The sequence below is a fragment of the Aethalodelphis obliquidens genome, unplaced genomic scaffold (genome assembly GCF_003676395.1).
Source record: "Aethalodelphis obliquidens isolate GAN/ISIS:26980383/991018 unplaced genomic scaffold, ASM367639v1 scaffold36, whole genome shotgun sequence".
Taxonomy (NCBI): Eukaryota; Metazoa; Chordata; class Mammalia; order Artiodactyla; family Delphinidae; genus Aethalodelphis; species Aethalodelphis obliquidens.
Window position 1 is genome coordinate 12731117 of NW_020837980.1, and position 144179 is coordinate 12875295.

Below are 144179 nucleotides of genomic sequence, written 5' to 3' on the forward strand. Positions count from 1 at the left end.
GTGAAGAGACTTAGATCTCTTTACATCGTAAAGAGTTTATGTCTGACGTTAGATCCTGAATCTTTAGTGACTGTCTTTGAGAAAGATGGTATCATTTCTTCCTCTAAGATATACTCAAATACAACTATCAGCGTCAATCTACACATACTTTAAATGTATTTAAATGCTTTTTTGGATTTATTTTTCACAACAAAATCTTTTAAAATTTGTTATTGATTTTTCATGTTTCATTATGTCCTTTTTTTGAATGTTCCTCTTTTATTTTCATTATTTTATCTTTAACGGCATGATTGCCTTATGGCCAATTAGCGATGTGGTGAAACTGCTTGTGGTGAGGCTGCTTGCACTAAAGATGTTTACAGTGAAAATACCTGCAGAGGACTAAAGAAGGCTTCACACCACTAAAACCCAGAGTTCTTTTTACTAGGTACAACCCACCCAGCTTTCAATGAATTACATGGGTACTAAAAGGTAAAAAAACACATTTTTAAAGAGACAGAGCAAGCATCAGAACCAGACTCAGATACAGCAGGCATTTTGGAATTATCAGACTGGGAATTTATTTTATTTATTTATTTTTAACTTTTTATTTTATATTGGAGCAGACCCAGTTAACAACACTGTGATAGTTTCAAGTGCACAGCAAAGCGACTCAGCCATACATGTACATGGGTCCATTCTCCCCCAAACTCCCCTCCCATCCAGGCTGCCACATAACACTGAGCAGAGTTCCCTGTGCTATACAGCAGGTCCCTGTTGGTTATCCATTTTAAATATAGCAGTGTGTACATCAGTGTGGGAATTTAAAATAATTAAAATTAATATGCTAAGAGAATAAGTATTAACATGCTATGAAAAAAGTAGACAATATTCAAGAACAGATGAGTAATGTAAGCAGAGATGAAAGCTAAAAGAATCAAAAAGAAATGCTAGAAATAGAAAGCACTGTAAAAGAAATGAAAAAAGACTGATGGGCTCAGGAAAGCACCTATGAGCTTGGGGATATATCAACAGAGACTTCCAAAGCTGAAAAGCAAAGAGAAAAAAAGACTTAAAAAAAAAAAAGAAAAAACAGAATATTCAAGAACTGTGGGACAACTACAAAGGTATAACATATGTGTAATGGGAATACCTCTAGAAGAAGAGAGAAAGGGCCAGAAGAAATACCTGAAGTGATAAAGAATGAAAATTTCCCAAAATGAATGTCAGACAGCAAACCACAGATACAGGAAACTCAGACAATAAGCAGGATAAATGCCAAAAAAAATCTACATGTAGGCATATCATATTCAAACTGCAGAAAATCCAAGATAAAAATCTTGGAAGAAGCCAGAGGGGGCGAAAAATACCTTATCTTTAAGGGCCAAGGATAAGAATAACATCAGACATCTCCTCAGAAACCATGCAATCAAGGAAAGAGGAATGAAATATTTAAGTGTTGAGAGAATAGAGCTACCATATGATCCAGCAATCCCATTCCTGGGCATACCTCTGAAGAAAACCATAATTTGAAAGGATACATGCACCTCAGTGTTCACTGCAGCACTATTTACAACAGCCAGGACATGGAAGCAACCTAAATGTCCATCAACGGAGGAATGGATAAAGAAGATGTGGTACATATATAAAAAGAATACTACTCAGCCATAAAAAAGAACGAAATAATGCCATTTGCAGCAACATGGATGGACTCAGAGATTGTCATACAGAGTGAAGTAAGTCAGAGAAAGATGAATATCTTATGATATCGCTTATATGTGGAATCTAAAAAATAATAATACAAATGAACCTATTTACCAAAGAGAAATCGAGTCACAGATGTAGAAAACAAAGTTATGGTTACCAAGAGAGTAAGGGCGGGTGGGAGGATAAACTGGGAGATTGGGATTGACATATACAAACTACCGTATTTAAAAGATAACTAATAAGAACCTACTGTAGAGCACAGGGAACTCTATTCGGTGCTCTGTAATGACCTATGTGAGAATGAAGTCTAGAAGAGAGTGGATATGTGTATATGTATGGCTGATTCCCTTTGCTGTACAGCAGAAACTAACACAACATTGTCAATCAACTATACTCCAATAAAAAAAAGTTAACTAAAAAAAAAGTGTTGAGAGGAAAACACCCAGCAACCAAGAATTCTGTACCATGTGAAATTATCCTTCAAAAGTGAAGGAGAAATACTTTCTCAGACAAACAGAAATTGGGGGTATTTCTTGCCAGTAGACCTGCCTTGCAAAAAATATTAAGAGAAGTTCTTCAGAGAGAAGGAGATGATATATGTCAGAAACTCAGATCTGAAAAAATAAAGAGCATTAAGGAAGGAATAAATGAAGATAAAATATTTCCAATGGTTTTGTACAACACTTACCTTGCTGTTTGTCATAAATTAAAACCAATTTCAATCCTTAGGCAGAGTTGCATTAATAAGTGAAAATCGCTTGGAAGGAGACAAGGAGAAAGATGAGCAACACTTGGTTAAGATTCCTCGACAGTAACTAAGATGCTTTCTTTCAGAGATGCTTATGCTTTTAACACAGGCCTGCAAAATACATTCAAATAATAAACCACTTATCCAAAAGGCATCGTGGTAAGAGACCTCTAGGTTTAGAATCAGGCAAAAGTGGTTCAAACTCCAGGCTAGGCAACTTGCTGACTGTATAGTCTTGGGTAAGTTGCCTGAGTAACTCATCTGTAAAACAAAAATAATGAAACCCACATTTTATATGTTAAGTGTAAGCTTCAAACGTGAAGGATATGCAAATTCACCTAGCCCTCTGTCCCGCTAATTCTAAGTGCTTAATGACTGAGTTGTAAACAGTATGAACCTGGCAACTTCCTCTTTACATTAGCTTCACAATAAACTTAGAGGTAGCAAGTCGATGATCAATCTCTAGCAAATGTATAAAATTTCAGAGCATGCATTTTGCGGACATCATCCCAGCTGTACTTTACATTGAAATTTTTCCTATGTATTAAATGTATTAGTTTTAAAAAATATTATCTTGCTTCATACTTCATAATAGTATGAAACCTTTTGAAACAAGAAGAGAAATAAAAAGGTAGAGACCAAACCAACAGTTTTATATTTTCTCCAAGGAATGGATGAAACGATCCTCAGAATTATCTTCTAGTAGTACCTCAACTGCCAATCTTCATAATACGGCATCCAAGGCAGACCCGCTGGTCCATGTTCCCAACCACAGGAAATGCCTATCACACACATATTTATGGGTCACTATGATTCATTTCTATACTTTGCTTTTTTTTTTTTCCTGGCAAGGATTAAATTTCAATTATTTGATGTTTACCAAATCTGCTTTGAATACCTGCCTCATGTTCTAATTTCCTTATAAACTACAAACATCAACAAATCTCTCTGTACTAAATATCATTCTCTATTTCAGGGAATATTCCCTATGTTGCTAAGTTCCTCAGTGATGTGCACAATGTCACAAATTAAATCAAAATGCTAGGAGCAAAAAACAAATAATTCTTGGCTCAGTTCCATGTTAATGAGGCTATGTTTTCCCCTATTTGGAAATACATCTAGGCAGGACTTGTCTGCCAGTTTGAATATGATATACCATAAAGGCAAGACCGTCTTTAAGTGCTTTAAGGACATTTTTGATGTTTTACCTCTCACAAAGATAAAATCTGTACTTCACACCCCACTTGAAAAGAAAACATGATGGTACAATTAGAGCAACACACAACGCAGAGCTAAAAACGTCACTTAGTCTAGCCCTCAGCTTCACCGAAGCAAGTCTGAATAGATAATACATTTGATTAAGAACTGTAAGAAAAGAAAATACATTAATTTCCCCAGTAACAAATTCTATTATTTTCAATTCTTGGGGACCTACTTTTCAGTAAAACTTACACACTTTTGAAAATTACGATTTTCTTATTTTCCCCTTTCTGGAGAGCGAGGCAGAACAGACTTTGAGTAGTCTCCCCGTCATCCCTCTACCAGGCCCAGGCTCTCATGTACTACTGGGCACAGTGGCCAAAACAAATCTGACCATTTGTTCCCTTCCTGAAACCTTAAATAGTTTCCCATGAATCTTCCACATGAAACCCAAACTGTGACGCATGGAAATAAGGCCATGAACAGAGGTCCCTCCTTACCTCTGCAGGATCACCTCCACCACTCCAGACCTCCAGCATCGCCTCACACAGGCCGTTCCAGCATCCGGCACACGGAGCGCCCGCTGTCCTAAACTACTCCATCCTGTCCTCCATTCTCCAGCACTGAGTCCCAGGTAATCTTTAAAAGGTAACTCTGAGTTCTCTTCCGAGGGAACCTGCCCCAGTGCTCCAGGCTGGCCAGATGCTCTCAGCGCTGCCACAATCGTCCAGGCAAACCTCCAACGTGGCCCTTCACACTGCACAGAAATTATGTTAACGCACTATAACCTTCCTCCTCCCAAGTCTGGAAAGTATGAACAGAACAGCTGATTCATTTTTATTCAAAGTACTAAATACGTGCTGGGCACTGAACATTTTCACAGTTGTACTAAATTTTGTGTCTTGTTTGCACATGCTATTTCCTCTGGCAAATTTCACCACGTCCTTCTATGTCAAGTTTGAAAGTCACTTCCTCCGGGATATTATTCACAAATTCTCCAAGAGGTTTCCCAAATACTTACTGTGTGATCTTGGAAACATCACTTAACCATCACCTAATCTCTGCACCTGTTTTCTCCACCATAAAAATGGAATGATCCCAGCTTCACAGAGATATCACGAGGATTAAATGGATTAGTATGCCTAAGACACTCAGAACAGAGTCTGGCCCTTGTTGTCTGAGAAATGTTCACTATTCCTATTATTCCAAGTGATAATGTTAATGCCCTCTTATCCCACATTATTGTAGAAAGGATTTAAGATGATTCGCTTAAATCAGTATTTGGTATACAGGATATAAGGGATAAGCAGTTGTCTTTCTGTTCCTAAGTTTTTTTTTTATCACAAGCAACTCTCAAACCACTGACCATTCTTTACCACCACTTGGCAGTTGATAAACCAATCAAAAACTATCTGTTTCTTCTAGGTCTTTGCTTGAATTCCTGCTGCTTAGCTTGTTCAAAAACGGCCCAGCGTCCTGCTTTTGCTCAAGCCCAGACTCCAAAGGAAGTCTATGAACTCTCCACTGGAGGTGAAATGATAAACTCGTCTTTATAAATATTTAACTTAGCCTAGATTTCAAAGAAAGTATGTAAATTGCATTCACGGTCTTCAACTTTAAATCATTTGCACTATATATTCCTTTCTGACTCATGACACCCCTGCATGGATGTCTAATAAGCATCCCAAACATAAACCGCTCGAAGCTTAATTCACCCCCCGCCAAACCTTCTCCACACCGCAGTCTTTCCCATCACTATCGGGAGGGCAGCTCCAGTCCACTCGTTCACACCCCAAAAGCTGAAGTCATTCTTGACTCTCATACCCCATCCAAACTCCCAGCAAATCTACCTGCAAATGAACACCCAAGTTCCAGCTTTTTACCACCATCCGTTCTGGTTCCTGCCTCTGCCCTTGCTCTTTACAGTCACTTCTTCAAAGAGTCATCGGACCTTCCCACCACCTCAAAGTCCTTTCGCATCAACGCCCGCTCAACAACACACCAAGCTTGATAAAACGTCGGCTCCAAGAAGCTGGAATTATTCTTGTAATGTTTTGTTCAATGCAGCATCACCAATACCTGGGATCATGCTGAGATAATGTTAAGAACCTGATAACCTATTTGAATAACTGCTCTTGCCTCAAGGCTTTTTATACTTGCTGTTCTCTGCCAGAAACGCTCTTCGCTCAGATACCTGCATGACTCCTCACTCAACTCCTTCAGGGCTCTGCTCAAGTGTTGCCTTACCAACTACCCTTACACTCCCATCTCCCATCCACACCCTTTTCAGTCCCACGAGACCAAGAATGTTTGCAGTGCCTTGCACTTTGCAGATGCTCTTAAGATTTTGCTTTCTATTACTATTTTATTAATGTTGTAGGCTAACAGCTAACTTCATGACATTCTAAGTATGACAGCTATATTTATTTGCTAGAAATATTTGTTCTCACATCTCCAGTATAAAGGAATACCTAAAAACTTCCATCTTAAGCCACACAACTACCTTAAAAAGATATAAATTATGAAATTATGATTGAACAGTTTGTTTTAAAAAAAACAACTGCCTTAAATAATGTATTTAATGCTGCCCAATCATATCCCAGAACCAGAAGTCTTAGTAAATCTTTAATAACTGAAGTCAGAAGAATTTAGATAATTTTTAGTGTTCCCAATGCCTACTTAGAATACAGACAAAAAATACAGAAAAGTGTTTAATATCACTATAGAAGCAGAAAATGTAACTATTTACAGTATATATTGATCCATTTCAAAATCATTATTCTGAAAGAAATGAGACACAAAGGAGTACATGTATGATTCCATTTATATAAAATCTTAGAAAATGCAAACCAATCTTATCAATACATTAAGAGAGAATACAGAACAGCGGTTGCCAGTGTCTGGGGCTGGAGGAAAGGATGAACTGCAACCCCGCAGGAGGAAACTTATGGGAGGTGGTGGGCGTGTTCTGTATCTTGATTGTGTTGGCGATTTCATGGTTGTGAGCAACTGTCAAAATTCATCTAATAGTACAATTAAAATTGAGATACTTAATGAAATTAATAAAATGTTAAAATGAGATTATTTTTATGACTACATGAGATTGGGGAGCTTTTTATTACCCAAGCATAATCAGAAAAATGAACGGAACCCGCATGAGATTTCTTCCAATGACAAGAAAAGACCACATCCACAGTGGGTCTGAAGGGATCATAAGAAGACAGAAAGATTAAGATTGTACTCTTCAAGGACTTCCCTGGTGGCCCAGTGGTTAGGACTCAGTGCCTTCACTGCCGTGGTCCCGGGTTCGATCCCTGGTCAGGGAACTAAGATCCCGCAAGCCAGGAAGAGGCAGGGGGTGGGGGGAAGATTGCACTCTTCAAACCACACACATGCAAAACAACGACTACACGTCATCTCATTTTCACCTCACAACAAATCCTATCAGGAAAGTGATTAACAGTATGCCATTTTATAAATGAAAAAGCAGGTACAGAGAGTTTAACTTCGCCCAAACCACCAAGTCAGTTTTCAGCTGAACTGAGAATTAAATCCAGGCAATTCATACTCTTAACCCACTTTTCCACTTTAGATTGATTAAAATTTTAAAGATTGATAGTACTTAAGTACTGGTGCGGCACAGGGGAAAAGAGCATCCACAACCGGTCGATGGGAGTTTATGTTAGCGCCACGCTTTTAGGAAGATATTTTGGCAAAACCAAAACTGGTAACAGACACAACTCACAAGCTCTTTAAGTCGGCTAGTAGTCCCTCACAGGAAACTGCAGTGTAGAAATCTCTCTGCAAGTATATTTTCAAGGATGCTACTGTATTAATTACATGACACAAAACCTGTAAACAATCTCAGTGTCAACAAGCAGGGATGGTTAAACGATTTACAGTACACATCACCTCTGGCCATAAAAAAGAATAAGAAATAGCTATATGAATGTCTTGAGTAAAAGCCAAACAGTAGAACTGGGCATATAATAGCAATTTAAATAGCACAAAATAAACATTTTGTAAGAATTCAACAAAATATTAATCTGGAGACTAGGAAAGTATGGTCAGTTGAAAGTAACCCTATTATCCCTATTTTCTGTATTGTTTCTTTTTTTTTTTTTTTTTGGCTGCACTGTGTGGCTTGCAGGATCTTCATTCCCCAACCACGGACTGAACCTGGGCCACAGCAGTGAAAGCGCCAAGTCCTAACCACTGGACCGCCAGGGAATTCCATCATTTCTTAATTTTAATAACAAAGAAACTAAGTATTTTTAAAATACTATTGATGTTTAAGATAAATTTTGAATGAACTGCTGACAATTCTGAGTTACCTTTAAAAAGGAAATTAGGTATTTTGGGTGATTTAGGGGAGAACATATAGAGAAAAGGAAGAAATAAAATGAAACTTAAATAAGCCCTCAACTTCTGCAAAGAATGACATTTATGACTCTCACTGCAATCTTTTAAAGGTATTATACCAGTACTAAAAATACACAAAGATAACCAATTAAGCCCTCTTAATTTATGAAATTCAAGAAGACAGAAGCTGGGAGTGACGTCAACATCATGGCGGCATGAGACACTCCCTTTCAATCTACATCCAGTAAAATATCCATAGCAACAGAGGTTCCTCTCCTCATTAAACCAGAACACCAGAGAATTCCATACACCTGTACATCTAAAGGTGAGTGGACTACGCCCCCCAGAGGAGGTGCCTATGATTTTAGCACCCCTGGCTGCAGCAGCTGAGCCCAGGAGAACACAAGTAGCAGTAGGGGAGGCAGTGCACGAGACTCCAGCGTCCTACCTACAGCAGTGCCTGCGGTCAGGGTGAAACTGGCAGCAGTGGCACAGGGGCCTGCGACCCCAAACCTCCGGCTACAGGTGCACCCGTGAGTCTGCCCCCTATCCCCCCATCGCCCACAGCAGTGTCACCCAATAACCCCAGATGAAGCAGAGGCACCCAGGATCCTGGCTTTCCCCCACCTCCCCCTGTGGTGGCACAGCCCACGACCCAGGCAACCCTGGGCGTGTCAGAGGTGCCTGCCCTCCCAGTGCCTCAGGGAGCGACACCACCAACAGCAGTGGCAGCGGCAGCAGCAAAGGCACCAGTGACTCAGGAGGCACAAGCAGCAACAAGGAGGGCACCAGGTGACACCCCCAGCAGAGGCAGTGGAGGCTGGAAAGCGTTGATTCTCAAACATAACCAGAGGCAGTTCGGGTAAGAGAAACCAAAAACTTGTGCTACAGCACCACCTATTGGAAAACAAAAGAAAAGGCCTCCAACTACTAACCTGTTGAATTGTTAGAATCAAGTAAAAAAAAGCTTTAAAAGAAAAGTATTCACTACTTCAAATGCACCAGCAGAGGACAAATTCATCAAGCACCATGAAACACCATGGTATCACACAAAGAAAATGACAATTTTCCAAATACCAAACTTAAAATCACAGAATATTGCAATCTAACTGACAGAGAATTCAGACTGGCTGTCATGAAGAAACACAATGAGCTACAAGAAAATTCAGAAAGGCATTTCAAAGAGTTCAGGAATAAAATTAATGAACAGAAAGAATACTTTATCAAACAAATTGAAACTGTAAAAAAAAGAAACTTCTGGAACTGTAGAAAGCATTGGAAATAAAGCAGGTGGTATGGAAGAGAGAAATCTCTTCAAGTGAGCTTGAAGACAGAAATCTAGAAATGACACAGGTAGAAAAGGAAAGAATAAGATCTAAAAAAAGAAGAAGAAATTCTACAAGAACTATCAGGCTCTACTAGGAAGAGCAACATAAGAATAATGGGTATCCCAGAAGAGAGGGAGAAGGGAAAAGAGAGTTTATTTAAAGAAATAATAGCCGAGAACTTCCCAAACCTGGTGAATGAACTGGATGTATAAGTCCATGAAGCTAAGAGAACACCTAATTACCTCAATACAAAAAGACCTTCTCTCAGATACATCATATTAAACTGTCAAAAGTCAGTGGCAAAGGAAGAATTTTAAAGACAGCCAAGGGAAAAAAAAAAAAGAGCAACCTACTAAGGAACCCCCATTAGACTACCAGATTTCTCAGTAGAAACACTACAGGACAGGAATGAGCGGAATGACATACTCAAAATATTGAAAGATAAAAACTGTGAGCCAAGAATACCCAGCAAATTTATCCTTAGATACGAAGGAGAAATAGAGGCTTTTCCAGACAAACAAAAGCTGAGGGAGTTCATGACCACTAGGCCTGCCTTACCAGAAATGGTGAAAGGACAACTTCCTTCTGAAATGAAAAGGCAGAAGTACACAAAACTTTTGAGTAAGGTGATAGACAGAATTAGAAAACTGTAACTCTGTATTAGAAGAAGTTAAACACTTAATTACAACATACAGGTTAAAGGGGAAAAAGCAGTAAAAATAACTAAAGCGACTTCAATTTGGTAACCAGCTTACAACATAAAAAGGGATAATCTGGGACCACAAAAACATTGCTGAAAAGGAAAAGGACAGAAGTCATATAGGCAAATGGAGAGGCGATCAGCAGGAAAAGAACCACTTTATGAGAAATGTATACAAACCTCATGGTAACCATACCATATAATTCTAGATCAGAGACACGAAAAATAACGAAAGAGGAAACAGAAAAACATCATAGAAAACCACCAAACTAAAATGGCAGACAGAAATAGACACAAAATAAACAATGGAGATACAGAGCAACTAGAAAATAAAAGATAAAATGGCAATACTACGTCCTTATTTATCAACTATCACCCTAAATATAAATGGATTGAATTCATCAATCAAAAAGACACAGGGTGTGGGAATTCCCTGGCAGTCCAGTGGTTAGGACTCGGCACTTTCACTGCCATGGCCCAGGTTCAATCCCTGGTTGGGGAACTAAGATCCCACAAGCTACACGGCTGGGCCAAACAAACAAACAAAAAACAAAGAAAGACACAGGGTGGTTGGACAGATTAGAAAAACAAGACCCAACTATATGCTGCCTCCAGGAGACTAAGCTCTAAAGACAAACATAGGCTCAAAGTGAAAGAATGAAAAATGACACTCCAAGCAAACAACAGACAAAAGAAAAAGTAGGTGTAGCCATACTCAATATCAGACAAAATAGACTTCATGCCAAAACAGAAAAAGGTAATGAGAGACAAAGACGGACACTCTATAATGATAAAGGGGAAAATTCATCAAGAAGGTATAAAAGTTAATAATATATATGCACATAACATAGGAGCACCAAATTACATAAGGCAATTATTAACATACCTAAAGGGAGAAACTGACAGCAACACAATAATAGTAGGGGACTTTAACACCCCACTTACATCAATGGACAGATCACCCAGACACAATGTCAACAAGGGAACAGCGGCCTTAAGTGAAACATTACATCAGATGGACTTAATAAAGAACACTCCATCCAAATGCAGCAGGATACAAATTCTTCTCAAGAGCATGTGGAACATTCTCAAGCATAGATCAAATTTTGGAACACAAAACAAGTCTCAATAACTTAAATAAAACTCAACTCAGATCAAGCATCTTTTCCAACCACAATGGTAGGAAACTAGAAATGAAAAACAAAAAAGCTGGAAAATTGACAAATATGTGGAGACTTGACAACATGCTACTGAACAATTACTGGGTCAACAAATAAAGATATCTTTTTATACCTGAAGACGAATGAAAATGCAAATACAACATACTAAACCTATGGGATGCAGCAAAAGTAATATTAAGAGGGAAGTTCACAGCAACACAGGCCTACCTCAAGAAACAAGAAAAATCTCAAATAAATATTCAAACCTTACACCTAAAAAAACTAGAAAAAGAGCAAAGTCAGCAGAAGGAAGGAAATAATAAAGATCAGAGCAAAAATAAATGAAAGAGACTAAAAAATAGGAAATATCAATAAAACTAAGAACTTTTTTTTTTAAAGGAACAAAATTGACAAACCTTTAGCTAGACTGGCTAAGAAGTCTCTGATAAATAAAATCCGAAACAAAAAGGAGAAATTACAATGGATACCACAGAAATACAACAGATTATAATACTACGAAAATTATATGCCAACAAATTGGGCAGTCTAGAAGAAATACATAAATACTTAGAATCATATAACCTTCTAAGACTGAATCATGAAGAAATAGAAAACCTGAATAGACCAATCACTACGAGAGAGACTGAAATAGTAATCAAATACCTCCCAAAAAACAAAAGTCTAGGACCAGATGGCTTCACAGGTGAATTCTACCGAACATTCAAAGAACAGCCAATACCTATCCTTCTCAAACTCTTCCAAAAAACTGAAGAGGAGGGAAAGCTTCTAAACTCATTTTACAAAGCCAATACAAGGACAATACAAAAAAAGAAAATGATAGGCAATATCCTGATGAACATAGATGCAAAAGTACTCAACAAATATTAGCAAAACAAATACAATAATTAAAATGATCAAACACCATGATCAAGTAGGATTTATTCCAGGGATGCAGGATGGTTCCACATCTGCAAATCAATATCCTACATCACAGCAACCAAATGAAAGATAGAAATCGTATGATCATCTCAACAGATGTAGAAAAATATTGATATCTGACAAGATTCAATACTGATGTATAATAAAAACTTTCAATAAAATGGGTATAGCAGGAACATACCTCATCATAACAAGGGCCATTTATGACAAACCCATGACTAACATTATACTCAACAGTGAAACACTGAAAGCCATCCCTCTAAGATCAGGAACAAGACAAGGATGCTTACTCTAGCCACTCTTACTCAACATAGTACTGGAAGTCCTAGCTAGAGCAATTAGGGAAGAAAAAGAAAAAAAAAGGCATCCAAATTGGAAAGGAAGAAGTAGAACTGCCACTTTGTAGATGACATGATGTATACATAGAAAACTCTAAAGACCCCACCAAAAAACTATTAAAAATAATAAATACAGGGACTTCCCTGGTGGCACAGTGGTTGGGAATCCGCCTGCCAGTGCAGGGGACATGGGTTCAAGCCCTCGTCCAGGAAGATCCCACATGCCACGGAGCAACTAGGCCTGTGCGCCACAACTACTGAGCATGCGCACCTGGAGCCCGTGCTCCGCAACAAGAGAAGCCACCACAATGAGAAGCCCACAAACCACAACGAAGGGTAGACCCCACTCACCACAACTAGAGAAAGTCCACGTGCAGCAACGAAGACCCAGCACAGCCAAAAATAAATTTAAAAAAAAATTTTTAAATACACTAAAGTTGCAGCATGCAAAATCAATATACAAAAAAACTGCTGTGTTTCCATATGCTAACAACAAACTAGCAGAGAGAGAAATTAAGAAAACAATTCCATTTACAATTACAACAAAAAGAATAAAATACCTAGGAATGTATTGAATCAAGGAGGTGAAAGATCTGTGTACTGAAAACTCTTAAGACATTGTTGAATGAAACTGAAGAACACACAAAGAAATGGAAAGACATTCTGTGCTCATGAACTGGAATTAACATTGATAAAATGTCCACATTACCTAAAGCAACCTACAGATTCAACACAATCCCTATCAAAATCACAAGAGTTTTCATAGAAATGAAACAAAAACTCCTAAAGCTTATACAGAACCACAAACCCCCAAATAACCAAAGCAACTCTGAAATAAAATACAAATCAGAAGCTGGAGGTATCACACTCCCTGATTTCAAGTTATACTACATCGCTATGGTAATCAAAAGAACATGGCATTGACAGAAAAATAGACACACAGACCCATGAAACAGAATTCAGAGCCCAGAAATAAATCCACACGTACGTGAACAATTAATGTATGAAAAAGGAGCAAAGTACATTCAACAGAGAAATGAGTCTCTTCAATAAATGGCGCTGGGAAAACTGGACAGCCACATACAAAAGAATGAAACTAGACCACTATCTTACACCATACACAAAATGAATTAGACTTAAATATAAGACCTGAAACCATAAAAAACCCATAGAAGAAAACACAGACAGTACACTCTTTGACGAAGGTCTTAGCAATAGAAGAAAACACAGACGGTACACTCTTTGACGAAGGTCTTAGCAATAGAAGAAAACACAGACAGTACGCTCTTTGACGAAGGTCTTAGCAATATTTTTTTTGGATCTGGCTCCTTAGGCAAGGGAACAAAAGCAAAAATAAACAAATGAGACTACATCAAACTAAAGGGCTTCTGCATAGCAAAGGAAACCATCAACAAAATGAAAAGACAACCTACCAATAGGAGAAAAAAAATTGCAAATCATATATCCAATAAGAGATTAATATCTAAAACATATAAGGAACACACACAACAAAAAGCAAACATGATTTAAAAACGGGCAGAACAGCTGAATATACATTTTCCTAAAAATACATACAGATGCCAGCAGGTACATGAAAAGATGCTCAGCATCATTAATTATTAAGGAAAGGCAAATCAAAACCACAATGAGGTATTCCATCACTCTGGTTAGAATGGCTGTTATCAGAAAGACAAGAAATAACAAGTGTTGGAGAGCATATGGAGAAAAGGGAACCCTTGGACACTGTTGGTGGGAATGCAAAATGGTGCAGCCACTATGGAAAACAGTATGCAGCTTCCTCAAAAAATTAAAAAATAAAATTACCAGGCTTCCCTGGTGGCACAGTGGTTAAGAGTCCGCCTGCCAACGCAGGGGACATGGGTTCGTGCCCCGTTCCGGGAAGATCCCACATGCCGCAGAGCAGCTGGGCCCGTGACCCACGGCTGCTGAGCCTGAGCGTCCGGAGCCTATGCTCCGCAACGGGAGAGGCCACAGCAGGGAGAGGCCCGCGTACCGCAAAAAAAAAATAAATAAATAAAATAAAATAAATTACCATATAATCCAGCTATTCCACTTGTGGGTATTTATCCAAAGAATATGAAAACACTCATTCAGAAAATCATATGCACCCCTATATTCATAGCAGCATCATTTACAATATCCTAGATATGGAACCAACCTAAGTGACCACTGACAGATGAATGGATAAAGAAGATGTGGTGTGTGTGCATGTGTGTATATATATGCACACATACACACACACAAACGAAATGGAATACTCCTCAGTCATTAAAAGAAAAAAGATGAAATCTTGCCATCTGCAACAATCTGTAAGGAACTTAAGGGTATTATGTGAAGACAAGTCAGATGGAGAAAAACAAATACTGTATGATTTCACTCATATGTTCATATGTGGAATATAAAAATAAATGAAGAAAACCAAACAAAAACAAACACACAGATACAGAGAGACAGCAGTGGTTACCAGAAGGGAAGGGGGAACGTGTGGGAGAATAAAATGGGCAAAGAGAGTCAACTGGTGGACTGATGGACAGACAGATGGAAACTAAACTTTTGATGGTGAGAACACTGTAGTGTATACAGAAGTCAACATATAATGTTATAAACACCAACGTTACCTCAAGTTTTAAAAAAGAAGACATAAGCTGGGAATCTTCTGACCTACTCTTACGCAACGCTCAATGGTGTTTATGCTAAACTATTTGAACTGGGCCCAGCTATCAAGAGTAAACGCTCACAATGCTCACCTTTTACAATCTATTATTCTTCCCTAGCTACACACTCACCCCAAAAAACTTTACTTTTCTAAAAGGAAAACTGCCTCAAACATGTAATAATCTTATATGAGACTTATTAGTCATCCAAATATAAACGAATTTCTGAAATGGTTTTCTTTAACAGGAACATATAAATCCTTGGCAATTTCATAATAAATTTGTAAGATTTATAAAATTTAACTTTTCCGTTAGCAGAATCTTATAAATACTGAAGAGGGAAAAAGGTCCTTTGGGTGACGATGCTGTGAGATGAAAACAATAAGATAAAGTAATCGAATGCGGGGTAACTCCTTTAAAATAGTGTTATTACTTCAAAACATGTTATTCATATCATAAATATAACTGAGGTCTTAATTATTTTAAAAATGGGCTCTACAAATATGTGTGTGTGTATATGAATCACTTTGCTGTACACCAGAAACTAACACAACATTGTAAATCAACTATACTTCAACTAAAAAGGGAGGAGGGGCCTCCACAAAAACATGATTGAGGACAATTTTAACAAAATTAAACAAACTAAAAATACTTACATTACAACTGAGTATGTAAAAATATAACATCAATAATTCTTTCCATTGAGAATGTTTAGACAAACTGAAATATAGTTCCCTTTATAGGTTCATATATAAAGTTAAATATTATCACAGAGGGTGGTTTAAGCCAGATTGCTTCAACCAGTACTCTCCAAAATACCTTTCTTTAACAAGTATTCACCTACAATACTCATTCAACAAATATTTCAGAGACTAATTTTGTACCATGCATCATGCTAGGGACTAGCTATGGCAGAAACCTAGAAAAATATATGGGTTGCAATTCCTGCTCTAACTGGTTACAAGTCCTTTTTAATTTTCAGAGTAATAGAACCATGTGTTATATACCAGGCAAATCTGATTCAGAGAATGAACTGGACTATGTAAACATTTTTTTTTTAATTTTAATTTAAAATAATACATCATTTTGTCACATTCTTAAGGCTACTGAAGCTCATGCCATTAGAAATGACAAAAGACTCTAACCCAAAAAAAAAAAAAAATCCTCAAACCTTATTTATATTAAAGCTATAGTGCTGGAATTGCAAAACATTCTCCACTAGGTCAGATTCTTTAATAATTAAAAAAGAAAAATATGTAAGACGTTTTCTTTAAAAATCTTACCTTTTAAGAAATACTTTATACATTTTTAGAATAGAAAAATATTTTTCATTGAACCCCAAAAAAGTGCCACTTCTCTCAAAAAAAAAAAAAAACACCAAAACCCCAAGACATTCAAATGACATATATGATTCAGCTCCCTTTTTAATAAAGACTATATATATAAGCATCTCCTTGTAGGTCTGCAACCCTAGGCCTTGTTATACAGGTATCAGTTTTTCAAATTGAGAACCTACCTAAACTAAGAATTTCTCTTTGTCTTTTAGAGAACTTATGCAGAGGTATTAAAGACTTAAAAAGAAAAAAATAGTTGTAACCATATAAAAAGCCCCCCCATCGACTATTTTAAAGACTTAAACCATATTTTCCCATTTTTATATTTTATTCAAATAGCTAACACTTTTATTAACCATACAGTATTAAGAAAAGAATTCAAACAGCAAACAATAAAAGAGGTCTTAAATAACTGTGGCAAATTCTACCCTTTTAAGAATACTTGCATATTTAAAACACTTTATTAAGGTGTGAAAGGGAAAAAAGTTTCACAAAGGTTTACTGACGTGATTATCAATGCTTTCAAATGAGAGTAAAACAAATCTTAAAATACACATTGAGAGTCAATTACTGTCCATCTTAATTTCCTTTCATCTGAAATTCAGAGGTAATGTGTGTCTACTTTAGGGAAGATTTATATATGAAAAAGTAAGTTTATTAGAAAAATAAACAACTTTAAATTTTACAGTATTTTCCACTTCTAAGATTCTTTGAGATAGAGCAGATGTGCCGTACGATTTAAACATGATCTGATTTACAAAATCTCATTTAGTCCTATTTAGTAAAACAAAATACAAACGGCAAAATGTTAGTAACTATTAAGAACTCCAATGTAAAAGTTAAAAAAAAAAAAAAACATCATTTGTCGCATGTACCTAATATGGCAATATCTACTCTGATGTATATTAAACAACTCACTGAAATTTAATGTGCTTTATTACCAAGATAATACTATCATATTAAAATATAAGTTGTGCGGTCTAGCTTTATTTTTCAAAACAACTTATCAACTATAACCAGGGATTGGCAAATTTTTCCTTAAAAGGTGAGACAGTAAGTATTTTAAGTTTGCAGGCAATAAAGTGTCACTACTCAGCTCTGCTACAACAGGGAGAAAGCAGTCACAAGTAAATGAATGGGTATGCCTGTGAGCTGCAGTTTTGCCTGCTGCTGAAAAGACAATGGATTTTGAATGAGAGACTAATTATTTTAGGTGCCATATTACAAATATGTCATATATTGGGGGGCAGGGGGGCCACAGTGGTAGGAAAAATAATATAGATGGATAGCTATCACTAAATGAACACTATAAAATAAAAATTTCCACACTTGTTTCCCAATCATAATTGCATGTGTGTATATATGTATACATACAAGTTATAAAACTATTTCATTTTAATTCAATATTCTTTTTGGTGTGTAAATAGTATCAGAACAAAGTCAGATAAGCAGCAGAGTATCTTGAGCGACTGAGTACTCAGATAACCATGAAATTTGGTTTTGACATCTTAGTATTTCTACACAATGGGAAAACTAATCTATTCGCTGTGCCCCTGAAGAATATAGATGTATATTTTAGATGTTTTAAAATTTAATTGAATTGTTACAATTTTGAAACTAAATGTGATTTGCTTTGTTTTATTAGAAAAAATACTCAGGCAAGGTCTACAATCATCGGTCAATTAAGAATGACTTACAAGAACATGAGGCAATAAAATAAAAATACAAGTACAAACTATATATCTGAAACACTTCTATTTGGCAATTTTATAACAAATCAAAATTTAAAAAGAACAAAGGAGATTGCAGATTACTTCGCAGATACAGAATAAAGCAACTGATGAAGTGCTTAAGCAAAAGAAAACAAAAAAATAGTAAGAAAACACACTGCTTTTCTTCTTTTTAAAAATAAAACCACATTTGCTACAAGTCATATGAATAATACCCTTATTAAACAACCATTCCAGAATGTCTTATAGAAGCAGTGCTTTTATTTGCACTTCATTTAATTTTATATGACTTACTTCACGTATATAGCTCTTTACCCCATTGTTAACGAATAAAGTCTCCCATAATTTTTATTATTTTTTTAAAATTTTTTAAAGTAAATGAGAAATGATTTATGTATCATGGAACCTTTCCCATTTTGGAACCAAAAGGCTTATTAATTCTATATTTTTGTCTATTCTTTCTTTAAAAAATTTTAGTGTAAAAACTGCTGGTTTTTATATCACTGTAGTAAAGCGAAAACTCCTTAATCAGGAGTATTTTCTGCAGTTTGACTGCATATAACCACATACTTTACAATATGTCCTTCCAACAGTAAGGAAATAATTGATTTCACGGTCACTGTCAGAAATGAGTGCCATAATTCTATTATGGGTATAGGTCCTCCCTCAAAGACTTTCTGGAAGGATGTTCAATGTGTTTTGTTCTTACAGATATTAACAGTAGTACATAGTCCCTTAAGTCTGCAAAAGACATTTATTGTTAAAGAAGGTGCTTTATTAACAATTCCTCTGGCAGCACTAGTGAATTACAATATCCTTCAATATTATCTCTACCCATAATATATACATTTAACTTTTCATGCCTCTAGAAAAACATCTACAGTACATTTCATAATATAAAAATATATTACAAATCTGCTGAATTATTTACAAGCAATGTTCTATTATCTCTATGCAACATTTGTTTGATACAATACTAACAAGTTACACATATTTCCATTTCTGTAAGTTAAAAAAAAAATCCATATGGCTTCTTGCTTACCAAGCAAGAAAGTGATTTTATTTTCCTTTTCAAAACCAACTTTGGTGCATAAAGGATTCAGTTTGAAGATACTTTTAAAAAAAATACAATTTTTCTTATGTTAAGAAAAAACAACTCATAACCAAATGCTTTCCTCAGAAAAAAAAAAAATTAGAGGCTTATATAGGTTAAAATGAAAATATGAGGATTATTCAAATAATTTGAAATAAAGGTTTTTCAAAAACCGTTAACAGATTAGTTATATAGGTAAATATTAACATACTGTACTCCATGAGAAAACCCTAGTCCTGAAAGGGGAGCCACCAGACATACTGCAACACTCTTTAACAGAAATTTTCAGCCCTAATTCGATAGACGAATTTTTAGTTGATTGCAAATGTCGTTCACTGTTTGCTTAAATACAAATTGAACACTTTTCTTATCAGAGTTCTGCAAAAGAACACAAATGGCAACCAATCACATCTATTTATCATAATTGAAAGGTAAATTATCTTTTGATAATTTTCATTGTCTAAATATTTCCTTATATGACTTCAAATCAATAGACACTGTCAAGACAAATATCCTTACAGTGCTTTTGGTATTTTTAAGGGCACATGTTGTAATTGGTTTTCTTTTCAATATAAACTACTGTAATCACTAAAGGGTTTAAAAAAAAAAAAAAAAAAAGGCAGCTTAAAGCAGCAAGCATGCAAAGCCTTTAAGAAGCTGTTCTACTAAGTTGCCAGAAGAGTGTTTGCTCAGTCTCCCACAGTACCATTCCATGAAAATGTGGATATACAGTAATATATTAATATATTCCACAGAAGAGCCTACTTCATTCACAGAATGTTTACACTAAGCATAAATATTATTCTAAATACTGGATTTAAGGAAAAAAAAGGAAGGGGGTTGAATCTAATGTGCAACTTTTACTAAACCCATTGTCAGTGACTAAGACTGCAGGTGTCCCCGCTTGTTTGCTTTTTATGTATTTATTTATTTTTTACCTCTTCAACCTCTTCTGCGGCATTGTTCTAGAAAAAGAGAAAAAGGAGTATTCTTTTATTCAATTGAATGAAAAACACATTAAGTGCTTCAAAAATACAAATATGTATAAGAAATAGGCAATGTGATGATCACTGATCACCATGAAAATTTATTTCCAAAGCATTCACATGATGGATATAAATTTAGTTACATAATATATATAGCTTGTTAAGAAATCCTTTTTATGTAGCCTGATAATGTGTTTCTAAAAAAGAATCTCATGTTTAACACATACATTTTAACCATACTTTAAAACTAATGTTTAAACCTCAAATAAATATGTCCTTTTTACTCTCATTTTGAAGTTAATATATTTTTGGAAGGTTTGTCATGCTTTCATTTTGAGATGCGCATAAGCTGTCAAGTTATTTCTCCTGAAACAAATTAGAATAATTGCTTTGTCCCCTCTTAATTTCACAAGTTTTCCCAGTCAAAATCCAGGCATTGCTAAGATGTTACACCACGGCAAATGTAGTGGGTTCTACGACTCTGTACCACTCTAGAGTAGACTTGATTCTAATTTCCAGAATAGTAGAAGCATGAAAGTTTAGACTCAAGATTAAATGTTAAGATGGGGTGGAGGCTGGTTTACAGCTAAAGAAAATTAACACCACAGAAGCACCAAATATATCTTAAGAACATCTTCATTACTCCAGTAATCAGTAATAATTGCAGAATTATACCCTGAAAACAGGTGATGCAAGTCCTATGTACTTCTGGACATCAGTTCTGAGCTTGAATGATATTTATTTGTCACTTTCACCAAAATATCTTAATTGTTTCCTATATAGCATAAGAACAGCAAAAATAAGCTGATTCTGTGAAAAAGGAAGACCCTTTGAGAGTGGGAAGTAGAATGCAGGGCAGAAACACAGAAGTTAGTCTCAATCTTATAATTAAGATTCATGCCCCTTTGTCAACTCACTGCTTAAGGCATGTTTACTACCAGTCTTGGCTCTCCCCAAATACCACTCTTTTAGAATGCAAATTTTAATCACTCCCTTCAAAGAATAAGCAGAAATAAACCCTAAATTAGGTGCCAATAAATAAAGAATATTCAATTATTTTTCTTTATAAAGAGAAAGGTAAATCATAACTCTCATATTTTTGGTAGTGAACGTCCCTCAATCTTTTCCTTTAAGGTCATTTCACTATTCTCTCTGCTAGTTAATCTCTTGCGAACCTAGCTCAACCCACAAAAAACAAGTTTTCATTACATTTAGGACCTTCACCAAAAGATGCTTTAAAAGTTTGGAAGAGTCTCAATGTTTCCACACACCGCAAGGCCCATTATGTGAGAATTTCATTCTCAGAAGATGCTTCACATTCCAAAAAGTTGAGTCATGGAATGAACAAAACCTTCAAAGTATTTAATTGTTTCAAAATTTGGCATAAGACATAGTACCTTTACAATAGCTAAAATTCACATTTGGGATTATCAATTATTATGTCATCTTACTCTTACCCAACCTATTGCTATACTAAACTAGAATTCCTTTTTAAAATATATAAAGTTCACTCATTAAGAGTGCCTTTTAAACATTTTCACCACTTTTTTAATCACCCTAGTATATGTCATGTGGATAGAGGCAGTATGGAGTTCAGTCACATCCTAGTTGTGTAACCTCTTGCCTCAGATTTAAGCTATTTAACCTCTTGCCTCAGATTTCCAATCTGTAAAACAGACATAGGAACACCTACTTCACAGGATTGCTGTGAGGATGAAGTATATGTAAAGCACCTAGCACAGTGACTCAGCACATAGCCAGTAATGTTGGTCTCTTCTCCTTCCCCCCCTATACCTTCATATGCACAGCACACTAAAACAAAGGTCAGATCAGAAAATTGTTAGAAACGTGAACACTCCAAGCTACCTCTTAAATAAAAACACAGTAATATTTAAAATGCTCTTTTGAAAAGTTTGGCGAGAGTACAAGTTTAAGAACTTCAACCATTAATGGTATTTAGGGCACATGCGATACATTCCCAGGTCAACACGTGTGATATTATAAAAAAGAATTACCTACTTAAACAAAAGGAACTTATTTTCAAAACACTATGTATATCACAATTTAAGCTATTTAAGGTAAATTTGGAATTAACCTGGCATATAAACTTTACCAAAACATTACCCTTCGAGTCTACAATTTATAAATCATTGTGATGTAATTTCCATATATGAAACTCCAGAAAGCAAGATATGCTTGATACTGAAATTCAGTACTTAAAAATTAAGTCCTAACTTTATATCCAAAATTTAAGGAGATTTAAGATTACAATTCAAAAAAATAAAACATCAAAGCAAGAATTAAATTACCTGTATATGTTTGGGTCCAAAAGCAAGGCAGTATCTTTGGGTAGCTTTGATAAATGAACTACTTTAGTTTTTAACTGATGTCGTTCACTTTCATTCACCCACACGTCAGGCAGACTATGAATTAAAAAACAAGTCATATATAAAATAACATTAATTTTAAATTTACCTTTCACATTACCCAGCTTTTTCTGCTAGTTTGACTGGGGCACCTAGGTTAACGAGCTTCTCAGATGCCAAGGAAACTCAGTGATCTAAGTAGTGGGATGTAGAGTCCCAGCTAAAAAAATGGCAAGGTGAAATTTTAGGCATAAATCTGGAAATGAATTATGATTTTTTTTTTTTTTTTTTTTTGCGGTACGCGGGCCTCTCACTGTTGTGGCCTCTCCCGTTGTGGAGCACAGGCTCCGGACGCGCAGGCTCAGCAGCCACGGCTCACGGGCCCAGCCGCTCCACGGCATGTGGGATCTTCCCGGACTGGGGCACGAACCCGTGTCCCCTGCATCGGCAGGCGGACTCTCAGCCACTGCGCCACCAGGGAAGCCCTGAATTATAAATTTTTGATGGCAAAGCCACATCAGACTTAGAAACAAATATTAGAACACACTGTCTGCCTTTTAGTTTGCTAAGTGGAACTATATCTGAGCTTAACTTGATGAAAATCTGACACCTAGTCTCTTTCTGAAGAAATAAGAAATAAAAACCCCACCAGATTAATTTCCACTTTAAAAAAAAGGCACATACAACCAAAATCCTGAATTTAAAAAAATTTAATCCTATAGAAAAATTCAAATAAAATGATTTTGATATTTGGATTGATCGATTTCCAAAATACTAAGAATACAGATATTTGAATGATATTTTTTAAAGGAACTGTTTATAAACTTAATATAAAAAGGGCTCTTACAAATCAATATGAAACAAGTGAACACTCATTAGGTAAAAAGGAACAAGGGAGACAAAGGTCACAAACCATTAATTCACCAAAGATACAGTTTTTAAATTATCTTGCTCATAATCAAAGAAATGAAGAATGTAAGAATGCCAATAGCCAGTGTTGATAATAAGCCAGGGAAATAAGCTCTCTAATGCAGTAGATGAGATCAGAAATTGGTACAAACTTTCGGGAAGGCGATGAGTATCAAAACCCATAACATTTCGCATACTTTGTAAATAAAGACATTTTAATGTCTCTTTTTTTAACAGTAGAGAAAAATGGGTAACTTTAATGTTCGGTAAAAAGGAGTTCATTAAATAAATATTACGCGCTATTTCAAAGTATTTTAGAGTAGCATTTCCCTAAAACATGGAAGGGGCAGGGGTAAAAGGAAGTGGAAAATACGTTCTACACTAATAGAAGTTTGACAATCACAGGATTTTTAAAAAGCTACAGAGATTTCTTTACTTCAATATGCTAACATGCATTGTAATTTTCCAAATCTACTTTTAAAGCTCTTAATTCATATCAGATTCATTAACATCTCTTTAGACTGGAGTTTGGGAAACAATATTACAGAAAAATATTTAATAACAAGTGTTAACCACATATTATTAATTTTTAATGAGATTCCATTCATTTGAACTTATTCTATTCTTGATGCTGATAAGATTTCTATGATACATCTTCATTACCTTTTGCAACAACAAAAAAATTATTTTTGAGAATAAAAGGAAAATTGAGCATGAAATTAAATTAAGGAGCATTTGGACCAGAATTGCTCTAATAAAAGGGTACTAAAACTCAAAAGAAAAATTGTGTGCTGGAAAATGTTTAGAAATTTTTAAAATAAATGATTCAAACAAAGGCACAAATAAGGTTGTTTGCACCCTATCCTACTTGAGGGTCATTAAAAATTCTAAAAATAATCACATCCTAAAAATGATTAAAAATTGCTTTAACAGCTTCCATTAAAAACAATTTTAAAAGCTAGTTTTAAAGCTTATACCTTGAGCCAGGTACTCTTAAGAGCTTTTACAGATTATCTTTTTAAGGCTGACGACCTCAAAATGTTTCGTGGTTTCATTTCTTTAAGTCTTTTACTTTGAACCCAATAGCTTAAGTAATTTTTGAGCATAAGATTTTAATAAAAAGAAGACTGATCAGTTTATTAGTTATATATATAGTATTCCAAATACTTACATGTCTTCAGGCATCCAATGAAGCAAAAGTTTTATCTTTCCAGAATCCTCTTTTCTCTTAGCTATTACCTAGCAATGATATAAAAGAAATCATAAAACTATTTATAAAAGATCATTTTAATATGTTTAAAAAACGCTTTTGGTCCTAATCAAGAACTTAAGTTTTCATGTCCTGGACCAGATATTACCACCATAACATCTTGTTCTGCCCCGGTTTGTAGCAATTTCCCACCTTTGATCATATATTTTCACAAAAGAAAAAGAAAAAAGGAACTGAAGTAGCTTTGTACAGCCAAATACTAAAGCCATATTATCTTTGAAAATGCTATTTATTTTACTCTCTACAAAGTCTTTAGCTGAGCCAGACTGCCAACCAAGAATCCATATTGGCTGAAATACTTTTAAACGACAAATGAAGAGTAAAGAAAAAATAATGCTAGAAAGGGAGAGGTCTCCTTTTTAGGATTAAGGTATTTGTCGTTTGCTTGGGAGTTTTCTGTTTGTTGGTTGATTTCTGTTCTTTTAAGTGAAACATTAACCAATCAGTGTTCAGTTCAGTTAGGAATCTACCTAAGTTAAAGTGTGGATCAACCAGAACATAAAGACCTATATAAGTGTAGTAAAAACAATATGCTTGTCACTCATTACCAGATTCAGAAAACTAAGGTAACGATTTTTAAAAATCGATCAAAATGGTATTTTATTAACTCTTAGAACTGCCATATTAACCAAATTAGCTCTTTAGTGCTTTAATAATCTAAATCTCAATATTTTTACCAAGTTTAACTTCCAAACAGCCTCACAAAGTAATGTTATGTGTCATTCTCAAAACATGTTAGAAGTAAAAACAGTACTTCATACAAATATAAAAGTTTCTGGCCCCATTATTTAAAAACCTATAGTTAAGTACCCTAATTCTAGACTCGGTAATGGAATCAATTAAAAAGCTCAAAGACAGATCTGCAGATGCTAAAACAAAGTACCTCTACAAAGAAGTAAGATATAAAAATAATGCAATGCAACCAAGTACAGCAAGCCAACTGACTGGTAACTAGGATTCTGCTGACCTCTTCTGGAGACGGCTCAAAAGAAAATGTTTCAATTAAAGAAGACAAATTAAGCAAACTGCACGGCGTAGTACCTCACATAAATACTTTTATGCAAATCTTCTCACTACAAATATGGTTATTTCCTATAAAAGTTAATTTGGTAACGAGGAAACTTACATTTGCAGTTAGCACTGAACATCTGACTACTGTTTAACACAAACTGCCCCCACCAACCTTTCCAGTCACTCTCAGGGAACCTTAGAGAACCTCCTCACCTGGCCCCAAGGAAGACCTTTTCCCATTAGGGATGTTTCTTCCTTCCACTTCCCCCAGGAAAAAGCATTCTTCAGATTATACTACACCTTTGTGACTTTTCCTCAGTCAAGGTACCTCTGCCACCCCAATGTCGCTTGGGGGTGTGAATCACTCTTATTCCTAGGTTTTTAAAGTTTATGATAAACATAGGTAATCAATCATGTTCTTAAATCCTCTCAGATGTTTTCTACAGCTCGAAAACCTATTTTCATCTTCAGACTATTTTCACTGAGTAAATTTTAAGTTTTCGTCCAGACTCCTAATATCACATTTCTAATTCCTTCATTTTTTTGATCATCTTTACTCCTCCCACGGTGAGCCTAAGGATTTCATCCAAAAAGCTGCTCTAATGAAAGCATGAAGTTGATGCTTCATTTTTTAAAACACAACCTTATTTATCATCATCACTTCTATTCCCTAACATGTAGAGATACTTGTTCATTACTAGACCATTATTTCATCAGATTTATTACCCTTTAAATCATTAAATGTTGATAGGCCCCAAACCTCAATCCACTGATTTCTTCTCTTTTCTCTTTAATACTTCCTAGGTGATCTTATCCAGTCTGATACCTTTAAATAACACTAATACGCTAGAAAGTTCTATTCTTACCTGTAGCCACACCTTTCCTCTAAGCTCAAACTCTTAAATCCTTCTGCCTACATGACAGAAGCACGAGATGTTCTATAGAATGTGCCGAAATTATGGCTCTTGATACTCCCCTCTCCCCGAATCTGCTCACCTCACAGCCTCTATTATATGGCAACTCCATCCTTTTGGCTAGCTGCCCAGGCCAAAAACATTGGAGTCATCCTTTCCTCTCGTTATCATACCTGACATCTGATCCATCCATAATTCTTGTCAATACCACTTTCAAAAGATATCCAAAATCTAACCCTTCTTAGTATCTCCACTTCAACCATTCTGACCTCTTCTCACCTGAGATACTGAAAAGACTGATCCCTTCTCACCCCAACCCTGACCTATAATCTGTTCTCAGTACAGAAACCAGAGTGAGCACATTAAAACCTGCATGAGAGGAAAGAGATCAGTGAGTTCTCTTAAGGCAGGGGGCAGAGGCCGAGATGAACTACAGGAAGATGAGCTACACCAGGAATGTTCTGCGTGACAGGACTGTCCTACAGCTCAACTGTGGTGGTGTGGTGGTTTCATAGGTAAGTACAACCGTCAAAACTCACAGAATTGTATATGTATTTTTTTGGCTGTGCTGCGTGGCTTGCAGGAGCTTAGTTCCCTGACCAGGGACAGAACCTAGGCCCGGCAGTGAGAGCCACTGGACCGCCAGAGAATTCCCTTGTATACTTTAAATGGGTGGGTCTGTATTTATTATATCTCAATAAAAATTTTATTTAAAAGAAATCACAATAGAGCATGGCTACTCAAACTCCTCCAATGGCTTCCCAATACACATAGAACAAAAGTCAACATCTCAGTCCAACAAGACTCTCCCCATTGCCTCTCCGACTGCTCCTACTTTCTCTGCCGCACTTGTTTCCTCCAGCCACACTGGCCTCCTCACGGCTTTGCAGACATACTTGCATGTCCCCACTTGAGGATCTTATGCTTGATTTTGCCTCTGGCTATGATGCTCATCCCCCTAATGACGGAATGGCTCATACCCTCACTTCCTTTTAAGTTGTGTTTTTTTTTTTTCCTTTTAAGTTTTTAATTTTACTAACTTATCTTGTTTATCATGTCTCTTCCACTGGAGTGTAGGCATGGTTTCTTGTTTTGTTTTAGCCCGTTTTGTTCACTGCTGTATCATTAGTACCTGGCACATGTAGGTGCTCAATATTTAAGTAAATTAACAAATTATCCCTAATGCCAACTCTGGGTTTGGTGACCACATCTTACTGACTAAAAAAGAAAAATAATAATAGAAATCAAACTTATGGTTATCAAAGGGGAGAGGGAGGGAAGGGGGAACAAATTAGAAGTATGGGATTAACAGATACAAAATACTATATGTAAAACAGATAAGAAACTAGGATTTACTGTATAGCACAGGGAATTATATTCAATATCTTGTCATATCGTATAATGGAATATAATCTGAAAAAATTACATGTGTGTATATATGTGTATATATACGGCTGAATTACTTTGCTGTACACATGAACCTAACACAATATTGTAAATCAACTATACTTCAATTAAAAAAAACTCATGGATAAAAAAATTAACTTATTTTTTATCTGACATGCTTTTATTCAGTAAGATAATTAAAAGTCTATTTTATCAAATCATGAAATATTTTATGATTACAGTCAATCCTCCACTTATTTCAACTTATAAAATGATTAATATTTTCTATTTCCTATTAAAATTACATAAATGTAAACTTGGATAATAAATGTTAGCTTTCAACTTAAAAAAAAAAAGAACTATTATAGACCTACCAAATCATAAACGTATGTTATCAAATTCCAAAGGAGGACTTTAACCATCACTGTTGAGCAAGCTCCTGATCTTGCTGAATCCCAACAAAATTCCCAGCACAGACATTTTTACTTTGTCTTCATTCTTATTTAGATAACTATGTTTACAACATTCTTTAAAAGAGCGTAAGTATGGTACAACTTTCCTTAAACCCAAACTCACACCATTATGTGCTCCAATCTCAGAAAAGATTCCCTTTCCTTTGTGTCTAATCTTCTACCTTCTTGCCTGTAATTTGGGGAATCAAAATCAAAATTGGGCATTTTGAATTTTAAGTATACATAAAAGAAAAAATGAAAATACAAGAAAACCTCATTATTAGAGGAGATGGGAAGAATAAGAGGTTCAAACCAGTAGAGATATCAATACTGATCTTTTATATTTAAATTCTCATGCATTTTGATTAGAATATAAAAATAAAACCTAAATTTAGTATATTTTCTATTTCAACAGGCAAAATTAAATAATCTCTCTTTCCAGGGATTCAAATCACCAAAAGTCTGGTCTAAAGTTTATTTCTACTAACTGACCTACACCAAACTATAGCAATATAAAGATGACTGGATAATAAAAATGGCAGGGGGCATGAGAAGAAAGAACAGCTCTCTATTAACTCCTAGTTAACTAAAAATAAATTCATTATTGCCTTTTCAAATTCAATATTTTTCTTTTTCCAAGTAGAACAACATAGGTATTCAACAAATACATTGAGTTCCTACTATGTGTTAGGCACAATTCTAGACACTTGGAATACATTCACAGAACAAAACAGATTAAAATTCCCTCCTTCATAAACCTTTCATTTAACACAAACTTTAGATGTGCATTTTATGGGTGATGGAGGAGCATGCACCACATAGGGATGTGAGTTAAAAGAAGTCTAACGCTCTAACTTTACCTGCAAGGAAACCAGGTCAGAAAAGATACCTAGTTTACTTAAGGTCAGAGATTGATCTTCAAATGCCTAGTAGCCCAAATGCCACCCCAATATACTTAAATAGTTCAAATTAAAGGCTAAAAAGTTCAACATAATCATTAAAATGTCAAATTGTGGGAAATATTTGAAAAATAAAATCAAATACTTACAGTACTATGAAAAACAACACTGTGTCCCTTCCCTAAACTTTCTATATGAGCTGAGAGGTTAAAGCATATGGCTCGATGTCTTATCGCATCCAGTGTTTGTGCATCGAAGAAATCATGTGGTCGTGCTAAAAGTCAATATAAAAGAGGTAAAGAATATTTAGAAAAATATAACAGTCTCCAAGCAGCCATACTAGTAGTCCATTTTCCACAAAAATATGTAATAAGTAAAAAAGACTGAAACAATGAATAAGTACCTATCCAGTGTTTAAATGCAAGATTTTCTTTCAAAACACAGAACCTAGCTAACGAGGTAAGGATATACAAAAGCAGAACTCCAACCAGTGAGTAAGTGTGGGTTAATTCTGCCCCTTGGTGTGTGAGGTTCTAGCCTCCAACCTCATGATTGCATATTTCAGCTACTATCTTTTTCATATAATTTTATATTTTACTCCAGCATCTCTCCTGAGCAGCAGTCGTACATTTTCAACAATCTGATAAATGTCTCCATCTGTGTACTACACACAGATCTCATTCACCTCAGCCAAACATATGAAATACATTTCATGAACATTTTACATTAATATGTAATCAAAAATTTTTCCAGATTTGACACAGTGGTCATATTATTTTGGAATTTTTGACAAGCATTTTCTTAGGATAACTCTTCTAGGGCTTCCCTGATGGTGCAGTGGTTGGGAGTCTGCCTGCCGATGCAGGGGACGCGGGTTCGTGCCCCGGTTCGGGAGAATCCCACATGCCGCAGAGCGGCTGGGCCCGTGAGCCATGGCCGCTAAGCCTGCGCATCCAGAGCCTGTGCTCCACAATGGGAGAGGCCACAGCAGTGAGAGGCCTGCGTACCGCAAAAAAAAATAAATAAATAAAAATAAGAATAACTCTTCTAACAATAATCTAAGAAAATTATAAATACTGTTTTGGTTTTGTTTTTAATTTTTTGGCCCTGCTCCCTGGCATGCGGGATCTTAGTACCCCGACCAGGGAGTGAACCTGTGCCCCCTACAGGGGAAGCACAGAGTCTTAACCACTGGACCGCCAAGGAAGTCCCATAAATACATTTTTAATGCCAATGAGTTCACCAAAATTCTAACTCTCAATGCCACCAGTTATTAGCAATGTGACTTTGCACAAACTGCTTGATCTACCTTAGACTGTTTCCTTATTTCAGAAATGGAAATATAACAGCTATAGATTATGAATAAATAAAATAAATGTATATGAAAAAATGCCTTCAGTCATAACGCAGTTTAGATTAATATGCTCACACCATTTTTTAAAAAATAAATTCACAAACTTAGAGTAAGCAATCTTTTAGTATGATCATAACAAAGTTAAACATTGACTATTTGATAAAAACATTTTTAAAATTTCTATTTTTATCCCACTAATATTATTATAAACATGTTGTTTTTATTCCTAAGAAAAACACTGTTCAAAGTAAGGAAAAAGAATTTATTATTTTACAGTTGTGGAGCTTTCTAATATATGTAAAATATCTCAAGATCATCTGTAATTAAAAAGTAAATTTTAGGGCTTCCCTGGTGGCGCAGTGGTTGAGAGTCTGCCTGCCGATGCTGGGGACACGGGATCGTGCCCCGGTCTGGGAGGATCCCACATGCCGCGGAGCGGCTAGGCCTGTGAGCCATGGCCGCTGAGCCTGCATGTCCGGAGCCTGTGCTCCGCAACGGGAGAGGCCACCACAGTGAGAGGCCCGTGTACCGCAAAAAAAAAAAAAAAAAAAAGTAAATTTTACCGACAATAAAAGAAATGGCTTGATTTCCTGGTACAGCATACTCTGAATTACATGTATGCTGATTTACCACACTATTCTGACTTACCACTATGTGGAGTGAAATTATCTCTACTATTCATGGAGTTCACTGTACATCTACACAAATCTAACAGCTGGCATACTCAATAAAACAACATGAATAGCTCTTTTCTCATTGGATTTTTTTGCTCAAAAGGAAATAAACAAAACGCCAGCTAGTGATAAACTAACAGAACCCACAAGACTAAGAATGCAATGACAATGGGAAATCAGTTAAAAAAATTTTAAAAATTTTAAAAAGAGAGATTTATGGGAGAGAAAAAAGTCATGATTTTACCTAAAGCTGAGAAACAAATCCCCTTCCTATTTTGATCTGTTGCTACTAGGGGGAAAAATGTATACTTTCTCCATGCTCTCCAAATATGCTTTTTCCTGAGAAGGATAAGCACTTAGAGAAAATAACAATAACTCCCCCTCTAAATCATTCAAATATATCACTCCTCACTCAAGATTCAAACACAGAAGTCATCACTTGAATTAAATTCAGAATAATAAAAGCTCCCAAATTTCAGATTCTATGCATTCAGACCTTAACCATGTTATGTCCACTATTAAAGTGTCAGGAATGCTCAACTAAAATAACAGTCTCCAAACCAGGTGTGTGTCATGATCCAATAGAGTGGGGAAGAAAATAATATCACTTCTGGATTTTTTTCATCTCTGTTTTCCAGTATTCCTTCTTGGTAATTATAATGCACACTAGCAGTGTTACCTATATATACTGTATAAATACACAAGTTAAGATTGGGTGCCTAACCATTTTTTTAATGAGCTGTATAATGAAATACCTTTGAAGACAACAAAAATAGAGACTCTTTGCCTGCGGTTCAAAAGTATACAATCATCTAATTATGTTCTATCCTAAATATCAAGGATACATCACATAATTTGATGAGTAAGCCCAAAACCATGTGTGTCACAGCAAGACTGTTAAGTAGAAACACAGACTACACAGAGCTTCGCTATTCACACACACCACTTCGGAGCAGACAGGTTACTTAACTTTTACTTGATTTTTATCTTTAACATATTCAAATTTTCTAAAATATTGTCAGAAATACCAACACTGCCATAATTGGTCTTAATTTAGAAGAGAATCAAAGTAGCCCTCAAAATCTAATTACAGAGCTTGGATTCTAAGGCCACATAAGCTTACATTCCCTTAGCTACTAGAGGTAAAACATACATCACTGAATTCTCACAGTGAAGGACCAAGATCCTATCTGTTCATTACTGTTAACAAAAATAGATAAGCAGAGTTGAAGAATGGTAAAAACTGAATTTGCATGAAAGCCCAAGACAAAAACAAAACCATCTAATACACACTGATTTTCAGTGAGACACTTACGTAATGAGCGTCGTCTTTTGTTCTTTAATTTCCTCCTTTTGTTCATTCCAGCTTTAGAAGGAGATTCTTCTTTGGCCTTTGGCTGGCTAGAAACTTTTGAGGAGTTCTGCTGACTGAAGTGTGTGGGTACATGGCGAGCTAGCCCTCCCTGAGAAGCAAAGCTGGCATTGCAGCCACCAACAACACACTAAATAAAAAAATTTAAAAAAATGTCAGGGATGCTGTATAGGATAGAAGCAAAATATGAACGAGTGAATATTTCATATTTTCAGAAGTAAATCAGTAACACTACAGAACTAATTCCAGAAAGGATCTATGAGGGACTAGTACAACCCTTTCACTTTATAGGTTGCACAAAATACAGATTAACTAGTGACAGAGCCTGGAAACTTTCATGACTCCTTAGTTTACTGCTCTTCCCACCATGTGCAAGACAAAAATAGTGGAATCTTCTTCCCAGAAAAATCTGGAGGTTAGTCACTTTTCTAAGAGGAGCAGTAAGTTGTTTTCACATCAAAGAATAAGATAATCGAACAATTACTGGGATTCCTGGATTTTCAAAGTTATTTTTATTTTAAGATATATGCTACTTCAGGGAGTTCCCCAGTGGCCTAGTGGTTATGATTCCAGGCTTTCACCGAGTTCAATCCCTGGTCAGGGAACTGAGATCCCGCAAGCCGCGGAGCCGCAAGAAAAAAAAAAAAAAGATATATGCTACTTCAAAACCTTCATCAGGCTCCCAACTGCTCTACACTGTTTTAACAGACAAGAAAGAAATACAATAATACTGACTTTTAAACTACTGGATCTAGTCGCTCAGAGAAGACAACTTGTATGCTCAGGGTTGGTCTTATGCAACCCTCTATAAGTTCCATTAAATACTGCCTCCTCAGCCTTCTGTACTTGCAAGACTGAGAAAACAAGAGGTCAACTTAACTACCCAAGTCACCTGGCAGATCTGCTATTCCAACAATGAATGCAGAATGTTTGGATATCACTAAAATTACAATGCTCAAATTAGCTACAGAGCAAGTGTGTGATTTCTAGTTAGATCTTAGAAAATAGTATTTGCAGGTCTTCTAACAAATGAATGTTACTAATTAAAACAAACATTTTCCAAAACGATCCCCAAATAGCAAAATCCACAGCTGGATTTTGCTGGTGGCCTTCTATTAGTAAGTTATTAAAGTTGCTTAGTTTCTGACTTGAAAACAAAACTACAAGTACGCAAATTTGCCACGTATGCTACTAAATGTATCCATCACATTATTCCCAGGTGGTTCAACTTAATTACATTTTTCTAGATAATACCACAAAAAAATCCACATGCTTCCAGGCTCTTTCTTTCAATCTAGGTACCGTACCTCCACCATTTTAAACTTCTAAAAACACACTACAACCCTCTCTTAGTTGAGATTATAACTTTATTCACAAAATCTCTCTAAATCTGCCTGTGTGAAAGGGAGCTCATCCTCTTTTGAGGACATCCTCACACTTTCAGAGCATAATTAGATAATTTATCCTAACTCATCTTTTCCATGCATTTTGAAGGCAGGAACATACTTTCATGAATATATATATATTACCAGAAGCATCTTGCAAATCACAGGTATTTCTAAATACACTGGCTTATAGATTCTGACAAAAACCAATGCTAGCTAAGACATTTCACAGCAAAATCCTTATATAGTGCCATTAATAATTATTCTATTTATTTCAATATACAAGAGACATGTTATGGGCTCTAACTGTACTCAGAATTGCTAACAAAAGGTTAAGAGGCAGAGGAATGACTCAAGATTTTAGTTCAAATACTTATCTATTCTATATTCAGTACTATGTAAGATGCTAGAAGTATAAGGATGATTAAGACACAGTTCTTGCCCTGAAAGTGCTTACATGTGATCAGCAAGACATACATACAAAGCAACAACTTCAAAGGACTATAGTCAGGGGTAAGGCACAGAGTGTTATGGGAACCCTGAAAAGAAGCAATTAGCCATATTCAGTGCTTACCAATTCATTTAATTCTTACAATCCTATCAATAGTGTGGTCCTCAGATAGCCTACATCAAGAATGTTCAGCTACAGATTCTGACCATGAGAAGTTTAGCATCTAACGGATGCTGAATTCTTAGAATTTAAAAACTTACTACACGTATTTTGAGTACCAGAAAAGAATAATGGTTTTTAAAGCTTCTGTCTTCTGTAGATTACCACATTGCCATAGAACACCACAGTCTACTACAGAAGCCACTAGCCAGATGCTGCTACTTAACATTTTAAATAAGGCTACTATAAGAAACTGAACTTTTATTTTTATTTAATTTTATTAATTTTGTTGAGGTGAACTTCACATAACATAGCATTTTAAAGTATACAATTCAGTGGTATTCAGTGTATTCACAATGTATAAACAAATACAAGGTTATACAAGGATAGCTTGGATGTATAACATCCTTGCCCAGACTTGTTATTTTCCATTTATTTTATTAAAACCATCCTAGTGAGTATGAAGTGTTATCTCATCGTGGTTTTTATTTGTATTTCCTTAATAACTTTTAATTTTTAATTTAAAACCTGATATTCAGTTTAACTACTGAAAAAGTTTTAAATATGTTTGGAAAACTTGAGTGTGTGAATCTACTTCTCCAACTGCAAATTTTATGAAATCTAAATACAGATGAAGATGGGGGTGGTGTTAAGAGTTTGGGATTAACATATACGCACTACTATATATAAAACAGATAAACAACAAAGCCTACTGTGTAGCAAGAGAACTATATTTAATATCTTGTAATAACCAATAATGGAAAATAATCTGAAAAAGAATATATATATATTTTATATATATGTATGTATAACTGAATCACTTAGCTGTACACTTGTAGCTAACACAACACTGTAAATTAACAATACTTCGATTTTTAAAAAATGGTTAGAAAAATAAATTAAATAAAGATGAATTGTTTAGCACCTGAATTAAGGGTGATGAAGTAGAATTGCCCTAATGGGTTAGTTTTGCACTGTCCAATACATTTTAGTCATTAGACACATACAGCTACTGAGCACTTAAATTGTGGCTAGTCTGAATTAAAAAGTGTTGTTAAGTATAAAATACACACCAAATTTGGAAGATTTAGTACCAAAAAAGCAGAACATCTTATTAATTATACTGTATATTGATAAGGTGCTGAAATGATATAATCAGTTAAGTCAAAGATATTACTTAAATTATTTTCACTTTTTTCAATTATTTTTAAAACAGCACTGGAAAATTTTAAACAACACATTTGGGTCACACATATTTCCATTCTACAGTACTGCCATAGACTAAGCCATGCAGTACTTACTTTTCTTTTCAATTTTAGATGTCATCCCTGTATTTCCTAACACCTATCCTAAAAACATACTTTAGGGCTTCCCTGGTGGTGCAGTGGTTAAGAATCTGCCTGCCAATGCGGGGGACACAGGTTCAAGCCCTGGTCCAGGAAGATCCCACATGCCACAGAGCAGCTAAGCCCGTGCACCTCAACTACTGAGCTTGCGCTCTAGAGCCCGCGAGCCACAGCTACTGAGCCTGCGCTCTACAGCCCGTGAGCCACAACTACTGAAACCCGTGCGCCTAGAGCCCGTGCTCTGCAACAAGAGAAGCCACCGCAATGAGAAGCCCGCACACCACAATGAAGAGTAGCCCCCGCTCACCGCAACTAGAGAAAGCCCACGTACAGCAATGAAGACCCAACGCAGCCAAAAATAATAAATAAATTTTTAAAAATAAATAAAAAATAAAAACATACTTTGAATAAGCATAATTTGTGTCCCATGTGTCAGATACTTCAAGGAATACGATATAAATAAAATAGTCTTTGCCCTTGGATTCCCAGTTTAGTACTGGTTATTCAAAAAAATTTGTTGAGAAACTCCACATTTCAAATTTTAGAACTGCTTGCTACGTGACTACAGTTAAAGCAGCAATGATAATAACAGTTCTGGTCCAAGTCCTCAGGTTTAAATTGAAAGGGATTTTGTGATATGAATCCACCCAGGATTATCCTTAATTACAAGGGCCCAAATAGGCTAACAGATTCATTTTGTCCTGGGTTCCTTCAAAACTACAAAGAATAAGCCCTGGTAGTATCTAGAAGTGAGAGAGTAAATATCACAAGTTTATTTTAATCAGCAATGATTCAATGCTCAGGACATAAAATCAATAATGAGAATTCTAACAGAAAATTGTTTTATCTTTGATTTTGATTATTCATCAGTCAAGAATAAAAAACAAATCTAAAAAAGAAAATATAGAAAGTACAATGAGAATTTAGAATGAGAGAAAAAGAGTATTTTTTTTTTTTTTTTTTACGGTACGCGGGCCTCTCACTGTTGTGGCCTCTCCCGTTGCGGAGCACAGGCTCCGGACGCGCAGGCTCAGCGGCCATGGCTCACGGGCCCAGCCGCTGCGCGGCATGTGGGATCTTCCCAGGCCGGGGCACGAACCTGTGTCCCCTTCATCGGCAGGCAGACTCTCAACCACTGCGCCACCACGGAAGCCCCAAAAGAGTACTTTTAATGAAAAGAAATACAACAGAATCACACACCTTTCACTAAAACACAAATTCTTTTACCCTAACAGAGAAAGTAATTTTAAGCACCATCTAATCAATAGTCCACTCATTTAGTGTTTATCCCAGAGAACAAGGTGAGAGACAAATCTGCTGCCTCAAAGGGTCTTAGTGCCTTCACTCCCCTTAACACAAGCATCTCACAGTGCTGAGTGATTTTACTGTTCAAATATTCAATGTTTCACCCACACACACAACAATGACTACGGAACTCAAGCTACCACACATGGTGCTCTGGTTTAAAAAAAAAAAAAAAAAAAAAGCCTGTTTCAACAATCAGGGAAAAAACTGGTTGTTGGACATTGAGTGTTTTAAATGTTCTGTCTCCCAAATCCACTGAAACATTCAATATGTCAGCTACTCTTGTGGGCAAGTAGCTGTTATAAAATTTGAAACGTGGAATGACAGTTTTTTCAAACAGATTTGTTCCAATGAAGCAACACTAAGACTTTCTTTGCTAGTGCAAAGACTGTCTTATTCATACTCATATTCCCGTTAAGTAGTATGAAAATCTACAAGGGGCGACTGAAACATAGAGCAGAAAACACCAGTTTCACAGAAGATATGGTAGTATTTATTAGCAGGTAATCTAAAGGAAAACAAAAATTCCAGGTAGAAACGCTGGTTTCCTAGTTTTGACAAATGTACCACAGAATGTGAGATGATAAGATCGGGGGAAAAAAACTGGGTGAAGGTACATTGGTACCCTCTGTACCATCTTTGCAACCTTTCTGTAATTCTAAAATCTTTCTAAAACAAAAAGCTTTTAAGATTCTCAGGTAGAAAGCACAGCCTATACAAAACCACAATGAGGGCAAAATGTGACCCATTTGAGATCTACAAGTAATATAGTATGGCTGGAACACAATTTCCTATGAAGGTAAAGTAAGGGATTGAATGAGAGTAGAGAAGCAGGTAAGTATCAGATATGATATTATGCATCATGCTAAGAAATAGATTTTAATTTAGAGAGGAGTTATCAAGGATTTCAAATAGTAATAACTAAGTGAACCTTAGAAGAACTGGGAATAACAGAGTGAGAAGTAGTAATAATATTCAAAATACCCTGAGAGGCAAGCAAATCGGTAGGATTTGCTAACGCGTGGGGCGGTGGGGCGGTATAGGAAAAGTTAAGAGAAGAATCAAGACTATTTCAGGGCTCTTAAAGTCAGGGTAACTGGATGGAAGATCTTAGTATTTACTGAGTCTAAAACAGAACCATGTTTGAAATGGAAAACCAAGATTTTGTACATGTTAAGTTCAAAATGCCCTATTAGACATCCAAGCTGAATATTCTATTCTGGAATCCAAGAGGGAAAGTCAGGGCTAGAGGTAATCTGGGAGTAATCAGAATATACACAGTATTTAAAACCAAAGGACTATGGGGCTTCCCTAGTGGCGCAGTGGTTGAGAGTCCGCCTGCCGATGCAGGGGACACGGGTTTGTGCCCCGGTCCGGGAGGATCCTACATGCCGTGGAGCGGCTGGGCCCGTGAGCCATGGCCGCTGAGCCTGTCCCCTGCATCGGCAGGCGGACTCTCAACCACTGCTGCCACCAGGGAAGCCCTAGGGTGAGAATTTTTGACAGCACTCTCCAACATTTAGAAGTGAGGCAGAACAGAGGTCAGCAAAGCAGACTGGGAAGAAGCAGCCACTGAGTCTGGGTGGGGATGAACAACAGGCAAGTGTGATATCAAGGAGGCCCAGAGAAGAAAGAGTAAAAACAAGATCCCATATGCAACATGCACATAGTAAACACAGCATACATCTTTCTTCCCCTGTACCTTTTTCCCTCCTTTCAACGAGCACTGAATTGGTAACCTCATTTACCAGAGAAATATTGCTTAGTTATCAGCTTTTATAACTAACAAAGTTCACCTAGTGTTATAATAAGCGGTATTTCTCTTACAGGTCCCCCCATAAGAGAAATATCTTGTAAATAGAAGTTCTTAAGCCTGGGTACACACCCAAATCACCAGAAAGATTTCTTTAAATATAGCAATGACAGGCAGCACATCCCAGAGATTCTAATTTAATTGGTCATGGGTGCAACTCAGGCACCAGAATTTGAATACCAAGTGGCACAGCTCATATAGTAAAAAAAAAGAACTACCTCTTGATTCTTACCAGATTTCCAAATAATGAGATCCCTACCATTCTCAACAGTGACCAATCGGTTTTTCATTTCTGGAGGGGAGAGGAATCACCTTTTGTTTTTCAGTATCATCATGTTCACTGCAGCTATTTTCCTTATTTTACTCAAACTGTACCATCTTTGGTCAGTGGGAGCCTGCTAAAAACTGTCTGCCGAGGCTAGGGAACATGAGAGCTTCAAATACACAGACACACAGAGACATACACACAGAGAATTAAAGCTAGAACAGGGTGCTTTAAGCTTTGTGTTATTACAGAGAATGTCTGTTGAAAAGCAAAAGATTCTCACAAAAAAATATATATATACACATATATATAATTTAAAAAGATACATAATAAATATATATATAATTTTAAAATGTATTTTATACATATATCTGTGAGGTGATGGATGTATTAATTAACTAGATGGAGGGAATACTTTCACAATTGACTAATGCATATCAAATCATCACGACGTATACTTTAAGTATCTTACAATTTTATTTGTCAATTATACCTCAAAAATGCTGGGGGGAAAAAGCAGAAGATTTTTTAAATTATCAGTATCAACTAACATTATAAAACAGGTTACAAAGGAACTGAAGAAGGAAATTATTGCATCACCCATCGCAGTGAATGATGTATTATTAGCATCACTATGTCCTGTAAAAATTACCAGAATTTGCCTGTGTGCACAACTGTAAGCCACCCACAGGAATAAAGATATAAAATTTCTTTTTTCTTCATCGACAATTTAGGCTACGTTCTTGATTCCAAAACACCTAAAAAGACTGTCTATTTCATGTATAAGGCCTGAAAGAAAATCTGAGTTTTTCAAGCAATACTCTATCACAATAAGAAGTCACTCAGATGTGTCACTATTATGAACGAAGCCAATCATGTTGAGCTGCTGGAGACTAGCTGCTGAGGAAAACTTACAATAAATTCATTAACCCATGACAACTAAGTGACGACAAGTACTGTGTTCAAAGTAAACAGAAATACTAGAGTAGGGGAGAAACATGTAGGAAGAAAAAAAAAACTATGGAGCCTATCTGAAAAGTTCAACTATGTAATTTCTAACATACTATACAAATTTGTCCAGACAAGCCACTGCCACACTGGCAAAAAAGGAAATCAAAACGATCACCAAACATGCTATGTATGACTAATTTTTATTTTCTTCAGTTAAGTAAAATATTTCTGAGCATGGTGAGTTGAAGCCAATTAGCCATGATAAAGCTTAATACCAAATGACTAAGAAAAATCAAAATCACACTTAAAAAAAAGAAGACCAGAGAATAGTTGAAAGAATTCCAAAATCCTAGTCCTATAAACACATGTAATGTTTTCCAAACCTTTAATAATAAAAGGTTTCACTACGTTAAACAAAATGGCAGCAGCAACTCCCCTTCACACAAACTCTAAATGCACATACAAAGCAAGGGTGTATACACAAGACAAAGAGAATATGGGGAGAGGCTGGGGCAGAAGGTGCTTATCTAGGAATAATCTTTGCACTTTAATTATAAAAGATAAACATTATTAAAAGAAAAAACTATATTTACATTTTAGGAGTATGTTTGATTTTACAAAACTAAAATTTCATAACGAGCTGACATGATCAATTATTTTCATATGACATTAACTTCTTCTCAAGCACAAAACAACAAGTTTAAGAAACATCAAATGTAACTTAAACATAAATGACACATCCATGACTTTCATTTATTTCCCATGTCAACTCAGTTAGGTCTTACAGACTTCCAGTTTCTAGCCTTTGCCATTACCAACACTCCAATGGACTTTTACCATCTGAATCTTTAGACAGTTGCTCCAGAAGCCACATGAGCAAAAACTGATAAATATATAAAAATCTGTATTAGATGAGCATCAAAATGATAGTCATGTATGATAAGCCAAAGAATAACATACAGCTTCCCTGGTGGCGCAGTGGTTAAGAATCCACCTGCCAGTGCAGGGGACACATGTTCGAGCCCTGGTCCGGGAAGATCCCACATGCCGCGGAGCAACTAAGTCCGTGCGCCACAACTAGTAAGCTTGCACTCTAGAGCCTGCAAGCCACAACTACTGAGCCCTCGTGCCACAACTACTGAAGCCCGTGTGCCTAGAGCCCATGCTCTGCAAGTAGAGAAGCCACCACAATGAGAAGCCTGCGCACTGCAACGAAGAGTAGCCCCCGCTCGCCGCAACTAGGGAAAACCCACATGCAGCAACAAAGACCCAATGCAGCCAAAAATTAAATAAATTTATTTAAAAAAAAAGAATAACATAATACATGAGTCATTCTGTAGACAGATGATTGACTGACTGATAGAATAAAGAGTAGAAAGCGCTGAAAGTAGAATGTCAACTTATAAACTTAGATGGTAAGAGAGAAAAAAACTCATTTTGTAACCCTCATAGTAATAAATGATTCAGGCAAGAAACATTAATGGATACTAAAACTAGTTCTAATGGGGAACAATATATTCATATAGTTCAAAGTATCTCTCCAAAAATTAATCATTAATTGTAAAGGGACAAATAAGTTTATGGTAGAGAACCTGGCAAATTCCACCTTAACCAAGTGATGCTAGGTAATTTCATCCATGATGGAACAAACTCTCATCAAGTGTCCCCTGAAGTGATACTGTGACAATTTTATTCTATTTTCACCAAAAATGCATAAACTGAATCTGATCACATCAAACAACCCCCAAGTGGGCAACATACTACAAAATAAAATGTTTATACTTTTTAAAAATATTAGTGCTATAAAAGATAAAGACAGGCTGAGGAAACTGTAAGTTTTAAGGAGTCATGAAAACTAAATGTAATGCATGATCCTCAACTGGATGCTAAACCAAGGGGGGAGAAAAACGGCTATGAAGGACATTATTGGGACAATTAGTGAAATCTGAATAGCTGATGGCATCAATGTTAAATTTCTGGAACTTGGTAACTGTACTAAGGTTATGTAAATGAACGTCCTTGCTCTTAGGAAATAACACACACTGAAGTATCTAGGGATACGGCTCCTCTTAAGTGGTTCCCCCAAAATAGTGTGCACGCGTGTGCGTGTGTGTGTATGTAGGAAAAAAGGGAGGAAAGAAGAGAGAGAGATGGGGGGAGGGAGACAGATGGAGAGATGGATGATGTACCGCTGGATGGAAAGATACAGAGAAAGAAAATGTGGCAAAATGTTAACTGGTGAATCTGGCTGAAGGGTATACAGGAGTTCTTTACCCATACATGTGTGAGAGAGAAATATATGGGAGTTCTTGTATCTTTTCTGCAAGTTGACATTTTTCAAAATTAAAAGTTTAAAAAATCTGTGTTTTAGAAAAAGTACCATAAAAAGTCAAGAAAAAGGTCAAAATGGGGAAAATATTTAATTCCTATCACAGGAGGGAAATTTTTTCCTACTTTATAAAAAAGAATAATGAGCTCAAAAAGGATTTCCATTCAAAAATACAAAATAATTAATACAGAGGAAAAATGATGTGAATACATAGAAAAGTATTTATACTGTATTTACACTGTATGTGTCTGCACTGTATATAAGTAGAAATGTGTTACCATATACCGGCAGATTGGTAAAGATAGAATAACAAGCCTCAAGGTTGTTGAGAAACAGGAACTATATTATACACTGCTGGTTAGAATACAAATTGGTACGTTTTTCTGTAGGGGGAATAATACCTTTCAAAAGCAAGCCTAGACATATACCCTTTGACTGAACAAAATAGCTTCTAGGAATTTATATTAGCTCACAAAAGTAGTTTATAAAAATGTGTTAACTGATTATATTGTGGAAAACTGGACCAACAAAATCCATCAAGGAATGATTAAATAAAATATGGTAAACTATTACATAGAAAGATCACACAACCACTAAAAAGTTAATTTATTGACATGAAATGATGTCCAATACAAAACTAAAATGGTAGGCTAGGGAATTCCTGGTCCAGAAACTAAGATACAGCAAGTCAAGCAACATGACCCCCCCCCAAAAAAAAAAAGGTACAATACACGTAGGTGCAAAATGATCCCATTTCTTTCTTTACTTTGTACATATATGTTAAGAAGTCAAATATCATAGATAGTTAGATTATAGTTCCACTACCTTCTTATTTAAGCTTGTCAATGTCAAATTTTTTAATATGAAGCAAGCATAACCTTTATAACACACTTACTTCCATGTGACAGAGTGGAGGAAGAAGAGCGAGTCTACTAGGAACTAAGGAAAAGCTTTGCTGGCTGTGAACTCCCAACGTCTGTCGTAGCCAGGCAACACTAGGCACTATACTAGCCCTTCCTTTCCCTATCCCTCCATCCCTTTTATTTATTCAGGCTTCATTCTAAAGAATTAACAACTTTAAATGTTTTCAGTAAAGACAGTGTGCATTTTAAAAAATTTCTCTTCAAGATGATTCTATCAATTATCCCACACACAAACCATCCAACCACAAAGCAGCCACACCGATGCTGTTTAAGATATGAACACAACTGAACTCTCTGGCAAGTGCTTGAAGCCTATGGTAAAAATAAAAGACAAAAAATACAATACAAACTCCTTATAATAATCGGATTCTAGACTAGAAGGTAATAAGAGATAAGAACAGTAATGCAAAGAAAACATTTTGCAACCAATTACTTTTATACTTAATTTCTAGAGAGTCCAAGCTCACTAGTCAGAAATTTTTTTTACATATTTTCAAATTGCCACCATATAGTATCGCTAAATATATGAAACTACATGTGATTCCCTAAATAGTCCACTCATTCTTTTATGCTTCCTTTTCTTTCTTTCAAAAGTACATATTTCTGTAATTAGTGGTGAGTTGCACAAACCTGTGAATACACTAAAAACTACTTAATTATACACTTGGTAAGTTTTATGATATGTAAATTTTTATTTTTATTTTTTTTGCGGTACGCGGGCCTCTCACTGCTGTGGTCTCTCCCGTCGCGGAGCACAGGCTCCGGACGCGCAGGCTCAGCGGCCATGGCTCACGGGCCCAGCGGCCATGGCTCACAGGCCCAGCCGCTCCACGGCATGTGGGATCTTCCCGGACTGGGGCACGAACCCGTGTCCCCTGTATCGGCAGGCAGACTCTCAACCACTGCGCCACGAGGGAAGCCCCTGTAAATTATATTACACACACACACACACACACACACACACACACACACACACACACACTTCTGAAATGACCTCCCTATTACCATGAGACAAAACTCTTAGCTCTGTTACGATCCTCCTCATCTTCATATACTGAGGGTTGGCAAAGAATTTTTAAATAGAATGTAAGAAGCACTAACCATAAAAGTGATAAATTAGATTTCATTAAAACTAAAAACTGTTCTTCAAAAGATCTCATTAGGAAAGGTGAGAAGGATAACCAAAGACAGACTGGAAGAAGGCATTTACAATATACATATCTGACAAAGGACTTGTATCCAAAATATATACAAAACTTTATATAATAATAAAAGACAAATCATTCAATAAAATAATAGAGAAGGGCTTGAATAGGCACTTCATCCAAAAAAGGAAATTCAAATAGCCAAAAGCCCATGAAAATGTGTGCAACATATCATTACTCACCAGGGAAATACAAATTAAAGCCACAATGGGATACCCCTACACAGACACCAGAATGGCTAAAATTAACAAGATGGCAAATACCAAACTACAGAGCAACTAAAACTCTCATTCACTGCTGGTGGTAATGTAAAGTGATATGACCAATCTGAAAAAGAGTTTGTAGTTGCTAAAGCTAAATATGCCATATTCTATGACCCAGTAATTCCACTCCTAACGATACAACGAAGAGAAATGAAATGAGTACATGTGTGCCATCAGAAGACATGTAGACAGTGTGTTTAGGACAGCTTGATTAATAACAGCCAAAGACTAGAAAACCATGAGCAGAAGAATGGATAAACTATGGTTTATTGGACACTGGAATGCTACACAGCAGTTTTTTTTAATGACTGATACCTACAAGGACAAATCTCACCGCTATTTTGTTGAGTGAAAAAAAGCCAGACACAAAAGTTCATACAACTAAGCCAGGATGATAGAAATCGTAACATGGCCTGGGGGAAGGAGTAGAGGATGGAGGGGGATAGACTGGGAAGGGACACTGAGTATTTTTACTGAAAATATTCTTCATCAGAATGGTAGTTACACAGGTGCATACAAACATACGAAACAAACCTGTAAAGTGCTGAACACTTAAGTGTACTTTAAATACTTTATTGTACATTATATCATGTTACAACTAAAAAAATTTTTTTCAAAGGGACTTGCCTCAAGCATCATCACCTCATCACCTCCTCTCTATAGCCAACTCCCACTCACCTCCTACTACTGTTTTCCAGCCCCATTCATCACTAATTCATGTTTCCAGAGAACCTTTTGAAGGTCACTATAGTGACCTATAGTGACATTTCACTACTTAAATCTACTTATATCTGTATAAACCTAAAGATGTAAGTTCCCTGATGGGCAGAGGCCTGCCTTTCCTACTCACCTTGCTTCCCAAATGCCTAGCACGTTGCCATGTACTACAGACATCAAAAAATGTTTTTTTGATTCAAATGGTTCCTATGATTTATAGAACAATGCCTCACTAAATCACACTCCTTAACTTCTGCCTTTTAGAGACATTTTCTTCCCCCCTCTCCAATGGGAATCTTCTCTAGTTTCTAAAAAGAGATCTGGGGGGGGAAATCCATTTGTACAAGCTGTGAAATTAACCTGAACATCATAATCGACCAGCAACAGAATTGCTGCCTTAAAGAAAAATATATGGAAATAAAACGAGAAATGAAATGATTCTTTTACTTTAACAACAATAATCTCTTACATTTACTAGCTATATACTGTACAACTCTATGAGGTAACTATTATTACCAGTTATGTGTTAGATGGGAAGTTCAAAAAACTGTCCCAGGTCACGTACTTCAGGGCCAGGATCTGTAGTATGACTATAGGGAAGACTAGGGGGTTAACATTATAGGACCCACATGCCAACAGAAGGCTCCATGAGACTATTTTAAAAAGAACAAAAGAAAAGAAATCCAAATGGTTAAACATATGAAAAGATGCCCTACTTCATCAATAATAAAGGAAAAGCAAAACTACATCAGGGGAGCGAATTCCCTAACAGTCCAGTGGTTAGGACCTGGCACTTCCACTGCATGGGCCTGGGTTTTGATCCCTGATCAGGGAACTAAGATCCTGAAAGCTATGAGGCGCGGCCAAAAAATAAAAATAAAAAACTAAAAAAAAAAAAAATAAAAAAATAAAAAAATAAAAAACTACATCAGGATGCAATTTCTCATCTATTAGATGGGCAAAAACACAAAAGTTTGACAACACCCTCTTAGCAAAGCTGTGAAGAAGGCAGACACTCTAACATTGCTGATGAGGACACAACCCCTAGAGAGGGCAGTTTGGCAGTATTTATCAAAATTACCAATGCTTATATAGCCTTTGATCCAACCACTCACATTATTTTGGGAATTTCTCCTACATATACAATTACACATGTACAAGATGACATATGTTCAAAGATTTATCACTGCAGTACTATTTGCAACAGGAAAAGACTAAAAACAACCCAAGTATCTATACAAGTTTGCTTAAATAAACTGCTACAGCAACAAAATGGAATACTGTAAAACTGTTTAAAAAGAGAATATTGTCTATGAAAAGATCTCTACTAGAAAGTATGTTACAAAAGCAAGGTACACATACATACAATAAAAATGTTAATAACGGGAAATTTGGTATAGGACATACAGAAACTCTGCAATCTTTGTAATATTTCTATAAATCTAAAACTGCTCTAAAATAAAAAGCTTATAAAAAATAAGATACAGACAGTATATAGTTTATTAGATTTTGTGTAAAAGGAAGGAGAATGATCTTATATATGTATCTGCTTGTAGTTTCATAAAGAATTCACTACTAAGAACAATGGTTATATATTCGGGGGAGCGAAAATAAGGAACAAGAAAGGGAGCAAGATTTCTCAATTAAATTTTTTCTTTATAATTTTTTAAATTGTTAATGATTGTCTTTTCCAAAAAAATTAAGTAATTTTTAAAAAAATAACTCTACAAGAATAATCTCCTTCTCTAACGAAACCCAAGGGAAGTTTCTGGCACAGTATTTATATACCAGCAGATACTGTGTTAACTTATGAAACTTCTTTAAATACAAACTTTTAACCTCTATGGTATACACTTTCCATAATTACAAACCAAAATATTTTAACTTTTAATGAGGATAAAAGGAAAAATGGTCTTTACAGAAAATTGCTCTTTGTACAGATTTCCCCAAATACATCTATTTGACTCGGTAATTTATGACTGAGCTCAGTAGCATGACCTCAAAACTGAGTGAAAAGAATCAAATCCCTTCATGTTCTACAATTTCATTTTTTCATATAATAATCAGTACTGTTTGCTAATAAAAAGGTTCAAACCTATGACAGTGAGAAAATATAATTAGAGCACGAGGTATTAACCACAACCAAGCAATTTTAAAGACATACATTCAAGTCACTGATCTGCACACTAGCTGTTTTCAAGACCCTACCTTCACAGTGACTTTTTTCTGGTCTTCAAATTTTTAAAAATTAGATTAAATTATCTTTACCTTCATCTATTTTATAAATTCCATGCATCTATGGGAATGTTAAAACAAATGGTTCTTTAAAAAACTTTTAGAACGGCAAAAGTATGCCCATTAAAAAACGTGTTAACTTGAAGTGAAGAAAAAACTCACATACACTTACTTACCTTAAAAGGTTTGTCTCCACTGTGTGTCAGCATATGCCTCTGTAACCAACTCTGACTGGTTGACGGAGTGTTATATACTTTACAACCTTTCCATAAGCAAACAAATACCTGTTAAAAGAAGAGCCATAATTGTTTTCATCACTTATTTCAACAAGGACTTTTATTCCTTGTAAATTCAAATAAACATGTTGGAAGTCTTCAATTCACAGAGACATTTATTGTACAAGTCAATCAAAATGCTTACTGTAGATAAACTTCCTGAACTTCCAGAATGAGAGGCATAGTTTTAACCCTTCCCCATTAAGGCTGCTGTCCACTCCCTCAATAAGGAACTGATACACCAATCCCAAAGTGCCATTCAGAAGGAAATATACAAAATATTAACAATATAGCCCTAGGAACTAGAACCATGGACCATTATTTACATTTTTTGTATTTACTGCATGAGGGAACAAGCATGTATTAATTGTAAATATCAGAAATATATTAAGGTATAAAGAAACAATGAAAATAAATCAAAACAGTCAATTGGTGGACACTCATTCAAAGAATGACTAAACAAATTATCCAATTACAGTCTTTCTGCTCTTGATTTCCTATTCTCAAATGTATACTAACACTACTTATGTTTATATTGTTCTACTTATTAAAAATGATTTCCAATTATCTTGCTTATGAAGCAAAATCTAATATAGAATGTTAAAATTAATATAGCTGCAAAAGCAATGTCATGAGATACTTCTATCATCATAATAGATCCACATTCTTGGGTTCAGGCAACCGAGTGTGACTGGGTTAACAACTAACAACATAATCTTTTTCCTACCATTGAGGTATCAATTTTTTGACCGATTCTACTTTTATCAAACTGAACACTGAAAACTGCTCCCCATCATCAGTAAAAGAAGTACGAATCTACTGTAACCGCTACCTTCAAAAACCATATATAGGCTCTGTTCTTTTCTAAGGTTATAACAATTATAGATAGAGCCACACTCTGAAGATTATAATGTACTGCATATAGAACAGAACAAAGCTACACACAGGACTGAGGAAACAATCATTAAACAGTAAGTGTAAAATAAAATTTTTTATAAGTCTAGAAAAACAGTCTAAAGTAACTGAGATCAATTTTTACTCAAAATCATTTTACAAGACAACACTGCTGCTGCTGTTTGATACGCTTAAAGAATGTTAGCGCACATCTCGATTCTACAACAGATTTGCTGGTTTCTTTTAGTTAAGCAGATATTGTAAGTCATAATATTTCCTCCTTGGTACTTAAAATTCCTGACCCTAATACATGTTTATAAAATTATTCCTAAAGTTACCAGAATTAAAAGCTACTTTTTAAATGAATGTAGACAAAATTTTCTTTAGGTAAACTGTAAAACCCACTGCAAAGTAATACAATGCAACCTGTAAAAGTCTAACAAGCATGCATAAGGAAAATTCCATTACTATTAGTAAAGTGAGATCAGTCAGATATACTCAAATACAGAGCCAGTAAGCAGCATAATTTACATGCTCAAAGGGAGCGAAAGAAAGCCTACTTTTACTAATTAGATTCCTTCTGCAGTAAAATGATACAAAAAGATTTTATATTAAAGAAGAGAGACACAATCTAAAGTCAGGAAGGGGTTTGAATGGATGATCTCATGGTTCCTTTAAGCTCTTAGGAAAAAACTAGCTCAGTTTTTCACAAAATGTGAACATGTAAAAGGGAAGCAAATGTCTTTGATATTTATTTTGTCTCAAATCAGTCTGCTCTTTCAAGATCTGTCTAAAATGAAGGCTATAATTTTGTATCCCATAATTTTTAGCCACATTAAATGTGCTAACATTTTCAATTTCCTCTGTTAAAAGGTATTTAATAAACAGAGGACAAAATATTCGATAAACTGTCTAAATACAAGAATAAAATATTTCTCATTTCTTGCAAAAGATATGACCAACTTCATGTTGTGTTCAGGAGATACCAGATTGGCAATCAAAACACAAAGTAACCTCCTAAGATTGATTCCACTTCCTAGCAGCATTCGGATTTAACCATGAGAGTCTAAAAATATCATTTTAAATAACATAGAGGTAACTCATTCGAGTCTTTGAATAATAATATCCTATTATCGCCCCTCCTCAAAATCTCCCTCTGGCCCTCTTCCCTCAAACACACCAAAGAACATATACAAAAGTGAACTTAATAAAATGACACATGTAAAATCACCCCTGCAACAAGAAACAAACAGATTTCTTTCTGGCAACTGCTTTTGAAGTAAGAAATAGTTAAGACAGAAAAAAAACAGAACACTAATGGATCTTATGGAACCACTGAAATCCTACAAGATTAAGTTCCCTGCCTACCAACACTTACGTGTATATTAAGAGGACACAGGGGTTTGAAATTTGATTAGTAAAACAGCTCAGCCTCGTTCCTGAAATCCAGTCATGCACAGAAGTACGAGCCGAAGAACACAATTCTATTTTACTTAACAAAAAAGGTTAAATTTTTCTTGCTTTTTATTTTTTTTTTTATAAATTTATTTATTTATGTTTGGCTGCGTTGGGTCTTCATTGCTGCGTGCGGGCTTTCTCTAATTGCGGTGAGCAGGGGCTACTCTTCGTTGCGGTGCGCAGGCTTCTCATTGCTGTGGCTTCTCTTGTTGCAGAGCACGGGCTCTAGGCACATGGGCTCAGTAGTTGTGGCACACAGGCTTAGTTGCTCCCCGGGATGTGGGATCTTCCCGGACCGGGGCTCGAACCTGTGTCTCCTACACTGGCAGCCAGATTCTTAACCACTGCGCCACCAGGGAAGTCCCTGTTTTTATTTTTTAAATACAAGAAAGTACTCTCATGATTCTTTTTTAAAAAGGTATATTCATAGAAGGTGTTTAAATGGTAAGTTCCTTTAATGTAGAATTAAGTATCCACCCACTTTGAAAGGGTCAGGAAAACCTAAACTCCACCTGATTTCATCCTTTAAATATAAAGTCCACATGACATGGCAACACAAACAGCTTACTGGAAAGTAAAGAAGTTTCTAAGCTGTTATATGACAGTTTTGTTTTTCCCAGGGCAAAGATTAGAGTGGGATGAGAAAAAGAACAGGAATATAGTATTTAGATCTTACTAACTTACTGCTCCAGAAAAACTGTCATCTTTCAGTAATTAGAAACATAAAATCCTGCAGAATTACCAATAATTTACTCATTTGTTTCTGTTCTATTATGACAGTTTAACACTTGGAGTAGAAAGAAGAGAAATAAAAATTCTTTAAAAATGTCATCAAAATCAGCTGTTTTCCACTATACATGAGGTATCTAGAATAGTCAATTTTATAGAGACAGAAAATAGAATAGTGGTTACCAGGGGTTAGCGGAAGAGACGATTAGGGAGTTATTGTCTAATAGGTACAGATTTCAGTTTGGGATAATGAAAAAGTTCCAGAGAATGACAGTAGTGATGACTGCACAACAATGTGATGTACTTAATGCCACTGAACTGTACATTTAAAAACAATTAAAATGATTTCTTTTTAATTTCCCTTCCAAGAGGTCGTTTTAAAAAAAAATGTTCCAACCAACAACTACTCTATTGTAGATGAGATCGGGCGCGTTCAGGGTGGTACGGCCGTAGACACAACTATTCTATTTTAAAGCACAAACTAGATCAAGATTTCCTGTCTTATCTAGCAGTATCAAGTTTTCAAATTCTCATTCACACTTTCATTCTGAAAGCTTAAGTCTAGATATCAAAGACTGATATGTAGAAATAAATGGAAACTATTTTCTTCATTAAGCTGATTCTTTACGTTTGTAGTTTAGCAACTAATGTCCTTCAAAGATCAGGACATCTTTCTGAAGTCAATAGCATTACTCTTAAAATTAGCCAGAAAATCTTATTATTTGTAATAAAGTAATTTTATGAATAAGCATTCAAGAAATGACATGGGGGAGGGGGTTTCCATTTCAGCAAGTTTATAGTTACTGTAGAAACACCACAACTTCATGCCTAGCTCTGTAATATCAGTAAGACACGCGCAGGTGCAGCGATTACATGATACATTCAGACTGTTAACTCCATTTTTTCTTCAAATCTGTAAAAGGCAGAAAACATTCTCCTAAAGGCTGTGTGCCAACTCAACTTGTAGGATCAAGACTCAGAAATGTGAAGTTCTCCCATACCTCCTAAGAGATCGCCTACATAGCTTGGGATCCTATATGCAGTTGCGAAGTCAAGTGACTAAAAAGCATCATGCCATGGTTCAAAAGACTACCTTAGTGATATACACCAAGTGACAACAAGCACTGGCTCACAAAAGGCAACTCTGTAATGACCAAGAAACCAACTTGGTCAAGACAGTTTCACTAAAAATCTGAGATATATATATGGGGGAAATAAAGACTGTTACCAACGGAGCTTAACCACTGAGCTGGGTGGGTTACGCAGTGAAAATACCATATGATGGGCACAGTTCATTAATACACGCTTTGGTGTCTACCCAGACCCCATATACGTTAAATCTAATAATATGACAAATGTTTACTTATCAAGTAACTAAAAGATTGCTGAAACATTATAACATATTGTGATAACAGCAAATATCTCTTAAAAGAAATTTCAAATGCAACACCATTGGTAAAAACGTGAGGAGTGCCTGTTACGGTTGCGTGTTTAAAAAAAAAAAGATCAGTAATACAATCTAAATATCAATACCACCATGGAAACAGTTACCCACTTATTTTAACCAAGAAGATTTTAACCATTTTAGTATCAGTATATCTCAAAAGTGATGGCACACTGACAGGCAATATGTGGCCTAATAAATTATCTGTACTTACAATGTGACATTAATTTCTGGAAAACATACTAAGTATGGTTAACCAAGACATAAACCTAGATGAAGTTGAAAAAAATTATAACATTATTAATTTTATAAATATTTTGGTCCATTACACTGTGCCTCACCTAATCTGCTTTAGCTCTTTATTTACTAATCAATAAAAAGTATATGAACTGACACAACTAAATGGATTCCTGAAAGAATACAGGTCAATACTAAGCCAGCTCTGACAAGACTTGGGAAAGATGATCAATTATCACAAATAATGAGTACAGATTGCCATTTAACAGGACTGTTTATACTAATCCTGGTACCAATAGTTTCTCTAGTTAATTTCAGCATCAGGGATAACTAAAGACCACTCTAACAACAGAAATCCCAAACAGTGCCAATTCCTAAATGTCCTCAACTCAAAACATCAGAAGCTTGAAATACATAGTATTCATTTACAATACTCCCACTGTATTGTAGAAAGTCTAATTTCTTCAAAGTAATATACCTAAGAGCAAATTAAAATAAAACACATAATATGTTCTATTTAATTTGATTCCATCAAATATGTGGGAAGTAAATAAAAGGGGAAAAAAAAACATTTGAAAAAAATAAACCCTGTGTAAAAGCAATCCCAAATTACTTTGAAAAAAAAAAAGCCTAACTAGCAATTATAAATTAATAAAACTAATGAAAACAGGGAGTGAAAAAAAGAAATGACAAAACCAACCCCTCCTCGCTGACCATCTACATGTATGGAACGGATGTGATCTGCCAGATCTGGACTAGAGTTGAAGGAAGCCTGGCACTGGTCCCAACAACAATTATAGGCAATATTTTTGCTTGAAGAAGTAGTGCTTCCTTGTCCATTCATCATTGCTGGAGTTGAACGCCCACTGGAAATTGTGCTGTCTACATCCATTATAGTACTGCTTATGCTACAAAAGAAGAAAAAAGGCTGTGTTATTCCTAGAAATTCACTAACATGAATATGATCTTATAAATAATTAAGATTACCACTTGACATTCTGCCCCATAAAGCATACTAACCATATTTTCCATTAGAAAACAACACTGCTTTAAAATTATTTAGTTTCAAATAATTATTCTCTGAAACTAAATTTCAAATAAATATTATTTGCAATAAAGTGCAAATCAAGGTAAGAAAAGCTAGTTCCTCAAAACCAGATGCGGGATAATTTGAGCAACTTTTGGCAGACATGAAGTCCCCAACACCATATCCTACAGAAAATAAACCAAACCACACCACACACACACACACACACACACACACAGCTCTTCACATTTCATCCCTTCCACAGTTCTAAGAGGCATGATAAAGTAATAGATTCCAACTGCAAATAATTCAGAATAAAAAGATTATCTTTACAGTTCTGCAAATCACTTGTTGATCTGAAATCTTTTCTTCTATTCACTAATCTGAGAATACAACTGCTATCACATCCTACCTCTTTCCATCTCAAAGAAGTTGGGAAATTTTGCTGTATTTTCCCTTCTTAATAATAGGCAGAAAAGAGAAATCTGAGTGCAATAAAAGTTTCTCTGATTTTACCCAAGTCTAAATAAGAAGTACTTTCCTGGCCCTCATTTTTTTTTTAAACTCCTTTGCACCAAAAAGACTGAAAATGCCAATCAATCCCTTTAACTTTTTATTTACTAAACAAAGTATTACATGTTAGTAATTCTTTTATTTACTAAAAAATTATTACATTAGTAATAAAAGTAATAGAGTAATTTTGAATGTTCAAAATTTCACATCATAATAAAATGTAATACTTTGCCTTCATCTTAAAAGCAATTCATTTTCTAATTCTTTTTTCAATATCTTCTCCATAGAGAAATTACATGGACATGGCATCAATCACAGAAGGACCAACAGTAAGAATGCTTCAGACTAAATCCATTAAAAGCTATATAACTGCTTGTAATTTAAGTACCAGTAAATTATAAAACTGATACTAACTTTTAAGGGGTATGCTTCCCCCTACCCCCAAGCTTTTATTATAGAAAATTTCAAAAACACAGAAAAATATATCTAAACCTGAACTCAGATACAGACAACAAGCTAGTGGTTACCAGTAGAGAGGCAGGAAGTGGAGAGGAGCGAGACAGGGGCAGGGGATTACGAGGTGCCAACTACTATACATAACATAAATAAGCTAGGATAAACAAGGATATATTGTACAACACAGGGAATATTGCCAATATTTTATAATAACTAGTAAATGGAATATAACCTTTAAAAGTTGTGAATCACTATACTGTACACCTGAAAATGTATATAATATTGTACCATCAACTATATCTTAATAAAAATAATTAAATCTGAACTCAACAATTAACACTTTGTGCTGTTTTTTGTTTTTTCATTTTTGGGGGTTTTTTGGCCATGCTGCGTGGCATGCGGGATCTTAGCTCCCCAACCAGGGATCGAACCCTCACCCGCTGCATTGGAAGTGCAGAGTGTTAACCACCGGACCACCAGGAAAGTCCCTGTCCTGTTTGCTATATTGCTATAATTTGTTTTTCTCAATCATCTGCAGGTTGCAAACATAATACTTCAACCACAATTATTTCAGCACATGCCTTCTAAAAACAAGAACATTCACCTGTAACCACTACAACCTTATTTGTTCACACCCAAGAATTAAACTGAACTTTTTAAATAAGCTTAATAATGACTTGTGTCTAACATCAAATGCACCCATTTTACAAAGATAACGAAAATGTTTTTGTAGGATGTTTCAGATGTGAAAAATGTCTCAGATTTCCCTTTGAAGGATATTCACATATTTAAGTCCATCTGGCTAACTATCTACCAGTCAATACATAGATTCTAAATTGCAACTTTAAAACTTCATTCTAAAACTCTGTAATCTCAAGAAAACTCTCCAATGTGAATCAATTCTTGAATACCTGAAAATCTACTTAATATACTGTTTGTTTTTGCAGGAATAAACTGTAAGTACGGTATATACTGAAACACAAGTTTTTACTTGAGCACTAGAAATTTCAAGTCTCATGAGGCCTTTATCTGCCAAATGGTTACCTATTTTCCTTATCACTTGCTTCATATATTCTAAAACACTTCAACTGTAAAGTTCATACTTTCGTAAACCATACTAATTAACTCCAAAGGCAAACAAAATATTAACAATTTTAAGTGCAATACTGTCTACATGCAGCATTACTCACTTGAAAAATAGTACTTCATGTGGATATGGATCCTCATAAAAGGAGAACATAATGCAGGTGTTAAAGGACATGAACTTTGTCCACCATTGGCAACAAGCTGCAAATGCAATGGCAGAGGAGATAAAGGGCAGGTACCCTATCCTGGAAGACGCAAGAGACGCTTCACAATTGGGCAGCATCCCCACAGAGCCTCCCAGAGCCCAGCAGGGCAAACTGGAGTCCTGCCTTATGATCCCTTCTTGACTCCTCCAACTTCTAGAAAGTGTCTAATCCTAAACCTCCAGGCGACCTTTTGGCCCCAGATCCATGCCGGAATCAGTGGTTCTCTCCAGTCTTAAGACTGATAAAGGCAACAGTCCTGATGCAGGAGAGCACAGGAGACGAGTTACAAGCAATTTCTGATTTTTGACAGGGCCCTGAGATAGATAAAGATTTCATAGAAAGTCCTTCTTCCTATAATAGTAGGATAACAAGATGCTCAGAACTAAAAGGTGACATTCCACCTGACCTTGTGTCTAGGTTCAAGCATATATTAAGATTGTTCATTCAGTTAGTTCTCCTTCCCAATGAACTTACTGATTCTGTAAAATGTGAACAAAAGCAGCCTGGTATTTTTAAGAAAACCTAAGCCAGAAAAAGCCCTCACTCTATTCAGATAGTTTCAATAATTTAAAGCAGTGCTGTTCAAACTAATATGTGTATGAACATCTGTGATCTTATTAATCACAGATTCTGATCCGGTGGTTTGGGGGTAAGACTTGACATACTGTATTTTTAGCAAGAGCCTACTTGTTGATGCTGCTGCTACAACATTTTAAGTAGCAAGACTCTAAAAGATCTCTTTATTATTATTACCCAACTGAAACTGACCAGACTATCTAAGGAATTGTCTCATATTGTAGAATAGTAAGCTAAAGCAACCACGTGTGTGCACGTACACGTACACATACACACACACACACACACACACACACGATGACAGAAAATCCGTAAGTTTAAAAAAAACAGAAAACCACACACACATTGTTAGAGATTCCTACGCAATATTTAGGGAAGGATGTAAGACATTTTTAACATAACAACGTTCCCTTTTTCCTCTTTTCCATGGGCCTTGTTAAGAAACTATCTGGCAGAGCAGACCCTAACGTCTAGAGTAACTACATGGATTTTATGAAAATGGTTTCCCTTGAGAATTCAAGGGCCAGTTCACACATACATACAAGAATAGCCCTTTTCTGATAACTCAAATTACTTCCAAGCAAAACATATGTTTGGTGGACGTGACCACTGTCAATAGGGCTATCAACACTGACAAGATCAGCTTGCTAAATGACAAGATACAGGAGCAGAGGAAGCGAAACATGGATGCTATGTTATGATAGAGAAGGAAGAGACCACAGTCTTGATGTAGCAGTAAAAAAGTTTGCTGACATGGCTTCAGATTCCACACTGCAAATAATCTTAAAAAAACTATCACTTGTCAAGTTTTGGTATGTTATCAAATAGCCACACAATTATCTTAAACTTCCTTTTCCAACTAAATATCTGCATGAGGCCAGATTTTCTTCATATGGCTCAACCAAATCAATTCATTGCACCAGGCTGAATGCAGAAGCAGGTATGAGAAACTAGTTGTTAAGCCAAACATTAAATATAAAACAATGTCACTCTTCTATGTTTTTTTTAACTGAAAAAGTTATTTTGCATTTAAAAAAACTTCCTGGGACTTCCCTGGTGGCACAGTGGTTAAGAATCCGCCTGCCAATGCAGGGGACATGGGTTCGATCCCTGGTCCTGGAAGATCCCACATGCCATGGAGCAACTAAGCCCATGCTCCACAACTACTGAGCCTGAGTTCTAAAGCTCGTGAGCCACAACTGCTGAGCCCGCACACCGTAACTACTGAAGCCTGCGCATCACAACGAAGAGTAGTCCGCGCTCACCGCAACTAGAAAGCCGACACACAGCAACGAAGACACAACGCAGCCAAAAAAAAAACGAAAACCAAACATCCTGTTACATATAATTGATTTATTTTTAGATTAAATGTTTTTAATGTTCTCAGTTTTGAATTTTGATCCTGTAACAGTGATAAATGTAACGTCCATAAACAAGCTCTATGGTTTCTTCAGTAACTTTTTTTTTTTAATAAATTTATTTATTTTATTTTTGGCTGCGTTGGGTCTTTGTTGCTGCGCGTGGGCTTTCTCTAGTTGCGGTGAGCGGGGGCTGCTCTTCGTTGCAGTGCACGGTCTTCTCATTGCGGTGGCTTCTCTTGTTGTGGAGCACAGGTTCTAGGCGTGTGGGCTTCAGTAGTTGTGGCGCAGAGGCTTAGTTGCTCTGCGGCATGTGGGATCTTCTCGGACCAGGGCTTGAACCCGTGTCCCCTGCATTGGCAGGCAGATTCTTATCCACTGCGCCACCAGGAAAGCCCTTCAGTAACTTTTTTAACAGCTTTACTGAGATATAGTTCGTATTCCTCAATACTTAAGAAAGCAAAGGTGTCCTTACAAGCAAAATGTTTGAGAACCACTGATCTAGACTATATTTAAAGCAAGGCTTAAAGGTCTCTCTGAAATAGACTGGAAAGAGTATGTTTCTGACCTGGAATATTTTTATTTTATTCTAAGGTTAACTGTTGAATTTGAAATTCAGTTTGAGGTGAAACGGGTAGGGGCAGCCTTATCTGCAATCTACTTTTCAGTTATCTGTGAGGAAACTCATTTGGAATATGAATTTTCCTTGGTAACTTTGAGTCCTTCTCTTTCTAGGCTACTGAATGTGTAACTTTAAAGGAGGATTGAGGACAGGGACCTGAAGGGGATACAAGCGTATAATGTGAAATCAAATATAATTTACTCTTGTCATCAAAAAACTAAAATATAAGAATTTCAGAATTTCCTATAAATATGTCATTAATTAGCAAAGCTGCAGCTCTGCACTGGTGCTTCTCCAACCCTAACTTAGGCCTCCACTTGTCCATTCATATAAAAATTAGGTCTGCAAATGCCATATCTTATGCTTTATCCAATTAAATGCCTTCCAAAAAGACTCACAGTTACTTGCTGAATGCTCTCTTCTGCTAGGGGACTAGCCCGGTAGCTGGTAACAAATCAAACAGCTGACATGAAACGATATTAAGAGTTTTATTGCTTGACTTTAAGATTCTAGTCACTTTGGGACTGACATATATACATACACTAATATTTATAAAATAGATAACTAATAAGAACCTGCTGTATTAAAAAAAAAAAAAGATTCTGGTCACTGTTGCATTTGTGATATGAAGTAAAGACAATTAAGACCAACCATTAAGTAATGGCGTATTCCAAACACGGTTTCCATACTGGTAATCCCCTTTCATAGCTCTTGGCCAGGAGAATTAAAGTGTATATGGAGACTACAGACAAGCTACCCATGTCCACAAGTCACATCTTCAAGATTAAGCAGCCAAAATAGAGTAAGAAAAAAACTGGATGCTAATACTGACATAAACTTGTATCATCCACAAATCTCACATGAAATTTAAGTTCATCTCAAAAAAACTTCCTATTCTGATTGACCTGATAAATTGTTAACTTTCTGAACTTACAAAAAAAAATACTCATAAAATATCATTTTAATATATCTTATGCATTGGGGTTCCACATAAAAATTCGTAACAACAGACCTCGAAATTGTCAAATTACTAACTTTTATATTAAAAGGTTAGAAACCACTGAGCTCTATTATGTACAGATTAAGTGCCATAAGCTTTAAAAATGTAGTAGGAAAACAGAATGATCGAGGCATCTAGAAACTCTCTTCAGGATCTGGAAGTTACTGATTGAAGTTCCACAAAAGAACCCCCTTAATCTCTAAAGGATCGAGGCTGTTTCTGTTTTGTTTTGTTTTGGCTGCACCACGCGGCATGCAGGATCTTAGTTCCCCAACCAGGGATCGAACCCGTGCCCCCTGCAATGGAAGCAAGGAACTCTAACCACGGGACCGCCAGGGAATTCCCCCAGGCTGTTTTATTTTTGTTCTATCAGTGAAAAACACATAATCTTTAGGAAGCCTTCAGTTCATAGACTGTATCTGAATTATTATAAAATAAACATTCTCTCATTCTAACTTTTTAAGAATGGAACATGGTTCCCCATATGGACTGAAGAAAGTGCAACGAGGTACAGGGAGACAAAAATTCTACTGGTCTAAGTAAGGAACACTTAACAGGGTCAAGCGTTATAAACTTAGCTTTATTTTGTAACTGGTAATAAACTTTGGATAGATACAAGTATACTATATAGTTTTCAAAATACTTATCAAATTGTAGGTAAACATAACCACACACACGGGTTTCCTTATCTAATTATGTAACAAGGTAAGCTATTATTTGGTTAAAAGGTGATGTTCCTTTCATCTATAATAAAACTGCCACTCAATACTAGAAAGATTACTCTGTGTCTCTCCCATACCTGTAATCAAAATTATTAAAATCCAGAACAGTACAAAACATGTAAGACAATCCTATATTTTTTAATTCAAAAAACTGAATCTAATTAATTCAATTAATTAAAACAAAGACCATATTCTATCATAGGCAGACTAAGGCATTTTGTGGAGATGTTAAGCCCTTATTGATGTCAAATTGTGCCAGTTGCTGGTCAACCAGTGGCAATCCTCTATTTCTGAGAAATCTGAAGTTGTATGCCTGATATGATACAACTTTGAGTGAACTCTCTATTTCAATTATCCGTACCAGTCCTCGCCTCCTTTTGTTGGAAGAGACCATGGTTTTGTGCCCTGCTCCTTATTCTAGGCATTGACAAAGGAATTAAAGGCTAAAACTGAATCCGTTAAAAGAAGAAACAGATACTTCAAGAAAACTATGAACTGCCTGCCTGTTACATCTTATGACTTTATCTTAAGGAAAAAAGGGATTATGTAACTTACTATATCAAAATTTGTATCACAAAAGTAAGGTGCTGTTTTTAAATCTGACTTCCCATTCTTTATCACAACAGCTAACAAGTACTGTTTGCTATATGCCCTGCATTGTTCTTTGCGCTTGTGTCAGACTGTATTTTCCAAAGACAGCCACCCCCATACACACAGCTTCCCACATCCTCTTCTTACAGCTTGGCATCAAGAAGTGAGGGATCTATACTACCTCCCCTTGAATCTGAGCAGTCCTAAAACTCTTGCAGAAGTGACACTGCCAGAACTTCCACAGCTAGGTCATCAAAGGCAATACAGCTCGGCCTGTCTCTCCTGGGACATACAGCTTGGGAGCCCTGAACTACTTACTTACCCTATAAAGAAATCTGGCTCCCCTGAAGCCACTGTGCTAAAAAGATCCTGTGAAGAAAGTACACAGAGCTAGAGAGAGATGCCAGGAGCCCCAGCTGTTCTAGCTCCCAGCTGTTTGAGTCTTCTCAGCTCAGGCACCACACACGTGACAGCTTCGTGAGCAAGCGAGCTTTCTGGTGACTGCAGTCCCCAGACTTTACACTGCTCCAAGCTGCCAAGCCCTGCTCGGACTGTAGATTTGTAAGCAAAATAATGTTTTAAACTACTAAATGTTGGGAGTCGATTGCCACGCAGTCATAATAACCGGAACAATGCCTGATGTGAATTAACTCATGTAACGCTTACAGCAACCAAATGAGGTAATTACTCATTATTTACTAATACTCAAGTATTAGTAGCCTCATCTTACAGATAAAAGAGACTGAGCAGATAAAAGGGACAAAAACACAAAAATTATGTGACTTGCCCAGTCACACAAGTACAAAACATTAATGCCAAACAATCTATTTGCCACATTTATACAAAAGAAAAATGAGTAAATTACTGATTTAAGAAATACTGAAATGCTGCCTATATTACATATCAAGATAACGTGACGGTTTCATCTGGTGTGCACACACAAGAAGGTGTTCCTTTGCTTTTGTACATCTACAGCACACACACACACACACACACAAAAGATATTTAGCATTACGTGTAATGTGACTCATTTGAACAGATGAGTCGGATGGTTTTACAAGATAAACTATTAAATTTGATTTCTACAAGTCAATTAGCTCCATGAAAAAAATTAATTCAAGGTCAGTCATACAAAGCAACACTATTCTCAGGTAGAACTTGTTCCAAATTTAGAACTTAGGCCACTGAACCAGATTATGAGACAAACAATGTCAGTGTAAAATCCAGCTCCAGAATACTCCAGGAACAATGAGGGGACACTTTAGTTTTTATTTATCAAAAACAAAGAGTAAGTTATGAGATTGGTCTTAACTGGGATTAAGGAATTTAGACCACATCTGATTTCTGTAAGGCTGCCTGGTTTGGTCTTTCAAACTGCTGTGGTGCTATAGGCTTTCAGAGCTTTAAACTCAGAAACAATTAGGGGAAAAAAAAGGAAAGATAAGTGCCCAGTTTATTGTATGTGCTATATATATGCTCAGGTCAAACTTGCCTAAGGTCTTTCCTACCCACCTAAGGTGGAAGGAATTCTGCTTCTTTATGATCTGGTTGATCTGTACTGTGAGTCACCTATAAACCTCTTACTCAGAGTAAACTCCTAAACCCAGCTAGTGCCTTGCACACAGTAAATGCTCATATAGTTTTCAGTGACAAATTTAAGTAGGCTTTTTAAGGCAAGTAAAATATATGGCTTTGTCACACTGAGATAATCATTAAAATTAATTGGAGGCACAGTAAAAATCATTAGCCAACACCAAGATATTATTATTACTATTGTTACTGTAATTATAAGCTATTATCACTGTAATTTAAAAAGCTAAATGGATTTTTCTAATCAAGAAAAAGACTACTCTCTATCCCTACAATTATTTCTCTGAATAAAGACAAAAGATTTTTCCCCAAGACCCAGCAGTATTCACCAAATTGGCCAAAAGGGACTTTATGCAACAATGATGAAATATAGTTCATGGAAAACAAGTACGTTACATTCTTCTATCACCACTATGCACTGCGCACATTATTTTCAATTTGTTTCTCATCTCTAGTCTATGCCCTTTAAGATTACTCCACCCACATTTTTCATCCAGCTTAAGAGATCAACAAGCAATTATCTTCAAAAAGATTGTAATACTAGAAACATTCTACTTCAGTAAAACTACACTATCAGGAGTCACCTTTTACCGTCTTAAAAAGGTTTCCAGAAAAACGTCTATACACAATGATGGTATATTAAAAAATCTGCTATGAAAAACAATACCCATTTTATACAAAAGCAATCACATATTCATTTCGTGTTTTTTTAAGTTAGTGTTAAATCATAAAAATGATTTTATCGGATCATTTCAGTGTACCCATATCTGACAAGAATAACTACAGTAGAGTTCAACACCTCAGAAGACAAGTTCAAATGACTGCCAACAGGAATGTAAATCACTAGAAAGGCTATTGCTCATTAATCCCACTCTCAGTACTTTAACAAGTATTTATATATTCATAATTTTGTAATGACAAAAATTTTATAGTTTAGAAATGAACTAGTAAGTGTATTTACTAAGAAATACTAATACCCTTCTGAAATCTGTGTTTTCTCTAATTGATAACACTTTATCTTTCTAGAAACTCAAAATACAAATGAAAACCAGAAAACAAGTCAAGGACTTTGAAAAGTGTCAAAATTAAAGAAATAAAATGTCAATAAAGACTCTCTATTCCCCTAAAGACTGAATAACTATAATACTTTAAAAAATTAACTTCCGTATTTCAGTCTTAAGAGGAATCCAGGTTACAAAGTCTAACTATATAATTACAAATGAGAATAAAGCCCAGAAATGTAAATGAACTCAAGCACCTAAGTTATTCTTTGCTAAAGGGACAGGATGAAAATTAAAACAGCCGCTAATGTAAACTACTGATATTTTAATTAAACTTCCCTGGTCAAGGCTGTTACAACAGTCCTATAGGCAATGTAAGTGTAGTAGCTAAGACCGCGTCTAGAGCCAGGACTGCCAACATTCTCCAGGAGCTGTGTGACTGTAGACGAGACAGTCTGTGCGTGCTTCCTCACCTCACTGGTCCTGTGGATGAACTTCACCGACTCCTTTCAATAAGATCAAGTCTCAGATTCTTAAGCAAACCAGACAATCAACAGTGGGTTTTCTTCTAAAACAGTGTGTAAATACATATTTTTCTTGAGAAACAAAATATAAGTTGGGGAATCCTGCTTTTTTAAAATTATTCAAATAACCACAACTTTTTTCAAATACTGTTTTCACATATGCTGCTTAAAAGAACTGGGGGAAGAAATAAGGCATAGAATGGTTCAACTCCTTGTTTCATGCAGCCACACTAGTAACAGTGAGAAAGAAGAAATATGTATCAGGTACATCCACATTCAGCTGAATTCAACCAATTACAGAGTTACTGAATATACAGAGTGTAACAGGTGAGTGCGCTACAGGTAAGTGCTGGAAGTATAAATAGGACCTGATTTTAATCTTAAAAATGTTATAGCCTGGAGAAGACAAACAAACACAAATGGATATTTCAATGCAACGCCATAAATATGAATTAGAATTATGGTGATTTTTGAACTCAGAAGAACCTAAAGTATCTTTGAGATCCTGGATGGAGCAAAGACACACCTGCAATATTCTGTGTTTGTCTAAAGGATAGGAAACACACACAGGCACAGACACACACACACACAGACACACACACACACACACACAGCATATATACAGAATAGGTTCCTAATCTCAGGGAGCACACATTCCAGCAAGAGAGATGAACAGTAAATACTTACTCCAATTGTGATAGGGCCAATGCAGAACTTGAGTGTGGCAATGAGCCTAACAAAGAATTGGGGACAGTCTGCCTGAGAAAATGTTCAAGGTAAGACCTGATCGTGACTAGGAGTTACAAACACAGAAGCTGGAGAACAGAAAAGAATGTGATTCACGATATGATACATATATTTATCTTCTGACTTCCATTAGAGCACTTGCCAAATCTACAGCAGATTTATCACATCTGAGCTCCAAATTTCTTTATACTGTTTAGTCCAAAACCCTCACTTTAAAGAAAGAGCTCAGAGAAATGAAACGATTTGCCAAATATCCTGCAGGCAGTCTCTAGTAATGCCAGTACTACAATACTGATTATTCTCAATAAAGTATTCTTCCCACATTTTACACATGAAAAATGGGAAAATAAATGACACTGAATTAATTACAGCCCTAGGCCCTTTACATATTCCATCTCATTTAACCATAACACTAAGATACTTCTTCTAGGGCTTCCCTGGTGGCACAGTGGGTAAGAATCTGCCTGCCAATGCAGGGGACACGGGTTCGAGCCCTGGTCCGGGAAGATCCCACATGCCATGGAGCAACTAAGCCCGTGCACCACAACTACTGAGCCTGCGCTCTAGAGCCCACGTGCCACAACTATTGAAGCCCACGCGCCTAGAGCCCGTGATCCACAAGAGAAGCCACCACAATGAGAAGCCTGCGCGTTGCAACAAAGAGCAGCCCCCACTCGATGCAACTCAAGAAAGCCCGCGTGCAGCAACAAAGACCCAATGCAGCCATACGTAAATAGACAGACAGATACTACTTCTATCTTAAAGCTAAGGAAACAACTTCTGAAAAGTTAAATTATAACGCCAAGTCTTTCTGACTTAGAGGTTCATGCCCTTTCACTACCCAATGTTCCTTTAGCTGTTTTAGTGATAGATGTGTCTAGAAAAATATGGTGAAGTACTGTTCCAGTTAAATCGTCAAGAAAAAAACTTTTTACTCAGAAATAGTAACACTATTTCTCTTATTGATCACTCAGGAAATTAGCTTTTCTTTCCTTTAATTCAGTTTCCCAAGCATGACTTTTTCCCCAACTTCTACCCCAGCTCGAGTCTCTTTATTTCACACCTGTACTACTCCTACCACCTCCTAAATGGTCTCCCAGCTCCCAAGCTTTCCTTCTCTACCTCTGCCACATGTGATTAATTTTCCGATAACACAAGTTTCATCATTCATTCAAAATGTATTTTAAAATACCTAAAATGATTGTCAAGCACTGTGCCAGGTACTGCAGATAGTGCAACGTTCAAAACAGATGTAGTTCCTATTCTCAAGGAGCTCATATTCTAGGAAGAGAGATGAACAGTAAATAATTACTCAAACTGTGATAAAGGCAATGCAGAACTTGAAGGGCTAGCAATGTGTCCAACAAAGAATCAGGGATAGTTTGCCTGAGAAAATGTTCAAGGTAAGACCTGATCATGACTAGGAGTTACAAACACAGAAGTTGAGGAGAGGCAAAGAATCCAATTCACAAGCCTATAGAGAGAAAGATGGGCAAATTTGTGTTTGCATGAAAGGTCACATTTTAGTCATTAATTCTTATTTCCCTGTTCCAATGTGGATCCTCTAATCTAGGCAGAAAGTTTTCTGAATATGCTAGGCTCTTTCCTTCCTATGTTTCATTTCGGCTTCCTAGAAATTTCTTTTCATCACTCAACTAACCCTAAAATCCAGTCCCTCTCCCATCAAAACTTTAGTCATCGACTATAATACTCCACAGCTTTAATTTTAATGTACTGTGTCACAAACAATTTACAGGAAAACTAGAAAACAATGGAATCACCTTTTTAGTCTTCTCTTTAAAAACTATCTGGGGATGCACATTTTTCTTATCACTAAACAGGGTTAAATGCTAACCATCAGTAAATGCTCAAAAATGACTTTTTAAAAAAAATTATTTATTTATTTATTTTTGGCTGCATTGGGTCTTCGGTGCTGCGCACAGGTTTTTTCTAGTTGTGGCGAGCAGGGGCTACTCTTTGTTGCGGTGTGCGGGCTTTTCTCCACGGTGGCCTCTCTTGTCGCGGAGCATGGGCTCTAGGCACACGGAAATCAAGGCTGTGGCACGCAGGCTAAGTAGTTGTGGCTCGCAGGCTCTAGAGCGCAGGCTCAGTAGTTGTGGTGCACGGGCTTAGTTGCTCCACGGCACGTGGGATCTTCCCAGATCAGGAATCGAACCTGTGCCCCCTGCACTGGCAGGCGGATTCTTAACCAATGCGCAACCAGGGAAGCCCAAAAATGATTTTTTAAACATCTAAACATCTACCTGATCTCCTATCCATGCCCAAAATTGTCTGTTTAGTTCTAAGGTCAATATCACTATTACTTTCACAAATATATACTATCAGTCATAAAAATGAACTCAATATGCGGTTAGATAACTGCAGATCCATTACCATTACTAGAAAACATATCCCAAAACCTTTTAGTAATAGATCAGCAGCATTACATATTAAAAACTATTAAAAACAAAAGGTATTAAGAGGCCTTTTAGGTCAACCATATATGTTAAAGAAAATGATTAAAATGTAGATTTTGTAATGAAATATTTTGGTATAGCGTATCCTTTTGCAAGTTTCTGCAGCACTCATTTACAGATATTTGCCACACATTTAACAGCTGGTACAGTACTTTTGGCATTTCAGATCTTAAACTGCTCCAACCAAAGACCAGTGCTAGCTTGACTATTATCAGCTCTTGTTCACAGTCTGTCTCCCCCACCCATGAGGTCAGGTGCTTTGTTTTACTCACTGCTGTGTACCCAACACCTAGAATAGTACCTGGCACATAACGGGGGTTCTATGTACATCTGTGGAATAAATACCTATCACATAATACATGCTTAGTAAATTGTGTGCGAAATACTGTACATGTAATCCCCATAGCTATCTTACAGGATAGGAACTATTACTGTCCCCCTTCGGCAGATAAGAAACCTGAAGTAGTAGAAAGCCATTAAATAACTTAAATGACTGTCCCACGGTCACCTAGCTTCAGTGAGAGCCAGAATTCAAATCCAAACATTCTGGCTCATCTTGTACTCTTAACAACTTCTCTCCTTAACTTCAAATTTTCCATGTACCTTTGATAGAATGTTGGGCATTTTTCTACAATAAATGCTTCTAAACAATGGTTTAAAAAAAAAAAAACCTCGGGTGACTATCCACTTCAGATTTTCCATCCTTATACTTACTTTTAAAATAAGCTTTTTACAGAAATATACAATTTCAAAGTTGTCCAATCATTTAAAAAGCATTTATTATGCACCTCTGGATCACCTCTAAATTGGTAGTTCTTAACTTAGACCAAACCTTTTTTTTTTTTTTTTTTTTTTGCGGTACGCGGACCTCTCACCACTGCGGCCTCTCCTGTCGTGGAGCACAGACTGCGGACGCGCAGGCTCAGCGGCCATGGCTCACGGGCCCAGCTGCTCCGTGGCATGTGGGATCTTCCCGGACCGGGGCGCGTGTCCCCTGAATCAGCAGGCGGACTCCCAACCACTGCTCCACCAGGGAAGCCCTAGACCAAACCCTTTTAAGACTCTGAGAAAAACTGCTGACATCTTCTCAGAGAAACGCCCACATAAAATTTTGCATACGACCTCAAAGGCCTTACTAGAGTACACCCCCAGAGAAAAGCTGGCCTTAAACTCACTATACTAAATACAATGATCCAGACAAAGGCACCAATTCCTGGCCCTCACTTTATAGTCTTCTTTATACAAATTCTACTGCAGGTATTTCAATTTAATTCTAATAATTGAGTACTCACCATATGCAGGTACTGTGCTAGATACTACAAAGATATAAATGAGCTAAACTATCCCTGCTCTCAAAACTACCATGCTACAACAAAAAGGATGAAGCAACATTCAAGTGCTTTGAACAACGTGGATTCTTCCAAACGGTCAACAGGGCTCCTTAACAGAAGTTCACGTGGACCTTAAAACACCTTCATGGTTAAACCTAACCCTGTCGTCTTGCAGTTGAGGAACTAAGGGTCAAAGATATTACTTAAAATCATAATGTAAGTAGCAATGCTAAAATCTGAATTGTGTCCTTTGACTTTTGTGTGTGTGTGTGTGTGTGTGTGTGTGTGGTACGCGGGCCTCTCGCTGCTGTGGCCTCTCCCATTGCGGAGCACAGGCTCCGGACGTGCAGGCTCAGCGGCCATGGCTCACGGGCCCAGCCGCTCTGCGGCATGTGGGATCCTCCCGGACCAGGGCATGAACCCGAGTCCCCTGCATCGGCAGGCGGACTCTCAACCACTGCGCCACCAGGGAAGTCCCTGTCCTTTGACTGTTGATTACAGGCTCTTTATACTGCAATTTCTACATCTCTACATAACAAAGCCAGAAATTGAGATGAAAAAATAAAGGAGAAATACAAACACAGTAATTAAAAAGAAAAAAATAAAATCAAGTTTAGTAAGACCAAGAAAGAATTTGTTGTGGCATTTTTGATGGGTTTTGAAACGTTGTCTCAGTCAACAAAAATCTGAAGCATTTGTTATGTATCAGTATGAATAAAAAGAAAAGTAGGAAAAATGTATCTGCTAAGTGAAGATGTATGAAGACTATGTGAGCAGGTATATTTAGGTCATAAAATCCTTGGCTCTCTTTCTCTCAGATGACTTGCTCTGGGGGAAACTAGTTGCTGTGTCCTAAGAACACAAAAACAGCCTTATGGAGATACTGACCTGGTGAGTAACTGAGGCCTCCTGCCAAAACGTACATTAAGTGAGCTGATTTCCAGCCCCAGTCCAGCCTTCAGATGACTGCAGTGCTGGCCAACACTTCTGCTGCAACAGCAGACTCTGAGCCGGAACCACCGAGCTAAGCCTCTCCATTCTTGACTTTCAGAAACCACATGTGATACCAAATGTTTGTTTTAAGTTGCTAAATTTGGGGGATATATCTGTTACACAGCAATAAATAGCTAATACAACAGGCAAGGTGTGACATCTCTAACTTTGTTTAGAGTCAATAAAGTTTTGTGCTAGGAATTATGGCAAAACCACACTTTGGAATTAAAAGTTTCAGAGCAATATACAAGATGGATGAACTGGGAAGCATTTTGTCTTCCTGTATCCCACAATATCCAGTAGAGTCCTTCCTGCACACAGTAAATACCTATGCTTGGTAACAAACTAGATTACACACAAGATTTCCTTACTGATGCAATGCAATAGTCTCAATGTTTCTTAACAGTAAAATGACCCCTTAGAATCTCTCCATATAAGTTCAATCCTGAAACCTGTGGTTTTATTGTTGTTTACTTTTTAGCACAGAGCCGTACCTTTCTTAACTGAGAATTACAATCTGTAATCAATGACAACTGAGACCTGTTATAGAAGCTCTTCCCTAAATTTAGTCAAAATTAAAAGGTAGCTTAAAACAGGGATTCTGGAGAGACTATGAACAGCTGCTTCAGAGTTGAAAAGTGAATGGTGAAAAGCAGTTCCTTCATGAAATATGAGCAAAATCTTACCTCTTATAAAAGTATTTTATTGCCTCAACCGTACAGAGCCTTAATAGGTCTTGATGATAACCTCAACATGCAGCCTTCTAATATTAACCCGATTTAAAAGTTTAGCCTCCATACTAGAAAAAGATCTTCCTAATCATATTACTGGGAAAGTGCAAAACATAACCCTGTTTTCCCAGTGTCAAAACAACCTTAATTATACCTCAAAGTTTGCAACCCATTAGGTTGGTAATCCAAATTTTAATCCACAGAACAGTAAGGGCCTGTAGTCTTTGCTTATCATTAAGTTTCATACTAAATGCCCTTCCCTATCACCCCAACCTTATGCACGCACTCTTCACCTGACACCTGGATTTACCCAGAAAGTCTGATAAAAGTGGCTTTTTCAAAATAAGTCGTATCTTATATTCTAGATGGGAGGGGGGAACCGTAATAGAGACAAATAACCACAAAACAGAGGCTGTTATTATCAATTCGCTTATACAGATAAGCAACTGAACAGTATTTTAATGTATAATCTGATTCAACAGGTAGAACTAATTTCTACACTAAAAATATTTCAGAGGCATTCTAAAATTCTACTTAAAAGTCAACTTAGCCTCTGAAATTAACTTAAAAGGTGGTAAATTTTTAAAAGGTACTTAAGCTTAGATTCAAAGTAAAATAAAATAAAAGCTAGTTTTTAGTGGCCTCACGCAGCTAAATATTCCCCTCAAAGAAAATCCCATTATCTTTATAACCAAACTAAAAGGAAACTACACAATAACTTTAAGGTTTTCTAACTTTACCACAATAAACACACCAATACATTTAGGCTGGTTCTGAATAACTTTCTCCTGGGAAAAACAATGTTTTTGGTACCAAGTGTGATTTAATCATTTTATAAATTAATCACTTTCACAACACTTCGAATACGTTTTGTAAACTGACTCCTTGGATCACAAGCTTTAATATCCAAATCTTCAAAGTTAATTCTTTCTTAAAACGGAACACTTACAGTTAAAAATATTTAAGATAATTTCAACAACTTACAAAGTATGTTAGATAAACTCAAAAGTATAAACTAATTTCAAACTGAAAGAAAAACTCAACTGGCATTCTAATAGAAAGAGTAAATTCTAATGATAATAAAATCCTTGCAATAGGATGCCTCATGTTTCTAAAAAGCACTTTAAAACCACGACATCCTCCCATCAGTTACAAATATAAAGACTTCCTACCGTGAAATCAATCTATAAAATCCGTAGATTGATGTAATCTGCAGGACAGTTTATAAGAATTATGAATCCTCTGCAAATTTAAAATAACTCTTAAAAAAAACTCAAAGGCATAAAAGGGGGAGTTTCAAAATTAAGATTATCAAGACCACAACCAGTTTCACTAGTCACATAAGGTTTTTTCATACAAGTGATAAATTTATTACCCTGTAATGGTAAAATGATTACAGTGTTTTGTAGTCTCTAATGTTTAAGCATCAAGAAAAGCAAGTACATTTGGTTATCAGGTTTTAACCTTATTTGGCACCAATATCTTACTCCTTACTCTGAAATATGATGTAAAAATTACATATTCAAGTGAATAATAAAAATGAAGTCAAAACTCCACTTCCTGAAATACTGCTTGGCCAATTACTATCTCCTAAAAGGACTAGTAGACAGATATTAACTAAAAAAAAACAAAACAAAACGCCAAATACCTGGCACATCCTGCTTGTAGCTATTTAAAGTGAATTATTCTAACTCTTGTGAAGTGGAAATAGCAGAGAACCTTTGTTCAGATCCAGCTCCACCACTTCCATTCTATACTTATTGTTTTGAGTAAGACACTCAACTTGCTTCTTCATCTGTTAAATGGAAGTCAAAATAATACCTACCTTGCGCCAGAGTTGTGGAAATGAAATGATTAAGGCATTTAAATCGTGCAGTGCTAGGCAAGTGTGTTTTATGGGTGTATGTGTATACTAGGTACATGGAACAACTGTGGTAGATGCTGACTGTATAAATTAATGTCAACTTTCAAATATCTACTGGTACCAAAGAAGGAGTATACAGTAAAATGATAAATGACACATGCTTCATTGTGCAGTTCACATCAATTTTTAATTTTCTTGAAGACATTCTCATTCCTGCCATGCCTGTATAGTTCAGGACAATTTTTCCAAGGTTTGCACTCTCTACTTTACCCCACTCAAGATGTTTCCTTAACTAGACATTAGAGTAAATGTCAAACAGAATTTGATGCTATATTTTCAAAATATTTAGAGCTGTGAATTCCTTATAACATTAAATATAAGCCATTGTGTTTATTTTTATGTTAACAATAGAATTCCTAGAACTTTAGAATACTTTAACTTTTAAATCCAAGTCAATAAAGATTGTTAAAAATTCTACTGCTCATCAAAACATTAGCAGATGGTCAAAATAACTAATATACTTTAGATGCATTATAATACGCATGACATGGTTCTCTCTCTTTAAAAAAGTACATTAAAAGCCAATTAGTTAAAGTACGAAGTTTTCCAGGGATCAAAAGTAATGATAGTAACAACTGAAACATACCATAACAATAAACTTCTTAATGTCCCGAAAAAATGAAGCGCATTTTTGTCAGTCTCCACATTCTAAGAAGCTTTAGAAAAATGCTACTAATCCCTTCAGAGATCTCGCCAAAACATGACTTTAAATATTATCATCTAAAATCATGACTCTCACGTTGAAGCATTACTGTATAAAGATTTTAAAACGCATACTGACATGCTGTACCTTAAGACTGCATTTTGTTACAATTCCAACTCTCTTCGATCCCGCAAAGTTATTTTAAAGGACACTAATTCATTATTCTTTTACACAACGATTTATACGTTTTTAAAACTTTCTCCCCAATTTGATCACCAACGAAATATAAGTTACTAAAACCACTTTGGAGACCATGTTAATGACCACACATGAGGAATTCTGGAAGCTCTGATTAAATATAAAAGAATAGTCTTCACTTTTCTAAGTAAAGGAAAGTGATGGTTGGGGGTCTCCTCCCTGAACAAGGAAGTTCTGTTACATCCAGGCGAAACCAGCCATGTTGGAAAACACTTGTCAATTACGGTTCTGACAAGTATTCGCGAACACGGCAGGATGAAGCTACCTTGTGTACCGAGGTGCGTACATCAAGGCCCTCTTCGGCTCCGCCACAGGATCTGGGCCTACTTTGGGGATTGTTTCCGAGTTGGAGCCGTCCTTAGGTCCGTACGGAGTGCAGAGCCGAGGGGAAAGAGGGCGGGGAAAGGAGAGTTGGGGGGAAAAGGGTTGGAGAGTTGGAAGCCGCTATCCGCAGCGAGAGGGGCGCGGCGGCCGGCAGAGGTTTCCGAGTTGAGAGCCGGGGGGAGGGGCCGAGGATTCGGGGAGCAGGGAGATCTCAGCAAAAAGTCCCCTCGAGGGGCCTAGGAGCGCAAGAGGAGGAAAGGAAGGGGAAACGCTTCCGTGCACTGACCTGTCCTCGGAGTCCATGCGGCTCAGGGGTTCCCCATCCGACGACATCTCCAAGCTGCCTCGCCGGCCCGCGGAGGTCGCGCTGCTTCCGCCTCCCCCGGTCCCGTAGCCCTCATCGCCGCCGCTGGAAACGACGCTGCTGCTGCTGCTGCCGCCCCCGCCGCCTCCCTGGCTGCCCCGCGGTCCCTTGGGCTCCTCCAGGCCCTCCTTGCCGTCCCCATCCCCGCTGCTGCTGCTGGCGGCACCGGGGCTCAGCGAGCGCGTCTCGTCGCTGCTGCTCCCGCCGCTGCTGCCCACCAGGCTCTCGGCGCTGCTCTCCTCCTCGCCCCCGCCACTGCTGCTGCTCTCGTCCTCCTCCTCCTCGTCCTCCTCCTCGTCCTCCTCCTCCCCGGCCTGGCTGGCGCTCTCGGGGCTCGGCTCCGACATCGTCTCCGCCTCGCCGCCCCCCACTCCGCCGCCGCCTCCACCGCCCCCACCGCCGCCGCCGCCGTTCAGCAGCAGCGCCGCCACCGCCTCGGCCTCCGCCTCTTCTTCCTCCTCCTCTTCCTCCTCCTCCTCCTCTGGCGGCTCAGCCCGACCCCGCGCCGCCGGGCCGGGGCTGCCAGGGGGCAGAGGGCTCAGGCGGGAGAGCTCCTCCAGGTCGGCCATGTCGGTGATAGCGGCGGCCATGGCGGCGCCTGCTCCTCCTCCTCCTCCTCCCCGCCGCCGCCGCCGCCTCCCTCTCTGGACTCTCGCTCCCGTGCCCCCTCCCGAACGCCCAAAACTCCGCCGACGCCGCTGCAGACCAGGAGGAGGGCCCGCGAGCTGCGTCAGCCTGCACACGCGCTACGGAGCCCGCGCGGGGACAGGCGCGCGACTGCGCGCACTCACGCGGAGACGGCTGCGCGCCTGCGCGGCGGCACGCGGTGGCACCTCCCCCCCCCACCCCCGGCCGCGGATTCCGCGCCCCCGCTGGTCCCTGCCCGGCCTCCGCCCCGACCCGCCGAGGACTCAGAGTTTCCGCGGGGCCTTCCCACGGCTTCCCTGCCCGCGCGGCAGGCGGGACACGCGGAACGAAAACCTGAGCGCTAGCCGGCGATTCTAACAGCCCTCCGAGGTCTCAAGATAAAGTCATTCATTCCGGGGGGTGTTTGGGGAGTCCCCGATGCACAGGCGCTGAGCTAAGAATCGAACAAGTCCCTGGGCTTCTGAGAGCTGACAGTCTACGAGGAGAGGCGATTAAAATGAGTAAAAATCAATAATACAGTGCGAGGTACTGAGTCCATACGCGCGACATAGAGCCACAGGTTATCATCTAACCTGCGTTCGAATAACCCGAGGAATGGTTAAATCACAGTCTCAGAGCAAACATGTGTGTTCTAGATCTTCAAACTTTTTAGCTCCTGAGCCCTCTAAAACGATTTTGTACATCCTTATACGGTTTGAAGTGACATCCACATTTTTTCCAGCTTCTTATGTTTTATAACTGTCACACTTTTTTAAACGTAGCCAATGAACCCTAAATACCATAGGGATTTAACACCCACCAATATACACTTTTTAGAATCCGATCTCTGTTATGCTTGGGCAATTTCCATCCTTTATCTTCTGGGACTCATGTACATTTTACATCCTGTCCTGAATTTTATCTTAATAATATATTTTATATTCGAACTGTTGATCATCTTATATTTCCTTGTAACAAAAATGTGTACAGAAATTGAAATTTAACGGTTGTTTTTAAATCTCCTGTGATCATAACACTCTTAAGTCTTATTATTTCAACTGATCAAAACAAATATATTTCAAAATATAAATAAATATTAAACACAAAAGTAAAGTTTTGTTGGCAATGCACCTCACAAAGATGGAATTGAATACTTTTTTAAACTAGATTATTTATCAGTGGATGAGTATTTCTAGAATGAGAACGAGCTGCTTCAATTCTATTCCAAGCTTTCAATTCCATGGATGTAAGCACTGAGAAAACTTGTTCACATAAATAAGTACATGAGAATTAATGGAGTTTTGTTACAGCAATGCAACTCAATTCTTTGAACTCTTTCCAAATTATATGCCCCCAAAAGTCACACAACGATCTAACAAGAAAAAAATACTTTTAATGGTCTATCTGCTGACAACACAGACTAGATTCTCTTTCAACTTTGTTGAAAGCAAGTAACTGAAAACCACCTGACTTGTAAAAGGATGTGTTACTCATTCTCATTCACCAGTCAATAGTTCCTTTTTCGGTGTTGTGGAGGTTTTTGCATCACCGGGGTACAGCACCTTAGGAAGATGTGAGGTGGGGCAGAATTATGCCTTTTTTTTGTAAAGTAGGGGAGGGGCAATTGGGATAAGGGAAGCTGCAAAGGAGCCCACATTACCCTCTGACCCCAGAGCACATTTTCCGGCAGATCCTTTCAGGTAAAAGGGAAGTGAGAATCAGAGAACGGATTGCCTTAAAACAGGCTCGGTGCTCATACACATCTTAGAAAGTCTTCATACACCATGGATACCCCAGTATTATGTCTATTGCCTTAGGCCTTTGGACAGCTGTTATATGTTCCATATGTTGCCTCAAGGGAAAGCAAAAATAAAAATAAGAAATAATAGTATGGGGCATTATGGCTTACAGATACCTTTCACACACACATACAATGCAAAATGCTAACTGCAAATACGTTAACCTCAAAGCCACTCTTTGAGATAGACTAGGAAGGTATTATCTTTCTGTGTTGTCAGTTAAGAACTATTAGAGGGACGTCCCTGGCAGTCCACTGTTTAGGACTCCACGCTTCCACTGCAGGGAGCACAGGTTTGATCCCTGGTCTGGGAACCAAGATCCCATGCGGCGAAGTGAGGCCAAAAAGAAAAGAAAAGAACTATGAGAGAGTTTAGCTGAAAAGTGTGTATTAAGTGTATGTGCCAAGCACTGTATGAAGCCCTAGAGATTTTGGCTGAGTTTGGCTGAGTTATTTAAGGAAAACTTAACGAAGAATGTAGGATTTGAACAGCTGTGTATGTAAGATATACTACATTTAAGTTTAAGTCATTTGAGCTGGATCTTGAAGAGTGAATAGAATTCTGTGTGAGGGGGAATTCTAGGACTGAGAAGCAGTAACACTGGAAAAGCATAAAAATTTAATTTGTGACTGTTAATTAACCATGAGAAAACGAAGCTAAAAAGCTGAAAAAGAGTTCAAGATGAGATTACAGAAAATCTTGAATAAAAAGATTGACTTTGAAAGATGACAGGTATATTTATATACCACAGTGTGTGTGTGTGTGTGTGTGTGTGTTTGTGTGTATATATATTTAGAAAAAATATTTTTTAAAGGTGTGCCATGATTAAAGTTATAAGGGTATCTAATGTTATAGATGATATGGAGAAAAATGTGAAAAGACTGAAAGGCGAATGGAGATTAGACACGTGGAAATGGCAGGTATCAAAGCCACAAATGAATGCTCCGACTGCAGTATTTATACTTGAATATGAAAACGAGCTATCTTAGAACTGGCTTTTTGGAGAAAAGTGAGTTTCCCATCACTGGAGAGGTTTTCTGTTTTTTTAATCGCAAATTTTCTGAAAATTTGAAAGAATTGGATAATAAACACCTATACACCCGCCTAGATTCATCAATTACTAACATTTTGCCACATTTGCACAGTCTGTGTCCCTCTGTCTCTGTTTCTTTCTCTATGTCCCCTCCCTCTCCCTCCCCCCTTTCCCTTTCTTGCTCTCCCTCTTGGTTTAGTTGCAGACATCATTACTCTGCATGCATCTCCTTAGAACAAGGCCACTCTCGTACATAACCACAGTGTCACAATGTCATTATCGCATTCAGTGAAGTGTCTGACTAAAGGCAGGACCTCTGGGTGATAGAATTTTTTCAGGTGACATCAGGTGAGAGGTTGGATGAAATGCAAGCAGTGTGGTCTGCAGACCAGTACCCATCCACCCCCTGTTCGTTACCAGCCTGCAGCTAGATACATGCTGAAATTAGCTTCAGGAAACTTTTATAACAACATGGTAGAGTAATTTTACATCTGCTGAACCTAATAATAAAAAATGGAGGCTTATTTTTTGATGTCATCAGTTTACTTTTTATCTTATAATTCTGGTAATTCACTTTTTAAAAATTTATTATCTTATTTATTTATTTATTTGGTTGTGCCAGGTCTTAGTTGCCGCTCACAGGCTCCTTAGTTGCGGCAGGCGGGTTCCTTATTTGCAGCATGCGTGTGGGATCTAGTTCCCTGACCAGGGATCGAACCCAGGCCCCCTTCATTGGGAGCGGGAGTCTTAACCACTGTGCCACCAGGCAAGTCCCATCTGGTAATTCACTTTTATTGTATTTTTCAAAAGCCTCAGTCCACTGGTAAGTAAAAAACTGATCCTTCAGTTGAGAATCACTGTTCTATTTCCCTCCTGCCTGCTTGGAGAGTATGTGATTCTATGCATAATTATAAGTTACCCAATAATACACCATTGCATACGAGCTATTTGATTAGGAATAGTATTCAAACTCATCAACCACAGTACCAATGGGTCAAATTAGCAACAATAACTTGAATTTTACCGGCGCCTCTACCTACCAAGTCTGCTAACACAGGCAGGTCATTGCCAGTTTTCGGGGAGCCCCTGGGGTGGGAGGATCTCTGCTCACCCAGTGGCCCCCTCCCCTGCTCTGCTCCTACCAGACACTGCAGGCTCCTCCTACCAGGGCCTGTGATACAAACAAAACAGCCAAAGCCATGGTGTAGCCTGAAGAAATGGAGATCGCTGTGTTGACCTCTTTTAGGGGAACCCCGGAGCAGACTGCTTGGCCCAATATCATATATGATTTTCAATGAAACAGGTCTTTATGGTATTACTCAGAGCTCTGTCTCTCCTAGGAACCCAGACATGCTTTCATGGGCCTAGACTGGTGATGGATTTGAGTAACAGCTACCCCAAGCTGCATTTATTACTCCCCATCCAATGACTAAGTCTTTCTTATAGGGCTTCTCTGTCTAATTCTCTTTTCCACGAACATGAGTCCTGTTCAAGGAAGCAGTCTCAGCTCCCAGGCCAGCAGGTTTCTTTCAGCCCTGCCTCACCAGTTTGCCAGACATGCCGAGACATGCTTGAACCCCAGCATCAGACCCAGCTTGGATTCAGGCTGAGATTCCTGCTATACTACATGTACGATACTTCTGAAAAATTCTCTAAAATATGCAGCCATAGCAGGTTTTGCACCTTTATTTGAGGTTCCTCATTCTGCTTGTTGACACTGCCATGGTGAGCAGAATCAGTAGCAGTGTAATGACCTCATTCTCTGATTGACTTGACATCTAAAGAAAGTACATGTGAAAGGAGAGAACGTCTTACTGAAAGATGGAATGATAGGATCTTAAAGCTGGAAAAGAACTAGAAAGCTGATGAAAGCTTCCCCAATCTGTAGACTGTCATCCAACAAAAATACAACCAACTGATTATTACGTCTGTTTGCTTGTTTTTTAAATAGAAGAAGTATCTTACATCTACTGTAGCACTTTCTGGTTTCTAAAGCATTGTAGCATCCCTCATCTCATCGAACTGGAGAGGCTGTGTGGTGCGGTGTTAAAAGCATGAGCTCTGGGGGCTTCCCTGGTAGCGCAGTGGTTAAGAATCCGCCTGCTAATGCAGGGGACACGGGTGCGGTGCGAGCCCTGGTCTGGGAAGATCTCACATGCCACGGGGCAACTAATCCCGAGGGCCACAACCACTGAGCCTGTGCTCTAGAGCCCATGCTCCGCAGCAAGAGAAGCCACCGCAATGAGAAGCCCACGCATGGCAACAAAGAACCAACACAGCCAAAAATAAATAAAAATAAAATAAATTTATTTTTTTAAAAAAAAGCATGAGCTCTGGGGCCAAACTGCCTGGGTTCAAGTCCTGTTTCTTCCCTTTACACTTGTGACCTTGGGCAACTTACTTCTGTTCTCTGATCTGTAAAAGGAGGTTGATAATAGTATCTCCCTCAGGGTTGTTGTAAAGATCAAAAGCTGAGTATCCCTAAGGGGCTCAGAAGAGCACATGTTAGTTACCATCATTATCATCTGTCAGCATCATCTTCTTCATGATTAGTTTTTGAGTTAAAGTTTCTGTCGTCAGTAGGACCATTTTAAGACGTAACTGCTTTGGCTGGTAACTTTCGACAATAAGGACATCATAAGCATGTCTGGTATTGTGAATAGTTTCTAATTTTGAATTTAGTAAACTGCTTTTTCTATAAACTAGCAATGAAAGGATAAGCAAAATGTGAAAAGTGAATAACATAAATACCATGGTTTGGTTTTTTTTAAATGACAACTTAGTTTTCATTCAAATGCACGAACCTTTACTTTACATCTTAACCCATCAGTGTCGATTTCCTACTCTGTCTTCAATCCCACCCTCTCCACTGGCTCTTTCTTTTCAGTTTATGAACACAATCAGATCTTTTCATCCTTGTAAGTATTGATTCTGTTTTCATCTAAACTTCTAAAAATATGAACAAGGGCTTCCCTGGTGGCGCAGCGGTTGAGAGTCCGCCTGCCGATGCAGGGGACACGGGTTCGTGCCCCGGTCCGGGAGGATATCACATGCCGCGGAGCAGCTGGGCCCGTGAGCCATGGCCGCTGAACCTGCGCGTCCGGAGCCTGTGCTCCGCAACGGGAGAGGCCACAACAGCGAGAGGCCCGCGTACCGCAAAAAACAAACAAACAAAAAATAAATAAAAATAAAAATATGAACAAGAGTTGCTTGTTGCACTCTCTTACCCCCCATATATTGTCCCTCTACTGCAACATGATATCCAACCCCACTACATTTTTGAAAACTACTCTCAGTAAAATCATTAATTGCCAAACCTGGGGGATACTCTTCAGTTCTTGGCTTACAACTTTGCTATCACACTACGATGAAAGTAAGTCTCAGGTCAAATTCTGCGTTGTGCACTTTGTGGCATATTCTCCTCTTCTCTCTTGAATTCTACGATGCCACACTTATCTATAATAGATTGCCAATACCTTTCATCGTTTCTTCTTGATCTCCTGTTCTTCAAATGTTGGCTCCCAAGTCTATATACTTGGCCAAGTCTCTTCTCGTTCTAAAGAGTCTTCCTGGTAAATAACATCCAGTCTCCCGATTCTGATCCCTTGTTGATGAATCTTGAGAGCCTCCCAGATTCATCCTCCACATGGCTGGAGAGCACCAATGCCTCCCTACAACAGAGGATCCTTCATTTATACAGCACCAATATAAAAACTTGTCTGTGTGTCTGTCCCACAGTCTTCTCATGTATTGCCAATTGACTTCAGCCTTTTGGGTTCTTCAGTAACTGTCAGGTACTCTGAGTAAATATCAATTTACTCAAAGTCCACTGATTGGACTAGGCAGAAGTTAAGCATGCCCCCTCTCCCACCCAACCCTGATGTCAGGTGGTAGCTTACAAGGAAAGCAAGCCTTCGTCAAAATTTTTCCAAATGTGTTAATTTTTATCTGCAAATGGGCAAAAAAAGTTATAACCTGCGCATGTAAGGTTAAGGAAATCCTCACTCTCTGTCCTGAAGCATGCCTAAAGCATCTTGTAGGAGAGGCTCACTCCAAGGTGGGTGCAGCAATATCTGAACAGCAGAATCACTCAACCTCTTATTCAGGTCTGTCAGTAGATGCCTCTAAGAATTGAACAGAAGATGGACCTACAGATGATCACACTAAGTGAAGTAAGCCAGACAGAGAAAGACAAGTATCGTATGATATCACTAATATGTGGAATCTTAAAAAAAAAGATACAAATGAACTGATTTATAAAACAGAAACAGACTGACAGGCATAAAAAACAAACTTAAGGTTACCAAAGAGGAAAGGGGGGTGGGGAGGGATAAATTAAAAGTTTGGGATTAGCAGATATAAACTACTATATACGAAATAGATAAACAACAGGGCTTATTGTATAGCACAGGGAACTGTGTTCAGTACCTTGTAATAAACTATAATGGAAAAGAATCTGAAAAAGAATATATATATATATATATACGTGTGTGTGTGTGTGTGTGTGTGTGTATATATATAAAATACATATATATGTAACTGAATCACTTTGTTGCACACCAGAAACTAACACAACACTGTAAATCAACTATAAATAAATAAATAACAAAATTAAATAAAAAACAAAAATAAACGAATAAAGAAAACAATAGACACTATTTTAAAAAACTGAATAGAAGGCACTGGGGAGAAGTAGATAACACAGAACCATATAGAATTTAGACTGAGAAGGTAGTAGGCTGCTGGGCTTTCTAGCAACTTATTCACCATATATTGGATCTACTGAGTGTCTCCTATGTGTCAAGCGCTGTTCTCAGCACTGGATATAGACCTATGGTGGGTAAAGTCAAGAAAAATTCCTACTTTCATAGAGCTTACTCTCTGGTTAGGTGTTCTCATACCTCATTTTCACAAGAGTGACAGGGCTGTGAAGTCTTTCTAGCCAGCCATATATCTGGGACATCATTTATTTCACCAATGAAAATGTATTTCTAACATCCCTTATGCTAATTAATGAACCTTCTGGTATAAATTTCAATAAAGATCCTTGAAATGCTTAAGTAGCCACCTGGGGAGTATGGATTCCTGATTAGGGCACTTCAGATGATAACTAACCACCTCTGGAGTGTGAATTCCTAATAGGGTAACTCTAATGATAACTAACCTCCCCTAGAGTGTAGATTGAAGTTAATTTACACACAAGTACATTACACTGTTTATAAGGAAGTATTTTAAAATAAATTATTACAGAGGCAATATGACAACATGGCAGGAAGTATGGTTGCTCAGAACTCCCAAGTTTCACATAGAGATCTTTTTTTTTTTTGGCTGTGCCACAAGGGTTGCAGGATCTTAGTTCCCCCACCAGGGATTGAACCTGGGCCCAAGGCAGTGAAAGCACAGAGTCCTAACCACTGGAACTCCAGGGAATTCCCCACATAGAGATTTTAAAATCCTGACGCACACTACCTCCCTAGGACTCCCAGATCCTTCCCAAGATCCAGCAACTACAGGGACAACAAAAGGCATCAGGACCCCCCCCCCCCAGGCCCCTCCTACTGTCACATGGTTTCTATCCATTCTGAATGGCGAGTGCCCATATCATTCCAATCACTGAATTTTTTTTTTATTATTTTCTTTTTTTTTTTTTACGCGGGCCTCTCACTGCCGTGGCCTCTCCCGTTGCGGAGCACAGGCTCTGGACGCGCAGGCTCAGCGGCCATGGCTCACGGACCCAGCCGCTCCGCGGCATGTGGGATCTTCCCGGATCGGGGCACGAACCCGCGCCCCCTGCATCGGCAGGCGGACTCTCAACCACTACGCCACCAGGGAAGCCCCCCAAAAATTTTACTTCAAGTAAAAGCCAAGAATCCAAAGGGAGAATTGGGTCAGGCACCCAGAATCCTCCAGTGTTCCTCGTGAGAGACCCCTTGAAGGATTTAGCCTAGAGCATCATTGCTAAAGGTACAGGCTACAGACCTCTTGGGATTTGTACACCCTACTTACACAATGGGAGGGAATATTTTTAGAAAAATCACATATCTTGGGAATTCCCTGGTGGTCCAATGGTTAGGACTTCACGCTTTCACTTCTGAGGGTCCGGGTTCAATCCCTGGTCAGGGAACTAAGATCCCTCAAGCTGCGCGGTGAGGCGAAAAAAATTTAAAAATCACATATCTTGAATATCTTTCATTTGGCCAGAAAAAAACCCTCTAATTTCCAACATTTATCCTGTTGTTCCATAGGCCATTGTTTTTACCAGTAAAACCCATTTCCCATGTTTGGTTGGCAAATTATAAAGTGTCATGGTTGGTCAAGTTACGGGTAACAGAAGCATTTGCAAAAGCTGCCTCTGAAAGCAAGAAAACCACCACCCCTGGCCTGCGTGTTATTTTTTTTTCTTTAGCTTTTCATTATAAACATTTTTTTATACATACAGAAAAGTGGAGAGAATAGTTTAATGAACACCCATATACTCATAACCTAGTCCTAATACTCTTAATATTTTATCATATTTGCTCAAGTATTACATAGTTAATTATAGACATCATGATATTTCACCCTTAGATACTTTTTGTGTGTGTGTGTGGTACGCGGGCCTCTCACTGTTGTGGCCTCTCCTACTGCGGAGCACAGGCTCCGGACGCGCAGGCCCAGCGGCCATGGCTCACGGGCCCAGCTGCTCCGCGGCATGCGGGATCTTCCCAGACCGGGCACGAACCCGTGTCCCCAGCATCGGCAGGCGGACTCTCAACCACTGTGCCACCAGGGAAGCCCTCACCCTTAAATACTTTATGATGCATTTCTAACAACCTAATACATTTCCCCATGATCACAATACCACCATCACACTGAATAAAATTAACAGTAATCCCTAATATCCTCTCATGCCCAGCCTGTACTCAGATTTTCACATTTGTCCCCAAAAGGCGTTTACAGTTGATTTTTAAAAACCAGACCCAGTGAGGATCTTGCCTTTCATTTGGCTGTTACTGGCTTGTACCTTCCAGATTAGAATGCTGGTAGCATCTGAATTACAGCCTAATCTAAGTGGTACACATGTAATATCCCAAAATACAGGCTAAAATATGTTAAAGAAAATTATAGAACTCATAATGACTTTACTAGATACTTTTACCAACATCATCTCATGTATCTCTTTCCCAGAAAGGAAGAAGGTTTCCAAAGGACTCAGCCAAGCTAACATGTATTCTCCGTAGCAAAGACCTTTCTAGTCAATTTGAGAATTCCAACACCACACTTGGAGAAACGCTGCCCAGTGGTGTAATACGCAGACTCTCAGGTACGGCTCCGAAGGCTCCCTAGGATCTAGCCTCAAACCACTTTTCTACTGCCTTCTGTCCCCACGTAGGTACCCGGATCTATTCAATGTTTGCTGACTAGTCAGGCGGGGACTAGGGCGAGGAGAGACGCCTGGGACAGAAAACGCCTGGGACAGAAGAACGCCACGCCTGTGCTTGCATGAAGGCATCTTTTTAAATTTTGTGTCCTGGGTACCTTCCTCACCTTGCCCTGTCCCCACCCTGAGATCTCAGGCACCTCACCTGTACAAACAATTTCAGCACATCACACACGGAGTTTAGGATTTCCTCTTATAAAAACTTTGGAAATCAAAGCGTGCGTTCTTGGTAACGGTCCATAGGTTACCTGAATTTTGGCATCTGAAGATCTGAGATTCCTAGGGCCTCTGAGGATCCAGACAAAGCCTACATGTGACTGCTGAAAGGTGCTTTTGTCAGGACAAGACAGCCCTGCAGAGGGTACACGCTGGGCAGGCAGTTGCCTGGGAAGGTGCAAAACCTGCTTCACCCAAATGGCAGGGATCTACGATCTCTACCTCATATGTGGGTGATGAGAAATGGGTACTGAATGGACCTTTCCAAATCCAAGCCAACCATTTGCCAGGAGACTTTGGGCTTCACCTGACCTGGTCGTGCCTGTTTCCTCATCTCTAAAATGTGAGTGATCATCATTACTTTTTTAGCATTATTGTGAGGAGTGAAAGAGTCATAAGTAAAGCCTTTCTTCCTGTAACATAGTTGGTGCTCATTAAATGCTAGTTTCTCTAGAAGAGCTTAATAGAGAGTTAATACATCTGTTTCCTTCAGGAAATGTTCCAGCCGTGGTGGAGGTTTTGGACCTGCCAAGACCTGAGATGATGGTAAAAATAATAATAAGGAGGAAGGGGGAAGGGATGGTGAAAGGGAAGAGGAGGGAAAGGGTGAGGGAGAGGAAGAAGGAGAGGAGAAGGAGAATTTATTTATTACTATTATTTTTAATTTTATTTATTTATTTTTGGCTGCATTGGGTCTTCATTGCTGTGCGCGGGCTTTCTCTTATTGCGGACAGTGGGGGCTACTCTTCACTGCAGTGTGCGGGCTTCTCATTGCGGTGGCTTCTCTTGTTGTGGAGCACGGGCTCCAGGCGCGCGGGCTCAGTAGTTGTGGTGCACGGGCTTAGTTGCTCCACGGCATGTGGGATCTTCCCGGACCAGGGATCGAACCCATATCACCTGCACTGGCAGGCGGATTCTTGTTTTGTTTTGTTTTGCGGTACGCGGGCCTCTCACTGTTGTGGTCTCTCCCGTTGCAGAGCACAGGCTCCGGACACGCAGGCTCAGCGGACATGGCTCACGGGCCCAGCTGCTCCGCGGCATGTGGGATCCTCCCGGACCGGGGCACGAACCCGCGTCCCCTGCATCGGCAGGCAGACTCTCAACCACTGCGCCACCAGGGAAGCCCAGGCAGGTGGATTCTTAACCACTGCGCCACCAGGGAAGTTCCAGGAGAAGGAGATTTTATTGTCTTTACTTCTGCCAGACATTGTTCTAAGAATTATATGTGGATTAACTCATTCAATTCTCCCAACGCTATGAGGTAGTAATTTGTAAAATCCCAGCGCAGAGATGCAAAACGGCCCTCTCCAGAGTCCTGAGGCTCCTCTGGTTAAGTGAGCTAAGGCAGAAGAGGAAATTCTCGTTTCTTTTTCTCTCGAATCCATGTGGATATCTGGCCAGACTGGGTCTCCTTACCTGGCCTGTGGCATAGCAGTCAGGGCACACACTGCCTGCCCAGGGGGGCACCATGCTGAAATGAGGAGCATCCTCTCCTCTGACCAGTTTGTAATATTGTGAGTTATCAAATAAGCTGTGCTGTTCGTATAACACTAAAGCTAATGATGAACACTAGATCCTAAGATGATTTCCTTTGTGTTTTATAAAATATGAGAGTAGGTTTGTTGGTTTGTTTAGTGGAGTTAAGTGGTTTCAGAAGATCCACTCCCAAATTGTAGTCCAAGTTCCCACATGCTGACTTTCAATCATTTGCCAAAAGCTTTGCCAGTCCTTTAGTTTATCGGTCATCAAAACGACAGTGTGGTGCAGTGGTTAAGAATCCGCCTGCCAGTGCAGGGCACACGGGTTCGAGCCCTGGTCGGGGAAGATCCCACATGCCACGGAGCAACTAAGCCCATGCGCCACAACTACTGAGCCCACGTGCCACAACTACTGAAGCCTGCACACCTAGAGCCCGTGCTCCGCAACAAGAGAAGCCACCGCAATGAGAAGCCTGCGCACCACAACGAAGAGTAGCCCCCGCTCGCCGCAACTAGAGAAAGCCCACGTGCAGCAACAAAGACCCAATGCAGCCAAAAAAACAAAAAAATGGTTGTGTGTTTCACGAATGGTGTGCGTTTCACGTCTGTTAGCATCTCTGAGAACTTTCAGTGAACCTAGTCACTTCTGTCATCAACTTCTCCAGGCCACTGATATGGAAGTTAACTTTAAGTAACAAAAGTTAGTTTACCCACAACAAATTATGCATTTTAGCATTTGTAAAGCATGTCATGTCTTCTCTCCATTGCCTCCCATGCAGCTCTTTACATTGGTGGCGTATCAATGACAGATCTCTTCAAGCTCACATCAATGAAAGGTCTTCAAAATGCTTCCCGCCCCAGAATTCTTGGCTATCAAGATCCACATGGGCAGAAAGAGTTTTGATCATTTCCAGCCTTCCAGCAAACAGATCAAGTATGTCATCATTTGGTATTTTTATTTATTCAGAAAATACTGACTGAACACCTACTATGTGCCAGGATTTGTAGAGTCTCTGGCAGAGAATTCAGAAATCTTCTGCCAGTTGGAAAGGAGATGGAGAAAGCCTAGAAAAAGGAGAGAGGCAATTCCTAGAGGCACAGGGAGGCTGTGGAGAGAGCAGGGCGTTCGCACAGACTCCCTCAGCTAGAGAAAACGTCTGTGAAAAGACCAGACACAATGCAGGTTCTGTCTCAAATATTTGAATCTATTCCATCTACACCATTTGGCTGGCAGGAAGTGCCTGCTCTCTGTGGATTTACTAACGGGAGACACAAACCTCTGACATAATGAAGTGGCAGGAGGCATGCTTTACTCCAACTTCCCTTGAAGGGAGAATAGTGGCTAAAGTTTCTTCTGTTAATCCCAGGGCACACATTTTCGTGTGGGTGCACTTGCTGGTACGCAATTATCTGTTAAATCCAACAGGCTTCAGCTCTGTAAGATACAGAAAATTAACTCATTGGTATTTTCAAACAATAAGAAAAAGGAGGCGTAGCAGTGAAGTTTGGACACTGGGCCCTTTCTTAGAATGAGACAGAGTCTGATCTCTTAGAGGAGAAGCTTTGCTTGTACTGTTTTCTTGCCCTGGTCTGCTCCATCCTTGCACATTTCTGACAACTACACAAGCTACAGGCTGAACTCCGTTCCCTTGATCGTATTTAGCTATCCGCGAATCTGGGGAAAACTCTAGATTTTAGAAGGTTAAATCAGACAATAATTCAGAAAGTTTGCTTTTAAGGAGAGGCAACATAATTATTGCTCCGAAGAAAATTTTCATGCAGTCCACAGATAATTAGCTACAAAACCTAAATTAGATGCAGTACTTGCTACATCGACTTTCTGTAACCTAGAAAAAAAAAGATTCCTCAGCAAAGCCCACAACATTGTAATGAAAAAAGCCATCTACTAAGCCTGGCCTGATTGACTTGGTCAAATGGTATATAAATTAAATCCATCTGAAGAATCTGATCTCCAAATGGGATTTTCATTTCCATAAGACTGCAGTTTAAAAATGTATGTGAAGTAAGAAAGAATAAAATCATTTCCCCCCACGCCTGGTGAACTTGGCAGCCCACGTGGAAAATGAGCCAGCTCTTCCCCTGCTGAACAAATCCATTCAAAAGGATTTCATAGTTTTCCTTCCTTATCCTTTGGAATGTGGAAGCCATTTTCCAGTGGGTTTAAAAAAAAAATTCTGAATTTAACCCTTTGAGAGAAGATATTCATTCACTTTTTCTATTTCTCTAAGGGTATGGAGAATAATGCAATGGAGTTTTTGTTTGGTTTTTTTTGGTCTTTTTTTTTTTTTTTAGCACAAATGCTATAGGCAGAAAGTTGATTCAACCTTATTTAATGAGGATCCAAGGGAAATAGTTGTGCCTAATATTGTGCAAAATTCTGTAACTGAACTAATGTGATTTTGCAGCCCTCTGCCAGGGAAATACCAATGCAGGTAGATTAAATGATACAGAAAACTTTTTTTTTTTTTTTGCTTTGGTATTGCAAAATTAAATAAGCTAATTAAAAACACCAGTTAAAAAAAAAAACACCAGTTGATGCAGCCATTATGGAAGACAATATACAGGTTCCTCAAAAAACTAAAAATAGAGTTTCCATATGATTCTGTAATCCCACTCCTGGGCATATATCCAGAGAAAACCATAATTCAAAAAGATACAGGCACCCCAATGTTCATAGCAGCACTATTTACAATAGCCAAGACATGGAACCAACCTAAATGTCCTTCGACAGATGAATGGATAAAGAAGATGTGGTACATATATACAATGGAATATGAGCCATTTAAAAGAATGAAATAATGCCATCTGCAGCAATATGGATGGACCTAGAAATTATACTAAATGAAATAAGTCAGAAAGAGAGACAACTGCCATATGATATCACTTATACGTGGAATCTAAAATATGACACAAAGGAACATATCCATGAAACAAAAACAGACTCACAAATATAGAGAACAGACTTGTGGTTGCCAAAGGGGAGGGAGTGTGGGGGAGGGATGGATTGGGAGTTTGGGGTTAGCAGATGCAAACTATTATATATAGAATGGATAAACAACAAGGTCCTACTGTACAGCACAGGGAACTATATTCAATATCCTGTGATAAACCATAACGGAAAATAATGTGAAAAAGAATATATGTATGTATAACTGAGTCATTTTGCTATAGTACAGCAGAAATTAAATACAACATTGTAAATCAACTATACTTCAATAAAATTTTTTAAAAAATCTTCAGTTGAAGACTGCTAGCTTTTGTAGTCAAGTTGGATTCTTTCTGGAGTGTCATTCTTCCCTTGTCTAGTTTATCGCCTATCCTAAGCCAAACTCTATTCCAGGTAGAAAAGATAAATACATATTTGCTTATATATGCATAAAGTACATCTTCCAGAAGAGAAACACACACACACAAAAAAAAAAACTTGGTAATTTTTGCATATTTTATATTTTCTTTTTCTGTATTGATCAAGACAACTTGTACACTGGGACTCACAAAATGAAGCCAGCCTCCGTGGCCTGGCCCACATCACAAATTTCAACCTAAATCAGCCTGTGTTTATGGGAAACACCTGTCAAGAAACTGAACCTAACCAATCAAAATCCTCTAACTCAGCTTTCACTAGCTTACCTGACCATAGAAAATAGAACGGCTGGCCTTACAAGGAAATCCCCCACCTCCTAGCCCATCATGCCCTATTTCCACGTTACCTCTTCTAATACTCTGTAAAACTCGCTCCTGCCCCAGATCTTAGGCCACTGCTCCTGAGGCACTGGACTCCCCCAATCCATGGAATATTTCCCTTAAATAAAGGACATCAAACTTGCTACTAAATTGTTCTAGTTTTGTCATTTGACTAGTATAGGTAATTCATTCACGTTAATCCAAACTGAGAAAGGATATACAGGAAAAGTCTTTCTATCCCTAACCCCTAGCTGCCCAATCTTTCCTTTCCAAAACAGCTAATGTTGTAAGTTTGTTTTGATTTTGTTTTTGTTGCAGTAAGGAGTGTAACTCTTTCTGAGACATTTTATGGATATTTAGGTAACTACATATATGTATTCTCTAACTCCTAATCTTTATTTTTATACAAAGGGTAGCGTAGCAAAATATTAATCTGTGCCATACCTTTTTTTAACTCAAAATATACATTTGACAAAGGAGCAAAATCTGTAACAACTGGATATCCACATCCAAAAAGAAAAAAAAAAGAGAATCTAGACACAGACTTTACATCCTTCACAAAAGTTAACTCAAAATGGATCATAGGGCTTCCCTGGTGGTGCAGTGGTTGGGAGTCCGCCTGCCTATACAGGGAACACGGGTTCGTGCCCTGGTCCGGGAGGATCCCACATGCCGCGGAGCAGCTGGGCCCGTGAGCCATGGCCGCTGAGCCTGTGCGTCCAGAGCCTGTGCTCCACAGCGGGAGAGGCCGCAGCAGTGGGAGGCCCGCGTATCGCAAAAAAAAAGGATCATAGACCTATATGTAAAATGTAAAAAGTATACAACTCCTAGAAGACAGATTAGGAGAAAACCTAGATAACCATGAGTATGGTGGATGCCTTTTTAAATATAACACCAGAGGAATTCCCTGGTGGTCCAGTGGTTAGGACTCTGCATGTTCACTGCCAAGGGCACGGGTTCAATCCGTGGTCAGGGAATTAAGATCCCACAAGCTGTGCATCACAGCCAAAAAAATAAAAGAAAGAAAAGAAAGAAAGAAAAAACGATAACACCAGAAGCATGATCCATAAAAGAAAAATTGATGAGCTATTTTTTATTAAAATTAAAAACTTCTGCTCAGTGAAGGACACTGCCAAAAGAATGAAAAGACGAGCCACAGACTGGGAGAAAATATTTGTAAAAGACATATCTGATGATGGACTGTTAGCCAAAATATACAAAGATCTCTTAAAGCTCAACAATAATTGGGTATCGTGAAAATATATTTGGTCTTTGCTCCCAGTTCCTAACACAGAACTCCTAAAACCCTAGGAATTTTCTGAGTAACAGGAGTATCTTTTTATTCATAACCAGCCCCTTCCACCACAATGGATTTGTGCTAATGAGGTGGCTCATGGTGGGGCCCTTAGAAAACCTAGACCTAATGATTAGAGAGTCAGAGCTCTCAGCTCCACCCACCAACCTCAGGAGGCTGGACATTGAGCTCTAAGAGAGTTGGTGAACCCATTCAAGTACTAGGAGGGTGGTATATACAGAGTGGGTGTGAAAGCTTCTTGATTCCTCCTACCCCCATACTTTGTCCTGTGAATCTCTCCATTTGACTCTTCATGAGTTGCATCCTTTATCCTAAATATAATTAAAATGCTTTCCTGAGTTTTGTGAGCCATTGTAGCAAATTATTGAACATTAGAGTGGCTCATGAGAACCCCTGAATTTGTAGTTGATCAGGCAAAACTCTATGTAGCCTGGGTATGTCATTTGCAGTTGGCATCTGAAGTGGGACAGTCTTTTGAGCCTGAGCCCTTTAACTTGTGGGATCTGATGCTAACTCCAGGTAGACACTGCCAGATGAATGGAATTGTTGGATACCACGTTGGTGTCAGAGAATTGGAGAATTGATGGTGTTGGAAAAGACACAATATATTTGGTGTCTGGGGGGGGAAAAGCCTCGCAATAAGAAAATGAACAAACAACCTGATTAAAAATGCACTGGATGGGAATTCCCTGGTTGTCCAGTGGTTAGGACTCAGTGCTTTCAGTGCTGGAGCCTGGATTCAATCCCTGGTTGGGGAAACAAGATCCCGAAAGTCGTGTGGCAAGGCACCCCCCAAAAAAGATTTTTTAAATGCACAGGACTTGAACAGAGAAGATATACAGATGGCAAGTAAGTATATGAAAAGATGCTCAACATTATATATTATTAGGGAATTACAAATTAAAACAATAAGATATCACTACACACCTATTAGAATGGTGAAAATCCAAAACACTGATAATACCAAATGCTGGCGAGGAGCCACAGGAACCGCAGGAACTCTCATTCTTTGCTGGCTTAAGGCAAAATGCCACTTTGGAAGACAGTTTGGCAGTCTCTTACAAAACTGAACATACTCTTACCATGCAATCCAGCAATTGTGTTTCTTGGTATTTACCCAAGTGTGCTGAAGAGTTATGTCTACACAAAAACTTGCATACACATGTTTATAGCAGCGTTATTCATAGTTACCAAAACTTGGAAACAACCAAGATGTTCTTCAGCAGGTGAACAGATACACAAACTTTTTTTTTTTTTTGCGGTACACGGGCCCCTCAGTGTTGTGGCCTCTCCCGTTGCGGAGCACAGGCTCCAGACACACAGGCTCAGCGGCCATGGCTCACGGGCACAGCCGCTCCGCGGCATGTGGGATCTTCCCGGACCAGGGCACGAACCCGTGTCCCCTGCATCGGCAGGCAGACTCTCAACCACTGCGCCACCAGGGAAGCCCCGTTTTTTTTTTTTTTAATGAGGTTAATCTTACACCTGGTGACTCTTTCAAAATGATTCATACTATTTTTCCTGAACTGACACAAAATTTTGAACAGGTCATGAAACCTAATATTTATCAGGCAAGGAGAACTACTGGAGCACTGGTGACCCAGGAGAACAGCTCACAGTTAGGCTGAAAAAGGAGCAGGTGTGAGCCAGAGAGCGTGCAGCACTTTGTGGGACCTTAAGGGATTTTGGTCTTTGGTCCATAAACAATGGAAACCCTTTGAAGGGTTTTGGGCTGTTTTTACTTATACCACTTCTGACACCACTTCTGTCTTTTCCAACACCATGACTCCAACGCTTTGATGCCAACTAGATGTGCAAGAATTCAATTCAATTCTGACACGATCTACCCGGAGTTAGCGTCAGACCCCACAGGTTAAAGGGCTCAGTCCCACAAGACTGCTCTCATCTCAGACGCCAACTGCAAGTCCAGAACACTCTTACTTCTGAATGACCGACTATAATTTGGGGGTTCCCAGAACCATCTCCTCAGATTTAGAAATTGGCTAGACTGACTCACAGAGCTGAGGAAATTGCTTTACCTGCTGTTACTGGTTTATTATAAAAGACAGAACTCAAGAACAGCCAGTGGAAAAGATGCGTAGGGCAGGGTATGGGGGAAGAGGCTCGAAGCTTCCATGACCTTTCTGGGTGGGTGGGCCATCCTCCCAGTACCTTGATGTGTTCACCAACTAGGAGCTCTCCAAACTCCATTATTTAGAGGATTTTATGGAGGTTTCATTATACAGGAACAAATGGTTAAACCACTGGTCATTGGTGATTGGACTCAACCCCCAGCCCCTCTCCCCTCTCCAGAGGTCGGGTGTGGAGGGTGTGTGTGAAAGTTCCAACCCTCTAATCACATGGTTTGGTCTTTCCTGGTGAACAGTCCCTAGCCTAGAGCTATCTAGGTGTCCCCAGACACCAGTCACCTCAATAGAATACAAAAGATTTTCTTATCACTCCAGAGATTCCAAGGGTTTTAGGAGCTATATGCCAGGAACCAGGGACAGAGACTAAATCTTTATTATTATTATTTTTGGCCATGCGGCTTGCAGGATCGTAGTTCCCCTACCAGAGATTGTGCTCCCTGCAGTGGAAGCGCAGAGTCCTAACCACTGGACCACGAGGGAATTCCCTAAATCTTTATTATTTATGATACTACAGATTTTAAGTGGAAGGATGTGCTCAAGTTTCCATTTTTGTGCAGGGGGAAAATGGATTGGGGGGAGATAAAAAGTTAGTGTTGATGGTAGTTTGATCTGGGAGACGGAGGAAGAGATGAAGAGAAGAGCATACACTTGAGGAATACGAAGGTCCAACAGCAGGACCGGGAGGCAGATGTCGGGGGTAAGGCAGGAAGAGCCATGACTGCGATAGCTCCTTGGGGTCCGTCTGCGCAGCTGCACAGAGAGTGACGCCAATCATGAGCTAAGAACTGGAGGAGGACTAGGTTTAGAGCGAAAGTGTGTGAACTCAGTTTCCAGCACGTTGTATTAAAGGTGCTTTTGAGACATTCAAGTGGAGATGTCAAACATGCAGCTGGAGATATTCACCTGAGACAATGATGTGCTTCCAGATATTTCTGTCTAGGGCTAGTCCCGATATCATGGGGGACAGAATATCAAGTGAGAAAAGCTGGAGGCTGAAGCATGGGTTGATAATGTAGTTTATGAACTTGACCAAATTCTCTTCCACTCTTCATTTGGTTCCTAATAGGTACTGAATAAATGTTTGAAGAATAGAATCTTTTAATATTTTCAATGGTTATTTGGACCTCATCCTGGGCTGCTCATAAGAGCAAGTAAAACATTGGTTGGTATGTCTCCCTCCCTAGTTCCCTCTCAGTTACACATTTTTTAGGGAGTGGAAAGGAGACAACACTAAGAATCATTTCTTTGGTGTCTGGTTGTAGCACAGTAGAAAAGAACTCTAACACCACCGTCTCACCAAACCTCACTTCCATTTCCTCTGGAAATCCTTTCCTTGTGTTCCCCATCCCATAGAAGAAAATCCCATCTTTGTATCTCCCTATATGAAAGATACACTTTCACGGCAGCAACACCCATCATTCCATTAGAGCATCAAGTGTTTCTTTGTTTCCCTGCAAGACTGTGAGCTCTTTCAAGGCAGATATGTTGTCAGAATCCACCTTTGTATCTCTAGCACATTGCTTAGCTCAAAGTAGGAAGTGCTCAATACATTTTTTAAATCAAAACTTTACTTTTTAGTGCTGTTTTAGGCTCACAGCAAAGTGAAGCAGAGTACAGAGTTCTCATATACCTCTATCCCTACACACACATACCTTCTCCCCCTATCCAGCACCAGAGTGGTACATTCGTTACAATTGATGAACCTATACTGACACATCAGAATCACCCAAAGTCCATAGTGCATGTTAGGGTTCACTTTTGGTGTTGTACATTCTATGGTTTGGACAAATGTATAATGACATCCATCATTATAGTATCACACAGAAGAGTTTCCTGCCCTAAAAATCCTCTGTGCTCTGCCTATTCTTCCCTCCCGCCCTCTAACCCCTGGAAACCACTAATTTTTTTACTGTCTCCATAGTCTTGCCTTTTCCAGAATGTCATACAGTTGAAATCATACACTATGGAGCCTTTCCAAAATGGCTTCTTTCATGAAGTAGTATGCATTTAAGGCTCTTCCTTCTCTTTTCATGTACTTTTCAGTGCTGAATAATATTCCATTGTCTGGAGGTACCACAATTTATTGATCCATTCACCTCCTGAAGGACCTCTTGGTTGCTTCCAAGTTTCGGCAATTATGAATAAAGCTGAGATAAACTTGTGTTCATGTTTTCTGTGTGAACACAAATTTTCAGTTCATTTGGGTAAATACCAAAGAGTGTGATTGCTGGATTGTACGCTAAGAGTATGTTTCGTTTTCTAAGAAACTGCCAAGCTGTCTTCCAAAGTGGTTGTACAATTTTGCGTTCCCATCAGCAATGAATGAGAGTTGCTGTAGCACTACTACACACCTATTAAAACAGCCAAAATATCTTTAAAAAGTTTTTAAATTTTCTACCTAAATGGATAGATTATATTTATTGGTAAGGTGCTGTGAAAAACCTCAGAGCTAAGAATTACTCTGGGGTTTCCCTTTAGGAAAGCCCCGAACTCAAACTTCTAAAACTCTGTGAAAATTAGATTAGAACTAAAATGTAGGGGCTTCCCTGGTGGTGCAGTGGTTAAGAATCTGCCTGCCAATGTAGGGGACACGGGTTCGAACCCTGGTCCAGGAAGATCCTACTCGCTGCGGAGCAACTAAGCCTGTACACCACAACTACTGAGCCTGTGCTCCAGAGCCCATGAGTCACAACTACTGAAGCCCACACGCCTAGAGCCTGTGCTCCGCAACAAGAGAAGCCACCGCAGTGAGAAGTCCACACACTGGAACGAAGAGCAGCCCCTGCTTGACGCAACTAGAGAAAGCCCACCGCAGCAACGAAAACCCAACACAGCCAAAAATAAATAAATAAAATAAATAAATTTATTTTAAAAAAAAGAAATAAAGAAATAAAATGTAGATTTAATTTATCTGGTTCCAATTAGTTTATAAAAAGTATTCTCTGTATTTTTATGAAAAGCGTAACATTGGCAGATTAATAAGAACAAGAAAGAAGTAGTTACCTGGTGTACCTGCATGTTGATTAGGAGGGAAATCTAAATGAAGAAGTTAATTAAAAATTTAAAGAAACACTTCAGGAAGTTTTTAACTCTTTGCTGATTAAAATAAATGACAATAATTTGTTGCTCTATATCATTTTGGAAGAGATAGGACATTAGGTCATTAATATCCGCCTATTTGTAAGATAAACCCAAGTCGTAAGTTACATCTACAATGCTGTCCTTATTCACTCTAAATGCCCTTTAATATCCTACTAAGAAACCTCCTATCCAATTACTTAAGAACACTTCAACTTCATAAATTGTGAGCTGTTTGGACAGGTTGATTCAATTAAGAGTATACCCCCCCAAAAAAATCCATGTAACTATTGTTATAAAATTCTTTAAAATTATGCAAAAGCCATATGATCTTCCTGAGGTAAGACTGAAACACAAACAGAGCTGTTTTCTTTCTACTGTGTGTTATTAAGTTTAATTGCTTCATTCTCATGATTGCTTTTGAAAGAGAAGAAATCAATCAAGCTTTCACTGAAAGTGGATACCACTGCATTATGTATGAGGTTGGCAAGGGAAAAGAGACCTGTGACCTAAAAGGAAATCAGGATCTAAAGCACTTACACATGTGAGGCTCTTATGCGTCCAAGTCTCCTTTGTCAAGAGGCATGCTGCCCTTGAACATGAACTTCAACATTATTCACTTAATATAAGTTTCTTAAGTTTATTTTTTAAGATCAGGCAGGCCCTTGAATGTGAAGAGGATGCTACTGATATATAAAAGAAAATATAAAGACACACTTTCCCCAGGAGTGTTGAAAAGGTTCTGTCTACACTGCTTTCTTAAATCCCTTGGGAATTTACAGCATTGTTTTTGAGGTGACAAAGCAGGATTAGAGGTGGTGATGATGGAAGAAAATGTGCCTGTGTCTGAATCCCCTGGTCCCCTGGGGGGACGCCTTTGGTCTCCTTGGCACCAGTGTACAACAAGCTGAGTGAGTTGGCCTAGATTCTTCATTTAAACACAATTATTTCACATCTGAAAATTTTTTAAAGATATGTGCAATTTATTTATTTATTTTTATTTATTTATTTTTTTAATTTTTTGGCTGCACCCCAAGGCATGCGGGATCTTAGTTCCCTGACCAGGGATCAAACCCATGCCCCCTGCATTGAAAGGTGGAGTCATAACCACTGGACCGTTGGGGAAGTCCCTTGTACCTGAATGTTTTAAGTGAGATGCTAGGGGTAGAAAAATAACCCTTGTGTTTCTCCCCTCATTTCTGAATCTGTCTACACATTCAGTTTATTTCCCTGCTATAACAAGAGGTCACCACTAGGAATCGCTGAACATTCACAGTGACTGACTGATTGATTTGGTATATACATATAACATATACTTATATATATAACATTCACAGAGTTTTCTTTTTTAAATTTTTTTTTGAATTTTTGAATTTTATTTTTTTATACAGCAGGTTCTTATTAGTCATCAATTTTATACACATCAGTGTATACATGTCAATCCCAATCTCCCACCACCACTGCCCCCACCCCGCCACTTTCCCCCCTTGGTGTCCATACATTTGTTCTCTACATCTGTGTCTCAATTTCTGCCCTGCAAACTGGTTCACGTTATAACCCACGTTACCTTCCACCATAGTTCCAGAGCAATTTCTCATATTGAAAGCCTTCTCATCCAACCTGCCAGCAAGATTGTGCTTTATTACTGTTAATTTGTTTGTTATCTTTGTAGGCAAGATGCAACAGGCTGGAGAAACAGCTAGCAAAGATAGGATATCTTAGTTGGGAAGAAATCTTAGGAGGTAAAATAAGAATTTGGTTGGCTTCCCTGGTGGCGCAGTGGTTCAGAGTCCGCCTGCCAATGCAGAGGATACAGGATCGTGCCCCGGTCCAGGAAGATCCCACATGCCGCGGAGTGGCTGGGCCCGTGAGCCATGGCCGCTGAGCCTGTGTGTCTGGAGCCTGTGCTCCACAACAGGAGAGGCCACAACAGTGAGAGGCCTGCGTACCGGAAAAAAAAAAAAAAAAAAAGAATTTGGTAGAGAAAGTGTCTTTTAATGGCCTTCTCTCTAGAAAAATCACATAGACTTCTGCTCTGACAGAGATTTGATTCTCTAATCATTATAGTTCCATTGAACCTAGATATCATTAACAACTTAAAAGCCATGTTTCTACAAAAAGGCAGGCATTCTCTTCGTAAGTTTCTAGTTTCTCTTTTATTAAGAAACATTTTAGTCTATCAAATGGTTGAACTTGGAGCCGGGCTTCCAGAACACACAGCCCTTCTTTTGCAGCCCTTGGGAGGATGGAGAGGGGGCAAAGGGAACTAATAGTTTTTGAGCTTCTCCTTAGAGCCAGGTACAGGACTGGGGAATTTCCCAACTTCTTTTACATATAGAAGAGGAAACTTTGGGGGAAGTTATGATGTCTGAGGATGGGCAGATGGTTGGGTAAACCGTAAGCAGTGACCACAGTCTGGTTCATGCCACCATCCTCAGTACCTTGCTGAACAAGGGATCCCTGGTAGGAAGGGAGAAAGGCAGGGTTCACTGTCATTCAACTAGAGCAAGTAGTTGTGGGTGTCCTCTTCGTTTGGGCAGTGCTAACAGAGTGTCCCTCTGTGCCGTAACTATGTCTTATACATCCTATACAACATGCAGCACAACGCTGGAAATACGGTGGATCCTCAAAGGATGTTTATTTATTTATTTATTTATTTATTTATGGCTGGCTGGCTGGCTTTGGTTCTTCTTTGCAGTGCGCGGGCTTCTCTTGCTGTGGCTTCTCTTGCTGCAGAGCACGGGCTCTAGGTGTGTGGGCTTCAGTAGTTGTGGCACACGGGCTTAGTAGTTGTAGCTCGCGGGCTCTAGAGTTCAGGCTCAGTAGTTGTGGCGCATGGGCTTTGCTCTGTGGCATGTGGGATCTTCCCAGACCAGGGTTTAAACCCGTGTCGCCTGCATTGGCAGGCAGATTCTTAACCACTGTGCCACCAGGGAAGCCCAAAGGAGGTTTTTAGAATTAATTCCATCATCATCCTTTAAAACATATGTTTAGGACATCCCTGGTGGTCCAGTGGTTAAAACTCTGTGCTTCCACTGCATGGGCCATGGGTTCGATCCCTGGTTGGGGAAGTTCCGCATGCCTCGCGGTGTAGCCAAAACAACAACAACAAAAAAGCAAAAACAACCCCCCCAAACAAAAAACATACGTTTAATGTCAGTTGTCATCACTTCTGTGAACAGATTTTGGTCATCATTTGAGTCCATTTTCTAAAAAACACTAACCATCATCTGAGCCTTCAGCAAGTTGTGTAGCAGTAACATCAAAGATCACTGATCACAGATCACCATCACAGATATAATAATAATGAAAACACTTGAAATATTGCCAAGAATTACCAAAATGTGACACAGAAAAGCAAAGTGGGCAAATGCTGTTGGAAAAACGATTCCAATAGACTTGCTCAACATGGGGTTGCCCCAAACCTTCAATTTGTAAAAAAGACAAATCTGCAAAGCGCAATGAAGCGAAGCTCAGTAAAACAAGTTTGCCCATATTAAAAAACAACAAACATTTATGACGTACTTATGCATTCAGTGAAGATTTACTATGTGCAGAGCACTCTGCTAAGTGGCAGGGATACAGCGATGATACACACATGTAGTCGCTGGCCTCGGTGGTTACTAAGTGCTGTGATAGGGGAGAAGTTAAAGCTGTGAGGGACACAAAAGAGGAGAGTTTCATCCTGAGAGGGGTGACACAGTCCAGAAATGCGTCTAGAAGAGTGAGGTCTAAGCTGACTCAAGGGTAAGTAGGCATTTCTTAGACAAGGGCAGAGTGTGTGTGTGTGAGTGTTTGCGTCTCTACATTCCGTGAAGTGTGCGCCAGCAGTCAGATTTGAGGGGACAGGGTAGTGAGAGGATTAAGTGCACAGACTCTGAAGCCCTCTGTCTTTTTTAAAACTATTATGGTAAAATACACGTAAGATAAAATTTACCATTTTAACCATTTTAAAGCGTGCAATTCAGTGGCATTAAGTACGTTCACAACTATCTTGTGTAAAAACGTCACCACTATCTAGTTACAAAACTTTTTTATCACCCCAAATGGAAATCCCAGGGACTTCACTGGTGGTTCAGTGGTTAAGTCTCTGTGCTCCCAATGCAGGGGACCTGGGTTGCATCCCTGGTCAGGGAAATACATCCCACATGCACACGGCAACTAAGAGTCTGCATGCCACAACTAAAGATCCTGCATGCCGCAAGTAAAGATTCCGCACACTGCAACTAAATACCCCTCATGTGGCAATGAAGATCCGGCGCAGCCAAATAAATAAATAATTTTTTTTTTTTTAAAAAGGAAAGAAAATAGATTGAGGGACTTTCCTGGCAGTCCAGTGGTTAGGACTCCATGCTTCCACTGAAGGGGGCACGGGTTTGATCCCTGGTCAGGGAACTAAAATCCCACAGGTCTCGCGGTGCGGCCAAAAAAAGAAGAAAATAGACTGAACGTAAGAGGTAACTCTGCGTTTGGTTTAGAGGCTGGTGTAGTAATCCAGGTGGGAAATCACAGTGGCATTGAGGGTGGAACTGAAACCGAGCAGGATCCTGTGAGGCTCCTGGGCACACAAGCCTTTCTGTCCCGTTTTCTTGCTTGTAGGAAATAGAATCCAACCTCCATGACCTTTCCCGAGTTCCAAAGGGCAGATTCAAACAGTTGCTAATCAAGGGAGGAGTAGCCAGGAAACCACCCGAGGCCAGGAACCAGAGAAGCTCATCAAGATTACCTGAGACCAGGTTAGAGGATTGCAGGCCCTGCACACACCCTAATCTTATCAGCCACCCCACCCTTGAACCGCTGCTATAAAACTCCTCATCAAATCCTCCTGGGTTGGGACACATAGTTTTTTGGGGCAGGAGCCCACTGTGTCCCTCTTTGCCTGGCAAAGCAATAAAACTATTTTTTTCTACTTCACCCCAAACTCTGTCTCCGAGATTGAACTTGGCACTGGTGCACAGAGCTTTTGGCATCAGATCTAAGTAGATATAATCAAGAGAGCCTCAGAAAAGAAAATGGACAGAAAGGTACATGGATCAGATGTAAGCATACGCTGATCTTGTTGATTTTACCTCTTAGATATAAATGTTACTCAAATACGGCTAGATTTCTCCAACTTGTTACCACTTCACCTGTCTAAGCTATCATCATCTCTCAAGTAGACTGCTATAATGATCTCCTAGAGCTTTTCCATCTCAATTATTATTTTTATTCCATATCTATTCTCGATCTTTTCTAATCTCGTCTCCACATTGCAAAGTGATGTTAATAAAGTATTTCAGACATACGGAAAGGAGTGAGGAATAATGTATATTCATGTATCCAACTCACATGTTAAGAAAATAAAAATAGGGAATTCCCTGGCAGTCCAGCGGTTAGGACTCTGTGCTTTCACTGCCGAGGGCCTGGGTTCAATCCCTGGTCAGGGAACTAAGAACCCACAAGCCGCGTGGTGTGGCCTAAGTAAATAAATGAATAAAATAAAAATACATCTGGTTGTGTCCCTCTTGTAACCCTCTCCAATCATATTCTCCTCTCCTCAGTCTACCTGTATTTAAATATTGCAGATAAACACCATATCAGCATGGTAGGTACCTCTACCATTTCCTCACGTATCTGTGTACTTTTACAACATTAGTATGCGTCCCTTTGTGTATTTTGTATATTTTCTTGAATGTTTTAACGCCTCATAAAGTCACATTGCATGTGTCATTCTGCCACTGCTCTCCACCCGCACCTCAATTAAGCTCCTGTTAGCGTGAAGTGTTCATGCTGAAACGTGTTGTCCTGGTCCGTTTATTTTCAATGCAGTGGAATCTTTTCATTGTATGCATATACAAGAATGACACACTTATCTATTCAAAAGGCAGATCCGATCATGTCAATCTCCTGCTCAAGATACCTCAAGCAGTAGAGAACTGCTGATTTTCTGCTGAGGGCTGCAATCACGTCTGGCTCGATTTCAGCCTCCTTCTACCACCAAAGCCTGTCCTAAGCCCCCGGCTTGTTCCCCTTCTACTAATTAACTCCTACTCACTCTTCAGATCTCAGCTCAAATTTGCTTCCGTGAGAAAGTCTTCCACCATCTCTACCACACCTGCTAGATCGCTTCCTTTACATGCTTTCATAAGAATTTTCTAGAACAAATAACCACATGGTTGAATTCCTGTTAGTACCTCCTTAAACTAAAAGTCTGCGGAGGCCATCTCTATTTTTGCTCACATTGCATCTCCAAGAGCCATACCAAGTACTTGGCACTTAGTAGGCATTCAATAAAACCTGGCTGAATGGATGAGAACAGAAATAAGTATCACAAATATTTTCCTGCCTAGTAGATACATACTTCTAATTAATCCTGCTTAATTTAAACTTGTTAAATACTATTAAACCCACAGACAATGTACTGATCCAGTAAGTTTTTATTCAGCAATTCATGAATCAGGTAGCAACCAATCTAGCAGACAGAAAGGCACTCCAAAGAGCTGTGCAAGGCTAGAGATTTTATAGACAAAAGCTAGAAGGTACAAGGCATTCCCTGATTGGTTAAAGCAGGACTACCTTCCTTATATGGGGTAAAGGGGAACTCTAGCTGGGTCAGGTAACTTGTGCTGAGCTGGCAAGCGCTGACTGGTTGACCTAGGTCTTCCTTTTCTGGGCGAGCTGAGGAGAGAAACTTGGTTAAGTTTTGGTTTGCTGATGTGGGGCTTAGCGTGAGCAACTCCACCTTGGGCCTATTTTAGATATTTTTAACACCACTTATTCTAGAATTTAATTTCAAACCCTGATTGGGTGGCTGGGACTGCATACACCCTCCCTCTGTAAACAACTAGAAAACTGGATAAAATATATGAAACTACTCTTTTCAGACAGTGGACAACAAGAGTGCAGGACTGTGAACAAAGCTGAGAGAAGTGAAACCAATGAGATAAGCCCTACTTTGCTCCAGAGCCATTTTAAGGACAATGGTGCAGGGAGGGAGATCCCAAGCAGAGATAGCACTCAATTCAAAAGAAGAAAAAAAGAAAAAAAGACTAAAGAACAGATGAGATAATAGCAAACAAATAGCAAGATGGTCGATTTAAACTCAACCATGTTGAGGGAATTCCCTGGTGGTCCAGTGGTTAGGACTTGGAGCTTTCAATGCCATGGCCCGGCTTCAATCCCTGGTTGGGGAACTAACATCCTGCAAGCCTCATGGCTCAGCAACAAAACAAAACAAATAAACAAACAAAAAAACTCTACCATGTTGGGCTTCCCTGTTAGCGCAGTGGTTAAGAATCCGCCGGCCGGGCTTCCCTGGTGGCGCAGTGGTTGAAGAGTCCGCCTGCCGATGCAGGGGACACGGGTTCGTGCCCCGGTCCGGGAGGATCCCACATGCCGCGGAGCGGCTGGGCCAGTGAGCCATGGCCGCTGAGCCTGCGTGTCCGGAGCCTGTGCTCCGCAGCGGGAGAGGCCACAACGGTGAGAGGCCCGCGTACCGCGCAAAAAAAAAAAAAAAAGAATCCGCCTGCCAATGCAGGGGACACGGGTTCAAGCCCTGGTCGGGGAAGACTGCACGTACCGCAGACCAACTAAGCCTGTGCGCCACAAGTACTGAGCCTGCGCTCTAGAGCTCACGAGCGACAACTACTGAGCCCGCGTGCCACAGCTACTGAAGTCCGCGAGCCTAGAGCCCATGCTCTGCAACAAGAGAAGCCCCTGCAATGAGAAGCCCACGCACTGCAACGACGAGTAGCCCCACTTGCCACAACTAGAGAAAGCCCACGTGCAGCAACGAAGACCTAGTGCAGCCAAAAATAAAGAAAATTTTAAAAAAAAGAAATGCACTTTAAATATAAAGACATATATAGGATGAAAGTAAAAAGTAGAAAAAGATATATGATGCAAACACTAATCATAAAAAGGGTGATGTTCCTATATTAATACCAGACAAAGTAGACATGCAAGCAGATAAGGTAAGGGGTCGCTGAAGATAGAGAATCAGGCTGGGCTTTCTTGACATAAGAGAAGCCATTTTGGGCCTAAGGCGTTTTGTGATCCAAGCCTGGCCACAATGCTTGCCCTTGAACAGGTCTCGGTAATCAATGACCTTCAGGGAACAAAAAATGCAGAAACAGAGGACTGTTATCAGGCAAGTGAAGTAACAAAAGCAAAGATAACAAATCAGTTGTAAAGACACCCAGTTCTATTTCAATGGTAAAGACTGGCCTAAAGCACTGTCTTGTGCTGTCTTGCAGAAATTAAATTCCTCCTCCGTTGCTCAACCACCAGATTAACTGGAATCTAAGGGATGATGATGTTGACTTTTTCTGATCCTCAGTGACTTCAGTCAACTAAAGCTTGGACTGGACCACCCAAGCCCCTTCATGAATATGCATGAACGCTTAGCTTAAAACTTACCCAATTTTGGTGTCCAGGGAGACACTGCTTTGGGAAGGATCCCTGGTGTTCTCCCTACTTGCTGCAAGTAATAATAAATCCTTCCTTATCCAGATCTTTCGCTTGGTTGTGTCTTTCGGCTTGATACCCACCAAGAGGCTAACCCAGTTTTTGGGTAACAGACATAAGGACAAGGAATTTCACCAGAGTTAAAGAGCAATACATTTCATAATGACAAAAAAAGTCAATTCATTCAGAAGACATAGCAATCCTAAATATGCATGTACCTAATATCAAAATTTCAAGATATGCTAGGTGAAACCTGACAGAACCAAAGGGAGAGATAGACAAATCCACCATCACAATTTTAGTTGAAGCTTCCAATACTGCTCTCAGCAACGGATAGAAGAAGATAGAATATCTTGAAGGACACAAAAGATATGAACAACATTATCTTTTCAAGTACACATGAAACATTTACTGAGATAGAGAAAATTTGGAGACATAAATCCCAATAAACGTAAAATGACTGAAAAACTACAGAATGTTCCTTTTTAGTACAATAGAATTAAACTGGAAATTAATTACAGAAGTTATCTGGAAAGCTGCCCAGATATCTGGAAATTAAACAACAAATTTCCTTGTAACTCATTGGTCAGAGAAGTTGCAAAGGAAATTAGAAAATATTTAAAAGGAAACACAATCCATCAAACACAATCAAAATGGATAAACTCTAGCTAGAGTGATTAAGAAAAAAGAAAAGGAATATACAAATTATCAATATCAGGAATAAAAGAGGGGACACCACTGAAGATATTAAAGCGTTAATAAGGGAGTAGCATGAACAACTTTATGCCAATCAATGAAATGGGCCAATTCACTGGAGACATAAATTACTAAAACTATTTCAAGAAAAAATAAAAAATTGGAATAGTCCTATATGTAATAATTAAGTAAAATTTATAGTTAAATACCTTTCTGCAAAGAAAACTCCATGCTCATATGGCTTCACTGGTGAATTCCATTAAACATTTAAGGAAGAAATAACACACGAACTCTTTCAGAAAATAGAAGAGGAAACCCTTCTATGTATGAGGTCACTATCTGACAACACCAAAACCAGACAAAGTCATTATAAGAAACGAAAGCTGCAGAGTAATATTGCTTGTGAAGGATAAACACAAAAAATCCTTAACAAAGCATTATCAAATTGAGTCCTGAAACAGAAATGCAAAGGACCTAGACTAGCCAAAACAATCTCAAATATGAAGAACAAAGATGGAGAACTTACACTATCCGATTTCAAGACATATTACAGTAATCCAGATAATGTCACATTGGGGAAAGAACAGACATATAGACCAATGGAACAGAATGGAGAGTCCAGAAACACACACACACACATATATATATATAATTATATTATATATATATAATTATATTATATATATATAATTATATTACATATATATAATTATATATAAAATGTGTACATAATTTTTATATATTACATATTTATTATATATAATTTATAACATAATATGTAACATATATATTATATAAAATATATGTTTTATGTATATAAAATTCTTTTTTCAATTGATCTTTGACTCTGTGAAGGCAATTCACTGGGGAATATATGAGTCTATTTATACAAAACTCTAGATAAAGCAAAACCAATCCACAGGGTCAGGAAGTGCATCAGTGGTTGCCTGGGGTGGAGGTTGCCAGGGGTGGGCTGGGGACATGATTTGCCAAGGTACAAGGGAACATTTTTGGGTGTTACGGTTTTCTCGTTATACTTGGTTTTGAATCATTCTAGAAAGTCTCATGGCTAAGATTTGGAGGTCACTTAGGGGAAGAAGGCCTCATCAGATGGAAATGATCTATACCTTGATTGTGGTAGAGGTTAGATGGGGCATACATATTGCCAAAAAAAAAAAAAAATCACCTAACTGTACCCTTTGTATGGGTATATTTTACGTAAATTACAGCTTCCTAACAGTTCATCTAAAACATGAAATGGTTAAAAAAAAAAATGCGGCTTCCTTGGATACGCTCCAGACTTAGTGAATCAGAAAGTTGAGATGGTAGGGCTAAGATTTGGAGGTCAAGTGGGGGCAGAAGCCCTCATCAGGTTGATTTTAACTGACTGACTAGTTTACCTCCTGTTTCAGGTCCAGTGAGAACTTAAAAATAGACATTTATTTTCTGTTCCTTATTCTAAAACTAAGACATGATTGCTTGCCAAAAAAATTCAGGGAGTGTAGGAATCTTTAAAGATCCAGAATTAACATTATCATGTATATAAGGTTTTTCTGCAAATGTATAGTATACACATGTATTTTTAACAACATGGAGTCCTATGAAACATACTATTTTATCAACTACTCTTTTCACTTAATATACAGTGAACCACTTTTCATAGATTAACCATACCACAAGAAGTGACTGCTTATGTATTAAGTGACTGTATTCTCTCATTTATTTGAACAGTTCCCCAAAGATGGACATGTAGGTTGTGGGGTACTTTTTGCAGCTTGGCCTACTCAACACCCACTTCAACTCCCTTCTCACTGCCCTGTTCAATTCTAAAAGCTGGAAAGATAAATACTTGCTTTCTCAGATACCCCGGCAGGTCCGGCGGCCATGTCATCTGGGTCTGGCCAATGAGACAGAAATGGAAGCAGCTAATACTGCCTCCTGGGCTTCCTGCTCCCCAGGGGGCCTGCACCTGGGGGCCCCAGGTCCAGTAGTCACTGCCTAGAGCAGAGCTGGAAGGGGGCAGTCCGGTTCCCTCACAGCATCCCTCAGTCTCCAGACAGCCCTGGATGCCCTTCTGTTGGACTTCTAATGGCATGAGATAGACACCTTACTTAAACCACTAACAAAACAAACCACAAAATGCCGCTGGGTACTCACTAGGTTATTTCCAAGAAAAATTCCCAGAAGTAGAACTGTTGGATCAGAGTATGCGTTTTTAAATACTTTTGAAACGTTTTATCAATTGACACTCCCACCAGTCCTGTATTATTACTGACCTGCGTCCTTGGACTCTTTAATCAATAGAAATTGATAAGAGGACAGACGAGAACTTCACGAAAGGCTTTCTTGGGGCTCGTGCTGCAGCACCAGGGAACGGAAACAAGAAACAGGTGATCTTGCTCGTTTTCCGGGTATGGCTGGCTGGTTCCTCAAATGGCTGCGGGTGAGGCGGATTGGTGGGTGGGACCAGAGGCGTGGCTAAGGTGGTCTGCCCATCCTCTCCCTCGGTGGTGCTGTGCGCAGGGGTCATGCGCAGTCTCGTCCTTTTGCTCCCGGCACCTCAGACATGGCAGTAATTGTGTGGCCTTTTTGTAGCTTGTTGTTGATAACTGCTGGGACTGCATCATGCATGCAGTTATTTTTAGTCCTTTATAGTTTCTTTGTATGCTGTTGCTTGAGGAGGCGCTTATTACACTCTGCACGCCAGTAAAGGGTCCCAGGTCCCAAGCTATTGCATGGTGCAAGCACTCTGGTAGTGGGTCCCAGGTCCCAGGCTATCTCTATAAATTTACAACTTTCTCTACACTGTGCCAACTCAGGATATTATCACTTATTATTTTTATATTATAAAAAACAAAATAGCTTTATAGCAGTATAATTGATATACAAAGAACTGCACAATTTGATGAACGCGGACATATTCAAAGACTTGTAATACTATCACAACAATCAAGGGAATATACACATCTAACCCTTCCCAGAGTGTCCCTGTGTCCCATCGTGTTTTTGTGTGTGTGCAGGCAGTAAGCACAGCTAACGTGATATCTGCCGTCTTAAAATTGTTTTCCAGGGCTTCCCCGGTGGCGCAGTGGTTGGGTGTCCGCTTACCGATTCAGGGGACACGGGTTCATGCCCCGGTCCAGGAAGATCCCACATGCCGCATGAGCGGCTGGGTCCGTGAGCCATGGCCGCTGGACCTGCGCGTCCGGAGCCTGTGCTCTGTAAAGGGAGAGGCCGCAACAGTGAGAGGCCCGCGTACCGCAAAAAAAAAAAAAAATAAAATAAAATTGTTTTCCAGCTTTATTGAGCTATAATTGACATATAACATCGTATAAGTTTACTTCTTAGCAAATTTTGAAGTGCACAACATGGACTGTGGACTGCATTATCACTTTTTCTTTTTCGGTACGCGGGCCTCTCACTGTTGTCGCCTCTCGCATTGCGGGGCACAGGCTCCGGACGCGCAGGCTCAGTGGCCATGGCTCACGGGCCCAGCTGCTCCGCGGCATGTGGGATCCTCCCGGACCGGGGCACGAACCCGTATCACCCTGCATCGCCAGGCGGACTCTCAACCACTGCACCACCAGGGAAGCCTGCATTATCACTTTGTTTTGCACCATTTCCAAACTGATGGGTAAAAAAGATATCTCATTGTAATTTGTCTCATTTTAATTTGTCTATCTTTGATTACCACTGATAATTCATACATTTAGTGAACGCTTCTATTCCTTCTTTTGTAAATTGCGAGTTAGACCAGGGAACTTACTGGAAGCAGCTGCTTCCCTCGTCTTTGGCTGTGGGCAATGTTGGGGGATATGGCTAGCAGCCAATTTGTTTGAAATTCCAGCACCTCCATTACATCCCTGTCACTTTCCAGTAGGATATTACAGACACGAGCTCTGTTCCAGGCCTGCTCTTCGGCACTTTCCAGATGTCTCCACAAGCCCAACACACTTGGGAAGGATCTTGGTGAGATATGTTATGTCTCCAAGGGAAAAAAAAAAAGAAAAAAAAGCTAGGGATCTTTGAGCAGCTGCTATTTTAAGGTATATGCTGAACAAGTTTCTGAACAGCGTGAGTTGCTACTTCAAATACAAAGGGTTGAATCATTCATTTTCTTACGCTGGGTGGAACCAGACAGTCCAGCAGTCAGAGAATAGCAATTTCTTACAGGTGACACGAATGTCCGTATAAATCTTACAGGTGACACGAATGTCCGTATAAATTTCTTACAGGTGACACGAATGTCTGTACCGTATAACAAATAACATCATTTGGGGGAATAACGTAATGGATTTTTTCAGGGGTGCTCTTCCATGTTGACATGGAATGGCACGTCTTCATTTACCCATTTTGAACTGTTTTCGTAATCACCCAAGGCTATGAATAAGGAAGTATGAATTGGGTATGGGGGCTAGAGTAAAAATTCAAACACAGCTGGGGACCGAGGCAAGGCCAAAAGTGTGTGTTGAAGCTGACAAAGAAAAAGAGAGAGAACAGATATTCCAGAGAGCCTCAGCCTTTCTACACTTTTGCATGTATGGACGCCGCCTTTCTGAGTCATTTTTTATGAAGGATTTGCAGCCGGCAGGACCCAAGAGGGATCCACAGGCTCTGGATATCACTCACAGACATTGGGGCTTTCAGTTCAAGGAGCAGACCGGTGGTGATCTGCAAGCAGTGACTGTAAGTAGCATTGTCCTTAGGAAGGTGGGCTGGTATCTCCTTTGCCCCTCAAAGCTTTCAACTGCGCCCTGCAACAGGCGGCTGACCTCTAAGGACTATATGAGAGATTCTCAGACTTTTGAGTCTCAGGATTCTCACAACTTAACAACTATTGAGGACTCTAAATAGCTTGTTTTGTGGGTTATATCTATTGGCATTTACGGCAATAGAAATTAAAGCTGAGAAACATTTAAAATATTCTCATTCATCGAAAATAACAGTAATAAACCCACTTACGTGTTAACATAAATAACATGCTTTTTAATAAAAAAAATTGATTTCCATTGTTGTAACGCTCTTTTCTATCGGGATTAACAAAAGACAGCTGGATTTCCACATCTGCTTCTGCACTCAGTCTGTTGTCGTATCACAGAGGTCAGATAGCCTTTGGGAAACGCCGCTATTCACTACTGAAGGAATGAAAGTGAAACAGGCAAATACCATATTAGTGTTATAATGAAAACAGTTTTGACTTCAAGGATCCTCTGAGAAGGTCTGGGAAACCCCCGTCAGTTCCCGGCCACACTCAACACAACTCCTGTGACTTCTGAATCCCACTGGGTTCAGCCATTGGGAGCCCTGGCAATAAGACAGTGCCATGGGAATACTTCTTGCTCTGGCCCCTTCCCTGCAGGGTTGCATACACCGAGGCTGGCTTGGTCTCTTGGAAAAAGATTAAGGCTTCTTTCAAGTGACTCTCTTCTACGGGTTCCACTTACTTCTCCCCTTACCACTTTGGGCCTAGGGGTAGAACATCTCTAAGTTGTTGCATTATTTTTTTTTAGTTTTCTACACTCTGTGCACACCTTTGTAAATAAAAACTGAATTTATCCTAATTTTTTTACTACCACATGTAAATAAAACAAAAATTCAAAAAATAACACAGAGCCTTATTATGTGCCAGTGGTTCTCAAGGTGTGGTACCTGGAGCATCGGCATTAGAATCACCTGGAAACCTGTTAGAATTAGAATTCAAATTTTTGGGCCACACCCCGGACTGAAAGAATCAGAAATTTTAAGAATGGGGCCCAGCGGGGCTTCCCTGGTGGTGCAGTGGTTAAGAATCCGCCTGCCAATGCAGGGGACACGGGTTCGAGCCCTGGTCCGGGAAGATCCCATACGTTGTGGAGCAACTAAGCCCGTGCACCACAACTACTGAGCCTGCACTCTAGAGCCCACGAGCCACAACTACTGAGCCAGTGTGCCACAATTACTGGAGCCCGTGTGCCACAATTACTGAAGCCTGCATGCCTAGAGCCCGTGCTCCACAACAAAGAAAGCCACCGCCATGAGAGAAGTCCGCGTACTGCAGTGAAGAGTAGCCCCCGCTCGCTGCAACTAGAGAAAGCCACATGCAGCAACGAAGACCCAAAGCAGCCAAAAATAAAAATAAATTTATAAAAAAAAGTGCTTCAAGTAAATCATACACACACACATACCAGGCAAACATAAAGACAAAAACCCCACATAAAACCACCCCAAACAAATCCCAAAGAATAACATCAACTCTCCCCTCAACACACCCATAAAAGATTGGTAACAATCATTGTGTCATGACTTAAAGGGAAATCATAATCTGTTGACTATTTCCCCTGAGAAGACTTCTGTGTGTCTTTAGAAAAAGGTACTATATGTAAACATGTTCATATGGATATAAGGAGCTAAACATGCTTCTCCCATTTTCACCTCTCTTCTCATTCACCTCCTACATTAAAGCCTGTATCTATTTGCACTTCATTTTGTGTGTTTCTGTTTGGAGCAGATGAACTCTTATACATCTGCATTTTAAATTATATCTAAATCCTCTTTAACATAGCATGAAAAAAAAAAAAGAAGACTGACCAGCACCAATTTAGTTTCAGCAATTTTATATAGGAATCCCAAAGCCTTGCATTTCCTTGTACTCTGGGAACAATATATAGCCTGAACAAAAGGTTATAGTGGAAAGGAAATGTAATTGATTCTGAAGAGCGTGAACATCTGCAGAGAATGTGGTGTAAGAGACAATGATCTCTGCTTATGAGGATGAAACGGTTTCTAGTTACCCATGTCAGAAGAATAACTCTGCCCCCGCCCCCAACCCCAAGTTCAGTCCACTAAGCAGAGCGAGGCTGCAGATGCCTTCTATGACACGGAAACCAACAGAAATAGGTATAGAAGACTTGACAAAACTACATTTGCCCAGTGGTGTTGAAAAGTCAGAAAAGCTTTATGCTGGTGCAAATTTTGTCATTAAATGTAATGTGATTGTGGCCAAGTCAGTTTCTCTCTCTGGGCCTCAAGTTTCCCGACTTTGACGTGGAAGAGCTGAGCTGGATGACAGACACAGTTCTTTTACGATGCTCTTTCCAGTAAGATTAACTACTTTTTCATCTAGAAGTCTCTTAAAGTCTCAGACTTTCCATTTTAGATGGGAAGAGCAAAAATTCTAACACAAGTGATTTAAGAACATCAACATTTATTTAACATGATAAAAAAGAAATGAGATATGAACATTCGCATTTAAACAACAGTAAGTAGCCTTTAATACTTACATTACATGTGCTCATTGTATAATATATACACAATGAACATAATTACATTTGTACACAAACTAAGTACTGGATTTGAAAACCTGCTTATTGCTGTACACATCTAGTCCAATGAAGTATAAGCCCAGTACTTCAAAATACCTACATTTTAAATTGCTTTTTAAGAAAAAAGTAAGCGATAACATTTGTATCTAAGCTGACAAGAGTGTGGCATAACTGCTGACAATGCAATCTGACTGAGAAATAATTATAGCAGGAAACGGACATACTTCACTTAGCAGTAATAAAATGGCACATTTTAAATATATATATAAAATTTTTACAAATCAAGGGTGAAACAAAGCATTGCAGTAGCCAAAATGGGAGGAAGAAGGAAAAAAAAAAAAAGGAAAACAAGCTTCACTGGAAATAATAACTAAATTTATGTACTGAAAAGTGAAAAGAAATATAAATCCACCTAGACTTTAGAAACATCAAAATCTGGAAATCAGCAACTAAGTAAGCTCTGGCTGTAGACCACACACTAAAAAGCACCTTTACTTATGTGCTCTGAAATCATAGCAGCAAGCTGGTGTCAGAATAATAACCTTGAGATTACATTACATGACCTTGAGTGTACATATGGGCCATTAAAGCTGTTTTGGAATAAACATTTTCCAGAAGTGATAAAATGATGCTCTGTGGCCAAAAGCATCAGAACTATGAATTTCATAGATTTAAAATATACTGTACAATATCTTCTCACATTGCCAAAGGTCCATGTCCTCAGCTTTGAATGGTTTCAACGGAAGTCAGTATAGCTGAAAAATACAAAGAAGTAAAATTACTTTGACACCTGCAAAGTTAATTAATGACCATTTCCTGAAGTAACTAAGGGCCACATTCTCTAGCAATAGAACTGACAAGCATGGCCATGAAAATCCCAAAACATAATACAATTGAAGGACATCTTCTCTTCATTTCCATAAGCTTAATTCACAAAGCAAAGAAACATAATGCAATATGTGCACAGCAATTCAGATGAAAAAAAGGACCGAAACTTGTGGCTGAATCCAAAAGGTTGACGAAATGAGCAGAGGTTTGCACAACTTTACTAAAATACGTAATACTATATTAAGCTGCCTACATAGCGGTGTCATTTGTAAAACTTTCCTAAGTCTTGCCAAAACCACTAGTTCAGAAAGATGACACATGCACAATGAGAAGATGGATTATAAAATAATGCAAGTCTGAATGCCACTGGTTGGTTGTGGTGACTGCACACCACAAAGCTAGAAAATATCCGGCAATCACTGTACCTAAGTCTAGTACGTAATACTCCTGGCTCTTGGAATGAAAGTAAAACAAAACAAAAGCGAATAATAACAACTTAAGGAACCTGGAAATGTACTCCAGTTTTAACTGTGAACATTCTTGTTATCAGAATGGTCCGAGTACAATGAATTGTAACCTGTTTATTGAACCAAGAGATAATGGGAGTGGCTCTCAAAGTACATTTCACCACTAAGCCAGACGGAGGCCATCAATCAATTCTTTGCACAGGAGGAATAAAATGAGCATCATGTTCATTATCCCTGTTTGGTGTTATTCTGTCACTAGTGGCAACTGCCACTTCTGAATGTATTAAGTTAAAAGGTTAAATATATGAGTGACAGAGGCAAGACACAGGTTAAGACTACAACAAATACAACAAGTCCTAAAGAGATACCAAGTGACAACAAACAAAGCCTCTTTTAGGCTCCAGACAGACGTGATCTCAAATAAAAGTTACAGAAATGACAAGACAGTTAAACATAAATCCTCTGGCTGAAATAAAGGGACACAGATTATAGCTGCTACAAAAAGGTGTGAATGGACGTAGAGGCTAGAAAATGAGCACTACTGGATGAAAAACTTAGTCTAAGTTGGTATTTGTACTCATTTGAGTACCTAAAAATCAAAGAACATGTTTGTAGCCGTGCTCATAATGTCTGTAGGTGTTTGCTCAGCTTATACTGTTTAACAGAAATTGGTGATACTCCGAAGGCACCAAACATGAGAAGATCTGGTAGATACTGAGAAAAAAAGTGCGGAAAAAGGCATAAAATGTTCACTCCATACCTCACAGCTTTTCTGAAAAATAAAAAAAAGTATGTAAGTACAAAATTGAGGTAAAATGTAGCCATTGTTGATAAAGTTTAAAAGTAAGACACCTTAGGAAATTATTCGTGGTTCTAAAAGTGTGGTCTAAGGAACACTGGTTGAGAAAGGCCCCGTCTCCCTGCCCCCACCTGTGGCTTTTTTAAAAGCTACCTCCCTACCTAAAAAAAACCAAAAGCTACCTCCCTGACTTAAAAAAAAATATTATTTAGAAATAATTTCTGATGGCTCTTAAAGATTTTACATTCCATATCTAGTTGGCTGTACCATAAACTTTTCTTTATCCTTAAAAATAATTAGCAAACTCCCAGTGTGGTAGATAGGTCCACGCTGAATGTAAAAAACATTTCTGTATCAAAATGTAACGACTTGAACAGAATTCTCAGACCCAACTGTGGAAAGAAACTGTTAGGTGGGAGCACAGCTGCAAAACACTGCAAAACCTCCCCTCCGAGTTTAGCTGTTTTTATGGATGATGAAAGAAGAGACAGAGAAAATGTTGTTATGTAGCAAATCACTGAAGGGCTGATGTTGGAAATTTTGAGTTACTGCCCGTGGTTCAAACACTTGCTCTGCTAACTATCCCTAACACACAGGCCGGAATTCATCACAGTTTTTATTCACCAAATCAACAAAAGTCAGGCTGAAAGCTCTAACAGTAAAGCACGAAAATGAAAGGAAACGACGTACTTGTTCTGAGACTACACACACATGAAGTGTGAGCCTTCTGTGAGCTGCGGCTGAGTGGACGGAACGGATGATGCCGAGGCCGAGGACTCGGGAGACGGGGACAGGCTTTGCACTAAAACACACCGAGAAAACGTGACGAGATCAAAATCCTGGAGACACCTTCGGAGAAGGAAATCCTGACGCTGCGATTCCCAACACAGAACGTGTGTCGGGAAGGAATTCTTAGTTGCATTTCGGCTCTGTTTTTTGTTATTCTGGCAACTGATTATTCAGTATGAAATGTCTCTTGAAGACTGGTTAAAAATTCCTTTTCCATGTACATCTTAAACTTATATAATGTTATATGCCAATTATATCTCAATGAAACTGGGAAAAAATTAAAACAAATTTTTTGGGGGGGCTTCAAGGTTAATTTTCAGGTGTATATCAGTGACTCACCCCTGTTGGGTCTCATTTTTAAAAGCTTTTCTAGTTGCATGAAGCTAAATACTGCAGATGGTATAAATGTTGGGGTTTTAATACACCCACACAACCTTTAACACAGACTTGGCATCATAATAACCGAATGTGATCAATGACAATTTTTAAAGAAAGTGAGAATTCCTGTACACATTGCCTTGTGAGTGATAAGAGGCAAAGGAAAAAGTGCTTCATACTGGTTACAAAGGAACATGGCTGATGATATAAATTTCCATGTTATATGTATATAAGATACAGAAAATGCTCTTAAGAACAGTCCTGCATAATTGAATTTCATGGGACTTACCCTTCTGCAAAATGACTGGAGGCGGGGTTGGGTGGGGGGAGGAGAAAGAATTACTAGGGATAGCTTTTTGTTTATGGACTATGAGATGCAAAACTGATACATTACACTAGTGGGATGATTCCCCTACCCCCATCCCTTGGCAAAAGTCATAAAGAAAAAAAAAAAAGAAAAAAGATGTGTGAAGAATCCAGAAAGTATAAAAGAATAGCACAGAAAATTTTATTTTTTCTTAACATGCTACGGATCATGATCTTCCACTATCAAAGAAAAACCCAGATGTGGATTATAGTAGGAGCTAAGTAAGTAAATCCATTCTACTAGTGTAGATATTCAATCTTCCACAGTTCCCAAAGGGGTAGGCTTAGGAATACTCTGAGAATCCAGCGTCAGAGAAAAGTACTAAAAGATATTCTTCTTAGAAAAAAGTTTAAGGTATGTGTAAAGGTTCAGATTAAAAAAACAAATAAAACAAAACAAAGAGAAGGAAGTGACGCCCAAGACAGGAGAGAGGGCAGATCTAGCTGCTCACGCAGGGCTGGCCCTGTGCTCTGGTGCAACTGCAGCCCTCCTGACGGTGCAAGTGTGGGAAGGCAAAGGCTGCTTGGTCTGCAGTTGACGTCCCTGCGTGGCTCCCTTGTTAGAGTCTCCACATGGCAAATAAATTCAGAGGTTCAGAGGAAGCACCAGTAAGAAAATTAGGAAACATGTCATATCTACCTGCCATTGTCTGACTTCCTCTAGAAGCCTCAGGAGTTAGTTCATAAGAAATAACAGTTTCTTCCTGCTCATGAATATTGTCCTTTGTATTTTCTTCAGGGTGGCCTTCTGGTTTATGATTTGGGATCTGTGACTCATCTTGAGGGCTAATGAAAATAGATGGAAGTTTTAAAGTTCGTTATTTTAGAATGCAATTAATTTTTTTTCTTCCAAACTTAGTGTTATGAAAAATCTTAACTATACATAAAAGATGTCACCATCTGCACTTAACAATTGCTAACATTTTGTTGGCATTTTTGTCCACATTTTGCCAATCTTGTTTCATTCTAAACCCTCAGCCCCCTACTCCCCAAATGATGAGTATTATTTTTTTAAATTAATTAATTAATTCTTGGTTGCATTGGTTCTTCGTTGCTGCACACGGATTTTCTCTAGTTGCTGCGAGCGGGGGCTACTCTTCGGTGTGGTGCGTGAGCTTCTCATGGCGGTGGCTTCTCTTGTTGCAGAACATGGATTCTAGGTGCGCGGGCTTCAGTAGTTGTGGCATACGGGTTCAGTAGCTGTGCTCGCGGGCTCTAGAGCACAGGCTCAACAGTTGTGGCACACGGGCTTAGTTGCTCCACGGCATGTGGGATCTTCCCGGACCAGGGCTTGAACCCGTGTCCCCTGCACTGGCAGGTGGATTCTTAACCACTGCGCCACCAGGGAAGTCCTCCCCAAATTATTTTAAAGCAGATTCCAGACATATCATTCAGTCTGTAAATACCATCAAATATCCAGTCAATGCTCAAATGATCCTGATTGCCTCATAATATCATCTTAGAGTTATCTGTTTGAATGAGGATCCACACAACAAAGTCCATACACTGTATTTGCCTGAGAAGTCCCTTAAAGTCTCCTCTAAAATATACCACCACACACACCCGTTTTATTCTTTGTCATTTATTTAGGAAAGAACCTGGTTTATCTGTCCAATAATTTACTACATTTCTGGATTTTGATGACTGTACCCCTCATATTTTTTATAAACTGATACGATTCTTAGGCTTGATCAGACTTAGGTTTTGGGGGAAAGGAGGTAAGTAATACTCTTTTAGGTGGGTGTCTTGCACTACTGCATTAATAGTCTGTCTCTTTCCCTGATGTTAAAAATGATCAGGGGACTTCCCTAGCAGTCCAGTGGTTAAGACTTCACCTTTCAATGCAATGGGTGTGGGTTTGATCCCTGGTCGGGGAGGTAAGAGCCCACATGCCTCGTGGCCAAAAAACCAAAACATAAAACAGAATATTGTAGTAAATTCAATAAAGACTTTAAAAATCTTTAAAAAAAAAAAAACAAAATTTTTTTTAGCTAACAGCTTTAGCAGCACTGAGGAATATTGTTCATCCATTATTTTAATAGGGTTTTAGCAAAGCAGTGATATTCTAAGTCTCTCATTCTTTTTTTTTTAATTAATTAAATTTTGGCTGCGTTGGGTCTTAATTGCAGTGTGTGGGCTCTCTAGTTGTGGCACATGGGGGCTCCAGAGCGCACAGCCTCAGCAGTTGTGGTGCGTGGGCTTTCTAGTTGTGGTGTGTGGGCGCCAGAGCACGTGGGCTCCGTAGTTGCAGCACGTGGGCTTAGTTGCCCCACGGCATGTGGGATCTTAGTTCCTCCACCAGGGATCGAACCCATGTCCCCTGCATTGGAAGGTGGATTCTTACCCACTGGACCACCAGGGAAGTCCCAAAGTCTCTCATTCTTTTATGTTTTTTAATAAATTTTTTAAAAATATTTATTTATTTATCTTCAGCTACATTAGGTCTTCGTTGCTGTGCACAGGCATTCTCTAGTTGCGGCGAGCGGGGGCTACTCTTTGTTGCAGTGCGCAGGCTTCTCTTGTTGTGGAGCACGGGCTCTAGGCACGCCGGCTTCACTAGCTGTGGCACGCGGGCTCAGTAGTAGTGGCTTGCGGGCTCTAGAGCACAGGCTCAGTAGTTGTGGCGCATGGGCTTAGTTGCTCTGCGGCATGTGGGATCTTCCCGGACCAGGGCTTGAACCTGTGTCCCCTGCATTGGCAGGCAGATTCTTAAGCACTGCGCCACCAGGGAAGCCCTCTCATTCTTTTTTTTTTTTTTTTTTTTTTTGCGGTACGCGGGCCTCTCTCACTGTTGTGGCCTCTCCCGTTGCGGAGCACAGGCTCCGGACGCGCAGGCTCAGAGGCCATGGCTCACGGGCCCAGCCGCTCCGCGGCATGTGGGATCTTCCCAGACCGGGGCACGAACCCATGTCCCCTGCATCGGCAGGCGGACTCTCAACCACTGCGCCACCAGGGAAGCCCTCTCATTCTTTATTGAGTGAAATTTTTCTAATAAAGAAGAGTTTCCTCATAAACTCTCTGGTTGCAGCTTGTTTGGGAAAGGTAAGATAAATGTTTACTTCTTTCTCTTTATGTACCAGGTTTTGGAACAATAAGTGGATTCCCTAGCATCCTCTGAAGGGGCCAACAAATTATTTTTTGTTGTTGTTGTATCATTATGAACTCATAGATTTGTAATATACTGGATGTGTTTTAATCTATGTCTATTAACAAAAGTTCAGCACAGATTTTTTTTCTTATCAGCTATCGCCAAATATTTTTCAAGTTCCCTCTTGCTATTCATTGAAGAGATAAAGGCATTCCTAATAACATGAGATCACAGCATTCCTCTTTTCCAGCACTAGGAATTTTTTTATGGATGGTGAGACTGAGGATATGCATTTAAAAATGCTAGTTAAGAAATACAGTTAAAAAATAAATAGCAAATCACTATAATATTTGGAACGCTTAACAGACATCTTAGATATCTGATCAATGTCTGTCATTATACAGGCAACGCTGAGGTGCTTACTTTGCTGTAGCTTGCGTGCCTCTGGCATTTTTTTAAAAAAGGTATTTATTGATCACTTGCTAGGTGTTTAGCACAGTGCTAAGTGCTATATACATATTTTCTTATTTAATCCCTATAATACACTTGTGAGATGGATACGATTATTATCCTCATTTTTACAAGTGAGGAACCATGACAGTTGTGTAACTTGTTCAAGATCCTACAGCTCGTAAGAGATATTCTGGGACTGGAATCCAAGACCTCTGACTCTGAAGTTTACCATTTTTAAGCAGGTATACAATTTTGTGAATGATTCCTTTGTTTGTTTTTCCTAATTATTACCTGTATGGAACATCCTTGGGCATCTTTTCTTTGTTTTCTTCTTTATCCACCACTTCCTCAGAATTTACTCCATTTGGCTCAGGTGTGAAAAGTGTTTCGGAAAAAGCATTTTCAGTTTTTTTAAACTATAGAAGAAGAAAAATTCTCTTTTTCAAATCATTTTTACCACATTTAATATATTAGTGAATTATCTAAAATGATTCCTAAAGTTTATTAAAAAACCCATACCTATCAAATATTTACTGAAATATAAATTTATATTCAAGTGCATTAAAAATATTAATGTCCTATAAAAAATAAATAAAATACAATGCAAAACTTAAAAAAAAAAACACTAAAAAAAAAATTAATGTCCTTTGCTACTAGGATAAAAGGTACATTGCCACTAGTTAGCCGCTTTGGGATATAAGATTCTTTAATTGGGTTAATGATAATTTATTCCAGCCTTGATTGATCATGTTTTAAGTTTTCAATTAACCCAGTTTTTGTTGTGGCTGAATACATCAATCAAATTATACGAAGCCTATCATTTCACTAAGATCTATATAGCCCCTGTGACAGAATGACACGTAACTATTTTCAACCTTCTCACTTGATCTTATCTTCAAAAATCCACCCCTTTGTAACATCTGTCCTAAAATAATCTCTCTACCTCTTCGCTGAAATCTGTGTTTTGAGGTTCAGCTTCTTTTAGTCGAACAGTTTCTGCGGCAGGAGTTTCATGGTTTGGCTTCACGTCATTTTCTCTAATGACGGCATCTGGTTCCTTAAGGTTATCATCCCTCCTTCGAGTCTGTTCAACAGATAGACAGCATTTTTAGATTCATACTATATGGTCATGCATAGTTTTTAGATAGTACCTATTAATTTTTTGTTTTTTAAAGTTGGTTCTTCACTTGCAAGGGTTTCCTTATGAAAAACAACAGAGGAATCATATATATTACTCATCTATTTTGTAATGTGTAGAATGTGCAGTTATTCAACTGTTAATTGGTTGAACCACCATTAGCAATACCTGCTCTCCATTAGACAAGACAGAAAGAGGATTTCTATGATGGCAGGGAATCACTTTCAGCTGGTCCATGTCTACTAACAGGGATAGACCAGACTGAAGCCACTGGAAAGGTTCCTTAGTCTGCTCTGATTTATGAATCAGGGTAACAAACAAACAAATAAGTAATAAGAAACGGAATGGTGTCTCTTTATAAGACTAAAGTTAAAATGTAATGAATAGTAGAACTTTTCTTTAGAAACCCTCTCGCTACAATTTAGGTCAGGCTAAATTAGTATACAGAGTAATACACATTTCATTGGGAGGGGAACTGGGGACCATCCTGCTAACCTGCATGGCATTTTACATCTGTTGAAAACACTTTTATCTTCTTACTATCTCCATGAAGTAGATAGGACAGGTTGTATCTTTCTTTGATTTACAGTAGAGGAGATTAAGTCCACAACGTATAGGAGGGTATCCAACAAGTAATTTAGCTCTGGTTTTCTGAACCCAGGGCTATTTCCATTTTACTAAGCTGTCCTGGCATATTATAAGAGTTGAATAATATAACTATCCATGTTGCTGACATTTAAAAGCCCATCAACCATGTAACTCTACGATTCTAAGATTCAAGTGATATTAGATTTACCCACAAGAATGAGTAAAAGCAATTGATATACCTGGGTAACCCGGAATGGATTTTCCCTTAAATTTGAAGGACTTGGTAAGGGTGACTGGTCTAAAGCACCAATAATGTTTAATCCTTTTTTCTTTTCCCTTAAGCATGCTTGTTGATGCCTCCTGATTCTTTCCATTTGCTCTTCCACAGTCATCCTAGGTCGAGTGCTTTCAGCCAAACAGAGCTGTTCCACTGCACTTCTTGGTCTTTCCTTTAAGTTGAAAGTAAACAAACAGATGAATATCTGAAGACAGGATAACTTCTGAAAAGTATGTTAGAATAAAAATTGTCCTGCAATGCATTTACTTTGTTTGCAAAATCTCAAGTGGAGGTTTTGGATGTCATTTAGATAACACCAGAACGGCAGATTACTTCATGCATGCACTGATGCAGGATCAGCGATGGAAAGAGAGAGAGAGAAGAGGTAGGAGGGAGGGGAGAGAAGAGGAACTTAAGGAGGGGATTTGCTTGTTTTTAAAAACAAAATACAAAAAAGTACGGCAGCTCTGGAGTGACCCTACCCCACGGCCCCGAGATAGGAAATTGTATAAAACTCAAACTAGGAGAAAACAGGGGGCATAGCTTCTAAAAATCAGCAATTTCTTTTATTATACTAAAAATGTAATGTTTCACACATTTTTTACTGTGGAAAGACTGGTAGAGAAAACATCCTTAGTTCATGAAAAACTATGGAAGAATCTATTTTCTATAAATCAGAAGGTTATATTTTATATACATATATACATTTACATGGCTCTTTTTTTTTCCTTTTTGTGGTACGCAGGTCTCTCACTGTTGTGGCCTCTCCCGTTGCGGAGCACAGGCTCCGGACGCGCAGGCTCAGTGGCCATGGCTCACGGGCCTAGCCGCTCTGCGGCATGTGGGATCTTCCCAGACTGGGGCACGAACCCGTGTCTCCTGCATCGGCAGGCAGACTCTCAACCACTGCGCTACCAGGGAAGCCCTACATGGCTCATTTTTATGGTTTACTGAAGGGTTTAAAAATATTAGTCACATTAGGGGCTTCCCTGGTGGCGCAGTGGTTGAGAGTTCGCCTGCCGATGCAGGGGACACGGGTTCGTGCCCCGGTCCGGGAAGATCCCACATGCCGCGGAGCGCCTGGGCCCATGAGCCATGGCCGCTGAGCCTGCGCGTCCAGAGCCTGTGCTCTGCAACGGGAGAGGCCACAACAGTGAGAGGCCCGTGTACCGCAAAAAAAAAAAAAAAAAAAAAAAAAATATTAGTCACATTAAACAACCAGTTCTTACTTCTCACTTTCTTACTAAAGATATAAAACAATATTGGTATGAGATCGAAAATAAGTATATCAATAACTGTCATAAGGAAATTTTAGCTTATTTTATATAATAGAAATTTTAGAGATTAAACATATTCTAAGATCTATAGAATAGAATGCATAGGTTTCTTTGTGTCCTCTGGACTGAACTGCTGGGAACTGACTGAGACATTGGTGGAGTTGCTGGTGTTTTGGAAAGAACCCAGGGCAGAGGTAAGTATTTCCGTGACTAAGCAGTATGTCAGGATAACGGCCAAGGTCCTCTTCTCTCCACTGCAATCTAAAATGTGTCTGCAGGGCAGTAGCTACAGATCTAGAACTGTTTTCTATTGTATAGAATATCTTGAAGAGCTCACGTAGAAACTGAAAGGAAAATGAAAAATGAAAAGCCTCAGAGTGCAGAAATGATGCTTCTCATTTGTGAAACAAAGCATTTGCTTTTGTGAAAAAAATTTTTTTAAATAAAGGTAAATTCTAGATACTCATTGGGAAGTTGGCTACTTTAGCACTCTTTCCTTTTATTTATTTATTTATTTTTTTGCGGTATGTGGGCCTCTCACTGTTGTGGCCTCTCCCGTTGCGGAGCACAGGCTCCGGACGCGCAGGCTCAGCGGCCATGGCTCACGGGCCCAGCCGCTCCATGGCATGTGGGATCTTCCCGGACCGGGGCACGAACTCGTGTCCCCTGCATCGGCAGGAGGACTCTCAACCACTGCACCACCAGGGAAGCCCTCCTTTTGTTTTTAGTAACAACAAACATGTATTCTTCCTGGTTTTTCTGTGTTTGTGCAAAAGTGTTGTCTCACTGAAACTTCCTTTTCCAAGTTATAGTATTGTACAAATCTATTCTTTTAAAATGCCAGATATTATTAATTTTTAGATCTTTTTGCCAGTATAACTGGAGAAGAGTATCTCACTGGGGTTTTAGTTAGCACTTTAAAAATGATTATCAGTGTTGAGCAATTTTCATATTTTTGTGAATTACTGTTACATAGTTTCCATTTAAAAAAACCCTAAAAATAACTGATTTATATTAATTCCTCAAATATTATGAAACTTGTCTGTTATACTGCAAGTATTTTCTTCTGGTATCTGTATAGCTTATAAAGGACTTTCCGGTACAATATTAGGTAACTAGTTGTCTATACTTTCCCCCCAGTATTTGGTTATGTAGAAGTCTTTCTTGTAGTATTTAAGATAGTTATTTTAGGGCTTCCCTGGTGGCGCAGTGGTTGAGAGTCCGCCTGCCAATGCAGGGGACACGGGTTCGTGCCCCGGTCCAGGAAGATCCCACATGCCGCGGAGCAGCTAGGCCCGTGAGCCATGGCCGCTGAGCCTGCGCGTCTGGAGCCTGTGCTCCGCAAAGGGAGAGGCCACTACAGTGAGAGGCCCGCATACTGCAAAAAAAAAAAAAAAAAAAAAAGATAGTTATTTGAAAAAAAAGATAGTTACAGAATAATATAAATCCACTAATATCTTTCTGTTTGATCTCGACATGCATTTTTAAAGGTTTTTTTTCTGTTGCCTTATTTCACATTATAATTTCCAAAGAAAACACCCTTTTAAACTAAAAAATGCCTAACTCTATGAACAGCAGTATTACAGGACCATTATATTTCTTATATATATAAATCTGTCAGAATTTCTGGCATATACTTTGTACCATACTTTAATATCTTTCAAGAATAATCATAAATCTTATCATTTGTTGTACCTTTCAGTCTTTTCTTATAGTTTTAAGTTATCTCATAGCAAATAAATAGAATTTATAAAGATAAAAAGGAAAATTTCTTTTGCAGCCCAAATTTCTAGAGAGTACTTGGGGAAAGGGAGTTAAGTCCTTTGAGAATCTTCCCAAGAAGAACAAGATTAGACTGCTTAAAAGCCAGTCTGAATTAAATGGATCTCTGATGAAAGTGTGAAGTACAGGATTTGCTTCTCATTCTCAATTCACATTGCTCATTGTAACCAGAGGTTGGCAAACTCCAAGTCTACTGCAGCGGAAAGGCCCTACAAACTCAGGCTGGCTTGGAAGTCCACTCGCTTGGGTGACCACAGCACATGTCTGTCACTCTCCTAAGGAAATTTTTAGAGGTGTCAGGAGAGGTAACATAGGGCAGCTATCTGAGAACAGATTCCACAAATTGTGCCCCAAAGACCACATGTGGAGTCTGAGCAAAGAAAACCTAGATTAGGCCTGTCCTCTGAGGTGCTCATTCCCTGAATGTAATTTAAAAAATTAAGATTACTAAATTTTTCTTAAGAGTATGTAAAAAACAATTCTGATTGGAATTCCCTGGAGGTCTAGTGGTTAGGACCCCGCACTTCCACTGCAGGGGGCACAGGCACAGGTTCGATCCCTGGTCGGGGAAGGATCCCATAAGCCGTGTGGTGTGGTCCCCCCAAAAAAAGTTTTGAAAGAAACCTCTAAAAATTAAAACATATACAAGGTGGCAATAAATAGGTTGAGAATCCTTCTGGAAATTAATGTATAATTAAATACCGTTCTTGAATCCATCATCTTCTTAGTTTTCCTTAAAGTTACATATGAGGCTATTGTCGAAGATTCGGGTGTTGGTGATTTTGTTCTTGGAGGGACTACTCCAACAGGAAAGTGGGAACCTAAAAATAAAAACAGCATTAAGTTCTACAAAACATCTTCACATGACATGGCTTTATTTGGACATATTCAATTTCTGAGGCTTTTAAATAGTGTACGATTTTTGCTTTTCAGAAACTATCCTGGTATTTAGATGGGTCTGATTTTTGTTCTTACCACATGAAATTTGTATATTTCCTACCATGAAGTCGAAGTGACTTGGAGAATGAATATGTGCCCCTACATGTTGATGAGGAAGAAAAATATTATTTTTGAAGAGGCATAGCATACTGTAGGAGATGGGGAATTAAAAAATGTCTGGATAACAATAAAGCATTTATAAAATCAGGAGGTAACTAATGGAGCTCCGCTAACTTAAGCCAACAACGACTTTCTCTGAGGTTTTTAAAATCAGAAGGCAAATAAATGTATCGTTTAGGAAGAGACAGGGAAATGTAATAACCTTTTGTTACTTGTTTTGCCTAATAAGCCAGCAATGATACTAACCAGACAAATTTAGGGTTAGCTTTAGAAATAAAGTTCTACTGATGATAACAGATGACATTAAAAAATTATAAAATTTAATGATATGCAGTGGATCATATATCTTCACAACAGCCCTGTAAAAAAAGAAGGTAAATGAAGTGCAGAATCTGGGTTAACTGACTTCCTCAAGTACATATAGCTTAGCAGCAGCATGGCTAGAGCTTCTGCTTTGGCCCGTTTTCCCTTGTTGCTCTGCTTCTTCATGAAGTATTTACAGTATTTCACAGGTTAAAAGTACCTTAATCTAATCCTCTCACACAGATGAGGAAAGTTATGGCCAGAAGGGTTAAGTGATTTACCTAAATGTCCTTAATTCCCATTTGGTCTCTTTCAATCACACTGCACCACCTCAATAAAGAATCCACTAACAATGTTAACAATAGTTGACTATAGGTAATTGAAGTTACTTTTACTTTTGCATTTTTGAAAAATTTCTAAAATGAACACACACTACTTTTATAATTAGAAAACAAACAATACACACACACAAAATCATTAACACAACAATAAAAGCTAATGATCAGTTCACATAAAATGTATTCATCTGTACCACAGTCATCTTGTGTAAGCAGAATATATACACTATTGTCCACTGAGGACACAAGTAAAATAAGAAATTATTCAAATCTCAATAGTTTGCTGAAAAAAAAATCATTCTCTTTGGGCTCATTAAAGTTACATTAACTAAGTAGAAAAATGAAATCTTATTTTCCCCCCAAAGACAAATGGTGGTCAATCATTCAGGGCCCCTTTAGGTTATGAACCAAACAATCTGCAGCTTAATGAAGTTTTAATATGGTTTATGAACTCTGTGTTTATTACAGTTGTATATTTGAGAATGTGAAGAGCTGGACTGATGTATTACAAGTAATTTTTACAGTTCAAATAAAGAAAAGCCTTCTACTATGCTAGTCAGTGGTCCATTTTTAAAAGCCCGACTTTAAGTCATGTGGTACAAAATAAATTACACTGTAATCGATCTGTACACTTCAGACAATTTATTAGATGAGAGCTTATGATTATATACTAAAAAAAAAAAAAAAAAACCAAAATTTAAAAGAGGAAAAACTTCCAGGAAGAATTCAAGCCATATTAGAGAACACATTTCAGATGATATCATTGTTATGACTAAATACATCTATCAGTTTTTTGCTGAGAAGTATTACAACCTGTTTAGCCGTACTCTTGTTGACAGACATATGACTGCTTCCAGTTTTTGTCTATTATGAATTAAAGCTGCTATAACAACCCTTGTATAAGTCTTTTGAGGGATTATGTTTTCATTTTTCTTAGGTAAATATATAGAATTACTGGCTATGATGACTGCATGTTTAACTTTATGAGAAACTGCCAAACTATTGTTCCATCCTATACCACCTCAGAAATGTGTGTGAATTCCAATTGTTCCACATCCTAACCAACACTAGGTAGTCAGTCTTTCAAGTTTAGCCATTCTAGAAGGTGTGAAATGTGATTTTTATTTGCATTAAAACTGCATTTCTTTTGTGATTAATAAGTTGTAAGCTTTTCCATGTGCTTATTGGCCATTTGTATACCTGGTTTGTTAACTCTCCAAGGCTTTTTTTGCCTACTTTTTTTTTTGTTTGTTTGTTTTGTTTTGTTTTTGCGGTATGCGGGCCTCTCACTGTTGTGGCCTCTGCCATTGCGGAGCCCAGGCTCTGGACGCGCAGGCTCAGCGGCCATGGCTCACGGGCCCAGCCGCTCCACGGCATGTGGGATCTTCCCGGACCAGGGCACGAATCCATGTCCCCTGCATCGGCAGGCAGACTCTCAACCACTGCGCCACCAGGGAAGCCCTTGCCTACTTTTTTATTGGGTTGTTTACCTTTATTACTGATTTGCAAGAGTTATTTATATATTCTGGATACAAGGATTTTGTAAGGTATATGTACTGATAATATTTTCTTCCATTCTGATGGGCAAAAGTTTTAAATTTTGATGAAATTGAGTTAATCAGTTTTCACTGAGAGTATAACCCTCAGAGGGCCCCAGCTTTATTTGAGGGGGTCTCCTAGCAGACTCCTAATTTGTTCATGCTCTGAGCTTTGTCCTGTCACAAGGTGAAAGCTGGCTTTCACGCTCCACTTTACTTCCTGGATGCCTCTTGCTATGGACTGAATTGGTCCTCCTAAAATTCCTGTTGAAGCCCTAATTCTTGATGTGACTATATTTGGAGATGGGGATTAAAAGGAGGTCATTAAGCTTAAATGAGGTCATAAGGGTGGGGCCCTGACCCCCACAGATTAGTGTCCTTATAAAATGAGATACCAGAAAATTTACAGGCACTCATAGGAAAGGCCATGTGAGCGAGGCAGCATCTACAAGCCAGGAAAAGAGTCCTCACCCGAAACCAAACCCTCTCAGAACTTGGTCTGGGACTTCTAGCCTCCAGAACTGTGAGAATAAACTTCTGTTGTTTAAACCACTCAGTCTATGGTATTTTTTTATGGTGGCCTGAGCAGACTAATGCACTACCCTTCATATAATTTTTGGCCTGAACATCCCTCTCTTTACTTTTCTGCAACTTGTTGAAGCGTCTCAAAAATATTTAAAATGATATGAACCAGCATTTATAATCTGTGGAGGACTGGCCAGGTATCTAGTTACCTATTTGCCAAAAACATTTACTTTTGTTTGCAGTCTGATATTTCCTGCGTATTTATAATTATATGCACGAATATGGTAAGGACGAAGACTATGACTGTTTCACTTACATCTGTGTATGAAAAGATAAAGTTAACAAAGACTTTCAATGAGAAAAATATATGATTTGGATGAGAATGAGAAAGGCATATAAATATTAAGTTTTCAAGATGGCAGTATTTTTCTAATTAAAAAAAACCCCAAAACAACAACAACACAAAACCCAGCATCAGAAAACCGAGAAGGATATTCCAATTATGGAAAAAGCTATGTGAATATTACCACTCACTATTTTTCAAGCTTTACTTTATGACCCTTTAGCAGATTATTAAAAAAAAAATTGACTAGTGGGTTATGATCAGAAATTACTTTTCTGAAAAATCCCACATTTTGCCATATTTGTCTCAGCAGAGAGAGATGACATGTTGATATGTGGTTTATGGGTCATGTTATCTTCCCAATATCTGAAACTTCTAAATTCAGAAACACATCAGATTCCAAAGGTTTCAGATGAGGGACTGTGGACGTGTATATGTACTGTGTCAACATATAAACTAAATTTATTTCTAAGGTGTCTGAAAAACGCAGGAGATAAAACATATCTCAAATGCTGACCTTTAACAGAAGTTTCCATTTCTGAAACAGATTCTGATTTTTCTTCTCCATTAGACTCATCAACTTCTGCCACTGTTGTTAACTCTGGTTCACTCTTGTAGAGTCTATAATCTGGACCCTTGAAAGGAAGATATGTAATCACACACAAACACACACACAAAGGCAAAAGTCTCTTTTAAAATGTTTATCTCTAAAAACTCACACTCTAACAATTAAAAGCCTCAGTCAGCTATCTTGGGTATAACACAATTAATATATGTTACAATTAGGGTAGAAAAAAAGACTTTATAAAAGATTTTTAACCAGCATATCTTTTGATTTTAAAATTAAGAATATTCCTCTTAGGGACAAAGTCATCAGAACATTTTTATCATAGTAAAACTAAAGTCTAAAAATAATTATATCAATTAACTCAATTAGCCCTATTCCTTTTCTCCTTGTTCTCTTCTCCTTGCTTATTACATTTTACATTTATTTGTTTAATCCCCAAACTCCTTTTTTCCAGTTTCCATGGGTAATGTCTTTCCTTGGCAATGTCCACATCCTCTAACAGTTTTCCTAGACTGAACTGCCCACATCCCAACCTTTTGATCATTCCTGGTAAGAATCTTCTTTTCCTTGCGTCTTTCTGATCTAAAGATATCATTTTGCTTCTAATATCCTGAAATGGTATATTTAAAATATGGCTCCTTAAACACAGGCACATAAAGTAACCACTTTATGAAAATATTCATGAAAAGCAGAAACTATGAAATTTTATTAAAATTGTGAAAATATTACAAAATAAGAATGGTAAAACTAAAACAGGAAAAACAAATGATAATGTTATATATGAACAAAAAAGTGCTGGCTAAAAGTGGTGTTATAATAAAAAAAAGTTTGAGTCTAAAATAAATTAAGTTTGAAAAATGAGGGCATGTACGATTGATTATTCTGTGGCTATTGCAGCCACTTACACAGTGAGATCCATTTCTTGGATATCCTTGAACTTGGTGAATCTTCTTTTCTTCGGGCAGATGGACTGGGCCCCTGCTATAACAGAGCAAGGAGCTGCTATCACTGGGCAGAGGGGGGATTATGGGAGGCTGGTCTGTAAAGTCATAGGACCGAGGAAGTGGAGGACGAGGTGGGACTACTTCCTCTTCCTAAAGATTGTAGAATAGTCACCTTATTTAGATAAGCATATTGAATTAAGTATATCGAAATTCTTTGCAATGGTAAGTTAACTTACATTCACTTTAAGATAATTAAAGGGACACTGCCAAGCCAAGAGTCTCATATTAAAAAGTAAAACAAAAAAATGTTTATGATAGCCAATAACTGGGTTTTAAATTTGACTGCATTTAATTTTTTCTGTAACACACAGGTTAGCTTTACTCTAAAGCTCAACATCAAAACAAATGTATGAAACTACTGTATTTCATTTTAAAAATAAAAGGAAAGAATTCATTAAAAAAAAATCTCACTCTGTATTGTTTTGCTAATTTTTAAGAGAAAAGAAAGAACATTTCTTTTTGATTGGCTTTTATACAAAATTCAAGACCACAGATGCTTTCAACTAGGTTGACAGTATCTCTTTGTAGTTGTCATTTCTTTATGGTATGCATGATACACAGCCAACTTATCATACCAAACAATGATAAATAAATACTCAAAGTACTTAGATTAGAAAAAGTATGACAATGTTAAAGTTCTAACATAGATGAGAAGTAGTGATTCAATTTTTTTTTCCACTAAGGGAAGAAGATCACATTTGTTAGAAGAATCAAATTACTGAACCAGCAAAATTTCAAGATCAAAACAGTAACTCAAACATATTTAGAAAACATTTTTGTTATGAGTAGAGAAAATTCTAATTCATGTTTTAATTATAAATTAATTTATAGTTAGAGAAACAATCCAAACTTACCTCATTTTTGTACTTAACTGTTGAGAAAGGCTTTGATCCTATCATGCCTATTAAAAAAATTGTAAAATATAACTACTTACACTAAACATATCTTCCTAAATCTACAGAAAAAAGGAACAATTTCATTTATTTTAAACAAAGTCTTTAGTTTCTAACCCCTCATTTGTTTTCTGAATTTAAAACCCATTACATTGCTATACAGTAGAAATTAACACATTGTAAATCAACCACACTTCAATAAAATATATTTTAAAAACCCCAATACATTAAAAGATACAAACTGAAATATCTAATATAAACAAGAGTATGGGGAAATGGGTTTTCTCAAATACTACTGGTTTAAGTATGATTTGATATAATCTTTTAGGAGAGCAATTTGGCTGTGCATATCAAAATGAAAAATGTGCACTTATTTCTCATTTCCTAGAACCCATTAGTACTAGCAGGTGTGTTTATTATGTACACAGTAATGTTCGTTACATCATGGCTTATGAAAGAAAAACAAAAAACCCCACCTACCCACCCAACAACCTGGAAGCAACCTACATTGTTCATCAACACTGAAATGGATAAATTATAGTTCATCTATACAATGATTCTTACACAGCTGTTATTGTATTGTATTGTTAAGGAGAAAAAAAACATATTGATGAAAAACAACATTTTCTGTTGTGGGGAAAAAACTCCCCAAACCAAAACACTGTGTGCATTTATAATTATAGACACAAAACAATGATTCATTTTTGTGTGAGTGTGGTTGGTCAAACTTTTGCTTTCTATATTATATATAAACTTGGGTACTGATTCAATATTACAAAGTGCCTGTTTTCTAATGTCAAAAATCCATTAAAATAACAAGAGAAATCCAATTCTATGTGTTATTCCATTTAGATATATTATTATGGTCAATAAGTGCAGAATAAAAGATGAAGCTAATGTACCTGTTTCTGCAGTGCCTCTCTGCTGTTTGTGTTTACTCAGTCCTTCCATGACATCCTGAATTCTCCAGAGTTCTTTCTGAAGTTGTGCACGCTGAATTCCTGCTGATTCAGTCTATCGGTAATAATGGACAGACCACATACAGGGGGAAAAAATCACTAAATACAGTTATAAATTCCACTAATTATATACTTAAAAAATGAGAATTGCAGTGGATTAAGTTTTAAGAATATTTAATATGATCTGTGTGACCTTCTCAATTTTACAATGTCAATGGCAAAGATAAAAGAAAAAAAGCAGAGAAACAGAAAAATTAAATATTTCAGACCTACACACACTATTTCACATCTTTTCAATACACACTGTGTTGAGTTACTTACAATCCCAGGAAGGAATACTGATTAGATGGGACTAAAAATGTGGAACCCTCCCCCAAACCAAAACCAACAAAACAAAACAAAAACACAACAGATCAGAAACTCACAAATCCCAAATTAAACAAAACATTTTTAGGGGAAAAGAAGGAAAGTATTTTAGCCTCTTAAGTTCTAGAACATAGAGACATGCCAAAAAACAAAAAAAAGAAAGGGCAATTTGAAGAGTTTTTACTGATAGAGTTAAATATATTTGCAGGACAAATTTTCAGTTTCTGAAATTGATTATTGCCATTTTTACTCTATCCTAAAGTTATTTCTTTACTACCCTAGTTCATGTCCCTTAGGCTAAATACTCTAACTGAAGCCAAAATAAGATCATCTTAGTAAGATTCTAGTAAAACTCTAATGACTCTTATTGATAAATACAAAAATGATAAATATCATTTTTAGAATATAACTGTAAAAGAAATAGGTAAATAAGTACGATAACTGTAACAGTTATGTCAGCCCTGAGATGTGAATACTGATAAAGACTTATAGGGAGGGAATATAAACTATAAAAATCAGATAATTGCACATATAGAATATGTATTACTTTTGCACTAATTTAAAAAATATACATATTTTTGTCTATCTGAAAGGTGTACAATGAAAATCTCATTTTTGTTTTATTTTGCGATTTCTCTGGTTACTAGTTACACTGATCAACTTTTCAAACACTTGTTAGCAATGTGAGTTAAATTTTCCATTAATTAAAACTACTCATGTTCTTTGTCTATTTTTCTAATGCATTGTTTCTCCAAATTAAAAAGTTCTTTGCAAATCTAGACAGTGACTTGTTGAATTTTTAGAGGTCAAAGATACTTCACTTCTTCCTAGTATGTCATTTTTCAAGTTTTTTATATTGTCTTCATTGTTTACTTATGTATTTAACAAACACTTATATATATAGTCTGTTTTATTTGCCTGGTTCTATTCTAAGTGCTTCAAAAAAAATCAACACATTTAACCATGATAATAACCCAACAGGGGTAGGTACCATTATTATTTTCATCTTACAGCTGTAGAAACTGAGGTACAAAGCTGTTATGTAACTGGCCTAAGGTTACATGCGCAATGCTACTTCTCATAAGGTGTGTTTCCTAGTTCTTTATTTTTTAAAAAAATGTCTAACTACTGTGGTCTTTATTATACCCTAAAAATATAGAATCATTTTGTTAATTTTTTCTGGAAATTTGGTTGGAATGGAATTGTGCTTATGGGAAGAATTTCCATCATGATAACGTTAAATCAGGCCATCGGTGAACATAGTATAGCAATTATACCTCTCCATTTATTCAGGTCTTCTCTTATGTCCTATAATATAGTTATTAAATTTTCATGATGAGCTTTTTTTTGTTAGGTTAAATCAGGATTGGCAAACTGCTTTGGCCCATGGCTTCTTTTTTATGGCCTGTGAGCTAAAAATAAATTTTATAATCTTAAGGGGTTATTAAAAACCCCCAAACACCAAAGATTTTGTGACAGAGCGTATACACCTGTAACATCTAAAATATTTAATATCTAGCCTTTCACAGAAAAAGTTTGTTGATCCCTTGGTTGAGGTTTAGATGTTTACCAATTTTTTCTATTGTATTTAGTAACTTCAGTGTTCAGTACAGAAGTCACAACCACACATGGCTACTTAAATTCAGATAATTAAAAATTCAGTTCCTCAGCCACACTAGCAACATTGCAAGTGCCCAACAGCTACACGTGGTTGGTGGTTACTATTTTGGACAGCACGCATAGAAGACAGTTGACATTCTATGAGTCAACCTTACTCTTTATTTGTTGTATTGATTTGTTGAGTCTACTGGGCTTCCAATGCAGATGACCAAATTTACAGAGGGTCACAAGCATAAAGTGACTTTTATTATTTTCTTAAATATGTATTATTTCCATTCCTCAGGGCAACACTTTAAGACAGGTATTGTTATTTCAACTTTATAGATAAGAAAACAAACACCTGGAACTTCATTCCATATCTGCCTATTCACAAAACTGGATTCTTTATGCCAAATGGTGCTGCATCTTCCTCTATTCTAATAAAATAGCAGTCAAGACAATAGGCTAAATAATGGTTTGATAAATGAGAGGGATTTAATATAGAATGGATAAGATAATTTGACACTTCAGTGCTAAGTGACATAGTTAGCTAGGAGCACAGAACACTCTAGGGCTCACCATGTGCCCAATAGGATAAAGAACTTTTAAACAGTGAGGGATGAGCTACTTTGTGAGATCGTAAGATTCCTATCATTGAAAGTATTGAAACCCAGATGTTAGGTAGCCAATAATGCAAAAACTGTTAACGGTGTGCATGAAGCTAACAAGATGGGTTGTACAGTACCAGTCAAAGCCAGTTAAAACAATGTAAAAATATTGTAATTCTGTACCTGAATTTCACCAAGGCGATCTAGCTGCTCTTGCATCTGGTTCCTGGTGAGAGTTACATCGTATTCTAACTTATCATATTCTCTCCATGCTCGTTCCAGTTCCTGAAATCAGAGCTTTAATTACTTTAACGGAGAAAATGTGCTGGTGTGTTATTAATCCTGTAGTTTACAATGGACAACATAAAAAATTTTATAACTCATTTTCCTTTATTTTTTTCCTCTTTTTTGCTCAATTTAAGAAAAATTTACTGAGGAACTGAATTATTTATTATTGTGCTGCTGCTATACTCAAAATTACTAACCCCCCCCCAAAAAAAAACCCTAAACAACCAAAAAAACCCAAACAAACCCACCTCAACTATTATTTATTCATTCATGACATCAAAATATTCAGTTGATTCTAATATCTAAAGAGTTTTATTTTGAGAAAATGTGTGTTGTTTTTTTTTTTTTAAGAAGATGTTCAGGGTAGGAGTTTATTAATTAATTTATTTTTGCTGTGTTGGGTCTTCGTTTCTGTGCGAGGGCTTTCTCTAGTTGTCGCAAGTGGCGGCCACTCTTCATCACGGTGCATGGGCCTCTCACTATCGCGGCCTCTCTTGTTGCGGAGCACAGGCTCCAGACGCGCAGGCTCAGCAGTTGTGGCTCACGGGCCTAGTTGCTCCGTGGCATGTGGGATCCTCCCAGACCAGGGCTCGAACCCGTGTCCCCTGCATTAGCAGGCAGATTCTCAACCACTGCGCCACCAGGGAAGCCCAAAATGTGTTATTTTATTCATAGTAATACATTAAATTTTTCTTGAAAGTGATTTTTTTAAATGCAGAAGAGGCATAAATAAAGCACTTTCTTATCTGACATGATTAAAATTTGTCCAGGAATAAAAACACTAAATAGGTTGTATTTTAGCATGCTGGATTTTCAATAACACCAGAAGCCTGACATGACTTCACTTAGAATAAATTTACAGTAATGTAATGAAGCTAATTCAGCTAACTAATCTAGTGAATTTTGTTCCTAGAGACTCAATAGAGGTACTACCCACCTATACTTTTCTCCTTTGGGGAAAAAGAACTACCCCCAAACCCTCAAATCACAGAGAAAACTTTCATACTTGATCCTTATCCACCTGTCATCTATTTAATACAGAATAATTCTACAAGTGCTCAAAAGTACATTGTCATGTCATTCTGCTTCAGGGAAGCTATTCCACAGGAGTGTACGTACTCTTCAGACATTTCAGAGAGTGGTATGAGGTCAAATTGATAAACTAAGGACAGGAACTATATTTGATCACTATTTTGTCACCAGTATCTAGCGTGGTGTTGGCACACATGACACAACCAACAAATGTTTACTGAATGCTGTTGTAAAATGAATTAGTAACTCTTGTCTAAGAACTTCCCTTGACCATAGATTTCTTGACTTGAACTGCTCTAAGCAAAGCTCCCCTGGGAAATGCTAGTTTAACAACAGCAATAGTTTTGGGATAAGAAAAGAGGGTACTGAATGTAGAAGAGAGGTACTGAAAATCATCTTAACAGTTAAAAAAAAAAATAAAGCAGCAATATTCAAGTTCCTAGAGGTTCTCTATTTTCTATATTCTGCAACTAGCTTACAATTGCTTAAAAACTTAGGCAATGAAAATTACCTTTAAAAATTAAAATGAGTGTTAAAATTTGGGCCATTTGGAATAACTGCTTTTTGAATTTAAGATGTCTCCTTACAAGGTTTTTAAAAAAATTAATTAATTTATGGCTGCGTTGGGTCTTCGTTGCTGCCGGCGGGCTTTCTCTAATTGCATTGAGCAGGGGGCTACTCTTTGCTGTGGTGCGCGGGCTTCTTATTGCGGTGGCTTCTCTTGTTGAGGACCACGGGCTTTAAGCGCACAGGCTTCAGTAGTTGTGGCTCGCAGGCTCTAGAGCGCTGGCTCAGTAGTCGTGGCGCAGGGGCTTAGTTGCTCTGCAGCATGTGGGATCTTCCCGGACCAGGGCTCAAACCCATGTCCCCTGCATTGGCAGGTGGATTCTTAACCACTGCACCACCAGGGAAGTCCATAAGTGGGTTTTACAATGGATTACGTTTTTTTGTTTTTTGTTTCTTTTTTTTGCGTACGCGGGCCTCTCACTGCTGTGGCCTCTTCCGCCGCAGAGCATAGGCTCCAGACGCACAGGCCCAGCGGCCACGGCTCACGGGCCCAGCCGCTCCGCGGCATGCGGGATCCTCCCGGACCGGGGCACAAACCCGTGTCCCCTGCACATCGGCAGGCGGACCCTCAACCACTGCGCCACCAGGGAAGCCCTGGATTACATTTTTTTTTTTTTTTTTTTTTTTTTTTTTCTAATGCTGCCACAGCCTGGCTGTGTGCCCTGAGTTTTTTTAGTTTATCTCCCTGGGCCTCCGTTTCCCCAGATTTTTTTATTTTTATTTATTTATTATTTATTTTTGCGGTACGCGGGCCTCTCACTGTTGTGGCCTCTCCCGTTGTGGAGCACAGGCTCCGGACGCACAGGCTCAGCGGCCACGGCTCACGGGCCCAGCCGCTCCGCAGCATGTGGGATCCTCCCGGGCTGGGGCACGAACCCGTGACCCCTGCATCGGCAGGTGGACTCTCAACCACTGCGCCACCAGGGAAGCCCTGGATTACATTTTTTAAAAAAGTAGAGATAAACCACTGGAGATTTTTTTTATCATCTCTATATTATATAATTTAGGGAGTTATTATGCAGATTTCACAGTGAATTAAATTTTAAAAAGGCAAAGTGGTAAAGGACTAAAGATTTAAATCTCATTTATATTGTGTAAATATTACCCTCCTGACTTGGCTTCAGCAAACTGTTTTCACCCGAATCAATAAGGATATTGATCTCCTTCAAGAAAAATTGCCTGCAAAACGAAAGAAAAGGAAAAAAAAAAAAAAAAAGGGAATTCCCTGGCAGTCTAGTAGTTAGGACTCCACGCTTTCACTGCTGAGGACGCAGGTTCAATCCCGGGATGGGGAACTAAGATCCTGCAAGCCATGAGGCGTGCCCAAAAAAGAAAAGAAAAATTGCTTCTAGCCATCTTCTAAATTGTAAGCACCACAAAAACTGCAAAATTAAATAGTGGGCCTTTGAAAGCTTCAGGGAGGGTAAAATGAGGATAACAGACCCAGTGGCAGCCCAGCAATGAAGTGAGATGGCATTGCCAGGCTGACACTGAGCTTCTTTTGTAGAAAAGTTCAAGGGGAGACCAAAGGTGCTGCAGACGCAACTAAATACAAGAACATTTTAGGATGGTGGAAATTCTTGTCTTTCTTACAGAAACACAGGAAAAATAGAGATTGAGAGGTAGAGGTTACTCTACCAATATTCTAGGGGTGAAGAAACACAATATACTTCCAATTTTCCTAACCTGGAAAGTCCTGCCATTGTACTGTACCAGTTGGCCTGAGTCCCATTATCCTGATGGGCCTGTTTCTGCCTTTACCTCTGGGCTCCTCCAGCATGATTATGGGAGGGTGGTAACACAAGTCAACGGGGACAGGAAGAAAAGAGGCAGCACTGGCATAACATCCGTCCTCCTAACACCTGGCTGAGTATTTCATTAAAGAATTTAGTGGCTTATACAACTACAACGTTAAAATCTTTAAATATGAGATTACTCTTCTTTTTTGTCAAGAAGATAATATATAGGTGCACTAAGGCAATTAAAAGGGGTAACGACTTGCAAATATACAATTATCTTAAAATCACAGGCACAAGTCAGTAAACACAGCAGTGCTTTCAATAAAAACATGGACCTTCATGCCATACAGTTAAGAGAATGAGTTAAATCCTGCAATTTACAACCACGTGGATGAACCTCATAATGTTAAAAAAAGCCAAATAGTATATACTACGTGATTATACTAAGTTCAAAAACAGGCAAAGCTAGGGCTTCCCTGGTGGCGCAGTGGTTGAGAGTCCGCCTGCCGGTGCAGGGGACACGGGTTCATGCCCCGGTCCGGGAAGATCCCACGTGCCGCGGAGGGGCTGGGCCCGTGAGCCATGGCGGCTGAGCCTGTGCGTCTGGAGCCTGTGCTCCGTAGCGGGAGAGGCCACGGCAGTGAGAGGCCCGCGTACCGCAAAAACAAAAACGAAAACAGAAAAACAGGCAAAGCTAATGTAGAGTTTAAAAGTCAGGCAGTGGTGTTTGGGGAGGAGCCATCACTGGGAGGGAAGTTTCTGGCACGTTAGTAGAATTCAGTGTCTTGCTACGGGTGTTAGCCATGTTTGCGCAGTTAAACCTGTGTACTTTCCCGAGAATGTGACCTACTATAACAAAGGTTTAAAAAAAAAAATGTGTGTGTGCATGTGTGGAGTTGCTTGAGGGATGGCAGAAAACTTTTTAAAAATTTGACTTAGTCCAAGTTTAAGGCTTGGAACAAGTACATTCTAATAGTGGTTACTTCTTTATAGTCTGTACTGAGGCAAGACTCGGCCACCGCAGGGAAAAAAATAAACTACAAGTAGGTTTGTAATCCTCAGAGGCAATGAAACCCCAGACTACCAAAAAGATGAGAGAGGATTTTTTAAAAATTTAATTAATTAATTTGTCTGCATTGGGTCTTCATTGCTGCACACGGGCTTTCTCTAGTTGTGGTGAGCGGGGGCCACTCTCCGCTGCGGTGGCTTCTCTTGTTGCGGAGCACGGGCTCTAGGTGTGCAGGCTTCAGTAGCTGCAGCACGCAGCCTCGGTAGTTGCGGCATGTGGCCTCGGTAGCTGCGGCACGTGGGCTCAGCAGTTGTGGCTCGTGGGCTCTAGAGCGCAGGCTCAGTAGTTGTGGCGCACGGGCTTAGCTGCTCCACGGCATGTGGATCTTCCCAGACCAGGGCTCGAACCCGTGTCCCCTGTACTAGCAGGCGGATACATGACCACTGAGCCACCAGGGAAGTCCCTGTTCTGTTTTCTATTTAAAAAATGAAGAGCGGCGTGAAGGAGGAAGTCTGGGGAGGCGCGGGAGCTGGGGGTCCGTGGGGCTGAGCGGACGCCATGTGCCGCCGGCACTGCACAGAGGACCCGACCGGTGCCCGGGGCCATGGGTAGCTATGCGCAGCAGCTGAACCAGCTGGGCGCGCAGAAGTTCTCAGCCCTGAAGGAAGTGCTCTTCCACTGCCTCACTGAGCCAGAAGAGATGGAAAGGTTTCTGGCTCAGCTCTCTGAATTTGCCACCACCAAGCAAATCAGCCCCGGCCCCGTCAGAAGCATCGTGAAGAGCCTCCTCCTGATTTCAAATGGTGCCTTGAAGAAGAGTCTCACAGCTGAGCAGGTCCAGGCTGATTTCATAACTCTGAGTCTCAGTGAAGAGAAAGTCACCTACTTTTCTGAAAAGTGGAAACAGAATGCTCCCACCCTTGCTCGATGGGCCACAGGTCAGACTCTGATGATTAACCAGCTTATAGATATGGAGTGGACATTTGGAGTGACGTCTGGGAGCAGAGAACTGGAAAAAGTAGGAAGTATGTTTTTACAATTAAAGTTGGTGGTTAAGAAAGGAAATCAAACGGAAAAATTTTTTTTCTTCTTTTTGCGGTACGTGGGCCTCTCACTGCTGTGGCCTCTCCCGTTGCGGAGCACAGGCTCCGGACGCGCAGGCTCAGCGGCCATGGCTCACGGGCCCAGCCGCTCCGCGGCATGTGGGATCTTCCCGGACCGGGGCAGGAACCCATGTCCCCTGCGTCGGCAGGCGGACTCTCAATCACTGCGCCACCAGGGAAGCCCCAAACAGAAAATTTATACATAGAATTAACCTTGCCTCAGTTCTACAGCTTCCTGCACGAGATGGAGCGAGTCAGAACCAGCATGGAGTGTTTCAGCTGATTTCTGTCCCCCTGCATCTCCACCTCGCCCCTCCCTGCCCCCTCCTCCTCCCCGGTGACTGCTCAGAGAGGCCGCTTGCTCCCAGGCCTGTGGCCGCTCCTTTGGGCCTGCTTGCCCCTTGGGAGCCCAGGTGCAAAGGTTTCTGAAAAACAAAGGATTAAGTACTTAAGAAGCCTGACAGGCTGGTCCTGAAGAGTCTTTGTTGAGGGACCCTCTACCACCTATCTCCCAGATCACCGTTCACATATTCAGAGAAGTGACTGCATCTCAGATGCAGGGGAGGAAATAAGTTGAGTCACCTTCCTTTCCAAGTTCCAGAGTAAATAAATGGTCTATCGCTCTATGCACGGAGGACCTTCCCCCGCAAAAGAACAAGGAAGGGCTTGCTTATGGCTGAGGAAGAGGCGGACTCCGTGAATGACACACGGGGGAGCCCCCAACAGTGTTTGTATGTTTGTGGTGGTGGTGCTTTGTTGATCAGTCTTTAGTGGACACCTGTGTAAGAATACATGCTGAATCTGCTCTGAAAAAAACTGAGGCTTCACTTCAGGTTTTGCCCTGTTGTGTGTAATGAGGTGGGCCTTCTGAGGCTATTTCAGCTTGTTTTGGTTCAAGCTGACCTTCTCTGGTGGTCAGAAGAATAAAAAAGGTTCTGAAGAAAAAAAAAAAATGGAGCATAAGGCTTTGGTAAGGAATTGGCAGTAGATTTTCTGTTTCAAAATAGAGACGAGGCGATAATATAGATATGTGACTATTAGCTTCTTAAGTGCCAACTCTTCGATTTTAAATATTACAGATTAATGTCCACTGCTAAACCTTGCATAATTAAAATACTGCGCTATGTAAATTTACTGTTATGTTTTGGGGATTAGGCACAAAAAATATTAATTTTGGCCACTACCACTCAACAATAACAATTCTGTCAACTGGGTATTAGAAGCAGTTGATTTTTGAGATCAGTCAAGATAAAGTCAATCTGATTTCGTTTTTACCTTCAGGATGTAGAAATTTCTTGCCATAGATTTTTAAGAATGTGTTTAGTACTTTGAATAATTTTTTTAAAAAAAGAATGCCTTTTATGATTTTATACTTGCCTTACTACATAACTGCATCTCAAATAAAAATCACTATTTACTAAGCACATATCTTACTATACTATCTAATAATGACTACTATATTGGCTTTTAAATATTTATTTATTTATTTGGCCACGCTGCGCGGCTTGCAGGATTTTGGTTCCCCTCACCAGGGATAAAACCTGGGCTCCCTGCAGTGGAAGCGTGGAGTCCTAACCACTGGACCACAAGGGAATTCCCCAATACTGGCTTTTTTAAACCAAAAAAGATGTTGCAAGGGACCAAATTCAAACGGTATAAAGTGAGGTTCAACTAAATCAGGCATGGTTATAGAGCCACCTTTATTTTAAATTTCTAGTTTACGATAACAATTATAGTCATCTGTTTTGACTACTTATAATCTTTAACTCATTGGCTAAATATAATCATTAACTCATATATTTAGTTTCTCTTCTAATCTTCTCTTTGAAACAAAACAATATTCCATCTCAAAGAAAGTCGTTACTTTTTACTGTACAAATTGAAGATATAATAAATTTTTATACTTATAAAAGTAGAAAGGGCTTCCCTGGTGGCGCAGTGGTTAAGAATCCTCCTGCCAATGCAGGGGACACGGGTTTGAGCTGTGGTCCGGGAAGATCCCACATGCTGCAGAGCAACTAAGCCCCTGCGCCACAACTACTGAGCCAGCGCTCTAGAGCCCGCAAACCACAACTACTGAGCCCATGCGCCACAACTACTGAAGCCCGTGTGCCTAGAACCCGTGCTCCGCAACAAGAGAAGCCACTGCAATGAGAAACCCACACACCCCAACGAAGAGTAGCTGCCACTCGCCACAACTAGAGAAAGCCCACGCGCAGCAACAAAGACCCAACGCAGCCAAAAATAAAATAAATTTTAAAAAAGTAGAAAAATTAGAATACAGGATACGATGAAAAAAAAGACCTATTATTATGCTACCCTTTTGTTAGCATTTTTGTGAATTTTCTTTTAACCTTTCGCAGACATACACAATGGCATTTCCAAATATAAACAAAAGTAGCCCACTAGCACCCTAATTCAATAGTTATCAATACGTGGCCAATTTGGTTTCATCTACAGCATCCATTTTCTATCCCTGTGAGATTATTTGAAAGCAAACACCAGCCATCA

General features: G+C 38.6%; 2 protein-coding genes and 1 pseudogene across 10 annotated transcripts in view; 1 reads left to right on the top strand and 2 right to left on the bottom strand.

Moving 5' to 3' along the window:
- Positions 1-2308: 2308 nt before the first annotated feature.
- Positions 2309-75055, bottom strand: AEBP2 (AE binding protein 2). 3 transcript variants are annotated; one of them, XM_027129460.1, is made up of 9 exons: positions 74257-75055; positions 53971-54178; positions 48410-48517; positions 32830-33016; positions 29636-29760; positions 24726-24793; positions 22589-22702; positions 20232-20258; positions 2309-4391 (listed from the first exon to the last, which is right to left on the bottom strand). In XM_027129460.1, the coding sequence occupies exons 1-9, from the start codon at positions 74922-74924 to the stop codon at positions 4343-4345; spliced, it is 1554 nt and encodes a 517-aa protein (XP_026985261.1). In that variant the 5' UTR covers positions 74925-75055; the 3' UTR covers positions 2309-4342. The 3 variants fall into 3 exon arrangements, with proteins under 3 accessions (XP_026985261.1, XP_026985263.1, XP_026985262.1); XM_027129462.1 differs by lacking the exon at positions 2309-4391 and adding an exon at positions 6444-6657 and having other exon boundaries at positions 74257-75053; XM_027129461.1 differs by lacking the exon at positions 2309-4391 and adding an exon at positions 16901-19671 and having other exon boundaries at positions 74257-75052.
- Positions 75056-113462: 38407 nt separating this feature from the next.
- The window catches only part of PLEKHA5 (pleckstrin homology domain containing A5), a 243522-nt gene continuing 212805 nt past the window's right edge, over positions 113463-144179 (bottom strand). For 2 of the 6 annotated variants that reach the window (XM_027129464.1, XM_027129463.1), the window contains 11 exons: positions 136114-136215; positions 133301-133412; positions 132360-132406; positions 130451-130568; positions 126530-126648; positions 122731-122940; positions 121709-121849; positions 121057-121181; positions 117865-118010; positions 116382-116493; positions 113463-114352 (listed from right to left, as the gene is read on the bottom strand). In XM_027129464.1, the coding sequence (XP_026985265.1) occupies positions 116393-116493; positions 117865-118010; positions 121057-121181; positions 121709-121849; positions 122731-122940; positions 126530-126648; positions 130451-130568; positions 132360-132406; positions 133301-133412; positions 136114-136215 (1221 nt within the window). In that variant the 3' untranslated portion in view covers positions 113463-114352; positions 116382-116392. Of the gene's footprint in view, positions 114353-116381; positions 116494-117864; positions 118011-121056; positions 121182-121708; positions 121850-122730; positions 122941-123622; positions 123719-124382; positions 124390-126529; positions 126649-130450; positions 130569-131406; positions 131596-132359; positions 132407-133300; positions 133413-136113; positions 136216-144179 lie in introns of those variants that run through there. The other 4 variants (XM_027129481.1, XM_027129465.1, XM_027129466.1 and 1 more) reach the window with 4 other exon arrangements.
- On the top strand, positions 140975-142621 carry LOC113632381 (COMM domain-containing protein 7-like; annotated as a pseudogene). Its single transcript, XR_003437790.1, has 2 exons — positions 140975-141630; positions 141852-142621. The product of XR_003437790.1 is annotated as a COMM domain-containing protein 7-like (transcript).

Coding starts and splice junctions, on each gene's coding strand:
- AEBP2 (XM_027129460.1), bottom strand. CDS start 74,924: ATGGCCGCCGCTATCACCGACATGGCCGACCTGGAGGAGCTCTCCCGC. Junction 48,518..53,970: donor TAGATGGTCAGCGAGGAGGG/GTTGGTTTTGTC, acceptor TTCTTTTAACAG/GTATTTGTTTGCTTATGGAA. Junction 33,017..48,409: donor GTGGAGACAAACCTTTTAAG/GTAAGTAAGTGT, acceptor TTTTTTATTTAG/TGTGTTGTTGGTGGCTGCAA.